Below are 105,358 nucleotides of genomic sequence, written 5' to 3'. Positions count from 1 at the left end.
CTGACACGGTCAGCGCACTGGTTTCAGCGATGTTGGCCAACCTTATAATTTAAAAATATGATTTGTAAGCAAGGTCTGAATGAGCTCTGCCCTGACAGCTCGCGATGAGCCAGGGATGGGGGAAAGGCTTTAGGACCAGAAGGTATTTACATGAACTCACCTACTCAGCCAAGGCATCCAGCAGACAGAGCTGCGTCGCCGAAGTGATCAATTTTGACTGATGTTGGGAATTTCTATACTAAACATTTTTATTTTAATTAATTTTTACATAAGAACGGCCATATAGGGCCAGAGCAATGGTCCATCTAGCCCAGTGTCCTGTCTTCCGACAGTGGCCAATGCCAGGTGCTTCAAAGGAAATTAACAGAACAGGATAATTATTGAGTGATCCATCCCCTGTCATCCACTCCCAGCTTCGGCCAAACAGAGGCTCTCAGAGCATGGTGTTGCATCCCTGCCCATCCTGGCTAATAGCCATGATGGACCTATCCTACATGAACTTATCTCGCTCTTTTTTGAATTCTGTTCTAGTTCTGGCCTTTATAATAGCCCCTGCCAAAAAGTTCCATAGGTTGACTGCGTTGTGCGAAGAAATACTTTTGTTTGTTTTAAACCTGCTGCCTATTCATGTCATTGGGTGACCCCTAGTTCTTGTGTTATGTGAGAGAGCTTTCCATTTTCTCCACACCAGTCAAGATTTCATAGGCCTCCATCATGTCCCCGCTTAGCAGTCTCTTGTCCAAGCTGGAAAGTCCCCCTGTCTTTTTAACCTCTCCTCATACGGAAGCTGTTCCATGATAATCATTGTAGTTGCCCTTTTCTCTACCTTTTCCAACTCCAATATAACGTTTCTGAGCTGGGGCGATCAGGGCTGCACCCAGTATTCAAGATGTGGGCGTATCATGGATTTATATAGTAAAAGGGGAGGGGCTTGGTTTGCCAGACTGATCAGCAAAGCCAATGCTGACAAACTATGTGAAAAGGCTAATTAGGGCAGGGGTCCCCAACCTTTTCAGGACCAGGGACTGGTCATGCCTGCGGAGGGAGCGCTCGTCCCGCGGCTCGGGTAGACCTCCCGCAGGCGTGCCTGCGGCAGCTCAACCGGAGCCGGTGGACCTCCCGCAGGCGTGCCTGCAGGCGGTCCAGCTGAGCCGCGCGACCAGCGAACCGTCCGCAGTCATGCCTGCGGGCGGTCCACCGGAGCCCCGAGAGCAGCGGACCTCCCGCAGGCATGACTGCGGAGGGAGCGCTCATCCCGCGGCTCGGGTAGACCTCCCGCAGGCACGCCTGCGGGAGGTCCACTGGGTCGGTTCGCAGCCCGGTTTGTAAGAGGCCGCGGACCGGTACCGGGCCGCGGACCGGGGGTTGGGGACCCCTGAATTAGGGCACTTACATTGATTCCTTAAATGAGGAAGACAAGAAGTGTTTGTTAAGCCAGCTGAAAAAGTAAAGTACACGGACTTGATTCTTACATCTCTTGTTTCCTGGGATGAAAGAAGTAGGAATTCATCTCTTGAAATCTAGTCCCAGTAGCTACCCAGCCCCCAGAGAATAAAATATAGCTGCATGGAGACAAACCCATCTAGCTCATCTTCACTCTACAGGCTTCGGAATCTCTCTCTGAACAAGCCCTTTCATCTCCAGTGAGATATTACCCCAGGAGCTGGCTGAAATCTACCCTCCCCCTCTCTCAGTCAAGGCAACAGGACAAGTGCATTGCTGCCTGTGCCTGCCTGCTGAGCTGCTGAACTGTAATGGTCAGAGATCGCACCAGCACAGAAGTATATTGAAGATGAACCCTGGCTCCCAGGGCCCGGGAGCGGGACACTAGCAGCCCCTCCTGGCGGGAGGTCGCTGGGACCCAGCAGCGCAGGTGGTGCCTGAGGGGGCCAGGGCCAAGGCAGGGCGCGTGGGGGCGCAGCAGGGCCGGAGCCTGCTCCTGGCACCTTCAGGGGCGGGGGAATCCAGTCAGTACCAGGGCAGCAAGGGGAACCGGGGGCTGCTGGCCTGTAGCCGGGGCCAGGGCAGCTCCCTCATTCTGTCTCCCCAAATCTACCGCCGCCCTCACCAGCCAATGCCGCCTCCCCCGGACTCACACCTAGGCCAGGAAACCAGAAATGAGAGACAGGCTGCCTGCCACGCCGCATCCTAATGCCTCCTCCCCGCCAGCGAGTTCCTGTGGCGCGGGGTCCCGCGGGCTAATTGCTTTGTAAAGGAACGTTTCCCTTGCCCAGGGGCTGCCTCTGCCTTTCCCTTAGCAGCTCCCTGTTCTTCCATCAGGGTGACCAGGTGCACCAAGGCACCTGCTCCTGCCCCTTCCTTGTTTTATAAACCTCCAGCCTGGCCCCTTTTGTCGCATCTCTACACAGCCCTGCTCTTTGCTTCCCTCCTCTACGTCTCTCCTTTCCTCTTGCTCTGTCCCCCTATTCTTACCACCCCCATCCCACCCTGTTCTTCCTTTGCTCTGTCATCCTGTCTTCCCCTCCTCCCCCCACCCCGGCTTATTCTCCCCCATGCCCATTGGCATCCCGAGCTGGCTCCAGCCCCCACCTCGTCTCCTTTCACAGCCCTGCAGAGGGGAGGGGAGGGTTCCCCACACTCTCACTGCACAGGGAGGTCAGGCGGAGCAGGGGAACCTGCTGCCAGGCTCCAGGCTCCCTGGGCTCAGTGGGCGTTTGGAGGGGACAGAGTGCAGGATCAAGCAAACACCCCCACCCCCACCCCCACCCCGGGCCGCTGGCGGCTTTTACCACACACAGCCCTGGCAGCACACATGCGCCAGGACCCTGCACCGGCAAACTAACACCTGGCTTCACAGCGCGTGAGCAACACAGGGCCCTCTCCTCTCAGCCCAGCCCTGCCTCCGAAGGAGGAGCCCCAGGTTCCCAGGTGATTAACAATTTTAAATCAAGACAGGGCTATTTTGTAAAACAAAAAAAAAGAGTTGCTCTATTTCAGCCGAAGTCACGTGGTGTGCGTTATACAGGCGGTCAGACCAGGTGACCCCAATGTGCCCGCCCGGCTTTGGAATCTGTTTAAATACTGACACGTATTAAACGCTGAACACAGGAGTCACTTATCCGCTGCTGCAAGCCACCCGCCACGCTCCATCCATTTGTATTGTCCCATTAAAACCGGAGCTTTTCACTTCAATATTCATTTGCTGCCAGTTCATGCTCCTGCGATCGTGACGTCCTGCTGCAGTGCAGTCACTTTATTGTAACCTCTTATCCAGGAACAAATCTGGCTGGATTGTCACGCCTGGGTTTACCATCGGCACTGACGCACCAGGGCTTGGCCTTAATTGCCTTAGCAGGATAAGGTGAAATCAACAGACCCCCTAGTCTCCCAGGTGAATTGGCCGTAGCTCATTAAAAATCAAAGACCAATCCTCCCCTTGGCTACACCTGCGCAGCCCCCCAGCTTGGCTGGCTGTGAGCATGGGCAGGCCAGGGGCAGCTATTCACACTGGAAGCTGTTGGCCCATTCAGCGTCTCCCTCCTGCAGATTGCCCCGCTGACCCCTCAGTGTTTCTGCAGACCGGCTCTCTCGCCTGTTACGATTTCTTCTTCCTGTGGCTGTGTTTGTGCTTGAGGAGGTGCTGCATGCGGATGTAGGTCTTCCCACACTCGCTGCATTGATAGGGCCTCTCTCTCTCCATGTGGATTTTCTGGTGGTCCACGAGGTGGTGGTGCCGGTTGAAGGTTTTGTGACACTGGGCACACTGGTAGGGCCGCTCCCCGGTGTGGATCCTCTGGTGCCGGATGAGGTCAGAGGGACGGGTGAAGCTCTTGCTGCAGTATGGACACAGTATGAGCGACCCCTTGCTGCGGTCAGCGTGCATCCTTTTGTGCACGACGAGATACCTCCTCTTAGAGAAGTGCTCCATGCACTCCCTGCACGTGTACGTCCTTTGCACAGGAGGCGGCTGGAATTTGCTCAGACTCGATTTGTGACCCAGTCTCTTGAGCCGTTTGGTGATACCGCTGGAACCGTCTTCCGTCTGGCTTCGGGGCTGGGACTCAGGGGGAGCCGCTTGGCCTGAACGTTCCTGAGGAGCAGAGAGCGTGCAGGCCCCCGCAGCTGTCTGGTGTCGCAGATGCAGCAGAAATTTCTGCTTGGCTCTGAAACTTTCCCCACAGCGTGTGCACTCGTACACCAGCTCGTTTGCATGGCCCTTCTGGTGGACAAACAGTCTCTCCCGAGTGCTCTTTCTCTGGTGGTGGATCAGGGCCCCACCCCGGTGAGCGGAGGTCACTGTCCTGCTCTCTGTGTGGCTTCTCTGCTGTGTTACTGAGCTGCATGCAACCTCCTGGGCTGTTACCTCCTCAGGATCCTGGAAATCCTCCTCTTCAAATCCTCCCAACATCGTCCCCAGCACCTGCAGGTTTTCAGAAAGTTCCTCCCCAGGGTCCTGGACACGCTCCCAGGATCCCACGACAGCTTCCTCTTGTGCTCTCTCCAGCGCCATCCCTGGCACATCCTCCACTTGCTGCACCTCGGTTTTGATCACAATCCCTTCATCAACAGCTGGAAATTAAACAGAATCCAGAGATTACTCACTCCATCGGTTTGGCATGAAGGAAACCTAAAGGGCTGGACTTTCCTGATTCCTAAGCTCAGGGGCTGGGTCCCGTCTGAGGCCAGCACGCTGGCATGATGCTAGGCCGTGGCTGTTCAGAAAGAGGCAGACATTTCCCACCTCAGTGTTTACAGAGCTTAGGAAATGACCTGCTATGGGCAGAGTAAAATTGACCTCTGGGCTTTAAGTGATGCACAGGCCTCACGCTGGGTCACTGCCCCGGGTGAGTCGCACCAAAGACTCTCCTGTTGGGTAACTCCCTTCCAAAGCGGCCTCAGGTTTCTCTCGGAGAAGACAGGCTTTGGAATCACCCTTGAGTTATCCCGGTATGCTTCTCTGAGGTGTTGTCATGGAGAGCCTGACGTTAACAGTGTGGGACATGGAGGCTGGTTTGACTGGTCAGTGATTTAACAAAGTCACTTGACAGTTCCTCTCTGGCTGAGACCTGAAGTGATGAGGTTCAACCCCACATGAACTGTAAGAGCCACGTTCCAAAGCTCTCTCATTGCAGACAGGGAACGACACTGCTGGCAGACTCTGCCCCGGCTGCCCCAGAGAACTAAACAGGAAACAATGGGCACATTTGAGTGCAGCGCTGGAATAGCAGCTGGCTGTTTTTATTTAGCTGATTTCAGTCGTTTCTAGTTCTGAACAACCTCAAAGCTAGGCTGAAAGAGCAGCCAGCCCCCTACCATCAGACACGATCACTGGAGTTACACAAGGGAGGAACGGGACCAAATGCACTCCATTCAGCCCTGTGTGATTAGAGCAGCTGGTCAGGGGGGGGAATATAATGAACATACCAGTATCAGGGGGTAACCGTGTTAGTCTGTATCCACAGGAACGAGGAGTCCGGTGGCACCTTAAAGACTAACAGAATTATTTGGGCATAAAAAACCCACTTCTTCAGAGGCACTTAAGGTGCCACTGAACATACCAGCTGTTCCTTCTCTGAAGCAGAAACAGCCAGTGATCGCACACGCCATGGCATTTCTTACTCTTCACAACCCTTTCTGCTGGACAAAGGGATTTACAGTCATTTCTCTACCCCTTGGGACCATCTGCGTCACATAAAGGCCTGTCCTGAAATCTTCAGGCAGAGAGACAGGCCTGGGAACATCACGCCGTCACCTAAGCAGCTTAGTACTGCCGGGGGCCAAGGCACCTAATGAGTTACAACAAAACACAAACGCTGGTTGCTCCAAATACCTTCGTCAGAGGGAAGAGGAGGAGACCGGCTCTGCTTCACTGAGTCCTCCGAACACTCGGAGGAAGGACGGGTGATGGGAGGGATTAACTGCCTGCAGTTGGTTAGGACTGGTAGGAAGCCATGAGGAACATCTGCTGTGAAGAGATGACAAGTGCTGGTTACCACTGGCTTACATACAGCAAGCAGGCACTTGTAAAGACAGGATTTACTGCTCTTGCCGTTTCTGGCTGGGTTAGTCTGTTACTCACCTGGGCTGCAGTGTGGGTGTTCTGCTGGGATTTTACTTTCCTCCAAGGCACCTTGATCCTGCACATGTGGCTCCTCCTCTTGTTTGATCTTTGACAGAGCGTCACTTGTCAACCTGGGGGATTCCGGCCCTGAGAAAGAGAATTACGTCGTTTTACAGATAGCCACCGATTTAAAAGCAGCACCTTGGGTTTGTGCTGGCCATCCATGCAGGGCGCGGGGATTTCATCCTCACTAATGTTTGCAAAGCACTTTGAGCTCCATGGGAAGACGGGTTTGGAAAGCAAGTCACTAGTTACTCACGGGGGGGATATACTTCATCAGTTATGGGTGGTGTCACAGCCTAGTGAAAAGCACAAGTGTCATTTTCACTAGGTCATCACACCGCAGTGAAAATCCAATCCCATCAACACAATGTCACCGTGTGACAGACCTCATTCCCTGAGACTAAGAATCCCTGGGTTCTCAGCCTGAGGCTCACAAATTGGTCACAGTCACTTCGCCTCTAATCAGAGAACCTAGGTAGCAGCGTTTGTTTGGCCTGCACATGCGCTCTCCCTCCCTCGTGGCCTGCCTGGAGGCATCTCAAAAAAACATCGTTACTGCACAAGGTGAGTAACGTCCTCTTCTTCTTTGAGTAGCGTCCCTATGGGTGCTCCACCGCAGTGACTTCCCAGCGGTATCCCCCATGGCGGGCTGGGGCTTCGGGGTGGAGTCTGTTACTGGTGATGGTGCTGAGGAACCGAAGAGTCCCGAGTAATCGCGTAGTGTTCCGCGAAAGCATGGGCAGAGGCCCAGGTTGCTGCCCTGCAGATTTCTGAGATGAGGATGTCTTTAAGAAACGCGACCAAGGTAGAAACGGCTCTTGTGGCGTGCCTGCGGCTTCCTGACGGGGCAGCAGGTTACGCACATGGTAACAGTGGTTAGTGCAACCGGAGACCCATCTCGAGAGTCTTTGAGCTGATATTGTGGTGCCTCGGGATCTTTCTGCGAATGAAAGGAAGAGTTTAGGAGACTTCCTAAAGTCCTTAGTCCTGACCAAATAAAATGCTAGGGCTCTCCTAACAGCCAGCACATGCAGTCTTGCCTCTCTGTTGTCACAGTGTGGTTTTGGAAAACAGGCGGGGAAGTGAATTAGTTGGTTCATATGAAAGGACGAGGTTATCTTGGGTAGCAGCGTGGGATGTGGCCTCAGGGTGACTCTGTCCTTAACGAAGACCGTGAACAGCGGCTGTGCCAACAACACTGCTATTTCCACATCTGCTGTGCTTGGGTAATGGCCACAAGGAATGCTGTCTTCACGGACCGGTGTAGGAGGGAGCAAGTGGCCATGGGTTCAAAGGGTGTTCTAGTTAGTTTTCAGAACCAAGCTGAGGTCCCATGTTGGAGTGGGTGATCCGACCTGTGGGAAGAGGTTTCTCACGCTTGTGAGGAATCTGCCTGTTGCTGGATGGGCGAATACTGAGTGTCCGTCCACCTGAGGGTGAAAAGTTGCTATGCCCACTAGATGTACTTTAACTGCGAGCTGAGAGAGAGACCAGACCTGAGACCTAGAATAGAATCTAGGATCAAAGGGAGGGAGGAAGATATGGGAGCCACGTTTGGAAGCTAAGAATGCCACACTCAGGGCAGACTGCAAGAAACGGGGCCCGCACTCCTCCAGAACTGGTGGTTTATTCTATAATAGAGTCACCAAACCAATATCAAACGAGCTTTTGTAGCACCACACTGGTTAACAAGAAGCCAAACACGGTCCCCTTTAAGCGTTCCAGTCCTTGGCTGCCTAATCGGCCTCCTTGGGGGGCATGAAACATTTTTTGTCTGCCCTCTTGCAGGTTGATGCAATGGAGGTGTGTCTGCCAGATGGCCTTGGCAGGGTCTAAAAGCACCTCACTGACTGGGAGGGCAATTCTGGAAGAGGAAGAGGTGTGCGGTACGTCCAGCAATTTGGGGTGTGAGTCTTTCACTTCCTTGAAGGGAGTTTGCAGAGCCTCAGCCACCTCTTGGAAAAGCTTAAAATCATCAGCTAATGATGGAGGAGGGGGCATCACCACCTCATCAGGTGAGGAGGAGATGTTCATCGGTGGGGTGGTTTTCACCTCTAGTCTGGCCTCCTGTTGCTTGAAAGTTTCTTCCCAAACCTCTGGGGCTCTGGATACAGAGTCCAGAGGGGATCGTCTGGTGGACTCTCAGTGGGAGATTCTAGATCCCCAAGAGGTGTGGGGCCTGTAGGCTGCCCGTGGATCCCAGCAAGGCCACTGAAGGGGAAGGGCATGGGTGGCACTGCCCACAGGTGACCATACCAGGAAGATTGGGGATCTCAGCGTGGATGCAGCTGTGTAGGTCTCAGATGCTAAAACAGAGGGTTGTGACCTAAGACCAGAGACAAGCGATCCTCCTGGTCACTGTCTGACTCCCCGCTGGAGTAGGGTGGGACTGATAAGGGCGCTGGAGGTGAACACCCCGGTGCTGATGGTGGTTCTGTGGACCGAGATGGGCTCGGTGCTGGAGCTGGGTACCAAGTAGTGGGGTCTCTCGGGACCTTACGGTTGTGGAGGAACCAGAGAAGCAGAACTCCGGTGACATGACTGTGGTCGCTGCTGTCAGGGACTGTTGTTGATGCTGACTCGGTACCGACGGCCTTTTATGTGCGGCTCATTCCGACAGGAGCTGCTTTGAAGTGCTCCATGCCAAGGATCTTTTTGTTGGCACCAATTTTGTAGAGACGGTACCGACAGTGGTGCCCGTTCCCCAGCCTGGGTCCCATGGGTCCCCAAGGCATTACGTGGGTCCCTAGGCATATGGAGCTCTTGGTGCCACTCCTTGCAGTCACTGGTGCCAAAGTGACCGAACACACCAGGGATCCCCTTTGGCTGGTCAAGAGCTTGGTTTGAGGGCTTGCAGACTTTAGAGGGGCAGTCAGCCGACTTTCTCTGCAATTCTCCCTCTCTGGAGGTTGAAGGCTCTGGAGATGACCTTCATCCTGGAATGTATTCGGGACCAGGGTCAGCACCCTCCACGGAAAGGCGTTTCAAGTTTTGTTGCCGGTTCTTTTGGGATCTAGCCTTCAGCTGCTGGCAGAAGCTGCACTTCTGCGGAATACGTGCCTCTCCGAGAGACGCGGGACACAACAAGAGTGTCCATCCATCCCTGGCATTGCCTTCCTGCAGGAGAGGCGCCTTTTAAAACAGGGCGGGAAACGGTCATGTCCCTACTTAGGCACCAACTTTATGGGTGCTCTGGGGCTGGAGCACCCACGGAAAAAAATAGTGGGTGCTCAGCACCCCCTGGCAGTCACCACCATCAGCTCCTTCCCTTCCCCCCAGCACCTCCTGTCCACCGAGGATCAGCTGTTCAGTGGTGAGCAGGGGGCAATGGGGAGGAGCGGGGGCAGGAAAAGGTAGAGCGAGGCAGGGGGTGGAATGGAAAAGTCAGGGTGGGGCATGCCCTAGGGGCAGGGGTGGAGTGGGGACAGGGCCTGGGGCGGAGCGGAGTTCGAGCACCCTCGGGAAAGGGGCTCTCTAGGCACTACAAACGCTAATGGAAATGCTAAGAACTAAAAATGACTTGTTCCGTTCCCGGGCCAAGGGCGACTGAGAAGGAGCAGTGGGCGGTTCGCCTGTGCAGCGCTGGATGACCTCGAGGCAGCCCACGAGGCGGAGAGGCCGCATGTGCAGGCCGAACAGAGACTGCTACTGAGAGTCTCCAATCAGAGGCCCAGACACAGCTACAGTGCAGCACCCAGAGGGACGCTAACTGAAGAAGCAGCAGCACTCACCTGTGCAAGGCTCCACGGGGATTTCTACTCTCTCTGAGTCCTGCTGATCCCGGATACATGGCTCTTCCCCTTGTTCAATACGGGCTAAGATGTCAGGCTTGGAAATGGCATAATCTATTTCAAAGAAAAGAATGAGAGCAGGGAACACGACATTACAAAGAATTGCAGGTTTTCCAACGAGCACAGAATGGCGGGAGCACGGCTCTTTAGAAAATCTGGCCCCGGTGGTGGGGGCTGAGCATTCGAAAATGTGGCTCTTAATCTCTCTGGGCCTCAATTCTGCATCCATACTGCCCTGCCTTACAGGGGTTTGTGAGGATGAGGCACGTGGGTGCTACCTACAGTGACGGAGCGTGGATCAGAACCAAGAGAAGTCAGAAGTGGACATCATCAGATTTCTGCAAAGACGACTCGGGCCGGAGCAGATACATGCAATTATTATCCAGCGGGAGAAAGCACAGGACATGGAGAGCTCAAGCCACCACTGGGTAACTTTCACTCTGTGTTCCTATGAGAGGATGCACAGAGTTGTAGCTCTCCAAGATTTTCTGAAAGTTCAAGTGCTGACCTAGCAAAATGCAACGCAAGTGGAGGATAACTCCGAGCTGGATTCCAGCCCATGAACTGCACACAACTTACCGCTTCTAACGAAGGAGGGAAAACGGATCCTTACCCAGCGAGATCAAAGTCTCATAATTCCCCTTCATCACGTTCTTGTAAAGCTCCTTCTGCCATTCCTCTAAGCTCCCCCACTCCTGCTCGTTGAAATACACTGAGACGTCATCGAACGTCACCGGCACCTGAAATCACAAGCGTTGCATGCTCACGCCTGCTGCTTTTGTTCTATCCTGTTAACAGCTCCTTACATCTTTTATTAGTTATGAGACAAGGAGCACAAACAACCCCCAGCCCCACTGTCACCACAGACAGTCACTAGCCCTCTGGACAAGGCAAGGCAGCCTTACTTCCGTCCCTGTACCTTAAAAGGACTTCAGGACCTCCCCGCCTCCAGGGGATCCCTGCACTGCTGTTGCTTAAACCTTCATCCCTCTGCAGGCTGCTGACAAACCTCATTGTGTACGTGCTGGGGCCACATACATCACAATTTGCAACTATAGTGACGCGGCTCGTGGGGCATCCCCAAGTGGTCCCAAGATTTCACAGCATGGTGGATGAACAAGACCATCTGATAATTCTACATTATATTTTGCTGGCATCCCTCGGCACGAGCTGGGACACAGTTACCTGGGGGACCAGCCCTTTAGTGCCTGGGGGGAGTCTCAGGATCCAGAAGTTCCTGTTCTTCAGCAGGTTCTCCACGTTCTCCAGCCTCCTCTGCAGCAGATTATTCTCCTGGATCAGAGTCTCCAGCACGGCCCACTTACTCTCCAGCTGGTTCCCAAACTCCACCACTGTCCTCTCACAGTCTATTAGTTTCTTCTCAGTCATCCCCGTTCTCCCCTCCAGGTTCAGCCACCCTGTGGTGTGAGCCTCCACCTTCCTCTCCAGGGCTTGGACTGAAGTCATTACAGCCAGGGAAATCGCTGCTGTGCCCAGCTGAGTTTCTCTCACAGTTTGTTCCGGGACGGCAAGGGGTTGGAAAGGCATCACACCCTGTTGCTGCGAGTCCGTTTTGTCCTGTTTGCAAGGACAGCAAGTGAAAACTGAGCCAGAGATAGAACCAGGATCTAGCTGCAGAGGCAAAATTATGGTGACCAGATGTCCCAATTTTATAGGGACAGTCCTGATATTCAGGGCTTTTTCTTACATAGGCACCTGTTACCCCCACCACCACCTGTCCCGATTTTTCATACTTTCTATCTGGTCACCCTAGGCACAATAAAGAGCTGCTCCCATGCTCCATGCTGCTGAGCACTTCCCAGGTTTCAAAGTTTGCTCGCACTCCCGGTGTGGCAGGCACAGATCGCCTGATATTTTCATCATAGGCTGCAGGTGGGATCGCAGACCTTAGCACGTGAAATCTGGCGGGGAACTGACTACAAGACTCAAGAGGTTTATTATGGCCCCATTCGTTACCTGCAGTTCTATTAAGTGGGTGGCCGCATTTTTAGATCCCGGCCTTGGCAGCAACCAGGGTCCAGGCAGAGTCAGAACCAGGGCCGGCTCCAGACCCCAGCACGCCAAGCGCATGCTTGGGGCGACATGCCGCGGGGGGCGCTCTGCCAGTCGCCGGGAGGGCGGCAGGCGGCTCTCCCGCAGGCGTGCCTGAGGAGGGTCCGCCGGTCTGCGGATGCTCCACCGGAGCTGCGGGACCAGCGGACCATCTGCAGACACGTCTGAGGGAGGTCCCCCAGAGCCGGGTGCCGCCCTGCTTGGGGCAGCGAAATCGCGAGCGCCGCCCCTGTTCATTACCCACCTTCCAACTCCCGTGGGCACAACCCGCCCCGCGGTGCCCATGGGGGAGCCGGGCAGTGCCGGCCCGGGAGAGACGCCTTGGTGGCCCCGTAAGAGCCCTGAGCGCCCCCGCTGGCCTGGCCGGCCCCGAGGAGCCCCCGACAGACGGCGGCGAGCGGCCGGGTCGGTGTTCAGCTGTCCCGGGGGCCGCTCTGTGGCCCGCCCGGGCCGGGCCCGCTGGCACCGCACCCGTGACACCCGAGCGGCGCTAGGCCGCGGCCTCCGCTCGGACACGGGCCGGGTCCCCACGCTCCTGCCCCGGCCGCCGAGCTCATGTCCCGCTAACCCGGAGGGGACCGCGGCGGGCGGCAAACCCCGGGGAGGAGAAACGGGCCGGGATCGCCCCGCCCCGGGGCTCAGCCCCCGCCCGGCCGGGCAGCCCCGCGCCCCCCGCGGCCCGGCTCCCGGGGCCCAGGCCGGGCGGGGCGGGGAGAAGCTCCCGGGGCCCGAGGCTCCCCCGCCCGCCGGGCCCTCACCTGGGCAGCGGCCCGCTCGGCCATGGCCCCCCCGGGGAGGCGGGCGGGGCTTCTCCAGCGGGCCCGGCCCGGCCCGGCCGAGCTCCGCTCCCGCTCCGGGCTGGGCAGGGTCCCGGCGCCGCCTCGCCACGGGCCGGGGCAGGACACGGCTCACCACGGGGATGGGCGGCTTGGGGTGTGCACTGGGCATGCGCACGAACCGCGCATGCTCAGTAACAGCTGATGAAGCCACGGCCCTTCCTCCTGCCCTTACTAGCCCTGGGCTTCTGCTGGCTGCTTTGTACAGGGGGGCGGGCAGGGGCCGGAAATTGACTGGGGGCGGGGGAGGGGGTGTCAAGCAGCTGGAGGCAGGGTTAGGACAGGGGCTGGGGGGAGGAGGGAGAGGGAGTTAAGCCCAGGGGTCAGGGGCTGCCAGAGGGTAAAGCCCCAGCACAGGCAGGGGCAGGGGGGTGACAATTACCCCAGGGCCGAGCCCCCGGGGTTTGCAATGGGGGGGGGGAGCAGAGGGGCTTTTTTATCTCCCCTCCCACAGACAGCACCTCTCAGCAGGGGCTGCCCAGGGCTGGGCTCTTAGAGCCACAGGCACCCCAATGCCCAGTCACTGCTGCGCCTCCTTCATGTAACCTGCTGAGGTGCTGCAGCAGGAGGCTTAATTCAGTGTAACTGGGCCTTCCCTCACCCCCTGCATTTCCCCAACACCCCCCAGTGGTCAACTAGTTACATGCAGTGCTGCCAATTTTGTCATTGGTTGGAAATCGAAATTGAAACCTCAATGCACAGTTTAAAAGCAGATACAGTGTATGAGAAAATACATGTACCTGAAAAAGTATAATAGGGTTGAAAAGTCTAAGCAAAGCCTAGCCTCCTCCAACAGCTGTTCTTGCTGACACGGTCAGCGCACTGGTTTCAGCGATGTTGGCCAACCTTATAATTTAAAAATATGATTTGTAAGCAAGGTCTGAATGAGCTCTGCCCTGACAGCTCGCGATGAGCCAGGGAAGGGGGAAAGGCTTTAGGACCAGAAGGTATTTACATGAACTCACCTACTCTGCCAAGGCATCCAGCAGACAGAGCTGCGTCGCCAAAGTGATCAATTTTGACTGATGTTGGGAATTTCTATACTAAACATTTTTATTAGAATTAATTTTTACATAAGAACGGCCATATTGGGCCAGAGCAATGGTCCATCTAGCCCAGTGTCCTGTCTTCCGACAGTGGCCAATCCCAGGTGCTTCAAAGGAAATTAACAGAACAGGGTAATTATTGAGTGATCCATCCCCTGTCATCCACTCCCAGCTTCGGCCAAACAGAGGCTCTCAGAGCATGGTGTTGCAACCCTGCCCATCCTGGCTAATAGCCATGATGGACCTATCCTACATGAAAAGACGGTTACTCACCGTAGTAACTGTTGTTCTTCGAGATGTGTTGCTCCTATCCATTCCAGTTAGGTGTGCGTGCCGCGCGTGCACGGCTCTTCGGAAGATTTTTACCCTAGCAACACTCGGTGGGTCGGCTGGGCGCCCCCTGGAGTGGCGCCACTATGACGCAGGATATATACCCCTGCCGACCCATCCGCCCCTCAGTTCCTTCTTGCCGGCTACTCCGACAGTGGGGAAGGAGGGCGGGTCTGGAATGGATAGGAGCAACACATCTCGAAGAACAACAGTTACAACGGTGAGTAACCGTCTCTTCTTCGAGTGATTGCTCATATGCATTCCAGTTAGGTGATTCCCAAGCCTTACGTAGGCGGTGGGGTCGGAGTTAGATGTTGCAGAATGCAAAACTGCTCAGCCAAAGGCTGCATCAGCTCTGTACTCTTGGACCAATGAGGCAAAGGTGTGGACCAAGGACCAGGTAGTTGCACGACACATCCCCTGAAAGGGTATGTGAGCCAGGAAGGCAGCAGAGAAGCCTGAGCCCTGGTGGAATGTGCAGCAAGGTGGCTCTATGGAACATGGGCCAAAACACAGGAGGTGCAGATGCACGACGTCATTGAAGATGAAATCCTGTAGGAGGAGACAGGTATTCCCTTCGACCGGCATGCCAGTATGACGAAGATTTAGGGGCGTTATGAAAGGGCTTTGTCCGCTCGATATAGATTGCGGACGCCCTACGGACGTCTAGGGAGGGCAATTGTTGCTCTCCTTACGATGAGTGTGGCTTCAGAAAGAAGACCAGAAGGAAGATCTCCTGGTTGATATGAGAGGCCGACAGCACCTTAGGGAGGAAGGTCGGACGTGGTAACAACTGCCCTTGTTCTTGAGGAACACAGTATAGCGTGGGTCCATCGTGAGAGCCTGAAGCTCGGAGACTCGTCTGGCCTATGGCAAGGCTACGAGGAAAACTGTCTTCCGGGACAGGTATAACAGCGAGCATGTTGTCAGTGGCTCGAATGGGGCAGTCATAACTGGTTAGAACCAGGTAGAAGACCCAGGTTTTGGTGGGGCCAACTGGGGGGGGTACAAACGCTCCGAGCCCTTGAGGAACCTAGAAACCACAAGGTGTAAGAATACGGAGCGGCCACTCTCCACTGGGTGGAAGGGAGAGATGGCTGCCAAGTGTACCCTTAATGATGATCGCGCTGCTGTTTGAGAGACCAGAGGTAGTCCAAGATGGAATAGATCGGGACCTCGGCGGGAGAAACATCGCGTGTTTCGAAGCAGCAGGAGAAACGCTTCCACTTGGCCAGATACGTTAACCGAGTGGAAGATTGCCTACCACCCAGGAGAATCCTGTAGAACCGAGGCAGAACAACGTAACTCGGATCGGTTTAGCCACACAGCAGCCATGATGTGAGGTGCAGGGATTACAAATCCGGGTGGTGAAGCTTGCCGTGATCCCGCGTCATGGGGTCTAGGCAAAGAGGCAGGGGAATAGGGTTGGCTACCGACAGGTGTAGCAACGTGGTGTACCAGTGCTGTCTGGGTTACGCTGGAGCGATCATGATCAGGTGCGCTCTGTCCCTGCGGAGTTTTAGCAGGACCCTGTGAACCAGCGGGAACAATGGAAAAGCGTACAGCAGATGGCTCATCCACGGCATCAGAAAAAACCTCCAAGACCGAGCCTGGGGAGAGGCCTTGGAATGAGGAGAACTTCTCTCTTTTCGTTCTCGCGAGAGCGAAGAGGGCTATGCGGGGAAAGTCCCACTTCCGGAAAACAGAATGGATAATGCCCGGAGGAAACGACCACTTGTGAGACAGGAAGGATCTGCTGAGGCGATCCGCCAGCTGAAACGCCTGGTATGCAAGGCAGACTGCTCTCAGCTCTCGGACATTGACATGTAAGGCCAGCTCTTGAGCCGACCGAAGGCCGTGAGTGCGAAACTGTCCCAGGTGAGCACCCAGCCGAGAGATGGGGTGTCTGTCGTGAGGGACCCTGAGGGGTGAATGGAACAGCATCCCTGGATACACCAGGGAGGGCGCTGACTCCCGGTCAAGGGAGCCTAGGATGCTCGGGGGGAACGAGACGACCATGAGTAAGCTATCTCTGCCCGGGTGGTACACCAAGGTGAGCCATGATTGAAGTGGACGGAGGCGAAGCCTGGCATGTTTGGAAACAAACGTGCAGACAGCCATGTGACTCAGGAAACCTAGGCAAGTGCGAGCCAAAGTTGTTAACTACAACTATATACTAAACGAGAGAAACTACGAGTAGCTAGGGAAGTGGAGGTCAGCTAAGCCACGCTCCACTGTTCCAACGGCCGTCACGGGCGGAAAGAAGAAACTAAGGGGCAGATGGGTCGGCAGGGGTATATATCCTGCGCCATAGTGGCGCCACTCCAGGGGGCGCCCAGCCGGCCCGCCGGAGTTGCTAGGGTAAAAATGTTCCGGAGAGCCGTGCACGCACGGCGCGCACACCTGACTGGAATGCATAGGAGCAATCACTCGAAGAAGAACACTTCCTTTTGTTTGTTTTAAACCTGCTGCCTATTCATGTCATTGGGTGACCCCTAGTTCTTGTGTTATGTCAGAGAGCTTTCCATTTTCTCCACACCAGTCAAGATTTCATAGGCCTCCATCATGTCCCCGCTTAGCAGTCTCTTGTCCAAGCTGGAAAGTCCCCCCGTCTTTTTAATCTCTCCTCATACGGAAGCTGTTCCATGATAATCATTGTAGTTGCCCTTTTCTGTACCTTTTCCAACTCCAATATAACGTTTCTGAGCTGGGGCGAGCAGGGCTGCACCCAGTATTCACGATGTGGGCCTGCCATGGCTTTATATAGTAAAAGGGGAGGGGCTTGGTTTGCCAGACTGATCAGCAAAGCCAATGCTGACAAACTATGTGAAAAGGCTAATTAGGGCGCTTATATTGACTCCTTAAATGAGGAAGACAAGAAGTGTTTGTTAAGCCAGCTGAAAAAGTAAAGTACACGGACTTGATTCTTACATCTCTACAACAACAACTGTTGGATTCCATCAACCTCCACAGAGCTTTGACAGATGCCTGGCTTATAAAACCCCGACAGCTGAGTGGAGTGAGGCACTACCGGCAATGGGGCTGCCATGTGACCAGGGCAGAATAGAGAATTTGAACCAAGTGGAATAACATACGATGAACCAATACAGATTTGATTTCAACTTCTTCAGCATCATCACTAATGGTTCAACCCAATCTTTGTGCTGTTTCCTGGAATGAAAGAAGTAGGAATTCATCTCTTGATATCTAGTCCCAGTAGCTACCCAGCCCCCAGAGAATAAAATATAGCTGCATGGAGACAAACCCATCTAGCTCATCTTCACTCTACAGGCTTCGGAATCTCTCTCTGAACAAGCCCTTTCATCTCCAGTGAGATATTACCCCAGGAGCTGGCTGAAATCTACCCTCCCCCTCTCTCAGTCAAGGCAACAGGACAAGTGCATTGCTGCCTGTGCCTGCCTGCTGAGCTGCTGAACTGTAATGGTCAGAGATCGCACCAGCACAGAAGTATATTGAAGATGAACCCTGGCTCCCAGGGCCCGGGAGCAGGACACTAGCAGCCCCTCCTGGCGGGAGGTCGCTGGGACCCAGCAGCGCAGGTGGTGCCTGAGGGGGCCAGGGCCAAGGCAGGGCGCGTGGGGGCGCAGCAGGGCCGGAGCCTGCTCCTGGCACCTTCAGGGGCGGGGGAATCCAGTCAGTACCAGGGCAGCAAGGGGAACCGGGGGCTGCTGGCCTGTAGCCGGGGCCAGGGCAGCTCCCTCATTCTGTCTCCCCAAATCTACCGCCGCCCTCACCAGCCAATGCCGCCTCCCCCGGACTCACACCTAGGCCAGGAAACCAGAAATGAGAGACAGGCTGCCTGCCACGCCGCATCCTAATGCCTCCTCCCCGCCAGCGAGTTCCTGTGGCGCGGGGTCCCGCGGGCTAATTGCTTTGTAAAGGAACGTTTCCCTTGCCCAGGGGCTGCCTCTGCCTTTCCCTTAGCAGCTCCCTGTTCTTCCATCAGGGTGACCAGGTGCACCAAGGCACCTGCTCCTGCCCCTTCCTTGTTTTATAAACCTCCAGCCTGGCCCCTTTTGTCGCATCTCTACACAGCCCTGCTCTTTGCTTCCCTCCTCTACGTCTCTCCTTTCCTCTTGCTCTGTCCCCCTCTTCTTACCACCCCCATCCCACCTTGTTCTTCCTTTGCTCTGTCATCCTGTCTTCCCCTCCTCCCCCCACCCCGGCTTATTCTCCCCCATGCCCACTGGCATCCCGAGCTGGCTCCAGCCCCCACCTCGTCTCCTTTCACAGCCCTGCAGAGGGGAGGGGAGGGTTCCCCACACTCTCACTGCACAGGGAGGTCAGGCGGAGCAGGGGAACCTGCTGCCAGGCTCCAGGCTCCCTGGGCTCAGTGGGCGTTTGGAGGGGACAGAGTGCAGGATCAAGCAAACACCCCCACCCCCACCCCGGGCCGCTGGCGGCTTTTACCACACACAGCCCTGGCAGCACACATGGGCCAGGACCCTGCACCGGCAAACTAACACCTGGCTTCACAGCGCGTGAGCAACACAGGGCCCTCTCCTCTCAGCCCAGCCCTGCCTCCGAAGGAGGAGCCCCAGGTTCCCAGGTGATTAACAATTTTAAATCAAGACAGGGCTATTTTGTAAAACAAAAAAAAAGAGTTGCTCTATTTCAGCCGAAGTCACGTGGTGTGCGTTATACAGGCGGTCAGACCAGGTGACCCCAATGTGCCCGCCCGGCTTTGGAATCTGTTTAAATACTGACACGTATTAAACGCTGAACACAGGAGTCACTTATCCGCTGCTGCAAGCCACCCGCCACGCTCCATCCATTTGTATTGTCCCATTAAAACCGGAGCTTTTCACTTCAATATTCATTTGCTGCCAGTTCATGCTCCTGCGATCGTGACGTCCTGCTGCAGTGCAGTCACTTTATTGTAACCTCTTATCCAGGAACAAATCTGCCTGGATTGTCACGCCTGGGTTTACCATCAGCACTGACGCACCAGGGCTTGGCCTTAATTGCCTTAGCAGGATAAGGTGAAATCAACAGACCCCCTAGTCTCCCAGGTGAATTGGCCGTAGCTCATTAAAAATCAAAGACCAATCCTCCCCTTGGCTACACCTGCGCAGCCCCCCAGCTTGGCTGGCTGTGAGCATGGGCAGGCCAGGGGCAGCTATTCACACTGGAAGCTGTTGGCCCATTCAGCGTCTCCCTCCTGCAGATTGCCCCGCTGACCCCTCAGTGTTTCTGCAGACCGGCTCTCTCGCCTGTTACGATTTCTTCTTCCTGTGGCTGTGTTTGTGCTTGAGGAGGTGCTGCATGCGGATGTAGGTCTTCCCGCACTCGCTGCATTGATAGGGCCTCTCTCTCTCCATGTGGATTTTCTGGTGGTCCACGAGGTGGTGGTGCCGGTTGAAGGTTTTGTGACACTGGGCACACTGGTAGGGCCGCTCCCCGGTGTGGATCCTCTGGTGCCGGATGAGGTCAGAGGGACGGGTGAAGCTCTTGCTGCAGTATGGACACAGTATGAGCGACCCTTTGCTGCGGTCAGCGTGCATCCTTTTGTGCACGACGAGATACCTCCTCTTAGAGAAGTGCTCCATGCACTCCCTGCACGTGTACGTCCTTTGCACAGGAGGCGGCTGGAATTTGCTCAGACTCGATTTGTGACCCAGCCTCTTGAGCCATTTGGTGATACCGCTGGAACCGTCTTCCGTCTGGCTTCGGGGCTGGGACTCAGGGGGAGCCGCTTGGCCTGAACGTTCCTGAGGAGCAGAGCGCGTGCAGGCCCCCGCAGCTGTCTGGTGTTGCAGATGCAGCAGAAATTTCTGCTTGGCTCTGAAACTTTCCCCACAGCGTGTGCACTCGTACACCAGGTCGTTTGCATGGCCCTTCTGATGGATTATGAGATTTATCTTCAGCCTGAAGCTCTTCCCACACTCTGTGCACACAAACAGTCTCTCCCGAGTGCTCTTTCTCTGGCGGTGGATCAGGGGCACATCCTGGTGAGCGGAGGTCACTGTCCTGCTCTCTGCGTGGCTTCTCTGCTGTGTTACTGAGCTGCATGCAACCTCCTGGGCTGTTACCTCCTCAGGATCCTGGAAATCCTCCTCTTCAAATCCTCCCAACATCGTCCCCGGCACCTGCAGGTTTTCAGAAAGTTCCTCCCCAGGGTCCTGGACACGCTCCCAGGATTCCACGACAGCTTCCTCTTGTGCTCTCTCCAGCGCCATCCCTGGCACATCCTCCACTTGCTGCACCTCGGTTTTGATCACAATCCCTTCATCAACAGCTGGAAATTAAACAGAATCCAGAGATTACTCACTCCATCGGTTTGGCATGAAGGAAACCTAAAGGGCTGGACTTTCCTGATTCCTAAGCTCAGGGGCTGGGTCCCGTCTGAGGCCAGCATGCTGGCATGATGCTAGGCCGTGGCTGTTCAGAAAGAGGCAGACATCTCCCACCTCAGTGTTTACAGAGCTTAGGAAATGACCTGCTATGGGCAGAGTAAAATTGACCTCTGGGCTTTAAGTGATGCACAGGCCTCACGCTGGGTCACTGCCCCGGGTGAGTCGCACCAAAGACTCTCCTGTTGGGTAACCCCCTTCCAAAGCGGCCTCAGGTGTCTTTCAGAGAAGACAGGCTTTGGCGTCACCCTTGAGTTATCCCGGTATGCTTCTCTGAGGTGTTGTCATGGAGAGCCTGACGTTAACAGTGTGGGACATGGAGGCTGGTTTGACTGGTCAGTGATTTAACAAAGTCACTTGACAGTTCCTCTCTGGCTGAGACCTGAAGTGATGAGGTTCAACCCCACATGAACTGTAAGAGCCACGTTCCAAAGCTCTCTCATTGCAGACAGGGAACGACGCTGCTGGCAGACTCTGCCCCGGCTGCCCCAGAGAACTAAACAGGAAACAATGGGCACGTTTGAGTGCAGCGCTGGAATAGCAGCTGGCTGTTTTTATTTAGCTGATTTCAGTCGTTTCTAGTTCTGAAGAACCTCAAAGCTAGGCTGAAAGAGTAGCCAGCCCCCTACCATCAGACACGATCACTGGAGTTACACAAGGGAGGAACGGGACCAAATGCACTCTATTCAGCCCTGTGTGATTAGAGCAGCTGGTCAGGGGGCGGAATATAATGAACATACCAGTATCAGGGGGTAACCGTGTTAGTCTGTATCCACAGGAACGAGAAGTCCGGTGGCACCTTAAAGACTAACAGTTTTATTTGGGCATAAAAAACCCACTTCTTCAGATGCACTTAAGGTGCCACCGAAGATACCAGCTGTTCCTTCTCTGAAGCAGAAACAGCCAGTGATCGCACACGCCATGGCATTTCTTACTCTTCACAACCCTTTCTGGTGGGCAGAGGGATTTACAGTCATTTCTCTACCCCTTGGGACCATCTGCGTCACATAAAGGCCTGTCCTGAAATCTTCAGGCAGAGAGACAGGCCTGGGAACATCACGCCGTCACCTAAGCAGCTTAGTGCTGCCGGGGGCCAAGGCACCTAATGAGGTGGCTTACGAGTTACAACAAAACACAAATGCTGGTTGCTCCAAATACCTTCGTCAGAGAGAAGAGGAGGAGACCGGCTCTGCTTCACTGAGTCCTCCGAACACTCGGAGGAAGGACGGGTGATGGGAGGGATTAACTGCCTGCAGTTGGTTAGGACTGGTAAGAAGCCATGAGGAACATCTGCTGTGAAGAGATGACAAGTGCTGGTTACCACTGGCTTACATACAGCAAGCAGGCACTTGTAAAGACAGGATTTACTGCTCTTGCCGTTTCTGGCTGGGTTAGTCTGTTACTCACCTGGGCTGCAGTGTGGGTGTTCTGCTGGGATTTTACTTTCCTCCAAGGCACCTTGATCCTGCACATGTGGCTCCTCCTCCTGTTTGATCTTTGACAGAGCGTCACTTATCAACCTGGGGGATTCCGGGCCTGAGAAAGAGAATTACGTCGTTTTACAGATAGCCACCGATTTAAAAGCAGCACCTTGGGTTTGTGCTGGCCATCCACGCAGGGCGCGAGGATTTCATCCTCACTAATGTTTGCAAAGCACTTTGAGCTCCATGGGAAGACGGGTTTGGAAAGCAAGTCACTAGTTACTCACGGGGGGGATATACATCGTCAGTTATGGGTGGTGTCACAGCCTAGTGAAAAGCACAAGTGTCATTTTCACTAGGTCATCACACCGCAGTGAAAATCCAATCCCATCAACACAACGTCACCGTGTGACAGACCTCATTCCCTGAGACTAAGAATCCCTGGGTTCTCAGCCTGAGGCTCACGAATTGGTCACAGTCACTTCGCCTCTAATCAGAGAACCTAGGTAGCAGCGTTTGTTTGGCCTGCACATGCGCTCTCCCTCCCTCGTGGCCTGCCTGGAGGCATCTCAAAAAACCATCGTTACTGCACAAGGTGAGTAACGTCCTCTTCTTCTTTGAGTAGCGTCCCTATGGGTGCTCCACCGCAGTGACTTCCCAGCGGTATCCCCCATGGCGGGCTGGGGCTTCGGGGTGGAGTCTGTTACTGGTGATGGTGCGGAGGAACCGAAGAGTCCCGAGTAATCGCGTAGTGTTCCGCGAAAGCATGGGCAGAGGCCCAGGTTGCTGCCCTGCAGATTTCTGAGATGAGGATGTCTTTAAGAAACGCGACCAAGGTAGAAACGGCTCCTGTGGCATGCCTGCGGCTTCCTGACGGGGCAGCAGGTTACGCACATGGTAACAGTGGTTAGTGCAACCGGAGACCCATCTCGAGAGTCTTTGAGCTGATATTGTGGTGCCTCGGGATCTTTCTGCGAATGAAAGGAAGAGTTTAGGAGACTTCCTAAAGTCCTTAGTCCTGACCAAATAAAATGCTAGGGCTCTCCTAACAGCCAGCATATGCAGTCTTGCCTCTCTGTTGTCACAGTGTGGTTTTGGAAAACAGGCGGGGAAGTGAATTAGTTGGTTCATATGAAAGGACGAGGTTATCTTGGGTAGCAGCGTGGGATGTGGCCTCAGGGTGACTCTGTCCTTAACGAAGACCGTGAACAGCGGCTGTGCCAACAATACTGCTATTTCCACATCTGCTGTGCTTGGATAATGGCCACAAGGAATGCTGTCTTCACGGACCGGTGCAGGAGGGAGCAAGTGGCCATAGGTTCAAAGGGTGTTCTAGTTAGTTTTCAGAACCAAGCTGAGGTCCCATGTTGGAGTGGGTGATCCGACCTGTGGGAAGAGGCTTCTCACACTTGTGAGGAATCTGCCTGTTGCTGGATGGGCGAATACTGAGTGTCCGTCCACCTGATGGTGAAAAGTTGCTATGCCCACTAGATGTACTTTAACTGCGAGCTGAGAGAGAGACCAGACCTTCTGAGACCTAGAATAGAATCTAGGATCAAAGGGAGGGAGGAAGATGTGGGAGCCACGTTTGGAATTGCACCAACTTTGGAAGCTGTGCCCGGGTGCCCGGATAGGCCACTCTAAGAATGCCACACTCGGGGCAGACTGCAAGAAACGGGGCCCGCACTCCTCCAGAACTGGTGGTTTATTCTATAATAGAGTCACCAAACCAATATCAAACGAGCTTTTGTAGCACCACACTGGTTAACAAGAAGCCAAACACGGTCCCCTTTAAGTGTTCCAGTCCTTGGCTGCCTAATCAGCCTCCTTGGGGGGCACGAAACATTTTTTGTCTGCCCTCTTGCAGGTTGATGCAATAGAGGTGCGTCTGCCAGATGGCCTTGGCAGGGTCTAAAAGCACCTCATTGACTGGGAGGGCAATTCTGGAAGAGGAAGAGGTGTGCAGTACGTTCAGCAACTTGTGGTGTGAGTCTTTCACTTCCTTGAAGGGAGTTTGCAGAGCCTCAGCCACCTCTTGGAAAAAAGACGGTTACTCACCTGTAGTAACTGTTGTTCTTCGAGATGTGTTGCTCCTATCCATTCCAGTTAGGTGTGCGCGCCGCGCGTGCACGGCTCTTCGGAACATTTTTACCCTAGCAACACTCGGTGGGTCGGCTGGGCGCCCCCTGGAGTGGCGCCACTATGGCGCAGGATATATACCCCTGCCGACCCATCCGCTCCTCAGTTCCTTCTTGCCGGCTACTCCGACAGTGGGGAAGGAGGGCGGGTCTGGAATGGATAGGAGCAACACATCTCGAAGAACAACAGTTACTACAGGTGAGTAACCGTCTTTTCTTCTTCGAGTGATTGCTCCTATGCATTCCAGTTAGGTGATTCCCAAGCCTTACGTAGGCGGTGGGGTCGGAGTTAGATGTTGCAGAATGCAAACTGCTAAGCCAACGGCTGCATCAGCTATGGACTCTTGGACCAATGAGTCAAAAGTGTGGATCGAGGACCAGGGAGCTGCACGACACATCCCCTGAAAGGGTATGTGAGCCAGGAAGGCAGCAGAGAAGCCTGAGCCCTGGTGGAATGTGCAGTAAGATGGCTCCATGGAACACGGGCCAAAAATCCAGGAGGTGCGGATGCACAACGTCATTGAATATGAAATCCTCTAGGAGGAGACAGGTAAGCCCTTCGTCCGGTATGCCGGTACGACAACGGTTTGGGGGCATTACGAGAGGGCTCTGTCCGCCAGATATAGATTGCGGACGCCCTACGGATGTCGGAGGAGTGCAATTGTTGTTCTCCTTGCAATGAGAGTGGCTTCGGAAAGAAGACCTGAAGGAAGACATCCTGGTAGATATAAAAGGCCGACACCTCCTTAGGGAGGCAGGGCGGACGTGGTAAGAACTGCCCTTGTCCTAGAGGAACACATTATACTGTGGGCCTATTGTGAGAGCCTGAATCTCGGAGACTCGTCTGGCCGTTTGAAAGGCTACAGGAAAACCGTCTCCCAGGACCGGTATATCAATGAGCATGCTGAGATTGGCTCAAATAGGGCAGGCATAGACTGGTTAGAACCAGGTTGAGGACCCAGGTTTATGGCGGGGCCCCACTTGGGGGGTATAAACGCTCCAAGCCCTGAGGAACCTGATGGAATGGATCGGGACCTCGGCGGGAGAAACATTGCATGTTTCGAAGCAGCAGGAGAAACGCGTCCACTTGGCCAGATACATTAACCGAGTGGAAGATTTTCTACCACCCCGGAGAATCCTGTAGACCCGAGGCAGAACCACGTAACTCGGAACGGGTTAGCCACGCAGCAGCCCTGTTGTGAGGTGCAGGGAGTACAAGTCCGGGTGGTGAAGCTCGCCGTGATCCCGCGACACGGGGTCTGGGCAAAGAGGGTTGGCTACCGACAGGTGTAGCAACATGGTGCACCAGTGCTGCCCGGGTTACGCTGGAGCGATCACGATCAGGTGCGCTCTGTCCCTGCGGAGTTTTAGCAGGACCCTGTGAACCAGCGGGAACAGTGTAAAGGCGTACAGCAGATGGCTGATCCACGGCCTCAGGGAAACCCCCCCAAGACCGAGCCTGGGGAGAGGCCTTGGAACGAGGAGAACTTCTTTCTCTCTTCGTTCTTGCGAGAGCGAGGAGGCTATGCGGGAAAAGCTCCACGTCCGGAAAACGGAATGGATAATGTCCGGAGGAAACGACCACTTGCGAGACAGGAAGGATCTGCTGAGGCGATCCGCCAGCTGAGACGCCTGGTACACAAGGCAGACCGGTCTCAGCTCTCGGACATTGATGTGTAAGGCCATCTCTCGCGCCGACCGAAGGCCGTGAGTGCGAAGCCGAGCCAGGGGAGCACCCAGCCGAGAGATGGGGTGTCTGTCCGGAGGGACCCCGAGGGGTGAATGGAACAGCCTCCATGGATACACCAGGGAGGGCGCTGACTCCCGGTCGAGGGAGCCTAGGATGCTCGGGGGGAACGAGACGACCACGAGTATGGTATCTCTGCCCGGGTGGTACACCCAGGTGAGCCACAATTGAAGTGGGCGGAGGCGAAGCCTGGCATGTTCAGTTACAAACGTGCAGACAGCCGTGTGACTCAGGAAACTTTGGCTCGCAAGTGCGAGCCAAAGTTGTCGGGAAGGACCGTAGGCCTTGTACAATCGCTACCCTTGCCTGAAACCGAGGCTGAGGTAAGCAGGCTCTGGAGAGACTGGAGGCCAGGGCGGCCCCAATGAATTCTATTCCCTGTGTGGGAATGAGAGTGGATTTTTCCATTGATCATCAGGCCTAGACACGGGAATAGGTCCGTGTCGATGCCCATACAACTGGTAACTTGGGCCTGGTGGTCCCTTGAATGAGCCAATCGTCTAGATACGGAGAACGTGTATCCGACGGTGGCGAAGAGACGCGACGACCACAGCCATGCACTTTGCATACACTTGGGCTGTATAGAGGCCAACCGGGAGGGCCGTATACTGGAAACGACGGTAGGCCCCAAACGAGGGCACCTTCTGTGTGGAGAAGAAATAGTGATGTGAAACATGCGCCCTGCATATGGAGGGCGGCGTACCAGTTTCCGGGATCCAAGGATGGGATTGACGTCCCCCCTTGGTACCGTGCGGAACTTATCTGCATCGTGACTTGTCACGGTCCCGCAGGTCTAGGATAGGTCTGAGACCTCCCTTCGCCTAGGGGATAGGTTTCGTCCTTAGGTACCTCCTGTACCTTTGGGGTCCGGATTGATGCCCACGACCGCGTAAGCCACGCCCGCTGGCAAAGTACTGACTTTGGCAAGGCGCAGGGAAAGAGCGGATACGCTGGGGACGGCAATGTCGGTTCTGAATTACCGGCATGTGTATGCCGACAGAGAGAGAGCTCAAAGCGACCCTGCTGCCCTCTAGGCTTTGCCGCTTAGGGCCAGTGTTTCCAGGGAACAGGCCTTTGTCATTGAAGGGCAAGTCCTGTACAGTGTGCCGCAGCTGCGAGGGAAGGCTCGATAACTGGAGCCATCTTGTGGCCACCCCCGAGGCCAGAGCGGGAGTTCTGAAGAACCGCCTCTGTAAATTTGGCTGCCACCCATAGTAGCGGCTAAGCAGGGCTTGCCAGTCTGCCACACGAAGTTGCAGGGCCCCCGCCGAGTATATCTTACGGCCCAGTAAGACCATACGCCTAGCCTCCTTAGATATAGGGGCTGGTGCGTTTGGATTAGAGGAGGGCCCGAGGAGTATGTTCCTGCCCCCCCTATCCGGGGAGGAGGAAGAAGAAAGGCCAGGGAGAAGCGGGTCCTGTGTGGGCTCAAGCTCCTGGACGACCTCCTGATCCGGCGGGATCGGGGAGCCCGGTGGATGAACCGGGGCTTGCTCCATACCGGTCGGAGGGGGACAGCTAATTGTCACCTCTGGCACCCAGAGCTCCGACGGAGCGGAGCGAGATGGGATCACTGGTACGCCGCTGGCGTGGTAGGACACCCAAGGCGTCCAGAATGACCACTGATAGGTCTCCTGGAAGACTCTGGAGGGCCCATCGGAAAACAGAGTCCTACGCATAGGAAGCGTCCGCACGGAACGACACTGATGCGTGTCTGGATGGCCCTGGAGGAGCTGAAAAGCCCATGGTAGAGTCTGCGTCTGTAACTGACGTCACTGGACGCTGCGCCCGGGATCGGTACCGGGATGGATCGGTGCTGCGGGACGCTGACCGGTGCCGCGAGTACTACTGGTACCAACATGGAGAACGGTGCCGAGACTGAGAGCGGCGTTGGGACCTCGATCGGCGGGACCGAGAACATCTGCAGGACCGCGATCGTAAACGGTGCCGCTCTGCGGTGCCGACGGAGGGTGGACTGATCAAGGCAGGCTTGCCGATTGACTATGTAACCCGCACCGGCGGTGCCGGGGGTTGAGGCAGCGCAGGCTCTGCCCTCGCCAGCAACTCCCTCGCTGTGGAAATGTTTCCGGCGTGGAGGGAATAGTGAGCTCGACCACAGCTCGCACCACAGACGCCACTTCATAGCGAGCTCGACCACGGGCCGTACCGGGGAGCGTTCCCGCACCGGACTCGACGGCTTTGCCTGGCCGGAGTTAATGGTGCGGGTATTGTCGGTGCCGCGGCAGACCGGTGTCGGGTGGTCCGACTGAGCATCGCGCTCGGCTGCGGAGCAGGCAGCTCGGACGCAGCTTCAGAGCGAGCTCGACCACGGTCCGTACCGGGGAGCTTGCCAGCACCGGACTCGACGGTCCTTACCTGGCCGGAGTTGATGGTGCGGATATCGTCGGTGCACAGCAGACATCGGTGCCGGGCGATCCGACTGAGCATAGCGCTCGGCTGCGGAGCAGGTGGCTCGGACGCAGCTTCCTAGCGAGCCCGACCACGGTTAGTACCGGGGAGCTTACCGGCTCCGGACTCGACGGCTCTTGCCTGGCCGGAGTTAATGGTGCGGATAGTGCCGGTGCCGCGGCAGACATCGGTGCCGGGCAATCCGACTGAGCATCGCGCTCGGCTGCGGAGCAGGCATCCCGGATGCAGCTTCAGAGTGAGCTCGACCGCGGTCCGTACCGGGGAGCTAGCCAGCACCGGACTCGACGGTCCTTACCTGGCCGGAGTTGATGGTGCGGATATCGTCGGTGCCGTGGCAGACATCGGTGCCGGGCGATCCGACTGAGCATAGCGCTCGGCTGCGGAGCAGGCGGCTCGGACACAGCTTCCTAGCGAGCTCGACCGCGGTCCGTACCGGGGAGCTTTGCAACACCGGACTCAATGGTTCTTACCTGGCCAGAGTTGATGGTGTGGATATCGTCGGTGCCGCGGCAGACATCGGTGCTGGGCGATCCCACTGAGCATAACGCTCGGCTGCGGAGCAGGCGGCTCGGACGCAGCTTCATAGCGAGCTCGACCACGGTCCGTACCGGGGAGCTTTCCAGCACCGGACTCGACGGCTCTTGCCTGACCGGAGTTAATGGTGCGGATATTGTCGGTGCCGCGGCAGACATCGGTGCCGGGCGCTCCGACTGAGTATAGCGCTCGGCTGCGGAGCAGGCGGCTCGGACGCAGCTTCAGAGCGAGCTCGACCACGGACCATACCGGGGAGCTTTCCAGCACCGGACTCTACGGCTCTTGCCTGGCCGGAGTTAATGGTGCGGATATTGTCGGGGCCGCGGCAGACATCGGTGCCGGGCGAGCCGACTGAGCATAGCGCTCGGCTGCGGAGCAGGCGGCTCGGACGCAGCTTCGTAGCGAGCTCGACCACGGTTCGTACTGGGGAGCTTTCCAGCACCGGACTCGACGGCTCTTGCCTGGCCGGAGTTAATGGTGCGGATATTGTCGGTGCCGTGGCAGACATCGGTGCCGGCGATCCAACTGAGCATCGCGCTCAGCTGCGGAGCAGGGACGTCGGCGACGGTCGGTGCCGAGAGGCCTTAGCGGTGCCGGCGATCCGGTGCCGAGGGAGCGCTCCTTGAAGATTAACCAGCGCTCGGCGCCGAGAGCAGAGGAGCAAGAGCTGCCTCCCTCAGGAGCTGCCTCCCTCAGGAGCTGCTTGAGGGGAAAGTCCCGCTCCCCTTTGTTCTCAGATGAAAGGCCTCACAAAAGCGGCACTTATCTGTGTGGTGAGATCCCTCGAGGCACTTAAGAGAGGATCTCTTGTCGGCAGCGGCTTATGGCCGGCCGAGCATTACACAACCCTGTGGACCGGGCATCGGACCCGGTACCGGGTGAGGGGAAGGGGATAAACCCCGAATCCCTGTAAAATAAATACTATTCTACAAACAAAATAAAGTTAACTACAACTGTAAACAGAACGAGAGAAACTACGAGTAGCTAGGGAAGTGGAGGTCAGTTAAGCTGCGCTCCACTGTTCCAACTGGCCGTCACGGGCGGGAAGAAGGAACTGAGGAGCGGATGGGTCGGCTGGGGTATATATCCTGCGCCATAGTGGCGCCACTCCAGGGGGCGCCCAGCCGACCCACCGAGTGTTGCTAGGGTAAAAATGTTCCGAAGAGCCGTGCACGCGCGGCGCGCACACCTAACTGGAATGCATAGGAGCAATCACTCGAAGAAGAAGCTTAAAATCATCAGATAATGATGGAGAAGGGGGCATCACCACCTCATCAGGTGAGGAGATGTTCATCGGTGGAGTGGTTTTCACCTCTAGTCTGGCCTCCTGTTGCTTGAAAGTTTCTTCCCAAACCTCTGGGGCTCTGGATACAGAGTCCAGAGGGGATCGTCTGGTGGACTCTCAGTGGGAGATTCTAGATCCCCAAGAGGTGTGGGGCCTGTAGGCTGCCCGTGGATCCCAGCAAGGCCACTGAAGGGGAAGGGCATGGGTGGCACTGCCCACAGGTGACCATACCAGGAAGATTGGGGATCTCAGCGTGGATGCAGCTGTGTAGGTCTCAGATGCTAAAACAGAGGGTTGTGACCTAAGACCAGAGACAAGCGATCCTCCTGGTCACTGTCTGACTCCCTGCTGGAGTCGGGTGGGGCTGATAAGGGCGCTGGAGGTGAACACCCCGGTGCCGATGGTGGTTCTGGGGACCGAGATGGGCTCAATGCTGGAGCCTGGGTACCAAGTAGTGGGGTCTCTCGGGACCCTATGGTTGTGGAGGAGCCAGAGAAGCAGAACTCCGGTGATATGACTGTTGTTGATGCTGACTCGGTACCGACGGCCTTTTATGTGCGGCTCATTCCGACAGGAGCTGCTTTGAAGTGCTCCATGCCAAGGATCTTTTTGTTGGCACCAATTTTGTAGAGACGGTACCGACTGTGGTGCCCGTTCCCCAGCCTGGGTCCCATGGGTCCCCAAGGCATTACGTGGGTCCCTAGGCATATGGAGCTCTTGGTGCCACTCCTTGCAGTCACTGGTGCCAAAGTGACCGAACACACCAGGGATCCCCTTTGGCTGGTCAAGAGCTTGGTTTGAGGGCTTGCAGACTTTAGAGGGGCAGTCAGCCGACTTTCTCTGCAATTCTCCCTCTCTGGAGGTTGAAGGCTCTGGAGACGACCTTCATCCTGGAATGTATTCGGGACCAGGGTCAGCACCCTCCACGGAAAGGAGTTTCAAGTTTTGCTGCCGGTTCTTTTGGGATCTAGCCTTCAGCTGCTGGCAGAAACTGCACTTCTGCGGAATACGTGCCTCTCCGAGAGACGCGGGACACAACAAGAGTGTCCATCCATCCCTGGCATTGCCTTCCTGCAGGAGAGGCGCCTTTTAAAACAGGGCGGGAAACGATCATGCCCCTACTTAGGCACCAACTTTATGGGTGCTCTGGGGCTGGAGCACCCACGGAAAAAAATAGTGGGTGCTCAGCACCCCCTGGCAGTCACCACCATCAGCAGGAAGAGGTAGAGGGAGGCAGGGGGTAGAATGGAAAAGGCAGGGTGGGGCATGCCCTAGGGGCAGGGGTGGAGTGGGGACAGGGCCTGGGGCAGAGCAGGGTTCGAGCACCCTCGGGAAAGGGGCTCTCTAGGCACTACAAACGCTAATGGAAATGCTAAGAACTAAAAACGACTTGTTCCGTTCCCGGGCCAAGGGCGACTGAGAAGGAACAGCGGGCGGTTCGCCTGCGCAGCGCTGGATGACCTCGAGGCAGCCCACGAGGGGGAGAGGCCGCATGTGCAGGCCGTACAGAGACTGCTACTGAGAGTCTCCAATCAGAGGCCCAGACACAGCTACAGTGGAGCACCCAGAAGGACGCTAACTGAAGAAGCAGCAGCACTCACCTGTGCAAGGCTCCACGGGGATTTCTACTCTCTCTGAGTCCTGCTGATCCCGGATACATGGCTCTTCCCCTTGTTCAATACGAGCTAAGATGTCAGGCTTGGAAATGGCATAATCTATTTCAAAGAAAAGAATGAGAGCAGGGAACACGACATTACAAAGAACTGCAGATTTTCCAACGAGCACAGAATGGCGGGAGCACGGCTCTTTAGAAAATCTGGCCCCGGTGGTGGGGGCTGAGCATTCGAAAATGTGGCTCTTAATCTCTCTGGGCCTCAATTCTGCATCCATACTGCCCTGCCTTACGGGGGTTTGTGAGGATGAGGCACGTGGGTGCTACCTACAGTGACGGCGCGTGGATCAGAACCAAGAGAAGTCAGAAGTGGACATCATCAGATTTCTGCAAAGACGACTCGGGCCGGAGCAGATACATGCAATTATTATCCAGCGGGAGAAAGCACAGGACATGGAGAGCTCAAGCCACCACTGGGTAACTTTCACTCCCTGTTCCTATGAGAGGATGCACAGAGTTGTAGCTCTCCAAGATTTTCTGAAAGTTCAAGTGCTGACCTAGCAAAATGCAACGCAAGTGGAGGATAACTCCGAGCTGGATTCCAGCCCACGAACTGCACACAACTTACCGCTTCTAACGAAGGAGGGAAAACGGATCCTTACCCAGCGAGATCAAAGTCTCATAATTCCCCTTCATCACGTTCTTGTAAAGCTCCTTCTGCCATTCCTCTAAGCTCCCCCACTCCTGCTCGTTGAAATACACTGAGACATCATCGAACGTCACCGGCACCTGAAATCACACGCGTTGCATGCTCAGCGCCTGCTGCTTTTGTACCATCCTGTTAACAGCTCCTTACATCTTTTATTAGTTATGAGACAAGGAGCACAAACAACCCCAGCCCCACTGTCACCACAGACAGTCACTAGCCCTCTGGACAAGGCAAGGCAGCCTTACTTCCGTCCCTGTACCTTAAAAGGACTTCAGGACCTCCCCGCCTCCAGGGGATCCCTGCACTGCTGTTGCTTAAACCTTCATCCCTCTGCAGGCTGCTGACAAACCTCATTGTGTACGTGCTGGGGCCACATACATCACAATTTGCAACTATAGTGACGCGGCTCGTGGGGCATCCCCAAGTGGTCCCAAGATTTCACAGCATGGTGGATGAACAAGACCATCTGATAATTCTATATTATATTTTGCTCGCATCCCTCGGCACGAGCTGGGACACAGTTACCTGGGGGACCAGCCCTTTAGTGCCTGGTGGGAGTCTCAGGATCCAGAAGTTCCTGTTCTTCAGCAGGTTCTCCACGTTCTCCAGCCTCCTCTGCAGCAGATTATTCTCCTGGATCAGAGTCTCCAGCACGGCCCACTTACTCTCCAGCTGGTTCCCAAACTCCACCACTGTCCTCTCACAGTCTATTAGTTTCTTCTCAGTCGTCCCCGTTCTTCCCTCCAGGTTCAGCCACCGTGTGGTGTGAGCCTCCACGTTCCTCTCCAGGGCTTGGATTGACGTCATTACAGCCAGGGAAATCGCTGCTGTGCCCAGCTGAGTTTCTCTCACACTTTGTTCCGGGACGGCAAGGGGTTGGAAAGGCATCACACCCTGTTGCTCCGAGTCTGGTTCCACAACCTGTTTGCAAGGACAGCAAGTGAAAACTGAGCCAGAGATAGAACCAGGATCTAGCTGCAGAGGCAAAATTATGGTGACCAGATGTCCCAATTTTATAGGGACAGTCCTGATATTCAGGGCTTTTTCTTACATAGGCACCTGTTACCACCCCACCACCTGTCCCGATTTTTCACACTTTCTATCTGGTCACCCTAGGCACAATAAAGAGCTGCTCCCACGCTCCATGCTGCTGAGCACTTCCCAGGTTTCAAAGTTTGCTCGCACTCCCGGTGTGGCAGGCACAGATCTCCTGATATTTTCATCATAGGCTTCAGGTGGGATTGCAGACCTTAGCAGGTGAAATCTAGCACGACACAGGGCGGGGTCTGACTACAAGACTCAAGGGGTTTATTATGGCCCCATTCGTTACCTGCAGTTCTATTAAGTGGGTGGCCGCATTTTTAGATCCCGGCCTTGGCAGCAACCAGGGTCCAGGCAGAGTCAGAACCAGGGCCGGCTCCAGACCCCAGCACGCCAAGCGCATGCTTGGGGCGACATGCCGCGGGGGGCGCTCTGCCAGTCGCCGGGAGGGCGGCAGGCGGCTCCGGCGGATCTCCCGCAGGCGTGCCTGAGGAGGGTCCGCCGGTCTGCGGATGCTCCACCGGAGCCGCGGGACCAGCGGACCATCTGCAGACACGTCTGAGGGAGGTCCCCCAGAGCCGCGGGACCGGCGACCGGCAGAGCACCCCCCGCGGGGTGCCGCCCTGCTTGGGGCAGCGAAATCGCGAGCGCCGCCCCTGTTCAGAACCCACCTTCCAACTCCCGTGGGCAAGACCCGCCCCGCGGTGCCCACGCGGGAGCCGGGCAGTGCCGGCCCGGGAGAGACGCCTTGGTGGCCCCGTAAGAGCCCTGAGTGCCCCCGCTGGCCTGGCCGGCCCCGAGGAGCCCCCGACAGCCGGCGGCGAGCGGGCGGGTCGGTGTTCAGCTGTCCCGGGGGCCGCTCTGTGGCCCGCCCGGGCCGGGCCCGCTGGCACCGCACCCGTGACACCCGAGCGGCGCTAGGCCGCGGCCTCCGCTCGGACACGGGCCGGGTCCCCACGCTCCTGCCCCGGCCGCCCAGCTCATGTCCCCGCTAACCCGGAGGGGACCGCGTCGGGCGGCAAACCCCGGGGAGGAGAAACGGGCCGGGATCGCCCCACCCCGGGGCTCAGCCCCCGCCCGGCCGGGCAGCCCCGCGCCCCCCGCGGCCCGGCTCCCGGGGCCCAGGCCGGGCCGGGCGGGGAGAAGCTCCCGGGGCCCGAGGCTCCCCCGCCCGCCGGGCCTCACCTGGGCAGCGGCCCGCTCGGCCATGGCCCCCCCGGGGAGGCGGGCGGGGCTTCTCCAGCGGGCCCGGCCCGGCCGAGCTCCGCTCCCGCTCCGGGCTGGGCAGGGTCCCGGCGCCGCCTCGCCACGGGCCGGCCCCGCTGCCGGGCGGAGCAGAGCGAGCGCAGCCGGGAGGGGGGAGGGAGCCGCGGCCTGGCTGCCGGGCCGGGAGCGGCGGGGCGGCGGCAGACGGGGCCGGGAGGCGGGAGCCGGCCTGTGCGGGTCCAGTCTCCGCCCTGAGCGCGGCTCGGTCTCGGTGTGACAAACCCCGCAGCGGGGATCGGGGCTGGGAGCCGCTGGGTTCAGGCCCCTGGTGCGGCCCCCACGGGGCTGCAGCAGAAGCACCCGGGGCTGGAGGGGGAAATTCCTGCGGGGCAGCCCCGCGCCTGGGCTCACGCTGCCTCTTCAGCACTGCGAGCTGGGAACCCGGCCCCCCACCGGCTCAGCCCTGGGGCCGTGGTGCCAGGTCCGACTGGGGCTGGGCCAGCTGCCTCAGAGGGACTGAACAGACCAGGGCAATTAGCGAGGATCCCTCCTCTGTCAGCCACTCCCGGCTTCTGGCACTCAGAGGTTTGGGGCACCCAGAGCGTGGGGCTCCATCCCTGAGCAGCCTGGCTAATAGCCATGGATAGACCCGTCCTCCATGAACGTATCTCGTTCTTTTTTGAACTGTTCTAGTCTGGGCCTTCACAACATCCTCAGGCAAGGAGTTCCACAGGTTGACTGTGCGCTGGGTGAAAAAATACTTCCTTTTGTTTTAATCCTGCTGCCTGTTCATTTCATTTGATGACCCCCAGTTCTTGTATTATGGGAAGGAGTAAATAATGCTTCTTTATTTACTTACATATTCACTGTATGTTAGAGCCTCCCTTGTCTACCACGTCCCCCACTGTAAGCTCCTGGGAGGCAGACACCTGGGAAGTGCCTAGCTCACTTGTGGACATGTTTTTCCCAGCTGCCTGCAAGAGCCCACATTGTGATGCTGCGTAGCAATGCAGTGACACCACAAAACACACTGCTACGTGCTAGACACACTGCTGAGCCACACCCCAACAGCGCTGCACTGTGACGTAGCAGGCTAACGGTGGTGTCTGTTTCCTGCCCTCTGAAACACGGCATCTAAAAAAGGCTGGGCTGAGATCCAGCCGCCCACTCCGGAGCGTGTTACCGCACACGAACAGGAGCAAGTAACCACCGCAGGGTAGAAAAATGGGTTCTCCTTGGAAGTGCTCCCCTCCTTGGCCACCTGGGGCCTGGCAGTCCTTAAAAAGGAGAAGCCCAGCTCAGGCTCATGCAAATCAAGCTGACCCGCAGGCTACCATGATCACATCCTCCTGGACAGACGATCACAACCTCTGCCCTTTGCTCCTCCATTCCCGCGTTTCCTCCTGGGTGCTGCACCCAGACTCGCGGATGCTTTGGGCAGGCACAGCCCCTTCTCTGGGCTAGGGTTCCAGTTACAAGAAGGCCTCAACCCACCCAACCTCCATTTTTGTGGGTGCAAAGTGGATCCAGTTCCCACTCCTGTCCTGGCACTAATAGGGGCCATCGATCCCTGTCTGTTTCAGATGGCCACAGACCGTGGGCCACAGAATTCAGAGGGGTTCCACCTGCATATGGCAGGGCTGGAGTTTGTCTGAATAGCTGCAGCAAACTGTACACTCCCCCCTCCGTTATTTAGAGACCAAACCACTTTTCTCCCCTCTGCCACAGGAGGACAGAAAGGAGCCAAGGCCCACAGAATTCACTTGTACAATTTTATTTACAGACTTTAGAAAAACCCCATTTCTACCAAGCTGCTCTTTACATGTTTCTGGAGCAGACAGGTTTACAGCAGCCCTTTGACTCTGGAAATCATGGGAAGGGGATTCTCTTCCCCTGGCCCCTCCTGAAAAGGAAACCCCAGTGTATTTGGAGTGTCAGAGTGTCAGTTCGCCTCTCAATTGGAACTAAAGAAAAACCTCAGCAGCCCAGATCTGTGATGCACAATAAATACCGTGACATGTGAGCCAAGGCAGAAAAGGAGAAGCCCACACAGGGCTGGTAACAGACTGAGCTGGGGAAGTCAGAGAAGACAGGCAGCCAAACGCAGCATTTTGAAAGTAATTTACCCCCCAGCTTATTTTGACATTTCGCTGTGTATGTTTCCACTTCCCTTGAGCAGGCAGGAACGTGGACTAGAACCAGCAGCATCAAGGATTTATCTCAATCCAAACCTAACGTTCTAGAGACGAGTTAAGCTCCAAGCCCCTGGCTAGGATTTTCTGAAGGCACAAAGGGAGCCTGGTGTCCAGCTCCCATTGACTCTGAATGAAATTTAGGCACCTAATTCCCAAAGGCTGTTCTGAAAATCCCAACCTAGCTGTCCTCGCTGGAGAACCGTCCATGAGTGCAGCTCAGGGCCTGTGTCCCCCCTGCCTTGCACCCTCTGCTCAGTGACGCTGGCCCAGGGGAGAGGCTGCAGCAAGCTGATCTGGCAGCGTTCTGCACCCACTTTGCACGGGGGAAAAGACTGCACAGGGTGCAGGGCAGCACAGAACTACGCCCTCTGAGTCCTTCCAGCACCAAAAGTTAAATTCCTGGGCTGTTTCCAAGTCGGTAACAGCTTCGATATTTCTACCGTCAAACCAGAACGGCTGAGCGACCTGTTCTGCTTCAGGACAGAGGGGCCCAGGTTTGATTCCCTGCTGCAGACCCAGGGCCCGTCCCGCTGGGACTCTCAGCAGGCAATGGGGAGATGCTCGTACCGGGAGCTTTTCCCACACTCGGTGCACACACGTGGTTGCTCTCCACTGCCTGTGATCTCGTGTCTCAATGACATCGGAGCAGCCAATTAGCTGGGAACGGGGTGGACTGGTCACAAGGGACCTGGCCAAGTGACGTTATCAGACGTTGTTGGAGCCCGTTGGTCAGACCGTCCAGTTACCAACAGGCAGAGCGTGCGACCCAGATCCCCACTGGAGCCACCCCAGAACGGAAGGGCCTGTTGGGGGCGCTGGTGTGGTCACCATACATGCTGGGCCTGGCATCCACACGCCCCAAATCCCCAGCCCCGGGGACGGGCAGAGGTGTGGAGAGCTCACGGCACTCAGGGCAGAGTGGGGAGAGCTGGAGCACTGGCCACTTTGGCCGAGGCCCCTGTACAGGTTTGGGTGGCCAAGGTGGCACAGGAGCCAGGTGCACAAGGCGAGAGCTCCTCCGTGCCCAGGGATTCTCAGCTGGCCCAACCTGGCTGCTTTCTGCCCCCTTCATGCCGCCCGAACACAGGGGGGCGCAAAGGGACCCAAATGCACCGGCCCAGCTGGCTCATGGGGTGCGACCGAGGCTGTTCCCACAGCGAGCGACGCCTCCTGCCTGGATTTTGTGTGTCGGTTTAACCTTCCCCGTGCTCAGGAGCGGTGGCTGCTCCTCCCAGCGGGTGCTGGCCCCGGCAGTGCTCCGACCCGACACGTCCCCCCCAGAGCTCGGGGAAGCCCTGTCCCCGCACTCTGCACAGATGGTTTCTCTGCAGGGCTCGGGTGGGCAGCAAACCCCTCCCCAGGGACTCTCTTCCTGGAGGGTCTCTGCCTCGCCTGGCCCAGGCCCGGCTGGCACACGGGTGGGATATAACGTGTCACGTGGGCACAGTAGGGGGTTGGCTCGCCAAGCCCAGCGCTGGGGCCGGTGCAGCCTGGCTCCCTGCGGTGCCCTCGGCAGCCTCGTGCAGGAGACGAGTCCTCTGGTGCTCTGCCGGGCTGTCCTGGTGGGCAAAGCCCTTGGAGGGACCCAGTGGTGCATGGCCAGGTGGCACAGGTGGGCGAAGCTCCTCCTGCCCTGTGGGGCAGCCCCCCATGGCGTGCTCCCACTGGTGCTGCGTTTACTCCTCGGGGACAAAGCCCTGACTAAGGCAGCGCACACGGACTTGTGCTCTCAGAGGTGGGTCTTCTGGTGAGCCAGGAGCGTGTCCCGCTGGCTGAAGGCCTTGCCGCAGGCGGGGCAGGAGAAGGGCGGCTCGGCCACGTACGGCTCGTGGGGGAAGAGTGGGGGCCGCTTCTTGCGGAAGCGCTGCCGGCACTCGGCGCAGGTGAAGGGCAGCTTGCCCGGGGGCATGTGCTGGTGCTGGAGGCAGCACTGAATCCGGCCGAGGTGCTTGCCGCACTCCCTGCACTTGGCCGGCTTCTCCGCCAACAGGCTCTTCTGGGGGCTGAGCAGCGACTGCTTCTGCCCCAAGCACGTCCCACGCTCGGGACACGGGCCGGGCCGCTCACCCCCCACGGCTCTCTGCTGGCCCCCGGCTGCTGTGAGCTCCCCCGTGCCCCTCTTGCCCTGAGCCGACCTCCCCAGGCCGCTTCTCTGCCGAGCCGCAGGGCCCTCACGGAGGCTCTGGACCACGGTCCCTTTGGACGTTGCACAAACCGCCCCGGGGGGGCCTGGGCCCTCACCCTCCTCACGATGCTCCTCTGCACGTTGGAGCAGGATCTCATCACCTGCCGGGGCAGAAGAAAGCAGCCGTTATTCACGTCACCGGCAGGGCAGGGAGGGAGCGAATCCTGCAATTCAGGGGCTCCTGCTTTGGAGTCAAGGCCCATGAAGCTGGCCGTGGTGAGCAAGCTGGGACACTCAGCGAGACGCTGGTTTACCGGACCGGGCTCTGCAAATCCTTTGCTCCCCTAGAGAAGGGCAGAGGGGAAGTTCTCCCCATCTCACCGTCTGAGGTGCTGGGGTCGGACCTGGGCCTTGAGCTCACCAGCGATGAGGCTGCTTTGAGCTACTCTGGCCTTGCACAGCAGCCGCACGTGGCCTGCTGGGAATTCCCCGGGCGGAGTAACGCTGGCAGGGCCAGGCCTACACCCCCGGCCGAGGGGCCGTGCTGGCGGGGGATGGGAGGGGCCCGATGAGCCCGGCGGCCCGTGTGCAGTCGCAATGCGCTGGAAGTTGGCTCTGACCAGCTCCTTTAGCCACTCACTGGTTCCGAGCTGTCGCTCCCCAATACTCACCTGCGCTGGGCTCTCCAGGGAGCCCCCTTTGCTCCAACGCCGGCAGAGTCCCAGCACCCGGCTCTGGCTCCGGCTCCGGTTTAACCCAGGGGGAACGGGCAGGCGCAGGAGATTCTGTGCACAGGGAAGAGCAGGCTGGGAATTAGCAGACGGTTTCTAACCATCGGGACAGACATCCGGGAAGGGGCTCCCGACAGAAGTGGAGGCAAGAGAAAGGGGTTTGAAGGTGGAGCTTGTACGTTTCTGAGCGGGTCGGGTTAGTCTATCCAGGGTTTGACTACAGAAAAGCTGGTTTAGCAGGTTCTGTAGCGGGCAGGCACTTCTCAGCTGTGGGAAGGCGTGAAAGGAGGAGTCCAGCCAGCTGTGCCTGGCACCAGGGGACGCTTTGCTGGAAATACTAAACCGGAACCTTGGCTGATGAAGTCAGAAGGAAAATTCCTTGCCCGACTGGCACAGGCGAGAGAAAGGACAACTCTAAACTGCCTAATCCCTGGCTTTTGGCGAGCTCACGGCCAGCGACAGGACATCACTTGTGTGTGAAAGGCTGAGCTTCTGTAGGGGCCATGAGCGTGTCCGCCTGTCCAAGCGGGAGCCAGCCAGCGTGGGTTTGAGCACCCCCCCACCGGGCCTACTCCTTTTTGAGAGTCTCCTTCATCAACATCTGCACAGGCTTAGCAAGGTTTGTCACTCTCTGGATGTGACAACTCCTGACTAGTGGGGCTTGTAGGCATTTTTGGAGCAACTGCACAAATTCCGCTTGGATTTAATACAGATTTTCATGGCTAAATTAATATCTGGTGCCACCCTGGAAAATCAGGGCTATAAACAAACTTCCAGCAATGGGTTCCATGCTGGGGTGGCCTGCGATAGCGGGGACTGGACTCCGGGTCCCAGAGGTCCCTTCCACTCCTGGGGGATTAGGCTTCAGTTTAGTTTCTACTCCCACTTTCCTCCGAGTTGGGGGTTTAAAGCTGGCGCTGGCTCTTGCTGGAGGAGAGACGACACCTCTTTTGAATGGCTACAAAGGTGCTGGTGAGGCGCACGAGGAAGCAGAAAACGAGGGGCTAAAACCAGTGGTCAGACCACCCAAAGAGGGAGAGGAGGAGGGGCTCTGGGAGATGGCAGGGCCGGGGGTGCGACCGGCTGGCTTGCGACCTGTAAACTAACAACACGTTAGAGAAGTTGAGCCCGGACGAGCAGAAATGGTAAAACGGCCCGGCTGGATTCCCCACTCGTCCCCTCACGCCCTGTGCCCACGGCTCTCAGCTGCTACTCACCAGGGCTGGGGCCTGCAGGGGTTCTGCCTTCTCCACAGACCGGCCGATCCTGCGCACACGGCTCTTCCTCTCGTTTAATCCAGGACGCGGCATCGGGAAGGACAACCTGAAACTCTGTTCAGGGCAAAGAGGATCACACCGTGTTCCCCGCTCTCGGCCGGAGCCCAACACCGATCTCAGGCCCCACCACCTTCACTTTGGACCCCTCCTCCGCTCCAAGACAAGTTTGTGCGGCTCCGCTGAACGGCCAGAACACTACGGGACACCCCCGCCCTGCTGGGCTTAATGAACGCAGAGCACGTGCACTAATGGCCAGACGGGTCAGGCTCCCACGCGGGAGGCAAGGGAGCGAGACAGCATCCTCTCGGCACGCAGGGCAGGTCCCATCCCAGCTCCTGAGCAGAGGGGCTGCTCCCTGCCAGCACCCCCGGGGCACTGCCAGCCCCACACGGGGCGAGGCGACGGCAGGGTGTTGCTGCTGAAAGGCAGGGGGACAAGGCAGCAGAAGTCGGGCACAGCAGTGCAGACGTGGGTGACAGGCTGCCCAGAGGGTAAGAAAACTGCGGCTGGTCCCTGGAGACGGCTGGGTGCAGACGTAAGAGCTCCGGTTTGATTACTGCACTCGCCAGCTCCAAGATGGCAAAATCCGTTACTCACCAGAGCAGGGGCTTCCACTGATTTCGTTTTCCCCAGAGTCCCCTCGGCCCCCGCAGCCCGGATCCTCCTCCTGGTTAATCCACAATGAAATGTCTGGTGCAGAGACGGGGGATTCTGTTCACAGGAAAGAGAAGGGCTCAGATTTCAGAGGGGTCTAGGGGAGTTGGGCACCAGTTCCCATGGACGGTCAGTGGGAGGTGGGGCCCGAAGTCGCTAGGCTGCTTGGCCAATCCCAGCCTAGGGTATTAAGGGTACATTGACTTGCGAGCTGGACGTGTAGCCGTGGCGGTGGGAGGGGCTGGCTGCCCCAGGTCCATCCGTCACGGCTCAGATGAGATCGTATGTGGGGCAGCTAGTCCCTCCCGCCGCACCCCCATGGCTCCACTTCTCGTTAGCCTGCTCCTTTGATCAGAACTCGCGTGGGTCCGGCTCCTTGGCTGGCACTTCCCCCTTCCGCCTGAATGCAGACACACCCTGCGTGATTCTCCTCCCCGCTGAGAGCTGGGCCAAGGAGCTTCACCCCCATCTCCGCCCAGCACCGGTTTCAGAGGGGGCCCGCTCTGAACAGACGCTAGCGCAGCTCTGGCGGGAGGGGAACTGGAGGGCCGCAGACGGGTTTGATGCCAGAAGGGACAGGAAGGGGGTGGGCAGTTGAGGTGGGTGGGGGGAGAGCTGCAGATGGCACTCGCCGGGGACAAGGACAACAGAAATCCACGTATGGGAGGAGCAGCCCGTTCTGAGAGCTGGCTGGAATTTCAGCTTCCCTTTGCTCGAGTGGTTCCCCCGGGGGCTGGCGAGCCCGGCTGGTCTCAGAGCCCGTTCAGGACACGGGACGTTCTGCAGCACACAGGCTGCCAGGGTTAAACTGTGTAACTGCCCCTGGGCCGTTCAGGGCTTTGGGTTCTCAAAGGAGCTTTTCCCACTTGCTCCGTCCAGAGAGGCCTTGTCTCTTCTCCCTGCCCTGCCTAACCTGGGGGGCAGCCAGGGGACGTCCCAAGTCACAGGGTGTCTGGACACGGGTGGGCAAACCAAACTAGGGGGAGAGGGGAGGAAGCAGTTGCAAGATCCTGATCCGGATTTGGGGCTTCATCCCATCGCTGCTTTTACCCGCTGGCTGGGATTCGATTAAAAAAGCAAAGAACGGGAACAACACACAGGACGCTGGTGCAATCTCAGGGATTCGGGGAAGCAACGTCCATTTCGCCCGAATTCCCCCAAACGTTCTCCTGTCCCTGGCACAAGTGTCGGATTGAAAGGGAGGGAATGAAAGAGCTCGTGAAGCTCTCACTGGATAGAGCCATTTAACGTCACTCCTGTGCACGTTCGCCAGGCAGTCACACCTCCAGCAACGGGAACGCCCCGGCAGCCAGTGGAACCAGCTGAAGCGAGAGGCCTCAGGGCTCATTTCTGAGCGGTTTCAATGTACCTGGGCCGGGGTCTGCAGGGATCTCGCTCTCCTCTGAACGACCCTGATCCCCCACACACGGCTCCTCCCCTCGTTCAATGCGGGACAGAAGGTCAGGTTTGGAAATGGCGTAATCTGCAGATGGAGAGAGACGCTCCAGTGTTTGAGTCACACAGTAGGATACTCATTACAGATCATCATCAATGGTTTTAAATACCCAACCCCCGAGTGCTGGGGTGACAGGCGACGTGAAGAGACGCTGCAGTTACAGGGATACCCTGCCCCGGGGCGGGCGCTGTTCCTCTGAGGGGTGGGGCTCTCTGATTCTTCCTAAGGGAAGGGGCTGCCATGGGCACAGCAAGTATTAATCCACAGGCCTATTTATTAAGCACCAAGAGGCTGAGCAGGGAGCCAGGCACAGAGGGGCAGCAGGGTTCCTTTGGACACTATTTATACTACAATACAATCGTGCCAGGGAGCCGGGGGGTGCCGGGGCTGCTCTCCGACACCCAACGTACAGTCACGTCCTGAAATTCCAGGTGCAGGATCTTAGCCAAGGAAAACTTGGGGTGAAGTGGGCAGTGCATTTGGGGTATCGAATTTGCTGTCCACTGTCAACCCTCGGGATTATTCCCTTCCTTCCTCCTAATTACATGATGTATCTTGGGGATGGAAATATTGGTTAAAAAAGTGACCGTCCCCGCCCCTGCCGTCCTGACACGCGGCCGCTGGGATTAACGGTTAACTTGGGTTAACCAGTGAGCCTAATGCTTACCGGTTAACCAGTTAACCTTTTACATCCCTAATGCATCAGGCTTTTCCCCTCTTCAGCTGCTTTTTGGATGCTCCAGTTTTCTGTCCACTAGGAAACGTTACGACTTGCGATTCCGCACTGGTGGTGCTGACTGTAGAGGCTGTGGAACGAAGTGGAACCAACTCATTTTGCTGGAGGATCCAGAGGGGTTCAGGGGGCGGGTTCCTGTTACAACGTGACCAGGTGAACTCAGCCCGGCTCTGCAGCAGCAGGACAATGGGCAGATGACAGGAGACGGCTCAGAGACCTGGCACAAGGGCAGCCTGGCTCGTGGGAGCCCTGGCGCTGGCCAGTCTGAACGCTCGTAACCGCTGGTCTCTGCGCTGCCCCAGGCGTGTTCCAGCTGGCTAATAACCCTGCTCGAGTGCCTGGCAGCCACTCACTGAATAACAGGTCCATGTACACTCCCTTCCCTGGGCCTGTCTACACTCCCTTCTCTCAGGGCACAGCCACTTTCCCTGATGGCTGTTGGGGGACAGGGGAGATTTAGACCTGCCCTCTACCCCAGGTCCTAGCCCAGGGACCCTCTAAGCATCAGCCGCATGCCACATCCCTTTAACTACCTGCGTTTGCCTGGGCCACCTCTCCGTAGCCTGCCTTAATTGTCCTGGTAGCCAGCCAGCAGCAATTCCCTCATTCTCTGGTACCCGCCAGCAACTACCTGCCTTAGCCCCTGCAGCCAGCCAGGAGCACCTCTTGTTCTCCTGGTCCCTGCAAGCAGACTTCCCAGTGCTCAGTCCTGCCTGCAGTGAGCTGTCTGTGGTCCTGCTGCTCTTCCCGCCAGCCAGGAACCCAGATTTTCCTCTTCCAGCTCCAGGCAGCAACTGACAGCACTTCCTCTGCTGCTCTCTTTTATATGGCCCTTCTGGCCCCTGATTGGCTGCTCCAACAGCCCTCTGATTGGCTGCTTCCCGTGCAGCCACTCTAGGCTGCAGGGGGCCTCCAGATCTAGTTCACCCTGTTACAGATACCCACACACACCAGCACTGAATTTGGTCCACTATCTAGAGTTGGAACTGGATGGTCCATACAATTAGTGACAGGGCATGGAATCTCTCTCCTAGGTGACTGGTTCAAATCCAGCTCAGGTCAGTGGGGAAAAGACGGTTACTCACCGTAGTAACTGTTGTTCTTTTCGATGTGTTGCTCCTATCCATTCCATTTAGGTGTGCGCGCCGTGCGTGCACGGCTTCTCCGGAACATTTTTACCCTAGCAACTCCGGCGGGCCGGCTGGCGCCCCCTGGAGTGGCGCCGCCATGGCGCTGGTTATATACCTCAGCCGGCCCGTCCGCTCCTCAGTTCCTTCCTGCCGGCTACTCCGACAGTGGGGAAGGAGGGCGGGTCTGGAATGGATAGGAGCAACACATCTCGAAGAACAACAGTTACTACGGTGAGTAACCGTCTTTTCTTCTTCGAGTGATTGCTCCTATCCATTCCAGTTAGGTGATTCCCAAGCCTTACCTAGGCGGTGGGGTCGGAGTGAGACGTGGCGGAGTGCAATACCGCAGAGCCAAAGGCTGCGTCGTCTTGAGACTGCTGCACCAACGCGTAGTGGGAAGCGAAGGTGTGGACAGAAGACCAGGTGGCCGCTCTACAGATGTCCTGGATGGGAACATGGGCCAGGAAGGCGGCCGACGAGGCGTGCGCCCTCGTCGAGTGTGCGGTGAGTCGGCACGGGGGGACGCGAGCAAGCTCGTAGCATGTTCGTATGCATGACGTCACCCAGGATGAAATGCGCTGCGAGGAGACCAGCTCGCCTTTCATGCGGTCGGCGATCGCCACAAAGAGCTGGGGCGAACGCCGGAAGGGCTTCGTCCGGTCGATGTAAAAAGCGAGGGCCCTGTGGACGTCCAGGGTGTGGAGCTGCTGTTCGCGAGGTGAGGCGTGCGGCTTCGGAAAGAAGACCGGGAGGAAGATCTCTTGGTTGAGATGGAAGGCCGACACCACCTTGGGGAGGAAGGCCGGGTGCGGTCGAAGTTGCACCTTGTCCCCATGGAAGACAGTATACGGGGGACCTGCCGTCAGGGCGCGGAGTTCCGAGACTCGTCTGGCGGATGTAATTGCCACGAGGAAGGCCGTCTTCCAGGTGAGATGAAGCAGAGAGCACGTGGCCAGGGGCTCGAAGGGTGGTCTCATCATCTGAGCGAGAACCAGGTTCAGATCCCAAGTTGGAGTAGGATGACGTACCGGCGGGTATAGACGGTCTAGCCCTTTAAGGAAGCGGGCAACCATTGGGTTAGAGAAGACGGACCGACCTCCTATGGCGGGCCGAAAGGCTGACAGAGCCGCCAGGTGCACCTTTAGGGAAGAGATCGCGAGACCTTGACCTTTCAGGTACCAGAGGTAGTCGAGGATGGTCGGGATGGGGACCAAGAATGGGTTAAGACCTCGTTGGTCGCACCAGATCGCGAAGCGTTTCCACTTCGCGAGGTAGGTAGAGCGTGTCGAAGGCTTCCTGCTTTCGAGCAGTACTTGTTGTACCGGCAACGAACAACGCCTTTCTGCGTCGGTCAACCACTCAGGAACCAAGCTGTAAGATGCAGCGACTGCAGGTTCGGGTGACAAAGCCTGCCGAGGTCCTGAGTGATGAGGTCCGGCCAGAGCGGCAGGGGAATGGGATCCTGAACCGACAGCTCAAACAGCAGGGTGTACCAGTGCTGTCTCGGCCAGGCTGGAGCGACGAGTATTATGCGGGCCCTGTCCCTCCGAAGCTTGAGTAACACTCGGTGGACGAGCGGAAACGGGGGGAACGCGTAGAGGAGGGGATCCATCCATGGCAGGAGGAACGCATCCGAGAGGGAGCCCGGAGCTTGACCCTGGTAGGAGCAGAACCTGTGGCATTTCCTGTTGGCCCGGGAGGCAAAGAGGTCTATCTGGGGAAACCCCCACCTCTGGAAGATTGTGTAAGCCACATCTGGGCGAAGGGACCACTCGTGGGAGGCGAAGGACCTGCTCAGATGGTCGGCCAACGTTTTCTGCACCCCTGGCAGAAAAAACGCTTCGAGGCGAATCGAGTGGGTCAAGCAAAGATCCCATAGGAGCATCGCTTCCTTGCAAAGCGGGGAGGATCGGGCTCCGCCCTGCTTGTTGACATAGAACATTGCTGCGGTGTTGTCCGTGTACACCGCTACACAGCGGTCCTGGAGGTGGGTCCGAAAGGCGAGACACGCCAAACGGATCGCTCTCAGCTCCCGGACGTTGATGTGGAGGGAGAGCTCCTGGGCTGACCAGAGACCCTGGGTGTGCAGGTCTCCTATGTGAGCCCCCCATCCAAGCGCCGAGGCGTCTGTGGTCAGGGTGATCGACGGGCGAGGAGGGCGGAACGGGACCCCTGCGCAGACAATTTCCGGATCCAGCCACCAGGTGAGCGTCTGGAGAGTGGGCTTTGCAACCGTCACCACCATGTCTATGGGGTCGCGATGGGGGCGGTACACCGATGCCAGCCACATTTGGAACGGGCGAAGCCGCAGCCGTGCGTGCGCGGTCACAAACGTGCACGCTGCCATGTGACCCAGGAGGCGCAGGCAGGATCGCACCGTTGTTGTAGGGAAGGCCTGCAGTGTCCGTATGAATGAGACCATCGTCTCGTGCCGAGGACGAGGTAGGCAGGCTCTGGCCAAATTGGAGTCGAGGACCGCTCCTATGAACTCCACCCTTTGTGCTGGAACTAAGCTGGACTTTTCGGCGTTGATAAGCAGGCCTAGAGACCGGAACAGATGCAGTATCTCGGTCACCTGAGCCGCTACCAGCTCTTGGGAGCGACCGCGAATCAGCCAGTCGTCGAGATACGGGTACACATGAATTCGACGACGGCGGAGGGCTGCGGCCACGACCACCATACACTTGGTGAACACTCTCGGTGCGGTGGAGAGGCCGAAGGGTAACACCGCAAACTGGTAGTGAGCTTCGTTGACCACGAAGCGCAGGTAGCGTCTGTGGGGGGGGTAAATTGCCACATGAAAGTATGCATCCTTCATGTCGAGGGCGGCAAACCAGTCTCCCGGATCCAAGGAAGGGATAATGGTCCCCAAGGTCACCATACGAAACTTGAGCTTGCACAGGTGTCTGTTGAGCTCCCAGAGGTCTAAGATGGGACGAAGGCCTCCTTTCGCCTTGGGGATTAGAAAGTATCTATACAACTACAACAATTAACTTAACTAACTACTAACAACTATGTACACTATAACTATGGAGAACGCTAGGGCTGTGGAGGTAAGGGAGCACTCCACTGTTCCTATTGGCCGTCACGGGCGGGAAGAAGGAACTGAGGAGCGGACGGGCCGGCTGAGGTATATAACCAGCGCCATGGCGGCGCCACTCCAGGGGGCGCCAGCCGGCCCGCCGGAGTTGCTAGGGTAAAAATGTTCCGGAGAAGCCGTGCACGCACGGCGCGCACACCTAAATGGAATGCATAGGAGCAATCACTCGAAGAAGAACACAAGCCATTACCCTCTGGCGGCTGGTTGGAAAGTACCTGAGTAATGCGACTTGGGGTCTCCATGCAGCCGAATCTCAGAAACCACCTTCTCAGTTAGAACTAGTAACTGGCCGTTCTAGCCGACAGGCCAAGGAGGGAGTGGGAATGAAGTTCATAGATGAAATGGCGAGACCTCCAGTGCTACCAGCTACACCATGTCACTATGTTCACTTGGGACTGCAAAGGTTTCCATTAGCTCAAATACAACTTCTGCCTTCAGTCAGGAGATCTGACATTAACGCAACAGTGCCAGAGTCTCTGTGCATGTATAGAATATGCACAACTCAATACACGCACCATCTAGGCTACATGTAGAAAGCACTGGAAGTGGAGCAATAAGGAACAGCACTGTGTATTTTAATCTCTTTTTAAAAAGCACCAGTCAAAGACGCACAGTACAAGATTTTACCTACTGATCAACTAGGAATCAAAAGAACTGGAGAATAAACTTGAGCTGGAGCCAACTCTACCTTCAGTGATCTCACAGCTTCTCGTAAGCGAGTGAAGAAAAAAGATTTACCCAGGGAGATCAGGGCCTCATAATTCCCCTTCATCATGTTCTTGTAAAGCTCCTTCTGCCATTCCTCTAAGCTCCCCCACTCCTGCTCGTTGAAATAGACAGAGTCGTCGTCGAATGTCACCGGCACCTGGAATCACAAGTGTTGCACACTCAGTACCTCCTGGGTCAATCCCTCCTGTCGTATGAATCAGCAGAGATGGGGAGGATCAATGTCACCTGGCTATTATTGGGGAAATTGTTAGAAATGGGTTTTATGTAGAAACACCCCAGACATCACAGCTAGAGCTACACGAGGCTATGCTGCCCCCACCCCCGCACCGGCAGAGCTGGAAAGGAAAAGCTGAATTTGGTCAGGTGGAGGGTAGAGCAGAGACTGCTTCCAGCTCTCCATCAATGCAAGCTGCAGCTCTCCCCCAGGATCAGTGCTGGAGCTTCCATCCTGCCCTCCAGGTACCAGGCAGCACAGCTCAAATGCTGCTAGGGACTCCACGTCTGCAGCTGCACCCAGCTCCCCCTTTCACAGGGGTGACCCTTCCCAGGCCCTCGGCAGGTTTCAGGAACTGGGACGATGCTATTGTAGAAGCAGTATTCTCTGAGTACTGATCCAAAGGAGATCATCTGGCCCCTGCAATTAACTGAGCTAGGAGGCCCCTGTGGAGCGACTCTTTGTTCAGGTTTTGCCTACAGAATTTGTTCTCTGAAGCTGCAAATACTGAGCAACATTTGAACTTAACCAAGGTTCCTGTTACCACCATATGTGAGCACTCCACAGTCTGATGTGTGTAGCCTCACAATAGGCCTGTGAGGCAGGGCAGTGCTGTTATGCCCATTGTACAGATGGGGAACTGAGGCACACACAGGCTAAGTGACTTGCCCCAGGACACATAAGAAGCCTGGGACTGAGCCCAGGTCTCCTGAGTCCCAGCTCAGTGCCCTATCCCCTAGGCCATCCTTCCTCCCCTGCAGACATCTGAACACTGCACTCTGATATGGAGCCTGAGCGCTGATAGCTGTGCGGTGATGCCACGGAGTAACAGCAGGGAGGGAATGGGCCCAGCACAGCCCCGGTGTTCCTAACCAGTGTGATTTTAGGCACCGTCACACAGGTTGGCAGCCAGATCGTATCACTCCCTTTATCCAAACCACGTTAGGCTGGTGAATAAGGAACAGCCAACGCAGCGTCAGAGCAGCATGTCACAACACAATTCACCTGTGCGCTACTGTAGCACGTTTCTGTAATTTGGTTAGAACATACCCTGGTCCTCCCAGAAGAGAGAGGAGCAACCATGCTACAGAGCATGGCCCTGACTGGGGAAACCTTGCTGTAGACATAGGTGCCAACTCCGTGGGTGCTCCAGGGCTGGAGCACCCACAGAAAAAAATTGGTGGTGCTCCGTGGCCCTGCCTCGCCCCCCTGCTCCAGCTCACCTCCGCCTCCTCCGCGAGCGTGCCGCCGCGTCCTGCTTCTCCCCCCTCCCTCCCAGCGCTTGCGCCGTGAAACAGCTGATTCGTGGGGCAGGGAGGGAGGGGGAAAAGGGGGAACGCAGCATGCTGGGGGAAGAGGCAGGGCCGGGATTTGGGGAAGGGACCCAATAGAGCGGGGGTCCCCAGCACGGTGCCCGCAGGCACCACGGTGCCCACCAGGGCGTCTAAGGACACCCGCGTACTGGCTGGCGGATGAGCATCCGCCGAAACGCCGCTGACACGCTGTGTCATCCCGAGGCGTCGCTGCTGAAATGCTGCCGATTTTCGGTGGCATTTCAGCGGCGACACCTCTGGATGCTGCTGCTTGTCAGCAGTATTTCGGCGGTGACAGCGCCTATTGATGTTGCGGTATTTCGACGGCGACGCCTATTGACGTTGCCGCTTGTCAGCGACATTTCGGCAGATGCTCGTCCGCCACCAGGGTCCTCCGTGGCTCGTCGTCTGGCGCCTGCCAGACGAAATAGGTTGGGGACCACTGCAATAGGGGCAGGGAGGGGGCAGAGTTAGGGCGGGGACTTTGGGGATGGGGTTGGAATGGGGGCGGGGCCAGCTGTGGGTGGAGTCAGGGCGGGGCCAGTGGTGGGGAAAGGGGTAGGGGGGCACGGGCACCCACTGGCGCCGGAGAAAGTTGGCGCCTATGGCTGTAGAGATGGAATGTCAACAGGAAAAGAAATCTTTCAATAGACTGACGAGAGAAAGAGGCCACGATTTTCAAAAGTGGATGTCTAAAGCAAGGCCTGGTCTACACCTAAAACTTAGGTCGATCTAACGTTGGTCACTCAGGGCTGTGAAAAATTCACACGCCCGAAAGAGGTCGTTAACCCGACCTCTAAGCCCCAGAATTCTTCTGTCAATTTAGCCACCACCTCTTGGAGAGGTGGATTACTACAGTGATGGACAAACCCCTGCCGTTGCAGTAATGAGCGTCTGTAACACGGTAACAGTTCCAGGATACACATACCCATCGGTTCAGACATTCACCCTGTTATGCCAAGAGGTATGGTGACTGCAGAGGTCACCAACCTCTGACACTGGATGTAAACGCTTCTTTCAATTAACATAACCATTGGGGGAAATTAATCCCAAAATCTCCACCTAAGACAAAAGGTGTTGCGAACCTGTGGGAGGAGGGGCACATGCGAGCGTGTAACACACAGAAATGATGACACTGAGGAGGGAGAAAGCCAGCAAGTAGCAGCCTGGGTGTCGGAAACACGGGTTGGTACTGGACCCCAGAAAAGCCTAGAGAGATTTTGGCTTTGGTGCTGGCTACAGAGGCTTGGGGCTATAAGCTACGACACACTCTTTTAGCCTTTTGTTCCTCTCCTGTGTTGGCAGAAGCAGGACTTTGTAAATAAATAGCATTCCAACAAAGAAGATACCATCAATATCGAATTCCAGCAGGAACACCCCCAGAGCCCTGCACTCTGACTAGCCGCTCAGGTCACAAAGGGGCAATAGTTAGGCAATGAATAAATACCCCGATTTTCCAGAGTGCCGAGCACAACACATTCCTCCCGCCCGGACTCCAACGGGAGCGGCTGGGTGCTCAGCACTTGGAGAATCAGGCCACTTATTCATTGCCTAAATACAAAGGTAGGAACCCAGTTTTAGGCACCGACTCTTGAAAATCTCCGCACGTGATTTAGTTCTGCCCCTCGGCGCCAGCTGGGATATCGTTACCTTGGGGACCTCCCCCCTACTGCCTGGGGGGAGTCTCAGGATCCAGAAGTTCCTGTTCTTCAACAGGTTCTCCATGTTCTCCAGCCTCCTCTGCAGCTGTCCGTACCCCTGGATCAGAGTTCCCAGCGCCGCCCACTTACTCTCCAGCTGGCTTTCAAATTGCATCACTGTTTTCTCACAATCGACTAATTTCTTCTCCGCGGTTCCCACTCTGCTCTCCAGAGTCAGCAACCGCGTGGCATGGGACTCCACCGTCCTGTCCACAGCTTGGATTGCAGCTACTGCGGGCCACATGGAAAGCTCTGCCGGTTGCAGCCGGCTCTCTCTCGCAGACGTCTGTCTGGGGTCAGGGCGGGATTGGAACGGCATCGGGCGCTTTGACTCCGGGGCCCACTCTGGAGCCTGTTTGCAAGGACAGGAACGTAAGTGGAGCCGGGGGCTCGTTATTCCACAAACAAACCTCCACTTAAAAGGGACTGACGCTGAGCAGGAGTGAGATGCCCCAGAGAACCAGCCCTGAAAAGCCAGGAAAGACCAATGGCCTCCTCTGAATCTGCCGTCCACGGAGCACGTCCGCTAAGCGCCCAGCTCTGCGTCAGCAGACAGAATTCCCCTGTGGAGACGCACAACACATTCCTCCCGCCCAGAACAACGCAAACCCTTCCCCGCCACCTCCACGGCTACTGTGACACATGCGCACAGGACCAGCGGGGGAGGGGGGGCACAAGGTTGCCGTTAAGGACGTGCCAGGAACGCGGTGCACGAAGAGCATTTCCGGGTCACTGGCAGGAGCAGCAAGTTCCTTGGCACGATGCTGAGACTCTCACTGTCTGCGGGAAGCTGCAGTGTGGGGTACGGTGAAGGGAGCCTCAGACTCTGTCATTTCCTTGCTCCTTATGATTTCCCTCGGGGGGCGGGAGGGGTCACACCTACCCAGTCAGTGGGCATATGGGGCGGGGTTTCCAGCAGGGGAGAAGGAAAGAACAGGGTGACTGGAGCTGGGGGATCTAACTGGGTGGATGGGGGAGCTGATAGAACTGGCCGTACTCTCCCTAAATCCAGCCCGACTGTGCCTGAAGGGTGGGGGAGGGGGCGCGGAGGGGCTGAGCACCGCCCCAAGCCCTTGCGGCCGGGGAGAGATGGCCAGAGCAGCGCTTCCCAGCCTCTTTGGCCCGGGACCCACTGGTAAAAGCTGAGGGTTTGTCACAGCCCAGTAAATAGCCCCCCGGGGGGAGATGGGTGTTGAGAACTGACCCAGGAAGGGGGCTCAGGGCCAGTGCGTGGGTGTGCAGACCCCACCCCACGCTCACCCAGCAGCAGCAGCTCCTGTCCTGCTCAGCTCCCTGCTCCCGGGTCGCAGCACCGCCCAGGTTTGGCCCTGCCCCACTAATGGGGACCAAGTGCTTCCCATCTGTGCGAGTGGCCTTGTGACCGGGCACATGGGTTGCCACATCACTCACTCCGCTCTGGCTTGGCCGGCCCCGTTGTCACGATGGAGGGGCGGCACCGTGACCCCAAAGATCACAGTGCCCAGAGCGGGGAGTCAAGCCCAGCCTGCCTCACGAGACTGGAGCTGCAGGAGCCACCATGTGGCCCTTTGAAACGTGCTGGCGCTCCCGCTTTGGGTCACGGCCCACAGGCTGAGAACCCCTGGACCAGAGCATTGCCCGCTAACGCTCCAGCTCTGTGCGCTAGGTCACATCTCTCTGCTGGGCTCGGCTGTATTGGACTTCCAGCCCCAAGCTCTGCTTCCACGCACCAGGGCTGGTGGGGATCTGGGTCCCCTGGTAACGCTATGAATCGGCCCAGTTCCAGCTGCCTCTCCTGACTGAAACGGGCCCTGTCAGGATTTCTATCCTAAATAATCCACCTGAGACCTTCCTGCTGCTGCCTGAAATCATCCCCACCCACGCAGGGCCGTGCAGCCAAGCCAGAGGCAATGCCTACACTCTGAAGGCCGGATCCTGGGAAGAGCTGAGCACCTGAAAGGTGCTTTGTCAGTACTTCTTAGGAGATGTGCGGCACCTTGTCGCAGGATCAGGTCTTGCCATATGACACAGCACAACGAGTACTTGGAATTGAGTGTGTCTTGCGGTAATGGCTAAGAGACCCAGACATGGGCCAGACCCCTCTGTGCCCGGTGCTGTTCAAACACAATATGATCAAACTGTTCTGTGTTTGCAGGGAGCCTGGCACAGAGGGGTCCTGGGCCCTGACGGGGGCTCTCAGCCATTATCACAAGACACACAAATAATATTTGCAATTAATGTTATCTGCTTTGTCCTCCTTTCCCCCCCTCCCCCCCCCCCCCCGCTCACTCCCCCTCCAAATACTTGTTACTCTTTGGGAAGAGGGAAGGGTTGCTATAGGACTGGGGTCCTCAAACTGGGGGTTTCGACTCCTCAGGGGGTCACCAGGTTATTACGTGGGGGGTCGCCAGCTGTCAGCCTCTACCCCAAATCCCGCTTTGCCTCCAGCATTGATAATGGTGTTAAATATATAAAAAAGTGTTTGTAATTGATAAGGGGGGTCGCACTCAGGGGCTTGCTGTGTGAAAGGGGTCACCAGTGCAAAAGTTTGAGACCCACTGAAGCAGAGTAGCCCTTGCTCAGGGATGAGCAGTTTTACCCCCCATCCACTGCTCTCTGCCCTGCTGCCATTAAACACACCCCATTGCCGCCAGGCTCCGGCAGCCTGGACTGACACCCACGGAGCAGACTTCTCAGCAGCCTGGACTGACTCCCCAGGCCTCAGTGGGGGGGGGGGGGGCTGAATGGAGAGACCTGACCCCCCTTTCCAGGGGTGCCTGACACTGGGCCCCAAACACTGAGGTGCAGGAGGTCAGCAAAGGCCCCTGGCACCGCTGGGCTAGGGAACAGGGCGCGTCTCTCCAGCTCCAGCTGACAATCAGACCCCAAACCGCCAGGCCGGAGGGGCTGGAGAGAGTTTCCAACCCCTGCCCCTGACAGCAGGGCCCAGACCCCAGGGAATTCAGAGTTATGCTCCTCAAAGCACAAGGCGGCACCAAAGCCAGGATTGGTTTAACATCCTCTCCCCGTTCAGACACCCTGGAGCTAGAGGGCATGCTGATAAAATTTGCAGATGACACCAGGCTAGGAGAAGTTGCAAGCACCTTGGAGGGCAGATTTAAAACAAACTGACCACGACAAATCAGAGAATGGGTCTGAATTCAACAAGATGAAATTCAATAGAGACAAGTGCAAAGCACTCCACTTAGGAAAGAAAAATCGAATGCACAGCTACAAAACGGGGACAGACTGGCTATGTGGCCGGGCTGCTGAAAAAGATCAGGGGGTTACAGCTGACCACAAACTGAACAGGAGTCAGTGTGATGCAGCTGCAAAAATGGCTAATGTGATTCTGGGGCATGTTAACCTGAGTGTTGTAGGTAAAAGTGCTGGACACCGGGGAGCCCCAGGCAGGGGGAGCTCCCAGTTCAATTCTGGGCACCACAACTGGGGAAAGAGGTGGCCAACGTGGAAAGAGTCCAGAGGAAAGTGACAAAAACGATAAAAAGCCTGACCTGGGTGGGAGGAAGTGCTGGAAACACTGGGCAGTTTAGTGTCAAGGAAAGAGCCCCGGGGAGAGCCCTGCTCCGCCTTCCCATGCGCTGAGGCTGCTCCCCCCAGCGGCGGGGCGCAAGGGGAGAAGGGGCTTCTCTGCAGCCAGGGACACTCGGGGGGGCGGGGGGGATTTGAGAGCCGCTTTTCACCCCGGGGCGCTGGCCCAGGCTCCCAAGGGGGCTGTGGGGTCCCCCGCACTGGAAACGTTTCAAACAAGTTGGACAAACTCCAGTCAGGGCTGGACCAGGGTTACTGGGCCCGGCCTCAGCGCGGGGGGCTGCACCCGATCCCCGCCCCCCGGGGCTCAGCCCCCGCCCGGCCCGGCAGCCCCGCGCCCCCCGCGGCTCCCCCGCCCGCCGGGCCCTCACCTGGGCAGCGGCCCGCTCGGCCATGGCCCCCCGGGGAGGCGGGCGGGGCTTCTCCAGCGGGCCCGGCCCGGCCGAGCTCCGCTCCCGCTCCGGGCTGGGCAGGGTCCCGGCGCCGCCTCGCCACGGGCCGGCCCCGCTGCCGGGCGGAGCAGAGCGAGCGCAGCCGGGAGGGAGGGAGCCGCGGCCTGGCCCGGGAGCGGCGGGGAGCCGGGTTTCCGCGCGGCCCGGGACGCTGCTTCCAGGCCCCGCCCCAGCCCGAGCTCGGCCCGCCCCTGGCCCAGCAGCCGGGGGAGGGGGCGGCTACCGGGGCGCTACAGGGCGGCGGCACCGAGGGGCGGGTCGAGCTTTCTTCCCCTTGAGAAACAGGAGGAAACCCGGGCTCTGCATTTGCCTGATTTGCTTTTACCTGCAGCTGCCCTCCCTCGGGGTCCCCGCGTTAGCCCCAGGCAGCTCCCCGCAGTGGGGCAGGGTGACCCCCCAGCTGTCCCTATTTTGGGGTCTTTTTCTTATATAGGCGCCAGTTTTTCACATTTGCTCTGGTCAGCCTAAGCGGCCTGAGGCGAGATCTGCCGGGCAAAGCCCTGCGGCCCAGGCTGCAGCTGTGAGCCGGACAGAAACCAAACTCCCACCCGGTCATCAGCCGCTTGCACCGGCTCAGAGCCATTGCTCCAGGAGGGGAAAATCTCCCCCCTCCATCCATGGCCAGGCCCCTGAGCCATGGAGCTGGCCTGGAAACGAAGCTTCTCTTTGCTTCTGGGGAGAGACTCGCCCAGGGCCAGGAGCGGAAGCTGGCCCTGCCTGGGGAAGGAAAGGCACAGAGAGGATAACACCTCATGATTGTAGTGAAACATGCTGTGCTGGCAAACCACACACATGTTTATTACATTTACTCCTGGCTTAAGGTAAAGCAATGCTCAGGTTATTGATTAAGCACAGACTAGGCAATAGTGCACGTAGCCCCTCCAATAGCTTACGTAGTCCCTTCACCAATTATGATATATTGCACAAAGGGAGATGGCTATGGGTGAACCAATCAATATGTTACAAGTAACTGTGATCTCATGCTCTTTGTTCTAATTACTAATAAAAACCCAGCTCAAGAGAGCTCGGGACGCCTGCTTAACAAACCTCTTGACTCCGCGTCTCCTTGATCCCAACATCTGGTGACCCCGACGTGATTCACCAGATCCCGAGGACCCCTGCTCATCCGACTGGAATAGTCTAGGTGCACCCGCTGGAAACAGCCACTCGTGAGTATGGGGAGCGATTTATCAGTGCCACAAAAGGCTCATGCTAAGGAATTATTTAAGCTCATTGAGGGGAGCGGTTGCCCAGCGGTTACGCTGCGGCATGTAGAGGATTTTGTTAAGGAAATAGGATGTCAATGCCCCTGGTATCCCGAAGAGGGGTCCCTGCAGCAAGCAGATTGGCAAAAGATAGGAACACAGCTCTTTGAGACACCGAGAGCAGCAGTACAGCACCTGCTCATGTGGCAGCGCTGTACTGAGGCAGTGGGAAAACTGGGGCCACAGGCGTCTCTCACTGCCGCCCCGCTTCTCGCGCTGACAATACCGCCTCCGTACCCGCGGGTGCTACCACCAGCGCCTGCGGTGTCGGATACGGGGCAGCGGCCCTCGGATCCCTCCGTTAATAAAGGAACTGATCAGCCTTGTTTCCGGGGGAATCGTGGGGGCTGCGTATTGAGTTTGGAGGAAGAACATCAGTGGGAGGGGGAGTTGCCCATGCTAATGCCTATAGCGGCAGGAGTCGATGCACAGGGCAATGCCGTCAGAGAGTGGACGGCGCTACCGTATACAGTACTGAGGGAAGTGAGAAAAGCTATCACAGAGACAGGCATCAGGTCTAATTTCGTAGCAGGCATCTTAGAAGGAATTGGAAATGGCTACATTATGGCTCCACAAGATTGGAAAGACTTATTTCGTATGGTGCTGACCCCCGCCCAGTATATGGTGTGGGACAGTGAGTTTAGGTTAGCTGCTGTGGGATACTCAACCCCAGCTGCCACGCCTGACCAGATTTATGGAGCAGGCCAATTTAGCACTATAGAGGGACAGTTGGAGTTAGACCCAGATACATATATTTGTACTAAACTTAGTGTTATGAGAGCTTTCAGAAGGGTTCCCGTAAGTGGGAAACCGACTAGGTCTTTCACAGCCACCCGGCAGCAGCCTACAGAGCCGTATCCGCAGTTCATAGATAGGCTCAAGGAAGCAGTACAGCGGCAGGTTGATAACGAGGAGGCACAGACAGAGCTTTTACGGCGACTGGCCTATGAGCAAGCTAATGCTGATTGCAAGAAGGTACTGCAATCTATAATACATCGCCCCTCATACACTTTAGCAGACATGATTCAGGCTTGCGCGGCATGCTATGGCTCTTTTGGCGGGGGCTACGGGAAATTGTTTTAATTGCAAAAAACCGGGTCACTTTAAAAGCCAGTGTAGGGCACCCGGAGGGGGAGCACATAAAGGAAGACCCCAGGAAGGGGGTAGGCCCTCCAAAAAATGTCCTAAATGCAACAAGGGGTATCATTGGGCAAATCAATGTCGATCAGGACTGGGGCAGGGAAACCAATAACCGGGCCCTCCCCGGGAAAACAATGGGGGCGGAAGAATTGACTACAGCGCAACCGGCAACGACCGGCAGTGCTGGGATAGACTTGTATAATCAAGAAGAAAAATCCTCATTCTTACCGGGGGAAGTTCTTTTAATGCCTACTCAATTAAAAGGGCCCCTTCCTGAAGGGACGGTGGGCATTATACTCCCTCGGTCATCAGCAAGCAAACAAGGAATTATGGTAGTTCCAGGAGTGATTGATGCTGATTATCAGGGAAAAATATATGTTCAGTATTGGAGTCACCTGCCTTTTACTTTAAGACGAGGGGACTCCTGGGCACAAATGATACTGTTGCCATATGAGCTCCCTGGAGAAAAATCACAGGTAACACGTACAGGAGGCTTTGGATCAACCCGTACTGAAGGCGACAGCGACTCTTCCTTTCACCCACAGGTGGCGGCGTTGGTACACCGAATATCCCTGCACAAACCTCAACGTAAGTATAACCTCCAAGGTAAGTGGCTGACCGGTTTGTTGGACACAGGGGCGGATGTTTCTGTCATAGCTGAAAAGGATTGGGAACCTAAATGGCCCTCTGAGATAGCCCCTGCGGTATTTGGGGTAGGAGGAAGCCAAGCATCTAAAAAGAGCTCTCAATGGTTACCGGTAAAATCCCAGGAACAAGGTCCCATAATAGCATATGTTCAACCCTGCATATTGCCTTTACAGTTTAACATTTGGGGAAGAGATTTGTTAGAACAGATAGGGGCAAAACTGGTTTTGGAAGATGAGTAAGCCTCAGGCTCTTCCGTTACAGTGGAAAACTGATAAACCAGCAGCAATTAGTTGAGCAACAATTGAAAGATGAACACATTGAGCATACTACAAGCCCGTACAATACTCCTGTTTTTGTAATTAAGAAAAAATCAGGAAAATGGAGGCTCCTTCACGATTTGAGGGAAATTAATAAAATACTAGAACCAATGGGCCCCCTGCAGTGTGGCCTCCCCAATCCAAATTTAATCCCTTATGACTACCAAGGATTGTTTCTTTACAATACCGTTACAGGAAAAGGATAGAAAGTATTTTGCATTCACAGTGCCAGTCCTGAACAACGCCCAACCCACAACACGTTATCATTGGAAAGTGTTACCCCAGGGCATGTTAAATAGCCCTACCATGTGTCAGTATTTTGTAAACACTGCTCTTCAACCTTTCAGAAATAAGTTCAAAAAGCTACTTGTATACCATTATATGGATGATATCTTAATAGCCGGTAGGCCCCTACCCACCACATGGAAAAGTGAGTTAATACTCCTGATGAATAAGGCTCATTGGCCGCAACAGGGCAATATAATAAGGGAAATGAATATCTGAATGTTCATGTCCCAGTGGCTCCCTCCAGCCCAGCTGCTAAACACTAACCCCAGTGCAGGCCTGTGTGGGGAGAGCTGACCCTAAGCCCAGTCAGTCACAGCCAGGCCCTAGGGCAGAATAATCATTCCCGCCACCCCCACTCCCACTCCCCAAGCTGCATGTGACTCAGGGCCCCCAGCAGTTGCAGAGACACAAATTCCCACTTGGTGAGGCTGGCAGCCTTGGCCAGTCACCACCATGGCAGGACACACACAGGCTAGGATGCTGCACCAGGAAGCCAGATCCTGGCTCTGAGAGGGCTTCACATCCCCAACAGGCTATTTTCCAGCCTTCACTTGCCCCTCCCAGCATTTGTTTGACAGTCAAATAATAAATATAATAATAGGAGATATACCAATCTCCTAGAACTGGAAGGGACCTTGAAAGGTCATTAAGTCCAGCCCCCTGCCTTCACTAGCAGGACCAATTTTTGCCCCAGATCCCTAAGTGGCCCCCTCAAGGATTGAACTCACAACCCTGGGTTTAGCAGGCTAATGCTCAACCCACTGAGCTATCCTTCCCTCCCAAATGTTATGCTCCTGCTCTCACACTGATTTTATCCATCAACATGTGGCACACAAACATGCCTCCTTTTGGACTGTGACTGTTACCAGCTAAGTAAAATGGCACCTGATCAGTGCTGGACGGAGGACCAGACCTCCAAGAAAAGGCAGGAGGCGGCAGGCATTTCAGCAATAGCACATGTAGTTTTACTTGGGGTGCTCTATTCTCCCACCCACCCAGTACAAAGAGGTGGGATGATCTAACAAGCAAATATGGACAAGCATGGCAAAGGATAGCCAGAGCGAGAGAAGACTGGAAGACGTGTTGTGATCGGCTCAGTTTCAACTGATGGACTGACAGTCTACACTGTATTCTGTTCTATACAGGTTCTCGCCCCACACTCCTCCCCAGAGCACTGGGGCACCTCCCGGCAGTGCATTAAACACTGTGACTAACAGCTGGGACATTTGTTCTCTCCCCAGGTGGAGCAGTGTTTGCAGTGGAGCATCCCGGCTGGATACACACACAGCTCTGTGGTTATGTCAGAGAAGGCAAGGTCTAAAAACTGACCCATGCACATAGGACACGGCTACGTGGCCCTGCAGTTCAGACGACCGGGGTGTATGCTGCAGTGTGCACTATAACGCTGCACTGCACCCGCCCTGTATAGATCCTGCAAGTGCAAATGAAAAAGGTCTCTCGTTCACATGACCAGAGGTGGACTACATTAATATGAACTAGGTCACTCTCCGTCCGCACTCGCAGGATAATCACAGGGCAGCACTAGTTTACACCCCTGTAGTTCAAACTGCCGGGCCATGTAGATGAGCCTTTAGAGCAGAGGGTGGTGAGGTTTGTGATAGGCCTTAGCGCTGGGGCGAGTTCATTCCATAAGCTTGGGCTCTGTCTTTAGTTTATGTAATGATGGTGAGGCAAGATGGCCACCATGCTCCACGCCAGAGATGGCAGCATTTACATAGGGTACGTCCAGACTACCTGCCAGATCGGCGGGTAGCGATAGATCTATCGGGGATTGATATATCGTGTCTCATCTAGACGCGATATATTGACCCCCGAACGCGCTCCCGTCGACTCCGGAACTCCACCAGGGCGAACGGCGGAAGCAGAGTCGATGGGGGAGCCGCGGCCGTCGATCCCGTGCTGTGAGGACGGGAGGTAAGTCGGAAGAAGATACGTCAACTTCAGCTATGCTATTCCCGGAGCTGAAGTTGTGTATCCTACATCGACAGCCCCCCAGTGTAGACCAGGCCATAGAGTATTAAATGACTCCTATACATGCACTATAAAACATAGAGGGAGCCTTTAAAAATCACTCTGAAATCACCAAGTGAACACCAAATACATGGAATTCCTTTGTCATAATGATATCAAGTGTTTCAAAAGGAATGCTTTATAAATGTTACAGCACATTAACAAACATTTCACTGCAGGTTAATACTGCTAGCCCTGGCATACAGCTCACTGAAGGCAAGGTGAATGCAGTACCTGCAGGATCAGGCTTTCATTTCTTCTTCACTGGTTCCTTTTTCCGTGTTCACGAGGCTTTCATTGTAAAGAGATACCAGCCTATAAGTCTCCCCCCACTGCCAACACATTCTCCATGGACTAGCCTGCTGGTTATACTCCAGCCCTCAGCTGATCCTGTTCTCCCAGGTGACATTTCAGAGTCCACTGGTGTCTAAAGTATTCGGAGCACTTGGGGGCTCTCTCAAGTGGACCCGCCAATGCTCGCGGAGGTGCTGCTTCCGTGTGAAGTTTTTGACGCACTCCGTGCACTGGTAGGGGCGCTCCCCAGTGTGAACACGCTGGTGCCCCAGGAGATGGTGCTTCTGCGAGAAGCGTTTTGGGCACTGGGTGCAGTGATATGGCTTCTCGCCCGTGTGGATCTGCTGATGCTTCAGGAGATGGTGCGTGCGGCTGAAGCTCTTGCCGCACTCATTGCAGTGGTAGGGCCGCTCCCCAGTGTGGATCCTGTAGTGGTTGGTGAGCTTGGATTTATCCGTGAAGCTCTTCTCGCACGCTGGGCATTTATAGGGTCTCTCCCCCGTGTGGCTCATCTGGTGTCGGATGAGGTGGGAAGAGCGTCTGAAGCATTTCTCACAGTATGGACAGATAAGGGGCCCTTGGCTCTTCTCTGCGTGGGTTCTCTGGTGTATGAGGAGGTTGATGTGCAGCCGAAAGCTTTTCCTGCACTCTGTGCACACGTACAGCCGCTCTCCTGCCTGCAGGAGATGAGGATTGCTTAGGCTGGATTTCGGACTGAAGCTGCTATCGCACGTCGTGCTTGGACAGCATCTGCCTCTTGCCAGGTCAGACTGGAGACTGAGCATCTGTGCCACGCTTTGCTGATGGTCTGGAAAGCTGCCGGCTCCCTCTCCTGCATGGCCTCTCTGGTGCAGCAGGTATTGCTGCTTGTGACTGAGGCCCTTGGCACATTTCGGATAGTCATAGGGTCCTGCTCTCGTGTGACTCCTCTGGTGAATGATAAGGCTTTTCTTCAGTCTAAAGCCTTTCCCGCACTCGGCACACTTATTAGGCCTGTCTTTGGCAGACTTTCTCTGGTGAATGGCGACTGGCTTGTTGCTGAAACCTCTTTCATGCTGAGCTGGTCCCCTCCTTCCTGGGTGGTTCTTCAGTTGTGATACTGCACTGGACCAACCCTCCTCAGGACCCTGCCCAATGTCCTCCTGGGACGTTCCTGTTAACATTCCCAGTGCTTCCAGGATGGCAGGGCATTCCTCTTGCTCAGTTTTGATCAGGATCCCATAATCTGCTGGATAGGAGAGAGCGAGCTTTTATTTCAGCCTTGTTATTCATGTCTATTATTTGTCGGCTGCCTTCCCTGCATGCACCAAAGTTTTCAAAACTGGGGGCCTAAACTCACAGACCTAAATCCAGTTACACCTCTACCTAAAAGAGGCCCAATTTTCAGAGCCATTGAGCACACGCAGGCCCGGCTCCTGGTGCTCAGCTCATGGGAAAGCCCAGCCAGAGAAGAGGCCGCAGCAGTCAAAGCAGGAGGTGATCAAGGTGGGGATAAAGGTTACTGCTGCAGGGGGTACGAAGGAGGGAGGGATTTCTGAGGTGATGTAGAGACAAAAGGAGGAGAGAAGCCGGAATGATCAGAAGACAATGGGGTAGGGAACAAGGGGAGCACCTCCTGACTTCCAAACTTCCCACTTCCCTCCCTACTGTCTGCATTTCGGAGCCATCTGCGCCCCTAGCCGTGGCCTCCTCTCCTTCCCACAGCCAGGCCTCTCCCTTGCTTTGGATGGAGGGGTGGAGGGAGGTCAGTCATTTGCTTGTGCAGTTCTGGTCTCCCATGTTTAAGAAGGATGAATTCAAACTGGAACAGGTTCAGAGACGGGCTACTAGGATGATCCAAGGAATGGAAAACCTGTCTTATGAAAGGAGACTCAAAGAGCTTGGCTTGTTTAGCCTAACCAAAAGAAGGTTGAGGGGGGATATGATGGCTCTCTATAAATATATCAGAGGGATAAACATCAGGGAGGGAGAGGAATTATTTAAGCTTAGTACCAATGTGGACACAAGAACAAATGGATATAAACTGGACACTAAGAAGTTTAGACTTGAAATTAGATGAAGGTTTCTAACCATCAGAGGAGTGAAGTTCTGGAACAGCCTTCCAAAGGGAGTAGTGGGGGCAAAAGACATATCTGGCTTCAAGACTAAGCTTGGTAAGTTTATGGAGGGGGTGGTATGATGGGATAGCCTAATTTTGGCAATTAATTCATCTTTGATTATTAGCAGGTAAATATGCCCAATGTCCTGTGATGGGATGTTAGATGAGATGGGATCTGAGTTACTACAGAGAATTCTTTCCTGGGTTCTGGCTGGTGAGTCTTGCCCACATGCTCAGGGTTTAACTCATCGCCATATTTGAAGTCGGGAAGGAATTTCCCTCCAGGGCAGATTGGCAGAGGCCCTGGAGGTTTTTCACCTTCCTCTGCAGCATGGGGCACGGGTCACTTGCTGGAGGATTCTCTGCACCTTGAGGTCTTTAAACCACGATTTGAGGACTTCAATAACTCAGACATAGGTTAGGGGTTTGTTACAGGAGTGGATGGGTCAGATTCTGTGGCCTGCATTGTGCAGGAGGTCAGACTAGATTATCATAATGGTCCCTTCTGACCTTAAAGTCTATGAGTCTCATCTACCTGCAACACTTTTCTCTCCCTCTTCTTTTTCTTCTAACCACACCTGAGGACATCAGCCTATTACCTTGGGTCTACAGTCAGCTGTAACCCCAATTCCCCCCACACATACACACACATTACTGGAGTCAATGCAGGAGTCACTGGGTGGGATTCAATGGCCTGTGTTATGAGGAGGTCAAACTGGTCCCTTCTGGATTTAAACTCTGCAGACTACAGCCTCCTTCCATCCTGTCCTCTGGGCACCATGTCTGCAAGAGGACTCACTTGCCTATCTGCCCCTCCAATACATGAGCCTGCCCCCGTGCCCCCATTCTCCCATAATTTCCTGTGCTGTAAATTCTCTGCTTGGGCAAGAGTCTGCCCCCATCTCTGTAGGGCGCTGCCTTTCCATTCACTCACTGGCAAGCAGAACTCACCTGGGCCGGGGTCCGTAGGCATTTCTCGCTCCTCCAAGGCTCCTGGATTCCTGATACTCGGCTTTTCCTCTTGTACAATCCAGGATAAAATGTCAGGTTGGGAAATTGCATAATCTATGGAAAGACATTGGGGGCCGTTATGTTTTATTGACACTGACAAAGCTGACGTCTCAGACCAAATGTTTTTGACCAGAGGAGAATAAAACAGCCGGGAGGAAATGGATTTGTCCCATGCAAGCCAGTCAGGTGTCCCAGGACACCAGGGACTGGATGGCTCATATACAAAACAAGCATTAGGGCCTTGTCTCCGTTACAAATTCCTAACCAGAATAGCTGAGGCCTCTGGTGTAGAGGCAGCTTATCCCAACAGGAGGAGTTTTTCCTGTCAGTACGGTAACATCACCTCCCCAAATGACATTACTGTGCCGATCACCTACACTGGAGGCTTTGCCAGCACAGCTGTGTCAGCTGCCGAGGGGGGGCAGGGGAGGAGAGGAGTCACATTTGTGACCAGCACAGCTATACCCACAAAGCTTTGTTAAGACAGACCTTCCCTAGGCAGCTTCCCTGTTTACAAACCTCCCGAGAGCCCAGGGAGATGTTTCGAGAACGGAGCGGCCCCAGAAAGAAATCAAGGCTGGCTGCTTTAAGAAAGTCCACGTGCCCCGTATGCCGGGCTCCAGCGTCAATGTGCCACCTTCTTCACCCCACCCTTCGATACAATGGCAGCCGGGGGCCAAAGGAAGATGGGCAGCATGGCAGGACCTATAGAGACCCTTAGAGGGAATGGGAGATTTAGCATCTGACAATTTCCTGTCAAACGGGAGGATGTGGGGAACCCATGAGAGGCCCCAAACAGGACTATGCAAGAGACAGCAGCATCCCAGTTCCCCCAGGCACTGTCACTGCAGCCACCAGAGCCAGGCAGCTCCCCGAAATGGAACACGGGCATTTCAGCTTGTTCCTCACCAAGTGGGCACCCAGCAGCCTCTGACTGCAGCGTTGGCAGCAGCATCTGAGCCAGCCCTGTTACAACGCTTAGTCGTCTTCAGATGAAAGACATTTTTGGTTTGTCACTTCCTGATACAGAGAAGGGGTGGGGCCTGCAGGTGACACCGCTGACAACCAGCCACCGAGAGAGCCGGAGCGGAGGCCACTGGCTGAAGGGAAACATTTTCAGATGGGTTTCTAGGGTATTTAATAACGCTGAAAGAACAGTTCTTCTGACCCACGTCCTATTGTTGCTCCTGTCTCCCCTCCGTCCCCATCTGCGTCCACCTGTCCGAGAGCCCAAGGAAGGAAGAGAAATTGGCCCTTTTTAAACTGGCGTCTAAACAGGAAGCCTGGAATCACCCTATGGGAACTGGCCACTAATCCCATTTTACCTGGTGTCTGTCTCAGCCAAGAGACTTTGAATCTAGATGCTACTTGGTCAGCTGTGCAATACTGTGTCGCAACATGATATTTCTTCCTGGCCCCTGTCTCAGATCAGTTCTGAAGCATGAATCTCAAGAGTGCCCAGAACATTTAAAATCTAGATTTCTTAGCTTCTCAACTTTGTAGAGTAACAGGACTCAGGGAAGTGAAGCACTTCTCACCTGGTATCAAACAGCAGCCCACCTTTAATAGCTAAGGCAGTATTAGGGAATGGAGACTTTACATCCAATGTAATCTACTGATTTTTTTAATGCTTAGGAGGCTTAAACAGAAATCATTTTAATTAAAAAACTCCTAATCAAAAGTTAGTTACTGGCTATCTGCTTTCTTCTACCCACCCATTTCTAAGGTGCCTAGTGTCTGCCTGTATCTGCGAAATATTTAGGAGTAGAGACACACAGGAAGTAGACACCATATCAACCAACCAATTAACTTCTCTCTCTCACTAATGCTCTGAAATACGTTTTATAACAGTGAAGAATTAAAAGATCAACACTACAAAATCCACTAGAAAGAACAATTCTGCACTGGCCTGGATGGGTAGGCTCATAAAGACTCAATAGAGTAGAGATAAAAAAAGTTCTAGGACTTTACTGCTGTGCTTGTTATCTTTTCGTAGGAGATACCGTAACAGCCTAGAAGTCACCTGTGATTACCATATTTGTAAACGAAATTATAATTTGTGCAGGCTACAGAAATAATCTCAAACTAGAGAGAGGATTAGTGCAGGAGGGCATGTTACAGGGAAATCAAACACCTGAACTTATGGGGCTCTGCATGGTGGGGGATAACTCAGTGGGTTGAGCATTGGCCTGCTAAACCCAGGGTTGTGAGCTCAATCCTTGAGGGAGCCACTTAGTGATCTGGGGCAAAACCATCCATCAGGGACAGTATTTGGTCCTGCTGGGAAGGCAGGGGACTGGACTCAATGACCTTTCAAGGTCCCTTCCAGTTCTAGGAGATTGGGATATCTCCATATTATTATTATATCCTTTGTCTTGTCCCGTTTATTTTGCATCTTTATCTTGGAAGGTCTGTGAATTCCTTGCAATCAAGTCATGGGCCATGCTGGAGTCAGTAATGAAGTCCGCATCCTCTAGCAGCTGACGGCTTATTTTACTGCCGGGAGGATGTTTGCCTGGACAGTCTGTAAAAGCATCACTGGATCCCTAGTTACTGAGTGGCTCCTTGTTTACACGCCAGGTTTGGAAGGTTCTCTCTGCTGTCTGGCATTTGCATGGGCACTGTCCTGTTCAAGGCTGGTACTGGCCGGCGCCACCCACCCTGTATTTTTTAAAATCAAGTCTTCCTGGTGGGAGGTGGAGAGTCACTCACCTATGACCCCTTCTCCATTGAGAGAATGAAGCATCACAAGAATGTCCTCTGGCTTTAGGTTTTGCTCTTAGCAGCAGAATTCCCTCTTTTAGACGAAGCACAGGGGGGCCTCCCAATTGAGACAAGAGGCCTAAGACACATCACATATTCCTTAGGAGCTCCGTGGTGAAGCACTGCGCAGCACCCCAGGACCACGCAGAGCTGCTTTCACAGCTGGGACTCTGTCCAGAACCCACAACAAGATGGACATCACAGAAAAGAAACATTCAGAACTTCGCAGCTTCAGTAGTTTGTTCAAGCTTAATTTTATTATTAATATTAATAATCAAGCATCTACTGCCGTCAATTTACCCGGCACTTTACAGAGACAGAGACAGGTTCCCTGCCCAGGAGGGCTCACAGTCTAAACAGTACAAGTGTAAAAGGGAAATAAGGGGGTTCAGTGAAGTAATTAAAAAATCCAGACCCTGAAGAACTGGCTAGTCTACACGTACTGGAGAAAATCAGAAGTGTTCCTCCACCTACCACAGGCCCCATGTTGCTAAATGCTAAGAGAGATTCTCCTTTTGCACATGTGGCAGGGCCCTGTGTTTCTGGAAGATCTGGGCTCTATCCCTGCTGCTCTCTGGTGGTTCAGGATGGCCATAGCGTGCAGCAATTTGGCACAGGTGAAGCCTGAGGTGCTCATGGCTCAGCACACTTTGAAAAATGAATACGCACACAGAGACCAACAAGAGACCTGATCACAACCCTCAGAGCCACTGGAAAATCAAAGAACTCACCAATGCTGGGAAAAAAAAACTTCTCAACTAAAAACCCAACACAGTATATTAAATACCAACTCCCAGCTGCACAAGGACTAAAACAGTCATGAACTATTTTAAAAAAAAAAAACCTCTACTCAGGTTCACTGGGTTTAAACCCAGCTTGGCTCAGGAGTGCGGATGGGCCCAAATTGGGTTAGGCAGGGAGTGGGGAAAAGGCCCTGTAAATGGCTACAGTCCCCACTCCATGCACCCATAATGGTTACGGTCCAAATTCAGCACCCTTCTGGAGTTTGCCTTTATTTAAATGACCGAACAAGACCTTACAGCAGGACTGTACTGAAACAAAGACCTTAGCCCAGCCCCCCAAGTCAATCACCAGCCAATCTCTCTCCTGCAAAACTGTATTAAGGTTTCTCCCTGCAGGTCCCCCTTTAGCTCTCTCTTCCTTAAAGGCCCACCACCTTTGATGTTCCCAACTGGAGCTAATGAGACCCACCCGGGTCTGACTACCAGACTGAGTCAGTGGAACAGCTCTGCCTCTCCATGAGGGGCCATAGTCCGAACAACCAGACACCAGTTACAGGCCCAAACTGGAACCCAGGAGAGGACAATATAGTTTCTAACCCTGGATTAATATGATGTGACCAACTAAAACAGGTTTAAAACCACTTCAGGTAGCAGTTTTAGCCCCAGTGTAGCTGGTACATTTAGACAATGTACCAAATAAATAAATGTTACCAAGCTGTGTGAGTTTAACAGTCCCGGAGTATGACAAGCCCTGATTCCCAAAAATGAGAGTAAAAGAACTGAGAGGAGAATAAGAGAAGCAGACACACCATGAGATGCACAGAAAGGAAACAAACAAAATACTGTGCAGAAAAATACTGATCAGATAATAAATAAACAGAAACATGATACAGCTACCAGGAAAAAGAGGACAATCAAGACAGTAATTCACCGCAATATGAAATTCAGCAAGCGTTTGAGTGTAGTGAAAGTACTGTCTCCTGCTAACAATTTGTTTTTCTATTCAATTGCATTGTTTGTGTCTTAAACAGAGGTATAAAAGGAAACCTTGCGAATGCGCTCTCGCCTGCAGACGTACTCACGTGCGATGAGTCTTGGACCAAATTCTGATCACAACTACTGCAGCATAAGTCTGGAATTACTCCAGAGTCTTCAGTGGGTTCCCCCAGACTTACAGTGTCATTTAGAAAGAATTTGGCCCAACTGACAGCACACGAGAAGTCAGTTTCAGTGCAAGAGAAGGAGTTGGATGGATAGTTCTAGGGAACTTGGCAGCTGCAGAGCAAACTTCCTCTGTCTGCCCTGTTCATATGCCTCATCACTGCCCTACCCCTAGCACCCAACTCCCATTCCCTGGCACCTGCCCAGAGACGGTCAGCAAGGGTGTCACTTAGTGCCCCGTGTGTAACCTGTAGACCGTTTGGGGCACGTATGACATGTGACTAACTTATGGAACTGACTGCTGCAGGATACCATCATTGCATATTGCCAATTCCAGACAAACAGCAGACATTCCCAAGAAACATATTTCGTTATCACTTCAATTAAGTGATTCAATTCACTTGTTTTAAAACTTGGAGCATTTCACATTAAAAGTATTTTCAAGTGAGCTACGAGATGCCGCAACACACCACCACTCCAGCAAGAAGTTTGTGTGGCCCCTACCCTACGGTGTGCATCCTTTGGCGATAAATTGTTTCTTTTGAGTGTCTGCAGCAATGAGCACATGGCGACAGTATAGGCCCTAGCACTGAGTGGGCCCTGCGTGACTAGAAGAAGATGTTATCTAGCAAAGCCTCTCTCATGTTCTGCACATTTAGACGGTTCCTCTCGCGGGTGTGGATTTTTTGGTGTTGGAGCAGATGCTGCTTTTGCGTAAAGCTTTTTGTGCACTCAGTGCATTGGTAGGGTCTCTCCCCCGTGTGGATCCTCTGGTGTCTAATCAGATCCGAGGGGTGACTGAAGTTCTTCCCGCAGTACGTGCACATTAATGATCCTCCACTCCTTCCCGTGTGCATTCTCTGATGCGTGATGAGGCTTTTCTTCTGAGAGAAGCACTCCTGGCACTTATTACACTTATAGGGTCTCTCTCGCACGTGGCTTTTCTGGTGCTGCCTGTAAGGTGATTTGACGTTGAAGCTTTTCGTGCATTTAGTGGCACTGAATGGCTTGTCTGCTGCCTGGATTCTGGGGTGGGATTTCAGGTGGTGATTCTGTTTGAAGCTTTCCTCACACTCTACAGAGCTGTAAGTGGCCCCTCCGGTGTGGATTCTCTGATGCATTGTCAAGTGCTGCTTGTACACAAAGCTTTTTTCACACGCTGCAGGTTCGTAGCATCCCAGCTTCGTGTGACTTCTCTGGTGCATTGTGAGGCTCTTCTTCAGCCGAAAGCCTTTCCCACACTCAGCACACACGTGTGGTCTCTCACCTGGGCAGCTTCGCCGGTAAAAAGTCACCGCATTGCTCTCCCTGAAGCTCTCTTCCCCGGGCACTGACTCTACCGGCCTGTCCTTGACATGGCTCCTTGGCTGCATTATTGAGCTGTCTGGACCATCCAAAGACCTTCCCTCCCTGGGAGTCTGGAACACAGTTTCTTCAGACAGTCCAGAGAATGTCCTTCGCAGCTGCAAGTGTTTGAGATGTTCCCCATGCTCCAGCAGCTCAGTTTGGAACATGATTCCATTATCTGCTGGAATAAAACAAAAATAAAATACAGAAAATTTTATTTTGTCTGCTTGGGAATAAAGGAAACCTGTTAATCATTCCCACGTCATTACAAAAGCCCATTACACTGGGTTTCTCCCAAGCAAACGAGCTAGGACAGTCCTGTGCAATAGCTGGTGTTTAGAGGAGGACAGGGTGAAAAGACAGATTCCAGCAGTGCTGAGCATCCGGCTCCCCTTGGAGACAATGAGCTCAACAGCAGCTTGTTTTCCTGTTTCAGTGCTTGGAAACAGCAGACTGTTACCAAGGCCACTGGAGAATCGGGGCGAAGCAGCTACACTTCCCCTCACAATCTAAGCTTTCGTGTCTAAAGAGACAAAATGCATTTCACTGGCTGTAATTCCCCCAGTGCAGAAGACTCACCCAATGCACTTAAAGCCTTCACACGGCACTTAAACTTTGTAAAGCCACAAGACAAATGGCATCAGGAGTTTCCATCTTCACTGACTCTCGGCTGCTCCGCATTAGCTGTGCTTAGTTTACAAATCAAACAGTGCGTCCTCTGGCTACCAGCTCCGCAAACTCAGCCTGGGATCTGAGAGGCAAGACGGGTTCTTCCTTATAGCACATCACCCCAAATCCCGAAGATTCTGCAGGCCGGCTCAGGTCTTTAGGGAAGCCTTTACAACCTCCCTCGCCTTCAGTGGGCGTGCACAGGCATAACGGACTACCCCTGTCACTGGAACCTACTGAACAATTCTGCTGATAATGCACGAGGAATCCAGCTCACTCCCTTTTAGGCTTTGAGTTTTAAGAGCTTATTTTAGTCTCTCATGCCAGCAGATGTGAATGAGTAAACCTAAGAGCCGGCTGAGTAAGACGGGGTCATGTTCACACACAGCTCCAGAGTAGGACTGGAGCCCTGGGGAGACTGTCTGCACCAGGTGAATTTCACCCTTTGGGAAGGATTGTCAAGGGTTTTGCTGGACACACTGGATAGAGATTTAAAGCAGATTTTTTAAATATCCTCCTAACATTGTCCCAGCTGTTGCTGAATTCCTCACGCCTGCCTAGCCAAGGGTTGCTATTCCCTGGCTCCTATATATGGCAGAGGACTCTGTCCGTGGTGCCTTTTCATGGCAAGGCCAGACCACAGTTCTGCCAAAAGCTCTTCCTATGACCTTGGGGCCAAAGAACCCAACCTCTCTTCCTCCGCCGCGAGGACATGCAGGCAGCAGCTGTCGCCCCGCGTCAACCGAGTTACAGTAGCATCTAAACAAGAGACTTTATCCAAAACAGAGAAAAGCATTTACACTTCACCTCGTCTGGCGGTGACTGTGGCTAGCCGCACTAGTGCAGGCTCGGAGACTTCGATAGAAAAGGGGGGAAAATCAGTAGCTGTGGCTTTCCATGCTAAAGCTCTCTCATAGCCACGTCAGTCAGCACTGCTTGTCCTTACAGCCACTGGCTGTCCAGCAGGCTCTCAAAAACATGCCCCTTGCCTCTGTTCTCTCCCTCAGGTTCAGTGCTTCCTGGAGGAGGCCCTGCATCCATCCTCACAACCCCCCGGCAGGGAGCCAGTCAAACCCTCTTTAGAATCCTCGGTTTGGGTTATTGTAGGTGTTGAGACCTCATGAACATGAGACGTTCTCCACGTAACCACCACCGTCCCATGGCCATCGCCACATTACAGCATCTTTCACTAAGCTTCCTTTGCTCAAACAGTCTGTGCTGCTGCTTCCTTCGCTATACAAATGGGTCAGCATCTTTCATTCTTCAAAGGGAGTAGGCTCATTTCCAACGGCTCTTTGGATCCTGGGCACGCACCTTCCCCTTTGCTCCCTGAGGAGTATCTGTGCAGACGTCCTTCTTAGAAGAAGAAACATGAGCAGGCTAAATATTTCCCATTCCTCGGCAGGATGACCACTGTCTATGCACAAGGATCCCATCACAATGGGTCAGACCACACCGAAGGTTTCATTGTCAGGACATCTGCCACAGTTCTCCAGTCACAATCTTCCCAGAACCCTGACAGGCTAATCCTGCCCGGGACTCTCTCCAGGGAGACCAGGCCACACCATCTGGCCATTCCAATCTGAGCATTTCATTCCAACGGGCTCGGCTATGAGCACTGTGATATGGGCCACAACCCAGCCAAAGGGCAGCGCACGAAGAGCATCGATAAATAACAGCTATCGACTCAGCGGAGGAGTCCAACAGGGCAAGGCAGGGATCAGGCTTATTTTAGGTCTTTACGAATGACTGGAAGGAGGAGTAAATAGCGTATTAATGGGATTGACAAAGGTTACTAAACTGGCCAGGTTACAAGATCAAGAGGAACGACCAGGAGAAGATGATAAGATGGGTAAGAGAACAAAAGGAAATTCAACCTGGAAAACACAATTAGCACATTGAGGGGGAAACAACCTGGGACACGCGTACCCAGAAAGTGGGAGCAACCTCAAAAACAAGAAGTGACCCGTGGGGTGCGAACAGACTGTTCATTAGTTAAGAGCTTTTACGACAACGTTGGTGACAAAAAGAGCCACTGCACTTCGGGGCAGCACAGAGACATCTCCCCGCTGGGTAGAGAGGGCAGCGTCCCTCTCTATACCCCTGTGGTGAGACTGTACTAGGGTTGCCAACTTTCTAATCACACAAAACCGAACACCCCTGCCCGCCCCTTCTCCGAGGTCCCACCCCTGCCCACCACTCACTCCATTCCCCATCCTGCTGTCTCTCACTCTCCCTCCCTCACTTTCACAGGGCTGGGGGTTGGGGTGCAGGACGGGGTGAGGCTCCGGGAAGGGCCAGAAAGGAGTGGTTCAGGGTGCAGGAGGGGGCTCCGGGCTGGGGCAGTGGGTCGGGGTGCAGGAAGGGGTCCAATAAAATATATTCCCTCCCCCACCTTGTCTCTCTAATACCCTGGGACCAACATGACTACACCACCACTGCATTCAGGGCTACTTCCTTAGTGTCTCTGGTACTATTCAACCTCTACACACAGCTACTAGGGAAACTGGGGCCGGAGTGGGTGCGGGGTGCAGGCTCCGGGAGGGGGCTCAGGGCTGGGGCAGAAGTGTGGGCTCTGAAAGGGAGTTAGGGTGAAGGAGGGGGATCGGGGCAGGGCTCCGGCTGGGCAGCGCTTACCTCAGGCAGCTCCCAGGCTGCAGCGCAGCAGGGCTAAGGCAGCTCCCTGTGCCCTGGCTCTGCTCAGCTCCCGGGAGCGGCCAGCATGTCCGGCCTCTAGGAGAGGGACCCGAGGGCTCTGCACACCTCGCCGTCCCCGCAGCTCCCACTGGCATGGTTCATGGCCAATGGGAGCTGTGCAGCTGGGGCTGGGGGCGGGGACAGCGCACAGAGCTTCCCTGATTGCCCCTCCGCCTAAGGGCTGCAGGGACATGGTGGCCGCTTCCAGGAGCTGAGTGGAGCCAGGGCACAGGGGCTGCCTTAGCCCTGCTGCGCTGCCAACCGCACTTTGAACGGCCCGATCAGCGGTGCGGACTGGAGCTGCCAGGAACCCCTTTCAGCCGGATGCCTGGTAACCCTAGACTGACCTGGAATCCAGCTTTCATTTCTAAACACATCGGTGCCAGCGTTAGTGAGCAGGTGGGAGGAATTATGGGAAGAGCAACCAAAGCAATCCGGTGTGTTGGGGCTGAAAGCTTTCGTGGCCAGGTCCTCAGGCCTGGCATCTGGAGTCCGGAGCCCTCGGGAGCTGTGCAGAGCACCTGACCCCAAGCACATCTCTGTGATTCCCCATCCCCTCCTCAGGGCTGGAGTCAGCGACTCCGCTCCACCTGGGTGCCTGGGGATGATAGCGGGGGCAGTGACATGGGCAGGGCTGATGACCCAGGCAGGGGGCAGGCTCCGCACTGTTGGCCCGACAGACTACATGGGCCATACTCCTGGTTGGCAGCCCCAGGACGGAGCCGTCAGCTGGGAGTTGCCCCTCCATGGGGCCCAGCGTCCCCACAAAGCGATCAGGGAGCTGCCCCTCCCAGCCAATGTACTCGCCTTGTCTTATTTCATCTTCGGGACCTCCCTGGTCGACCTACATGGTGGTCACTGCCACAGCATCTGCTGCCCCCGGAGGGAGAGAGGGAGACCAGGAGCATGTCTCTCTTTTATTTGGGGGTGGGTTACTCCCTTGCTCAAGTTGCCACATGTTTCTGGTGCTATCCCTCCGTGAGAGGGAAATTCTGTACTCCGCTCTGGCCTTACACCCTTCCTTCCCCCTCCCTTTGTCCTCAGACTGGCTCTGGACCTTGTCCTCCTCACGAGCCTGCAAGAACACTCCCAGCTCCACCCCGCTTCCTCCCCCTCCACATACACCTCCCCGCGGGGAAGTCCCTGTATGGCACCAGCTCTCCACTCTACCTCATTTTGTGAGACCGCTGCTAACTCACCAGTGCTGGGCTCTGAGAATATTTCCACTTCCTCCGAGGGCCCCTGCTCCTCGACACACAGCTCCTCCTCTCGCTTGACCCGGGACTCGCAGCTTGGCTGGGAAAACGCGCACTCTATTAAAGGAAAGACAAACAGGCGGCAAGTTGACTTTCTTCTGTGAATCCCCTAGGCCCCCATCGCAGCATCCTTCTGTCCTCCCCTGGCAACAGCCAGCAGGTTCACTCCAAGCTGTATGGCCTTTACACAGGACGTCTCTTCCCGCGTCTTCTGCTCCCTCTGCCCCTTTTCATAAGAGCTTTCCCCAGCTCTCTAAAGCCGGAGCCTCTCTCCTACTTCACTCCACGCACCCCGTGACAAGCTAGCTACCAAACCACTGCTGTTTCACACAGCACTCACCGACTGGGGGCTCAGCCGGGATCTCGCTCGCCTCCGAGTTCTCCTGTCCCTTGATGCACGGCTCTTCCTCGCCTTCACTCTGGCAGGTCGCCTCAGCTGTATACACCAGTGAGTCTGTGCACGGGAAAGATGAATCCCATTATGTTGTTCTAACATCTCTACGCTGTAGCTGCTAACAAGGCTCTCAGCCGGAGCTGAAAAGCTGCGTCTATAGCAGTTCACAAACACCTCTGTTTCCTGCTTAGATACGATGGAGAGGACACCATGGAAAGCCCTAAAATAAGGAAAAGATGCCAGGTTTACCTGTGCTGGGCTCTGCAGGGATTTCTCTCTCCTCTACGTCTCCCTCCTCCCCCTCGCAGGGCGCTTCCCCTCGTTCAATCCGCGCCAGAAGGTCAGGTCTGGAGAGTGCATAGTCTATTGATGGAAAAACAGATCAGCGTTCCCTGGCTCCATGCTGCATTGAGCAGTGAGAGATTTTAGGCACTCGTCACTGCTCGAAGTGGTGCGTAATGGGAACGAAGCTCCTAGAGAAACAAATGCCTGGTGAGGGAGGAGCAGGGCTGCCTGCTGGAGGTTCAGGGCTCTCCATGCAGAGGGAGACCGTTATCTTTCAGGCACTAAGTATTAAGCTAATTCCCTAGTTATTAACCTGCAGTCAGGCCAGAGACCCATCCAGGCCAGAGCCTGTCTAGGGGGTAAGCGATGGTTATTTTGTGTCCACAGTTCCTGAGACCAGAATGAGAACCCGCTTGGTTTATTAGTCTCCTACATTAGACCTAAAGGGTGGATTACAAGCACCAGATCCCACCACAAGCTGATTGTCCATCAATCCCTCCCCTTTGTTGAGTTTTTCCACACCTGGCCCCTGGTCTCTCCTGCCCACTGCCTTTAATCCAGTTCCCATCAAAGCTTGTGAGGTTTCCAGAAGCCCATGTGTCTCCAACACACAGTTCAGCTACAGGCCATCAAGTCAATGCCTCCATAATCAATGGCGCTTGTGTACTACACCAACAGCACATGCGGTCACACCTCCCTCTAGCTACAGTGATGCCCCTGTGCATTTCCCACCTAACGATTCTCTGCCTCTGGTGTTCTTCCTCTGTTACCCTGTTCAGTGGGAGATTTGACATCAGCACCACACATGGAACATAGCAGGTTTCTGGCTGCGTACTGCCAAGTAACTGCAACCATTATCCACAGCCCGAAGGCACTGGAGATGGAGGGACCACGTCCTCCCTGCATACCTTTCATTCTAGACTGGCACCAATAACAGTGAAAAATGTGCTGACCCACCACAAAGGTTCTATGTCACGTGCAAATCCATTAGCCCAGTGCTGGAGCTGGTCCATGAATATCTGAGATTGTAGATCATCTACTAAACGAGTGAGAACCAATATTTACCCAGCGAGATCAGAGACTCATAGTTCCCCCTCATCATGTTCTTGTAAAGCTCTTTCTGCCATCCGTCTAAGTTCTGCCATTCTTGCTCAGAGAAGTAAACGGAGTCGTTTTCAAATGCCACCGGGACCTGCAATCACAGAGGTTACAGATCCATTCAGCACCTTGTACGGCCCCCCACTGCCATAAAGTCACCTACCCCTTTCATCTTCTTTAGCATTTAAGAGACGGGGGGAGGGGGGGGAGGAACGACACCAGAACATTTCTCATTATTATAATTTATTTTTACAGCTTCCGTAAGAGTTCCAGGTACTGTAGAGAAACCCACAATGCTCCCCTCCGAATGCCTAGAATTCGGATGCAAACGTGAGGAGAGGAACAAAAGGGAGGGGAACGACCACACTCTCTAGAAGACCATCATTTGTGCTACTTACTGGGAAGCCCACTGTGAATGCCAAAGCACTGGTACCCTCATTCCCACTGAGCGGTATCTTAGATCGTGTCTACATGGGGCAGAAGCCCAGAAGAGCTAGTGCAGAACAACTATTCGTGCCTTTGTGTAGTGTAGGTTAATCCATTTTGGAAGTGGATTAATCCAAACAGCAAGAAGGCAGTCTTAATGCCGAGTAAGAGCATCCACCTGGGGTACTCTGCTTTTTAGACACACCATAAGGCCGAGTATTGTCGTCAGAGGCACCTGATACCAAGTGGAAGTAAGACTGTGGCGAGCGCCTTCAACTTCTATCATGCACAAGCGGACAGAGAGCTGAACGTAGTTCTCAATGGTCCGCGATAAAGCACGATTCACACCCGGTCCTTCTAGGCGTCCCGTTGGAGAGAACTCTCACATTTCATGCCCATCTTACAAAGACAGCAAGTAAGGTCAAAACATGCAAAAACCTGCCTGGAAAACTGCCGGGACACCATGGGGCACCAACGCCCAAACGTTAGACACTTCAGCCTTGGCACTCTGTTACTCAGCAGTGGAGTGCTGTGCTCCAGTCTGGGCTCGCTCATCTCACACACAACATCATTCTGCCATGCTTGTTATTTCAGGCACGCTTAAATCTACTCCTCGACCATGATTACTGGCTCTCTGAAATATTGCTCCACCCAGCATTTGCAGAGAGGTATATACAGGGTAGCAAAGCTTGTGATGAAATTACATGATATGCCACATCTGCCATTAATTAAAGACTTGTTTAATCCACCACATGGTCCTCTGCCCTCCTGGCGCCCTTTGTGGATACGTTTACAAGGTGAGGGATTTATGGTAGAGGATGCGTGGCGAGCTTCATGATCCGCAGCGAAAGTGACAAATAACTTTCTTGTCTCGGCCCCCACTCAACATCAACCCAGGCTTGATTTACTGCGAAGGCAATGGAGCCTTCTGAACCAGTTTCATACTGGACATGGAATTTGTGCTGCAGCGGAATTTCGGTGGCATTTTAGAGACAGTCCATTAGGTTAATGTGGGCAGCCACAAACCATGACACACATTGTTGAGGACAGCAACATGACTCAACTTCCGGGTGGTTTTCATGTCTTGAACATCATTGATAAGAACGCTGTGGCTTGGCTTGACCAGATTGCATATGCCAAATAAATACACACCCCAGCTATTTTGCAGTAATTTCCCAATGCAGACAAGCCCTTACTTCAAGAGTAGCTCCAGTGACTTCAGTGGGACTACTGGTGGATGAAGATACTGCTCAGAGTGAGTAATGGTTTGTGCATCTGCTCCCTTGTGATCAGATACAATACAACGTTCATTTAGCTGATGAATTTAGTTTTATTTATGACACTTCACAGCAGTCAAGATTTTGTAAAGAGTAATGAAAAGGCAATAATCCGAGTTACCCCTGCAGAGCCCTATTCAATATTAAATGAGAAGTAGAGAGAGGCTGACACCTGCAAGTGAGTTAAAACAAACAGCACAAACCTCAATAACAATTTATAAATTGAATAAAGCTTCCAAATTCCTTCAAGCAAACTATTTGGCCTATGGACTGCACAGATCGTCCAGGCCATACTTGCAGAGCTCTAACCAACTTACCCGAAATGTATTTGGTTTGTAGGATTTACAAATTCCACTGGCTACTGCTGTAGAGTTTTATAACGTGGCAAGATCAAAAAGATTATAAAGTCCAAGACACAACATGGTGCTTTCAGATTCACTCAAGTTTCTACCATTATATAACATATTGCACTAGAGCTCACACAGGAAAACACACAGATATGGGGTTTCTACACCAAGTTGTGTGAGAGATCAACTTACAAAAATAAAGACTCTTTGAAGAGTGAAACCTTTTGAAAATGTTCCTCTCTCAAAAACAGTGGGCCCATTTAACACTAGACTTTCCCAGAAAACCCCTCTGCTGCCAACAGGCCACCTATACAAAATTTCAGGCATAAAGGCATTTGGAAATGTTAGAGTCAGGGCAGTAATAATCCAAGAGATCATGAAAACTGTTTTACTACAGTTCTTGAATATTATTAGCTACATCATTACCTTGGGGATTTCCCCCTTAGTGCCTGGGGGAAGTCTCAGGATCCAGAAGTTCCTGTTCTTCAGCAGGTTCTCCACATTCTCCAGCCTTCTCTGGAGCAGCCCGTACTCCTGGATCAGAGTTCCCAGCGCGGCCCATTTACTCTCCATTTGGTTCCCAAAATCCACTACCGTTTTCTCGCAGTCAAAGTATTTCTTTTCTGTTGTCACTGTTCTACGCTCCAGGTTCAGTAACCGCGTGGCATGAGAATCAACCTTCTTTTCCACTGCTTGAATTGCAGCTAGAACAGTCCAAAGCGAAATCTCTGCAGAGTTTGGCTTTGTCTCTTTAGCAGAAGTTTGTTGAGGAGCAGTAGAGGGCTGGAAAGGTGTCCATTGCTGGGACTCCATGTCCCACTCCTGATCCTGTTCACAAGAAGAGAAACTGAGATCAAGTTGGGGTCCCATCACCATCTCTCACACCCAGCTACAAAGAGAAAGTGCAAGAACTGCTCACCACAGGCTGCTCAGCACTTTCTATATCTGGACGTTTATTTTTATAGGGTCACACTCCAGATGTGACCATAACAAGCATGTTAACACTATTATACAACTAATTTGCTAGTTTTATAACTGACAGTTTAGACTGCATTGGGTTGAAGCTTGATAGCTGCATTGCACAGACAATCGCCATGTTTTACTAATATTTGGACCTGAGCCTCATTTTCAGTAATGTCCCGTTAACACCAGTAATTCTCAGACTTTTGTACTGGTGACCCCTTTCACATAAGAAGCCTCTGAGTGCAACCCCCCTTATGAATTAAAAACACTTTTTTATACATTTAACACCATTATAAATGCTGGATGCAAAGCGGGGTTTGGGGTGGAGATTGACAGCTCGTGACCCCCCATGTAATAACCTCGCAACCCCCCGAGGGGTCCCGACCCCCAGTTTGAGAACCCCTGCGTTATACCATTAGGGAAGCATAAAGGGGCCTTAAGCGTTAACGAGGATCAGGTTTTTTTTAATCAGCTTTGCACAATTTTCACTTCCAAAATGGCTCTTAAGCAGTTTCAAGCGCTCTTTTTTCTTTTCTCCTTTGCCTTGGTAACTGCTTCTTTTCCTAACCCAGTATTTTTCCTATGCTAGTGACTTTTGCTTTATATTTCAAGATATTCAGTTTATGGTGGTTTGTAATGCACCCGACTCACATATCCAGCAACTCTTTCTCTGGCAACAGTCAATAACATGCAACTACAAAATGTTACCACTGATACTGTCGCAAAACTCAGGCCTAATGTCACACCAGTGAAAGGGAGAGTTATGTGTGTGTGTATTCATATTGAAAAAAGAAACCCCCAGCATTAAACTCTGACATTTCCGCAGAGTCTTTCATCAGAAGAATCAGACCTCAAAGCACTTTTCAGGCTATTCAACCACTGTAGTTTGGAGACAAAATGCAGAGTAAGCACTGCAGTTAGCAGATAAATTCTGCTCTCAGTTACACCAATCTGAATGTAGAATAACTCCACAGAAGTCAATGGAGGTACTCTGGATTTGCACCAGGATAAATGAGAGAAGAAATTATCCTCCTGTTTGAAGGATCATGCTTGGTGTTAGTAACACCACTGAGGGTACGTCTATACTACCCGCTGGATTGGCGGGTAGTAATCGATCTATCAGGGATCGATTTATCGCGTCTCATCTAGACGCGATAAATCGATCCGTGAATCGATGCCCGTACTCCACCTCGGCAGGAGGAGTAAGCAGCATCGACAGAGGAGCCGCGGCAGTCGACTCGCTGCCGTGAGGACGGCCAGGTAAGTCAAACTAAGATACTTCGACTTCAGCTACGCAAATAGCGTAGCTAAAGTTGCGTATCTTAGTTCGATCCCTCCCCAGTGTAGACCAGTCCTGAGCACTATAACTTAACTCCTTTTCCAGGCAGGCCATGTCTACACCACACAATTAAATCAACCTAAGTTAGGGCTTGTCTCCACTACCTGGAGATCAACGCTCAGAGATGGATTTTGCAGGCCTAATGAAGACCTGCTAAATCGATGGCAGAGCGCTCTCGGGTCGACCCTGGTACTCCAGCTCTCTGAGAAGAGTAAGGGAAGTTGACCGGAGAACGTCTCCTGTCGACACAGCGCAGCGAAGACACCGGGGTAAGTCGACCTAAGCTACGTCGACTCCAGCTACATTATTCACACAGCAGCTGGAGTAGCGTAACTTAGGTCAACTGACCCCCTTAGTGAAGACAAGCCCTTGGGTAGACTTACAGCAACCGCAGTAATTCACGTCCACGCTACCCTCCTTCTGTCAGTGGGGCACGTCCTCACCAGGAGAACTTGCATTGACTTAAGAGGGGCAGGCTGGGGGGCTGAGAGCCCAGATGCCACCCAGCGGAGGGAGCTCCATGCGGAGTGGGAAGATGAGAACCCAGACGGCAGCCAGGCTCCAGATGGGAGCCCCGCGCGTAGCGGGGTCACAGAGCCCGGGCTCCGGCCGGGAGCCCCGCGCGTAGCGGGGTCACAGAGCCCGGGCTCCGGCCGGGAGCCCCGCGCGTAGCGGGGTCACAGAGCCCGGGCTCCGGCCGGGAGCCCCGCGCGTAGCGGGGTCACAGAGCCCGGGCTCCGGCCGGGAGCCCCGCGCGTAGCGGGGTCACAGAGCCCGGGCTCCGGCCGGGAGCCCCGCGCGTAGCGGGGTCAGAGAGCCCGGGTTACGGCCGGGAGCCCCGCGCGTAGCGGGGTCAGAGAGCCCGGGCTCCGGCCGGGAGCCCCGCGCGTAGCGGGGTCAGAGAGCCCGGGCTCCGGCCGGGAGCCCCGCGCGTAGCGGGGTCAGAGAGCCCGGGCTCCGGCCGGGAGCCCCGCGCGTAGCGGGGTCACAGAGCCCGGGTTCCGGCCGGGAGCCCCGCGCGTAGCGGGGTCACAGAGCCCGGGCTCCGGCCGGGAGCCCCGCGCGTAGCGGGGTCACAGAGCCCGGGCTCCGGCCGGGAGCCCCGTGCGTAGCGGGGTCACAGAGCCCGGGCTCCGGCCGGGAGCCCCGTGCGTAGCGGGGTCACAGAGCCCGGGCTCCGGCCGGGAGCCCCGTGCGTAGCGGGGTCACAGAGCCCGGGCTCCGGCCGGGAGCCCCGTGCGTAGCGGGGTCACAGAGCCCGGGTTCCGGCCGGGAGCCCCGTGCGTAGCGCGGTCAGAGAGCCCGGGCTCCGGCCGGGAGCCCCGTGCGTAGCGGGGTCACAGAGCCCGGGCTCCGGCCGGGAGCCCCGTGCGTAGCGGGGTCACAGAGCCCGGGCTCCGGCCGGGAGCCCCGTGCGTAGCAGGGTCAGAGAGCCCGGGCTCCGGCCGGGAGCCCCGTGCGTAGCGCGGTCAGAGAGCCCGGGCTCCGGCCGGGAGCCCCGTGCGTAGCGCGGTCAGAGAGCCCGGGTTACAGCTGGCTCCAGCTGGAAGCTCTGTGGGGAGCCCACAGCCCAGTCTCTCAGCGCAGGGCAGTGAGGCTCCAGCTGTCAGCACTTCTGGGGCTCACAGCTGGAAAAAACCACTTTCCCCTCCCCTCCACCCCCAAGCTCCATTTCAAAACAGGGACTCTACCAGCAGTGAAACTGCCATTCTTGTCAATTTCACAGCTCCAGCGGTCAGCCACCCTGGCAGCCAACAGGTGATGCAAGTAAGGCAGTGTCTATACAGACATTGTGTCACCCAAACTATGTCGACCTAAGCCTTATGCCAATCCTTCAGGTGGATTTACTAGGTCAGAGTAACAGGCAAGTTACAGCAGCGGAAGGAACACTATAGCATGTACGCTTACAGTTAGGTTGATGTAAGCTGACTTAATGTTGTAGTGTAGACATCTCCTAACATCACATACCCCCAAACTAATTTTAATAGGTTTCCTAAAAAATGGGAGAAATCTATAGCCATACTAGAAAATTACTGTTCTGCTCAGTTTCTTTTGGTAAGAAAACAAAACTAAAGTAAATTCAGCCTGCTTTTCACAAACATTTGTACAGTATATAGGTATAGCACAGTATTAGCTATGAGCATGTGTTTAATTCTGTGTCTATTGTCTCATAATTCTTTTCCTTGAAAGGAATGTTCACTCATAAGCTCAATTTTTTGTTAAGTATATCAGAAGCAGGAAGCCTACTAAACAATCAGTGGGGCCACATTAGATGATTGAGGAGGAGCACTCAAGGAAAACAAGGCCATTGCAGAGAGGCTAAATGAATTATTTGCATCAGTCTTCACTGCAGAGGATGTGAGGGAGATTCCCGCACCTGAGCCACTCTTTTTAGATGACAAATCTGAGCTGTCAGTAGAGGAGATTTTGAAACAAAACTGATAAGTTAAACAGTAATAAGTCACCAGGACCACATGGTATTCATCCGAGAGTTTTGAAGGACATCAAATATGAAATTACAGAATTATTAACTGTGATATGTAACCTATTGCTTAAATCATCTTCTGTACCAGATGACTGAACGATAGCTAATGTGACGCCAATTTTTAAAAAAAGACTCCAGTAGCAATCCTGGCAATTACAGACCAGTAAGCCCAACTTCAGTACCAGGCAGACTGGTTGAAACTATAGTGTGAATTGTAGGGGAAGAGTCAACACAGCTTTTGTAAAGGAAAATCATGCCTCACCAATCTATTAGAATTCTTTGGGTGGGTCAACAGCCATGTGAACAAGGGTGATCTACTGGATACAGTGTACTTGGAATTTCAGAAAGCCTTTGATGAGGTCCCTCACCAAAAGCTCTCACGCAAAATAGGCAGTCATGGGATTAGAGGGAAGGTCCTCTCATGGATCAGTAACTGGTTAAAAGATAGGAAACAAAGGGTAGGAATAAATGGTCAGTTTTCAAAGTGAAGAAATGTAAATAGCAGGGTCCCCCAAGGATCTGTACTGGGACCAGTGCTGTTCAACATATTCATTAATGATCTGGAAAAAGGGGTAAACAGCGAGGTGGCAAAGTTTGCAGATAATACAAAATTACTCAAGTTAAGTTCAAAACTAACTGTGAAGAGTTACAAAGGGACCTCACAAAACTGGGTGACTGGGCAACAAAATGGCAGATGAAATTCAAGGTTGATAAATGCAAACTAATGCATATTGGAAAACATAATCCCAACTATACATATAACATGATGGGGTCTAAATTAGCTGAAAAAAGAGATTTGGAGCATCATGGATAGTTCTCGAAAACATCTACTCTACGTGCAGTGTCAATCAAAACAGCTAACAGAATGTTAGGAACCATTAGATAATAAAACAGAAAATATCATAATGCCATTATATACATCGATTACACCCACATCTTGAATACAGGATGCAGTTCTGGTTACCCCATCTCAAAAAAGATATATTAGAATTGGAAAAGGTACAGAGAAGGGAAACAAAAATGATTGGGATATGGAAAAGCTTCCATATGAGGAGAAATTAAAAAGACTGGGGCTGTTCAGTTTAGAAACAAGACAACTAAGGGGGGATATGAGAGAGGTCTAATAAAATCATGACTGGTGTGGAGAAAGTACATAAGGACGTGTTATTTACCCTTTCACGTAACACAAAAACCAGATGCCCTCCAATTGAATTAACAGGCAGCAGGTTTAAAACAAACAAAAGGAAGTATCAGAGGGGTCGCCGTGTTTGTCTGGATCTGTAAAAGCAGCAAAGAGTCCTGTGGCACCATATAGACTAACAGATTATAGATTAACAGCGCACAGTCAACCAGTAGAAGTCGTTGCCAGGGAATGTTGTGAAGGCCAAAAGTAGAACTGGATTAAAAAAAGAATTAGATAAGTTCATGGAGAATAGGTCCATCAATGGCTTTTAGTGAAGATGGTCAGGGAGACAATCCCATGCTCTAGGTGATCCTACATCTCTGACTGACAGAAGCTGGGACTAGACAACAGTGGATGGATCACTACATTATTACCTGGTCTGTTCTTTCCCTCTGAAGCATCTGGCACCAGTGCCACTGTTGGAAGACAAGCTACTGGGCTAGATTGGTTCATTGGTCTGACCCACTATGACAACAGGAGTCTGGTGGCACCTTCAAGACTAACAGATTTATTTGGGCATAAGCCTTCATGGGTAAAAAGCCCATTTCTTCAGACTAGGTCCTTCAGTTGCATCTGAAGAAGTGGGTTTTTTATCCACAAAAGTTTATGCCCAAATACATCTGTTAGTCTTTAAGGTGCCACCAGACTCCTGGTTGTTTTCATGGATACAGACTAACATGGCTACCCCTGATACTTGGCCCACTATGGCCAGTCTTAAGTAGTAGGTTTCTGGTGAATTTGTGGAACAACATGGAATTATTTTGGAGGTCAAAACAACACGTGTAAATTCTCACAAGTGTTTAGCAAATGTTGCTTGTCTTGGTTCCTTTGAAGTACAAGAATAAATTTGGGGCCAAATCACGAGCTTCAAGGGGAGCACCAGGTGCTCAGCAACTCTTAGCACTTGTCCCCTTGGTGGAGACGTGATTTTACTTTTAAAAACAATCCTGGCACATTTTCAACTCAATTCTCTTTGCCTGACAAACACAAACCTCTTCCACACGTGACTGCTCCCACTGCCAATGGGATGCGGCGTAAGGATTTCCCCTGTGTGTAAGAGATGCACAATCTAGCACATGTTGAGTTTAATACGATTAACAAAACGTGTGGCTTAGACAGAGAATCAAGATGTAACCACAGTACTAAATACCATGTACATGACATTAGTCTGTACCTCCCCCCGAGGGCTATGCAACCATCTTTGGTACACATGGAAACAACTCTTTAAATTCTCTATAACACCAACAAATGTCTCTCTTAGTATGGAGCGGCTTTACGGCATTCCCAGAAAACAACAGTCTGTTCCTCTGGGGAACAGTCTCCCAGGAAAGGGCTGGGAGCGCTGTGGCTTGGCAGGCTCGAGCCAAGACTGCACAAAGGCCTGGGTGTGGGAATGGACAAGATGATTGTATTGTCCTTTCCCATTTCCATGATCCAGATTTGTCTGGTGGTTTATTTTTCCTCTCTGAGTTCCAACCACTTTTGCCAGACTTGTGCTTTTTTCTTTTAAATTGACATTGAATTTCAAAAGCCGTTACAGCTGCCTACTGGGAACCAATGGCTGACTAGCTCCTGGCGCACAACACCCAAGCAAGGCCCCAGTGCTGCATCTGCAGGCACCTGTGTGATGCGCCAGGTGAGTTCAGCGGGGCTCTGTGCCAGACCCCTGCACGCCTCCCTTAGTGGGGCTCTGCACAGGCACCTAGGGAGGATCAGGGCCTAGGACAAAAACCGTTTCAAATGAACCCCAAGGGGGAACTTTGAGATATGAATAAACCCCACCCGGAACACGATGGGGAATGACCATGCAAAGGCCTGATGTCACCCAGCCAGTCCAGCGCCCCCGACACCGTGGGCAGCGTGTCCCGCTGAGGAGGGTGAAAGGGGGCCAGGCTGGGGGGTCGCTGCCCCACACTCCCGCAGGAGGATTTTATCCTTGCTGGTCACCCCACGCTGGGCTGAGCCGGGGCCTCTCTGGCTTCCTGGGCCGGGCCGTGGCACCCCCCGGGTTTATCTTTGCGCCGGTATCAGTGAGAATCCGCCCCCCGCCCCGGGGCTCAGCCAGGGGGGGTCCTGCCCCCGGCCCGGCCCTTACCTGGGCAGCGGCCCGCTCGGCCATGGCCCTTTGTCCCGGCCCGGAGCTCGCCCCTCGCCGCGGCCCGGGGAGCGCTGCTGCTGCTGCTGCCGCTGCCGGCGGCGGGATCCGGATCCGAACCCGAGCTCCGCTCCCGCTCCGGGCTGGGCAGGTCCCGGCGCCGCCTCGCCACGGGCCAGCCCCGCTGCCGGGCGGAGCAGAGCGAGCGCAGCCGGGAGGGAGCCGCGGCCTGGCTGCGGGCCCGGGAGCCGCGGGGCGGAGCGGGGCGGCAGCGGCCCCTGGCGGCGGGGGGATCGCAGAGCCGGGGGAGGGTCTCCCAGCCTCGCTGCCCTGCGCGCCCCACGCTCCCCTCAGCGGGCCCCCAGCCACCCTCCTGCCCCGGCTCACCCGCTTCGCGCCTCCCCCAGCGGCTCCTGCCCCTAGGCCTCACCCCCCCCACAGGGCCCCCCGCCTTTAGCAGCCCTCCCCAGCAGGCCTTGGCCCCTGCCCCGCCTCTGCCGGGAAACCCCCCCACCCCCTGCCCGCACCCCCTTTGGGAAGGGGGGCACCAGGACTGGGATTGCTGCCGAGGGCAGAGGAGGGGGGGCTGCACAGCTGGGAGCCTCCTGTCCCTGCTCACCCCCTTTCCAGGGGCCTTCCCCGTGAATTACTCCCCCCACCCCGATGTGCAGCGTGTGCCACTGCCAGGCTCATCTCAGAGACTCCGGATTGCAGGGAGCTCCCCTCATAAGCACAAGCATCGCCTCATAGAAATGGGGGGGCTGGCAGGCACCACAAGAAGTCATCACGTCCAGCCCCCCCGGCTGTGGCAGGACCAAGTAATCTAGACTAGGGAGTCTCAAACTTCATTGCACTGCGACCCCCTTCTGACAACAATTACTACACGGCCCCAGGAGGGGCACCAGGCAGCAGGAATCGGGCTTTGGCCTCAGGCCTCTGCAAGTCTAAACACCAGCCCTGGTGACCCCATTAAAATAGGGTCCTGACCCACAGTTTGAGAATCGCTGACCTAGACCATCCCTGTCAGGCGTTTGTCCAACTTGTTTTTAAAAGCTTCCAACAATGGGGACTCCATGACCTCTCTTGGGAGCCTATTCCCCAGCTTAACTACCCTTAGCCCTAGAAAGCTTTTCCTGAACACCTACCCTAAATCTCCCTTGCTGAAGATTAAGCCCATTATGTCTTGTCCTACCTTCAGTGGACAGGGAGAACAATTGATCCCCATCCTCTTATCTAATAGCCCTTAACACAGACTGTTACCAGGTCTGCCCTTGGTCTTCTTTTCTCAAGACTAAACATGCCCTTTCCACATCGGTCAGGTTTTCTAAACCTTTCATCATTTTTGTTGCTCTCCTCTGGACTCTTTCCCATTTGTCCAGCTCTTTCCTAAATTGTGGCACCCAGAATTGGACGCGGTACTCCATCTGGGGCCTCCCCTGTGCTGAGCAGAGCAGGACAATTACCTCCTATTCCTCCTGTTAATACACCCCGGAATCATATTCGCCTTTTTTGCAGCTGCATCACATTGACGAGCCATATTCAGTTTGTGATCCACCATAACCCCCAGAACTTTTTCAGCAGCACTACCGCCCAGCCAGTTAGTCCCCATTATGTGGTTGTGCATTTTATTTTTCCTTCCTAAGTGTAGAACTTTACACTTCTCTTTATTGAATTTCATCTTGTGAATTCAGACCAGTTCTCCAATTTATCAAGGTCATTTTGAATTTTAAACCTGTCCCCCAAGGTGCTTGCATCCTCTCCCAGCTCAGTATCATCTCAAATTTTATAAGCATTCTCTCCACTCGAGGATCCAAGAAATGAAAATATTGAATAGTACTGGACCCAGGCCTGAGTCCTGTGGGACCCCACTAGACACACCCTCCCAATGCGACAGAAAACCATTGGTAACTGCTCTTTGAGTACAGTATTTCAACCAGTTGTGCACACACCCCCTTATAGTCATTTCATCATTCTAGACCACAGTTCCCTAGTTTGCATATGAGAATGTCATGTGGGAGTGTGTCAAAAGCGTTACTGAAATCAAGGTATATCACAGCCACTGCTTCTCCCCATCCACTAGATCAGTAATCCTGTCAAAGAAGGACATTAAGTTGGTTTGGCATGATTTGTTTGTGACAAGGCCATACTAACTATTCCTTATAACCAACCCTATTGTCCTCTGGATGCTTCTAAATTAATTGTTTAACCATTTGCTCAAGTATCTTTCCAGCTACTGAAGTTCGGCTGACTGGTCTATAATTCCCTGGGTCCTCCTTGTTCCCCTTTGTAAAGAGGGGTACTATGTCTGCCCTTCTCCAGTTTTTTGGATCTTTCCTGTTCTCCAGTTCTCAAAGATAATTGCTACAGTTCCAAGATTGCTTCAGCTAGTTCCTTAAGTACCCTAGGGTGAATTTCATCAGGCCCTGCTGATTTGAATACATCTAACTTATCTAAATATTCTTTAACCTGTTCTTTCCCTATTTCGGCTCGTATGCCTTCCTCCTGATTGTTAATATTAATTGTGTTTACTGAGGGACCATCTCCACTCATTGATATATTTTGCTTTCCACAACCAAATCCCTGTACAACTTCTCATGAGTGATGTACCCGAGTATTCAGCTTCTAATATCTGCACTGTATTGCTAAATCTATTCACATAAATTGAGGTTATTGCTGATTATGCACTCTACGTATCATATGTCTTTTAAAAACAAATTTTGTATTTGTGGATGATCTAAGCACTATACCCAGCTGTACAGACCCTTTTCCCAACCTATGTATTATATACTTTTTTTTAACATTAGCTTTAATTTTTTAAAATCTGGTCATCGTTAATCTTTGTAGTGAAGACTGAAGCACAATAGGCATTAAGCGCCTCAGCTTTCTTGATTTCATCAGTTATTGATTAGCTCTCCTTTCCCACTGAGTAGAGGACCTACACTTTCCTTCCTCTTTCTCCTAATGTATTTAAAGAACCATTTTTATTGCCATTTATGTCCCTTGCCAGGTGTAACTCATTTTGTGCCTTTAGCCTTTTTGATTTTGTCCCTACAGACTTGTGCTGTTTTGTACTCTTCTAGCCAGGATGGTCTAGACAGTATTTGGTCCTGCCAGGAGGGCAGGGGACTGGACTCGATGACCTCTCGAGGTCCCTTCCAGTCCTATAATCTATAAATCTATCAATCTTACCAATTTAACCATGTTTCCACTTTTTGTAGGATTCTTTTTTATTTTCAGGTCCTTAAAGAGCTCCTTACTTTTACTATTCTTCCTATCTTCCCTTTGCATGAAAATAGTTTGCAGTTGTGCCTTTAATATTCTCCTTGAGGAACTGCCAGCTCTCCTGAATTCCTTTTTCCCTTTGATTTTCTTCCCCTGATAACTTACCTACCAGTTCTCTGAGTTTGTTGAAGTCTGTTTTTTTGAAGCATATAAGTAGCAACCCAGTATCATAGCTCTGCTGCCATCGGTTGCCACACTTGTTGGAAGGGCATCCTTCACCCCATTGTTTGTTATTCTGAGTCACTGCATCACATCTAAAATTAGACTGTAAACTCTTCAGGGCAGGAGCCTTCTCTACATTCCTTCTGTGATGTGTCTAGTACACTTTTGTGCTGTTTAAATAACAACAGAGCTGTACTGTACAGAGTAATTTGCAGAAGGGGAGGAGAAACTGAGGCAAAAAGAATTAAGTGACATGGCTACAGTAACTCCCCAAGCCAGTAGCTGAGGCAGGAGTAGAACCCAGGTCCCTGGAATCCCACTGAGACACTGCCTTCATGGAATCATAGAATTGAATCCTAGAACATCAGGGTGGGAAAGGACCTCAGGCGGTCATCTAGTCCAACCCCCTGCTCAAAGCAGGACCAATCCCCAACTAAATCAGCCCAGCCAGGGCTTTGTCAAGCCTGACCTTAAAAACCTCTAAGGAAGGAGATTCCACCACCTCCCTAGGTAACCCATTCCAGTGCTTCACCACCCTACTAGTGAAAAAGTTTTTCCTAATGTCCAACCTAAACCTCCCGCACTGCAACTTGAGACCATTACTCCTTGTTCTGTCATCTGCTACCACTGAGAACAGTCTAGATCCATCCTCTTTGGAACCCCCTTTCAGGTAGTTGAAAGCAGCTATCAAATCCTCCTTCATTCTTCTCTTCTGCAGACTAAACAATCCCAATTCCCTCAGCCTCTCCTCATGTCAGGTGCTCCAGCCCCCTAATCATTTTTGTTGCCCTCCGCTGGACTCTTTCCAATTTTTCCACATCCTTCTTGTAGTGTGAGGCCCAAAACTGGACACAGTATCCAGATGAGGCCTCAACAATGCAGAATAGAGGGGAATGATCACATCCCTCAGTCTGCTGGCAATGCTCCTACTTATACAGCCCAAAATGCCATTAGCCTTCTTGGCAACAAGGGCACACTGCTGACTCATATCCAGCTTCTCGTCCACTGAAAGCCCTAGGTCCTTTTCTGCAGAATTGCTGCCTAGCCACTCGGTCCCTAGTCTGTAGCAGTGCATGGGATTCTTCCGTCCTAAGTGCAGGACTCTGCACTAGTCCTTGTTGAACCTCATCAGGTTTCTTTTGGCCCAATCCTCTAATTTGTCTAGGTCCCTCAGTATCCTATCCCTACCCTCCAGCATATCTACCACTCCTCTGAGTTTAGTGTCATCAGCAAACTTGCTGATGGTGCAATCCATGCCATCCTCCAGATCATTAATGAAGATATGGAACGAAAACGGCCCCAGGACCGACCCTTGGGCCACTCTGCTTGATACCAGCTGCCAACTAGACATGGAGCCATTGATCACTACCTATTGAGCTCAACTATCTAGCCAGCTTTCTATCCACCTTATAGTCCATTCATCCAGCCCATCCTTCTTTAACTTGCTGACAAGAATACTGTGGGAGACTGTATCAGAAGCTTCCCTCTCATTAGCTGGAGGGTTGGACAGCTGCTCCTCAGACACAAGATCTCTTGTATTATAGGTTTGGGCAAGACATTTGTTTAAACGTCCACCTTTCTAAGTGCTCTAAAATCAACATGCTTAGTCAGATTACTTTGAATTTTGGCGTAACTCAGGAGAATGCATTCTACAAGCGATGAGCTTATTAAGAGACCTATAGCCAGGGGTGAGCTGCAGCGGGTTCGCGCGAACCCGTTGTTAAATTTAGCAGCCATTTTAGAACCGCTTGTTAAGGGCTGCTAAATTTAACAAAAGTTCCCACCCACTCCTCTCCTGCTCCGCCCCCTTCTCCTCCCCCTCCCCTGCTTCCCGCGAATCAGATGTTCGCGGGAAGCCTGAACAAGCAGCATGGAGGCAGCCAGCAGGTAAGCTGGGGCGCGGAGGGGGAGGGGAGGTGCGGCTGGCTCAGCAGCTCCCGGTCCCAGACCGCGGCTCCCTCCAGCCCAGCGCCGGCCCGGGGAGTCGGGCCCCGTGGCTGCCGCCGAGCGGCCGGACCCCGGTGCCGGCCCGGGGAGTCGGGCCGAGCGGCCGGACCCCGGTGCCGGCCCGGGGAGTCGGGCCGAGCGGCCGGGCCCCGTTGCCGCCCCGGCCCGGGGAGTCGGGCCCCGGTGCCGGCCGGCCCGGGCCGAGCGGCCGGGCCCCGGTGCCGGCCCGGCCCGGCCCGGGGAGTCGGGCCCCGGTGCCGGCCCGGCCCGGCCCGGGGAGTCGGGCCCCGGTGCCGGCCCGGCCCGGCCCGGGGAGTCGGGCCCCGGTGCCGGCCCGGCCCGGCCCGGGGAGTCGGGCCCCGGTGCCGGCCCGGCCCGGCCCGGGGAGTCGGGCCCCGGTGCCGGCCCGGCCCGGCCCGGGGAGTCGGGCCCCGGTGCCGGCCCGGCCCGGCCCGGGGAGTCGGGCCCCGGTGCCGGCCCGGCCCGGCCCGGGGAGTCGGGCCCCGGTGCCGGCCCGGCCCGGGGAGTCGGGCCCCGGTGCCGGCCCGGCCCGGCCCGGGGAGTCGGGCCCCGGTGCCGGCCCGGCCCGGCCCGGGGAGTCGGGCCCCGGTGCCGGCCCGGCCCGGCGAGTCGGGCCCCGGTGCCGGCCCGGCCCGGCGAGTCGGGCCCCGGTGCCGGCCGGCCCGGCGAGTCGGGCCGAGTGGCTCGGCGAGTCGGGCCGAGTGGCTCGGCGAGTCGGGTCCCGGTGCCGGCCCGGCCCGGGGAGTTGGGCCGAGCGGCCGGGGGCCCCGGTGCCGGGCCGAGCAGCCGGGGGCCCCGGTGCCAGGCCAGCCCGGGGAGTCGGGCCGAGCGGCCCGGGGAGTCGGGCCCCGGTGCCGGGCCGGCCCGGCCCGGGGAGTCGGGCCCCGGTGCCAGCCCGGCCCGGCCGGCCCGGGGAGTCGGGCCCCGGTGCCGGCCCGGCCCGGCCCGGGGAGTCGGGCCCCGGTGCCCGGCCCGGCCCGGGGAGTCGGGCCCCGGTGCCGGCCCGGCCCGGGGAGTCGGGCCCCGGTGCCGGCCCGGCCCGGCGAGTCGGGCCCCGGTGCCGGCCCGGCCCGGCGAGTCGGGCCGAGTGGCTCGGCGAGTCGGGCCGAGTGGCTCGGCGAGTCGGGTCCCGGTGCCGGCCCGGGGAGTTGGGCCGAGCAGCCGGGGGCCCCGGTGCCGGGCCGAGCAGCCGGGGGCCCCGGTGGGCCGGGCCGGCCCGGGGAGTCGGGCCCCGGTGCCGGGCCGGCCCGGGGAGTCGGGCCCCGGGGGGCCGGGCCCCGCGGCGCCAGTCGTGGTCCTGGCAGAGTGGACCCGGTCCCCAGGCAGTGTGGTAAGGGGGCAGGGAGGGAGTGGGTTGTGGGGAGGTGGATAGGGGTCAGGGCAGTCAGAGGGCAGGGAACAGGGGGATTGAATGGGGGCAAGGGTCCCGGGGAGCAGTCAGGAAAGAGCAGGGTTGGATGAGGTGGTGGGGGCACTCAGGGACAGAGAGAAGGGGTAGTTGTATGGGGTAGGGGTTCTGGGGGGCCATTGAGAATGAGAGGAGGGGTTGGGTGGGGCGGCAAGGGGCAGTCAGGGGACAGGGAAGGGGGGGATGGGTCAGGGGTCTCGGAGTGTGTGTGTTAAGGAACATGAGGGGTTGGATGGGGCATGACCCCCCCCATGGAGGGGGGGGGAAGGAGGGAACCCGTTGTTAAAATTTTGGAGGGAGGAGGGAACCCGTTGTTAAAAATTTGGCAGCTCATCACTGCCTATAGCCCCATCTTTGTAAACTGCCTGTAGAGAAGTTTTTATTTGGTTGGGTTTTTTTGTATGCTGGTCAATGGATGGGTAGGCAAAACTTTCAAAACACGCTAACCCTATTTTTTAAAGGTGGGATAATCTATCTTTTAAACAGAATGAGCTTCCTCCTCTTTGGTTACGATAAAACCAAAATGTCTTATTTATGAGCGGTGGGGAGGAGGAGGCTGTGCTACAGTGTTAAAGGTGCTGCACAGTGAAGAGTTTTATAAAAGGGCAGGGAAATTAATTCTTTGGGGTCACTTCAATGCGATGACAAATAAAATAGGGGAAAAGTAATTGTTTTGCAGCTAGCTCCATAAAGTATTGCTCCAGATGTAAAGATATTAATGCGTTTGGATTATACTACAGGGCTTTGTATCAGTGAAAAAAATATGTTTGGGCTTGAAGTTTTTGAACAATAGCTTTGTTCATCCATCATTCCTTTAGATGTCATGTTTAGTCACTCTGCTCTTTGTTTACGGTCCGGTGCGTGTCTTGGGGTACTGATGAACACAAGTTCTTTTTGCTTTTCAGGTAATTCTATAAAATATCACTCAGGCTGCAAAGACAAGGAATGGGTTATTATGGTAAAGGGGGGGTTATTCAGCAGAAATTACCAAACGTGCAGTTTTGCCCCAGGATGTATACTCCTAACTCCTGATGCCTTTGTAAATGTTATTTATTTACTATTTCTGGCTCCCTGAAAAGTGATTAGAAAAACTGGAAAAACAAAAGGGATAATATAATGTGTCATGAGGCTGGGGAGAATTTTAGCTGGGGGAACACATGGGTCCCCCAGGCTAAAGCATGGCAGCTACAAAGAACAGGTATAAAACTGTTTAACAAAATAAAGATTTTAAACATTTACCAAAATGTTCCTACAACACTCCTAAGAATCCGGACCAACTCTTATCCTCCAGCTCTGTTTTTGTGTGTTATCTTTAAACATCTAAGTGTTCAATGATTTTTAATTTCTTTTTTGTATTTTGCTAAATGTGTCTAATAAGTGAATAGTGTTAAATAGTTACTGCTAAAGTATTTAAGATAGATTGAACGTTAAGAACATTTTATTTTTATCTACTGCCTCTGAAATACCAAATATAGGTTTCTCTAATATTCCATTGCTGTTTTTATTTTATTTATTAAATCCATGTTAATAATTTTAATTAAATGTGCATTCTATACCTTAAATTCTGAAAGAGTTCCTGGGTTACCATAACAAAAAGGGAACAGTTTGTGGAAAAAAGAGGTTAAAAGTGTTACAAACTCTTTTTACATTAAACATTTACAGTGTTACTTTATACATTAAGTAGTTTAAATTGGACGTGCATTTTGTCTTATACAGGGGTGTACCCAATTTTACAGCATTAGAGTTCCTTGAAGTTAGGTTACGTGTGGGTTTTCTATCAAATAATACTGAAAAATGTGTGTGTGTGCACACACGCACACGTGAGAGAGAGAGAGAGACATCTATAAAATAAAACTAATTTGAATTTATGCTTCAGGTAGTTTATAAAATAATATGCAGTTTGGTTTGAATGTATGTTTAATTGCTCTGGGAAGGAAGAGGGAGGGGTAGCTGTTGGTGTTGTGTGTACGTATGTGTGTTTGTGAGTGCGGGGAGGGGACAGTATTATTATCTCTGATAAAAAGTGTAAAACTTTTACATAAAATAGTTTAAACTAGGTCTGCATTTTGCCTACTTGGGGTGTATTAAACAATTTTACACCACCAGATTTCTTTTAAGTTAGGCTGGGTGTGTATTTTGTATAAAATAATGCAGAAAAATAAGTGTGAAGATGTGTGAGAGTGGGTCTTACCTATAATAAAATACTATAAAACTAGTTTGAATATATGCTTACAGTCATTTATCTATAAAATAGTATACAGGTTGGCTTAAATGTATACGTCATTGTTTTTGGAAGTAGGGCAGAGGAGGGACATCAATGGTACTGTGTGTGTGTAGGGGGGTATGTTTTGCTAAAAAAGAATAAGAAGTTTATGGGCCTTTCAAAAACTTTACTAAAAATTAAGAATCCTCTAATACAGTCTAAGCCAATAGGTGCTAATTTCTAATAAATATCAAAGGTTATGTAAAATACATTACTTTGAGTACATGGAATAAGGGAAATTGGAATGTGGTCTCGCTAGCAGTTTTTAAAGACATTTGCTAAAGGAAATGAGTCCACAATTAAAAAAAACAAATATTGCTCAGTTTACACAGGTGTTGTACAAAGTTGGCTACGTGTATATGCATACTTATTTTGCTTGGGATTAATTACACTTTAATATGATACGGAGAATAACATAAGAACGGCCATACCGGGTCAGACCAAAGGTCCATCTAGCCCAGTATCTATCTACCGACAGTGGCCAATGCCAGGTGCCCCAGAGGGAGTGAACCTAACAGGCAATAATCAAGTGATCTCTCTCTTGCCATCCATCTCCATCCTCTGACGAACAGAGGCTAGGGACACCATTCTTACCCATCCCGGCTAATAGCCATTTATGGACTTAGCCACCATGAATTTATCCAGTTCCCTTTTAAACATTGTTATAGTCCTAGCCTTCACAACATCCTCAGGTAAGGAGTTCCACAAGTTGACTGTGCGCTGCGTGAAGAAGAACTTCCTTTTATTTGTTTTAAACCTGCTGACTATTAATTTCATTTGGTGACCCCTAGTTCTTGTATTATGGGAATAAGTAAATAACTTTTCCTTAGCCACTTTCTCCACATCACTCATGATTTTATATACCTCTATCATATCCCGCCTTAGTCTCCTCTTTTCCAAGCTGAAGAGTCCTAGCCTCTTTAATCTTTCCTTGTATGGGACCCTCTCCAAACCCCTAATCATTTTAGTTGCCCTTTTCTGAACCTTTTCTAGTGCTAGAATATCTTTTTTGAGGTGAGGAGACCACATCTGTACACAGTATTCGAGATGTGGGCGTACCATGGATTTATATAAGGGCAATAAGATATTCTCTGTCTTATTCTCTATCCCCTTTTTAATGATTCCTAACATCCTGTTTGCTTTTTTGACCGCCTCTGCACACTGCGTGGACATCTTCAGAGAACTATCCACGATAACTCCAAGATCTTTTTCCTGACTCGTTGTAGCTAAATTAGCCCCCATCATGTTGTATGTATAGTTGGGGTTATTTTTTCCAATGTGCATTACTTTACATTTATCCACATTAAATTTCATTTGCCATTTTGTTGCCCAATCACTTAGTTTTGTGAGATCTTTTTGAAGTTCTTCACAATCTGCTTTGGTCTTAACTATCTTGAGCAGTTTAGTATCATCTGCAAACTTTGCCACCTCACTGTTTTTACCCCTTTCTCCAGATCATTTATGAATAAATTGAATAGGATTGGTCCTAGGACTGACCCTTGGGGAACACCACTAGTTACCCCTCTCCATTCTGAGAATAATCCCATAGAAGGCCATGAGACTAGAACAATCCTACAGACTGGCTCAGGAAGATGTGATGCAATTTAACATTCAATGAGGTGATATTCTGCAAAAGGTCCCATAGTTAAAGAATAACTTCTGATAGGCTGAGCCAATGCGATGTGGTTTTGTCTTAAGGTCCCAGAACGGGGTTTCTGCCATTTGTCTCATGCCAGTCTGGAGGTGTGGGGGGAGAAGGGGAGTTTCTCTCTTCTCTCCACCTTTTTCCTTTTTGTGTTATTTTAAAAAACTTTCTTGGTCATCTCTGAAGGGAGGCTGGAGAAGAATTGTATCCTGTACAATATAATTAATTCTCTCCTTATATTATATATGTGTATATATCTATATAAATAATTAATGACAAAAAGAAAATATAACTGTACACACACAGTCGTTATATTTTCTCTTTGTCACTAATACTTTGCAACCCTTGTGCAGCTGTTTAATGAACTTTATTTGGAACTGTACTAACAGCATATGAAATCTTTTCCTTTAAAAATGCATGATTATATGTCAGTATTAATACTTCTTTATTCCTCTGACCTTAAGGCTTTGTTTAGAAATGCACTAAATGCATATAAAGATTTTTTTCTAAAAGTGAGAAAAATGCATGTATTTTAAGGTCTCCTTTCTCTGTCATTAAGCCTTTACACGATTGTTTAATTACTTTCTTTGGAAATGTACTAACTGCATATAAAATTATTTTCCTCTCAAAAAAAAAAAAAAAATATATATATATATGTATTCAGTAACACTTCTGCTTTATTCTTTTCTAGTAACCTTTTCCACAATTATTTAATAGATTTTATTTAGAAAAATACTAATTCCAGAAAAAAAATATTTTTCTCTAAGAATCCATCTTAACACTTCTCCTTTATTCTTCTGTCATTAAGACTTTGTACAGCTGTTTACTGTAGAATTGTACTACGTGCATAAAAAGCATATTTTCCTCTATAAATGCACAATTTTATATAACACTCCTTTATTCCTCTATCATTAAGGCTTTGTACAATTATGTAATGAGTATTTAGAAATGTACTTAATGCGTAAAAAATATTTGTCTGTATACATTTGGTGTACATATGTATTATATTTGTCTATGTATTATACATATATATGTATGTACTATCACTTCTTTATTACCATCTTTAAGACTAGGTACAATTATTTAATTATCTTATTTTAAAATGCACAAAAAATTCTCTCCAAAAATGCATAATTCTATATATGATGCATTAACATTTCTGTATTGTTCTGACAAAGTTTTATTTAGAAATGCACTAACTGTGTATAAAGATTGTTTTTGTAAAATATAGTGTTAATATATATTCATTAAATCTGTATTCTGTAATTACTAAGGTTTTTGTAAATTATTTCTTTCTTTTATTTTGAAGTGCATTAAATAACTGCATTAAAATGATAGAATCATAGAAATGTGGGGCTGGCAAGGACCTTGAGAGGTCACCAGTCCAGCCCCTTCACTGAGGCAGGACCAAGTAAACCTAGACTTAAACCTAAACCTGTTTTTCTCTAAAACAGAGAAAATTGCCTGTGGTTGTACATGTATAGGTGTGGTTGACATGCATCCGACGAAGTGGGTATTCACCCACGAAAGCTCATGCTCCAATACTTCTGTTAGTCTATAAGGTGCCACAGGATGCTCTGTCGCTACATATTAACACTTCTCCTTTCTCTGTCATAAAGTCATTACATAATTGTGCGATAGCTTAATTTAGCAAAAGTACTAATGCCATAAAAAAAGGTCTCTAAAAATGAATGTTAACACTTCTCCTTTATTCTTCTATTGTTCAGGCTTTGCACACTCGTTTACCAGACTTTATTTATAAATGTACTAACTGCATAAGAACCATGTTTTCCTCTTAAAATTAGGAAAAGACATAACATCTATGTTTTATTCATTTATTTGTAATGCTTCCAGTAAGGATAAATTAAATAAATGAGATGCATTTACATACCTGATAAACAAAGCTAACAAATTGGGGGAAGAGACAGCCTGGCTACACCTCAGCCGGGAAGAGAAACTTTATCTGAGCTATAAAGATGGGGGGAGCGTCTAAACCTCAGATAATGTGCAATTGAATCAACTGATTGAATGCAATGGTCGTGTGTCATGGAAGGTCTTTCATGAATGCCTGTAACACACTGGTGGTTTATATTGTAAAATGTACTAAAACTATAGGAGGACTTATGAATATTCATGTATTTCATGTTTTAAAGTGTGTGGTCCAACAAAGGCAGGAAGGAGCAAGGAATACAGACCGCAGGGGGAGGGCAGCTATTTACCTGTCTCTTGTGTAAATTAAGCATGGTAGCATCAAAACGGAAGCCCTATTTACATATGGGGAATGGGAAGCTCACAGGAAGGGAATAGGGTGACCAGACAGCAAATGTGAAAAATCAGGACAGGGGATGGGGGTAATAGGAGCCTGTATAAGACGACAACCCAAAACTTGGGACTGTCCCTATAAAATTGGGACTACTGGTCACCCTAGAAGGGAAGGATAGCAGGAGTTCAGCACCTGGTAGACAGATCAAGCTGAGTACCCAGGAGGGCTTCCTATCTTCTGAAGCAAGATCACTGAACTTTGGGAGATATAAGCAAGGACAGATGATAAGCCATTTCAGGCATCCTTCACTAGACGAACACAAGAGGTCAGAACTCTTGCAAGCTTAGAAAGACAGGTCCTTCAACCAGGGGGAGTTGAAGTCTCTGAAACTGAATTTAGATGAGAAACCTGCTTAGGTAAAGATCTTTCACCTCGGAAGACAAAGGAAACCAGCCCCTTGTGATTTTGTGAAAAGTCCTGAGAGAAAGCGCTGGCTGGGAAGAAGAATGACTGGTGAGCGAGTCAAGTATCAGAGGGGTAGCCGTGTTAGTCTGGATCTGTAAAAGCAGCAAAGAGTCCTGTGGCACCTTATAGACTAACAGATGTACACATGCATCTGAAGAAGTGGGTATTCACCCACGAAAGCTCATGCTCCAAAACGTCTGTTAGTCTATAAGGTGCCACAGGACTCTTTGGTGAGAGAGTGTTTTGAACAAAGCCTGTATCTTGCTAAATTAAGTTTAAGACGTTTAGATGTGTTTTCACTTTTGCTTATAACCCTTTCTAATTTGTTTTCCTTTTACTTAGCATCACTTAACCTATGTCCTGTTATTAATCAGTTTGTTTTATTTTACTACAAACCAATTCAGTGCTGTGTTTGAAGGGAAGGGTATATTCACTGCAGTTAAGCTAATAAGCTGTGGTGTGTTTTTGTGTCTCTAGAGGAACAAATGAACCGTATTATTTCTCGGAACAGTCCAGGCCATTGCAGAGCTCATGGTTTGGGAAAATTCGGAACTGAGTGTCTCTCAGGGTGCAAGTAGTAACCCAGGCTGACGGAAATCCAAATGAGGCTGTACTACACTGCTGGGGTCACGGCTGCTTACCCAGGACTGTCTACCACACAGACACTCAGGGTGTGACCTGCATGCTGGTAGGCTGGTTGGGAGCAACAGCAGCAAAGCATTGTGAGGCGCCCAAGGTTAAAGGGCAGGCGGTGACGCAACCTCTCACTGGTCTGGGTTTGCATCCCACACTGACTGGATCATGACACTAACCTTTCCTTTTTAAATGAGCTCTGTGACCTACACCAAGGATGACTCTGAATTCTAATTGCAGCTCAGATACCTCCTCCTTCTGTTACCATGGCTAAAGTACTTAACCAGCCTGCCTGAGTTTCCCAATCTGTAAAACGAAACAGTTCAGGGAGTGTTGTGAGGATTAACATGAACAAAAGGTTTTGAAATTAAAAAGTGTAAATGAGAAGCATCGTAGATCCTGCTATCACAGAGGAGCCAATGCAATGTTACCAAATTCCTTCCCAAACCTTACAACAGAGTCTGATCAAGTCCTTACTTATCTCCTGGTCACACCTGGTTTATAATACTGCACTTCCCTGTTTCATGATCTTCCAAAATCCTTCCACTCTGATCTGTGGGAGGTCCTGAATTCTGGAGCTAGCCTGTTCTGTGATAGTGAAACATGTCCATGGGCCAGAGTTTTATAGATTTCTCTCTAAATCAAAGTAGTCAGAGATCTAGCCACCAGCAGATCAGATAACGCCTTGTCTAACTATTCATATCTGCGCCACAATTGATTGCAGGCAGAACAGTGCAAACACGATTTTCGGGCACAATATTGTTCCCATTAGCATGAAGGCGAGGTTGTGACACGGCTGAGATTAGATACTGTATCCGTCTAATCCTTTGTCATGTTTAAGGCTTCCTACTACAATCTCGGACATTAATTCAAGATTGTCCTCCTCATTGCAGAGCTCTCAGCAAACTCATTCCACCACGTCTGCAATTGTACAGCCACCCACACTGTCCTCTACTCATTGTGCGCCTCCTGCCTGTGCGCCCCCCGCCCCAGGGTTGTACTGAATGTGATGGTACAGACACTATATGGAACACTTTGCGTCTCCAAGACCCTGACCCACTTCCTGTTTTCTATTCCCTTTGGATTAAGATCTTCTCTGAACGCTATCACCTTTTCCAAAATCTCTGTCGCGATCTCTTTCCATCCTCTCCTTTCAGTAACTAGAGAGCTTTGCTGCTTTTTTCTTTTCCAGCCCTTTATCTTTCTCTCAACGCCCTCTCCATACAAAAATTCCCTTTCTTCCCCAACCTCTCACTGCAGTATTTTGTGTAACTCACCAGTACAGGGATCTCTCACTCCTCAGATCCTCGATGCATGGCTCTGCCGTCTTTTCACTGTAGGCTACTAGGCAGGGATCAGAAATAGTAGAATCTGTTTATGGAACAATATACAATTAATTTAAATACTAGCTGGAAGGAATTATAAATGATTATTGAGCAATCTGCTTGTGAAATTGGAGGTGAAGGATGATCCAAAGCAAAGAAGCTACTAAGGAATCTGCAGAAAAGTAAAATGTCTGATAGGAGGCAGGTCCTGCTCCCAACAGCGCATTCAGAACAACGCTGATCTCTAAGCCTTGACCCTCCAGAACCCACAGCGACTAGAGAAAAAAAGCTAGAACTGGGGACAACCCAGAAACGTCACCGATCACCAAGCTTCTAATAAGGGAGTGGAATGTTCTCCTCACCCAAAGGGATCAAAGATTCATAGTTCTCCATCACATTCTTGTAAAGCTCCTAAATGATCCCACTTCTCCCAGGAGGAATAGAGCAAGATGTCATCAAACGTCACCAGAACCTGAAATCATGAGCGTTCACATGCCACACTTTCAAACTCAACGACATTATTATTAAATAGGAAGAGGAGGACGAGAATATAAAAATCCTCATATAAACATTCCTCACATTCCCCTAGTATCATTGTTGTGCAAATTACAGCCAACATGTTTGTTTTGCAATTCACATTCCTTTGCATCTTCAATTCATTACTGAGAGATTCAACATTTAATTAAACTTGAATACAGCAGTTAAATTAAACTGCTGAATAAAGTGTATTAGCTGAATAGCCATGTATCTTGAAACACAAACATATTTGAAATGCCCAGATGATCCAGTGCTGGGGATCACAGGAGTGCCTCACAAGTATCAATGAATGTATTCTCACAACACTCCAGAGAGGTAGGCAAGTACTATTTTCACTCACTACTAGAACAGGGATCTTAGACCCAGAGAGGCAAAATTCCAAGTTATCAGTGGTAGCTTCAATGTGCCCTCAGTTCCTGTGTATCTAACACTATATATCGGAAGCCAGAATCTCAGAGGAGGAAACAGCCAGGCCAGCCCTACGTGTCTGAAGAGGGGCAACCGGGAACGGAGGGATCCATAATAAGAGGCTGCTTTTAAAAATGTGATCCTCGCTTTTTTCCTAGATTTGGCTAAACTCTGCTTTATTGTCCATTCATCCCCCCAGCGGTCTGCTCCGCCCACCTGTTGCATCCTGTCCATCACCTAGACTGCGACCCCTCTGAGGCAGGGACTGTTTTCTTTGTTACTTCTCTGTACCGCAGCTAGCACAATGGGGCCTGATCCTAGACTGGGGTTGCTAGGCACTACGGTAGCATAAATGACTTGCCCAAGGTCACACCGGAAGTCTCTGGCAGAAGCAGAAATAGGACCCAGATCTCATGACTCTCTTGTGTGTGTTAATCACAAAAACTTCTTAAACGCCTCTTTAATGTCTGACTCAGAGTCAGCCTTTGCTCCTACCCCCTAGCACCTGCCGAGATATTGTCACCTTGAGAACTTCACCATTAGTGCCCGGGGGAGTCTCAGAATCCAGACGTTCTTGTTCTCCACGTTCTCTGCAATAGATTGTACTCCTGAATCAGAGTTTCCAGCACGACCCACTTACTCCCCAGCTGGTTAGCAAACTCCATCACTGTCCTCTCACAGTCTATTAATTTATTTTCAGCCGTTCCCATTCTCCCCTCCTGACTCAGTAATCGTGTGGCGTGAGAATCCACCTTCCTCTCCCCAGCTTGAATTGCAGCCACTATTGTCCACAGGGAAATCTCTGCAGTTTGCAATGAAGTTCATTCACAGGCCGCAGGGGGTTATAAATGCATTGGATGCCATGACTCCACAACCCATCCCAGAACCTGTTTCCAAGGGCAGAAAATTAGAGGAATGCAAGGTCATATTCTCCCCTGGCAGTCAGCTACAAGAGACAGCTCAAGAGCTCTCACTTGCCACTAGCCCCTCAGTGCTTCTTGAGCTTGGATCTTTGTTCTTACAGGGTCACATTCCAGTTGAGATACTTTACGGTTTCTTGAGGTGTTCATTATGAAGCTGATTGAGGAGGGAGTTAAATCTCTTGACAGCCTAAATTGCATTGGGCTGAAACTTAACATGCACATCACTCACCAAAGCAGGGCTGTTTCATACCCCGCCCCCCAAATTCTTTACATCAGCTTTCAGATATTTTCTGTCACCAGAGCAGTCTCAGATAAGTCTCTGATCCTTTTGGACCTTGTGTTTGTAAGACAGACTCTGGCCCCCATCCTGCAATCAGATCCGCATGGGCAGACCATATGATGTATCACAGCAGCACCAAGAGGCCCCAACTGAGATGGGACTCCATTGACCACCG

The 105,358-nt window shown here is 53.3% G+C and overlaps 4 protein-coding genes across 12 annotated transcripts; all 4 read right to left on the bottom strand.

Moving 5' to 3' along the window:
* Positions 1–1,464: 1,464 nt before the first annotated feature.
* On the bottom strand, positions 1,465–12,965 carry LOC123363140 (zinc finger protein 777-like). 5 transcript variants are annotated; one of them, XM_045004003.1, is made up of 7 exons: positions 12,862–12,965; positions 11,062–11,454; positions 10,490–10,616; positions 9,817–9,930; positions 6,041–6,169; positions 5,792–5,926; positions 1,465–4,530 (listed from the first exon to the last, which is right to left on the bottom strand). In XM_045004003.1, the coding sequence occupies exons 1-7, from the start codon at positions 12,895–12,897 to the stop codon at positions 3,557–3,559; spliced, it is 1,908 nt and encodes a 635-aa protein (XP_044859938.1). In that variant the 5' UTR covers positions 12,898–12,965; the 3' UTR covers positions 1,465–3,556. The 5 variants fall into 5 exon arrangements, with proteins under 5 accessions (XP_044859938.1, XP_044859936.1, XP_044859937.1 ...); XM_045004001.1 differs by having other exon boundaries at positions 11,062–11,508; positions 12,708–12,952; XM_045004002.1 differs by having other exon boundaries at positions 5,792–5,923; positions 11,062–11,508; positions 12,708–12,952.
* Positions 12,966–17,694: 4,729 nt separating this feature from the next.
* LOC123363142 (zinc finger protein 777-like) lies at positions 17,695–35,358 on the bottom strand. The gene is made up of 7 exons (XM_045004006.1): positions 34,638–35,358; positions 32,937–33,332; positions 32,365–32,491; positions 31,692–31,805; positions 21,943–22,071; positions 21,694–21,825; positions 17,695–20,420 (listed from the first exon to the last, which is right to left on the bottom strand). The coding sequence occupies exons 1-7, from the start codon at positions 34,659–34,661 to the stop codon at positions 19,399–19,401; spliced, it is 1,944 nt and encodes a 647-aa protein (XP_044859941.1). The 5' UTR covers positions 34,662–35,358; the 3' UTR covers positions 17,695–19,398.
* A 1,058-nt stretch (positions 35,359–36,416) lies between these two features.
* Positions 36,417–56,117, bottom strand: LOC123363153 (zinc finger protein 282-like). Its single transcript, XM_045004033.1, has 8 exons — positions 55,921–56,117; positions 51,969–52,370; positions 48,801–48,927; positions 43,010–43,123; positions 41,584–41,697; positions 40,927–41,040; positions 39,650–39,763; positions 36,417–39,139 (listed from the first exon to the last, which is right to left on the bottom strand). The coding sequence occupies exons 1-8, from the start codon at positions 55,942–55,944 to the stop codon at positions 38,583–38,585; spliced, it is 1,566 nt and encodes a 521-aa protein (XP_044859968.1). The 5' UTR covers positions 55,945–56,117; the 3' UTR covers positions 36,417–38,582.
* A 5,696-nt stretch (positions 56,118–61,813) lies between these two features.
* LOC123363135 (zinc finger protein 777-like) lies at positions 61,814–88,029 on the bottom strand. Of its 5 annotated transcripts, none has more exons than XM_045003988.1 (8): positions 88,009–88,029; positions 79,983–80,384; positions 77,474–77,600; positions 76,373–76,486; positions 76,070–76,183; positions 75,673–75,786; positions 65,034–65,147; positions 61,814–63,212 (listed from the first exon to the last, which is right to left on the bottom strand). In XM_045003988.1, exons 2-8 carry the CDS (start codon positions 80,367–80,369, stop codon positions 62,101–62,103), a joined length of 2,082 nt encoding a protein of 693 aa, XP_044859923.1. In that variant the 5' UTR covers positions 80,370–80,384; positions 88,009–88,029; the 3' UTR covers positions 61,814–62,100. The 5 variants fall into 5 exon arrangements, with proteins under 5 accessions (XP_044859923.1, XP_044859921.1, XP_044859922.1 ...); XM_045003986.1 differs by lacking the exon at positions 88,009–88,029 and adding an exon at positions 87,622–87,761; XM_045003987.1 differs by lacking the exon at positions 88,009–88,029 and adding an exon at positions 87,622–87,761 and having other exon boundaries at positions 61,814–63,209.
* Positions 88,030–105,358: the final 17,329 nt, after the last annotated feature.

The sequence above is a fragment of the Mauremys mutica genome, chromosome 2 (genome assembly GCF_020497125.1).
Source record: "Mauremys mutica isolate MM-2020 ecotype Southern chromosome 2, ASM2049712v1, whole genome shotgun sequence".
NCBI classification, from domain to species: Eukaryota; Metazoa; Chordata; order Testudines; family Geoemydidae; genus Mauremys; species Mauremys mutica.
The sequence above is the reverse complement of the archived record's forward strand: the minus strand, read 5'-3'. Positions and strand labels throughout refer to the sequence as shown.

Excerpts from the sequence above, each read along its gene's own strand:
- LOC123363140 (XM_045004001.1), bottom strand. The coding sequence starts at position 12,731 with ATGGCCGAGCGGGCCGCTGCCCAG. Across the intron at positions 9,931-10,489 it reads TGAGACTTTGATCTCGCTGG|ATTATGCCATTTCCAAGCCT; the intron begins GTAAGGATCCGT and ends TCTTTGAAATAG. Across the intron at positions 4,531-5,791 it reads TCCTCTTCCCTCTGACGAAG|CTGTTGATGAAGGGATTGTG; the intron begins GTATTTGGAGCA and ends TTTAATTTCCAG.
- LOC123363142 (XM_045004006.1), bottom strand. The coding sequence starts at position 34,661 with ATGGCCGAGCGGGCCGCTGCCCAG. Across the intron at positions 21,826-21,942 it reads ACACCCACACTGCAGCCCAG|ATGTTCCTCATGGCTTCTTA; the intron begins GTGAGTAACAGA and ends TCTTCACAGCAG. Across the intron at positions 20,421-21,693 it reads TCCTCTTCTCTCTGACGAAG|CTGTTGATGAAGGGATTGTG; the intron begins GTATTTGGAGCA and ends TTTAATTTCCAG.
- LOC123363153 (XM_045004033.1), bottom strand. The coding sequence starts at position 55,944 with ATGGCCGAGCGGGCCGCTGCCCAG. Across the intron at positions 48,928-51,968 it reads GTAGGGGGGAGGTCCCCAAG|GTGCCGGTGACATTCGACGA; the intron begins GTAACGATATCC and ends TTGTGATTCCAG. Across the intron at positions 41,041-41,583 it reads CAGTGGAAGCCCCTGCTCTG|AGTTTCAGGTTGTCCTTCCC; the intron begins GTGAGTAACGGA and ends TGCCCTGAACAG.
- LOC123363135 (XM_045003986.1), bottom strand. The coding sequence starts at position 87,645 with ATGGCCGAGCGGGCCGCTGCCCAG. Across the intron at positions 76,487-77,473 it reads TGAGTCTCTGATCTCGCTGG|ACTATGCACTCTCCAGACCT; the intron begins GTAAATATTGGT and ends TTCCATCAATAG. Across the intron at positions 65,148-75,672 it reads ATTCTCAGAGCCCAGCACTG|ATTATGCAATTTCCCAACCT; the intron begins GTGAGTTAGCAG and ends GTCTTTCCATAG.